Below are 122,106 nucleotides of genomic sequence, written 5' to 3'. Positions count from 1 at the left end.
AGTGTGAAGACAGAATGAAGGCATTTCCAGACATGAAAGAAACCAAACCCATTGTCTTCCATGAGCTCTTTCTCAGGAAGCTACTGGAGAAAATTTTCCACCAAAATGAGGTAGAAAAACCAGAAGTGAAAGTGTATGGAACCTAGAAAGCAGGTTTTTAACAGAGGAGAGTTGAAGGAAATCCCCAGGATGGAGATGGAAGGTTATTGAACAGCAGCAGGGCAGCAGATCTTCAGAGTGACCAATGCAGGCTACAGCAGCAGTCAGAAGATTCCAAGAGAGAAGATGGCATCAACGAGATGAAACTGATAAAACATTTAATGGGCTGGGTGCAGTGGCCCACACCTGTAATCCCAGCACTTTGGGAGGCTGAGATGGGAGGATCACTTGAGGCCAGGAATTTGAGACCAGCCTGGCCAACATGGTGAAACCAATCTCCACTAAAAACATAAAAATTACCTGGGCCATGGTGGCACGCACCTGTAATCCCAGCTACTCAGGAGGCCGAGGCACAATAATTGAACCCTGGAGGCGGAGGTTGCAGTGAACTGGGATTGCGCCACTGCACTGCAGCCTGGGGGACAGAGTAAGACCCTGTCTCAAAGAAACAAATAAACAACAACAACAAACCATTTAATGTATCTGAATATATTCAGAGAATATTTGCCCACTTAGGGAAGAGTTAAGAAGTTACTAATAGGCTGGGCCCGGTGGCTCACACCTGTAATCCCAGTACTTTGGGAGGCTGAGGCGGGCGGATCACCTGAGGTCGGGAGTTCGAGACCAGCCTGACCAACATGGAGAAACCCCGTCTCTACTGAAAATACAAAATTAGCCGGGTGTGATGGTGCATGCCTGTAATCCCAGCTACTCGAGAGGCTGAGGCAGGAGAATCACTTGAACCCGGGAGGCGGAGGTTGTGGTGAGCCAAGATTGTGCCATTGCACTCCAGCCTGGGCAACAAGAGCGAAACTTTGTCTCAAAAAAAAAAAAAGAAAGAAAGAAATTACTAATAAGGACATAAAAAACTAATCAATTGAACACAGAACTAACAACAATGATCAACTCCCAGAAAAGCAAAATGTTGTGCAAGAAAGGAAAAGTAATCATTGTATACTACATAGTTCAGTGGTCAACAGGGTTTACAGTGTTGATAATGTAAACATTGAATATTGATCAATCTGCAATCATAGTTATAACCAAATCAGAAGGACAGGGTAGGAGTGGCGGGAGGTGGGAAGAATATGTGTGTGTGTGTATGTGTGTGTGTGCGTGCACGCACGCATGCATGCCCTTGATTTCCTTCTCTCTGTTTTTAATCCCTTCTGATTTTTTCTCTGACTGACCTTTTGTTTTTTTGTTCAAACCAATGTATTTCCAAGCTTTCTAATGCACATATATTAGTTTTATAGTCAGAAAAAAACCAATACAGGTTATTATCAAGAAAAGGTTAGGGACCACATCTCTGCATCCTGTTTCCCTTCTTAACTCACCATGGATTTACTTCTGTGAATCTTTCTCAATGTTTTTCGAGCCTACTTATGTTTTCAGCACGTGCCACTGCTTGGGCATAATGAATTCCACAAGGTCACCCTGCTGTGCAAAGTATTTCATAGAATCATAGAATCTTACATTTTTATTTATCATTGTTCAAACTCAAAGGATTCCCTGCACTCAAGAATTATACAAGGTGTGTTCAGGGCAGTGAGGCTGAGGAAAGGTCTGTGAAGGCAGGTAGTGGATGGAGGACTGGAGTGTTTGGGGTTAGTGGGTGGCAGAGGGGCTGATGAAGAAACAGGGAAGGAGAGGACTGGGAAGAGGAGATGAAGAACCATCCCCTGCTGTGGACACCAAGGAAGGAGGACAGAACAATTGCGTCCTGCCCCTGCTGAAAGCCCTCAAAGGCTCCCCGGTGTCCACACAATAAAGTTTGAAGGTCTTAAGTCAGAGCAGAGCTTCTTGAACTTGAATGCACAAAGGAATCACCTGAACCTCTTGTTAAAATGTAGATTCTGTTTTTGTTTGTTTGTTTGAGACAGAGTTTCGCTCTTGTTGCCCAGGCTGGAATGCAATGGAATGATCTTGGCTCACCACAACCTCCGCCTCCCAGGTTCAAGCAATTCTCCTGCCTCAGCCTCCCGAGTAGCTGGGATTACAGGCATGTACCACCACGCCCAACTAATTTCGTATTTTTAGTAGAGACGGGGTTTCTCCTTGTTGGTCAGGCTGGTCTCAAACTCCCGACTTCAGGTGATTCACCTGCCTTGGCCTCCCGAAGTGCTGGGATTACAGGCATGAACCACTGCACCCGGCCTAAAATGTAGATTCTGGCTGGGCACAGAGGCTCATGCCTATAATCCCAGCACTTTGGGAGGCCGAGGCAGGAGGACCCCTTGAACCGAAGAATTCAAGACCAGCCTGGGCAACATAGTGAGACCCTGTCTCCACAAAAAATTTAAAAAATTAGCCAAGCATGGTGGTGCACGCCTGTATTCCTAGCTACTCAGGAGGCTGAGGTGGGAGGATCACCTGAGCCACGATTACACCACTGCACTTCAGCCTGGGCAATAGAATGAAACTCTGTCTCTAAATAAATAAATACATGTAGATTCTGATTCAGAAGGCCTGTGGTGGGCCTGAGAGTCTGCATTTCTGACAAGCACACAGGTAATACACTCTTTTTGAGCAGTGAGGCCTCAGAGGACTCAAAAGCTCCTCTGAGACTGACTTCCTGTCTGTTCCTTCACCTTCCCCTGCACTTCCCACCCCATCCCAACATCTCTGTTCCAGCCATGCTGAACTACTCACAGTGTCCTGAGTGTGCTGGGTGGGAACTCCGTGTCCTCGCATGTACTGTTCCCTGTGCTTGGAATCTACCCTCCATCCACAACTCCCACTTTCCTCAAGACCCAGCTCATGGGTGTCCTCTTTTGTGAAGACTTCAACAGCCACTCTCCTTCAAAGAGAGTGAATGTTTTCCTTCCTCTGTCTACATGAATGTCTGTTGCTGCATTTGTCACACAATACTGCAATGTTTGATTTACCATGAACTCATGGGAAAGAGTGACCACATATAGCCTTTGTATCCCCTGCATCTGGCACGATGCCGGGCAGCTAAAGGAATGTCACCTTAATGGGTGGAGGCTCTTTATACATAGAGAAGGAACAGGTTTTCAGTAATGTACAGTTTTACAAAGGGAAGAAAAAATAATTCGCAGGAAAGGACATCTGATGTCTCAAGTAGGTGATACATGGTGAGTATCACTAATTACCTGTATTCCTTCCATCATCCTTCCCTCCTTCTTTCGGCCTTCCCTCCTTTCCTTTTTCTCTGTTTATTTTTTGAGTTTCTCTTTACAGTATATTTTAATACCCAAGTTATAGAATTCTTTCAGTGTAGAAAAATTAGTAAACCTAGATAAGCTACAATAAAAGACCTATTCTTACCCAACCTCTGGAGATAATAATTAACCTTAAAATTTTTAAAAAATTTGTAGGTACATAGTAGGTGAATGTATTTATGGGGTACATGAGATATTTTGATACAGGCAATAATAATCACCTCAGAGTAAATGGAGTATCCATCAATTTAAGCATTCATCCTTTGTATTTCAAACAATTCAATTTTAGTTATTTTTAAATGTACAATAAATTATTGTTTTAGTTATTTTTAAGTGTACAATAAATTACTGTCAACTACAGTCACCCTGTTGTGCTATCAAACACTAGACCTTCATCATTCTAACTATATTTTTGTACTCATTAACCATCCCCACTTCCACATCCCCCACTACCCTTCCCAGCCTCTCATAATCATCCTTCTACTCTATATCTCTATGAGTTCAATTGTTTTAATTTTCAGCTCCCAGAAATAAGTGAGAATATGCGAAGTTTGTCTTTCTGTGCTTGGCTTATTTCCTTTAACATAATGACCTCCAGTTCCATCCATGTTGCTGCAAATGACAGGATCTCATTCTTTTTTATGGCCGAATAGTACTCCATTGTGTATATGTACCACATTTTCTTTATCCATTCATCTGTTGATGGACATTTACGTTGCTTCCAAATCTTTTTTTTTTTTTTTTGAGACAGAGTCTTTCTCTGTCGCCAGGCTGGAGTGCAGCAGCCTGATCTTGGCTCACTGCAACTTCCGCCTCCTGGGTTCAAACGATTCTCCTGGCTCAGCCTCCCGAGTAGCTGGGACTACAGGCGCACGCCACCATGCCCGGCTAATTTTTTGTATTTTAGTAGAGATGGGGTTTCACCATGTTGGTCAGGCTGGTCTGGAACTCCCGACCTGAGGTGATCAGCCTGCCTCGGCCTCCCAAAGTGCTGGGATTACAGGCGTAAGCCACCGCACCCGGCCCCAAATCTTGGCTATTGTGAAAAGTGCTGCAATAAACATGGGAGTGCAGATATCTCTTTGATATAATGATGTCTTTCTTTTGGGTATATACCTAGTAGTGGGATTGGTGAATCATAAGGTAGCTCTATTTTTAGTTTTTTGAGGGCCCTCCAGACTGTTCTCCGTAGTGGTTGTAGTAATTTACATTCCCACCCACAGAGTATGAGGGTTCCCTTTTCTCCACATCCTTACCAGCATGCGTTATTGCCCATCTTTCCGATGAAAGCCATTTTAACTAGGATGAGATGATATCTCATTGTAGTTTTGATTTGCATATCTCTGGTGATCAATGATGTTGAGCACCTTTTCATATACCTGTTTGCCATTGTATGTTTTCTTTTGAGAAATGTCTATTCAGATCTTTTGTCCATTTTTAATTGGATTACTAGATTTTTTTTCCTATTGAGGTATTTGAGCTCCTTATATATTCTGGTTATTAATCCCTTGTCAGATGGATCGTCTGCAACTATTTTTTCTCCCATTCTGTGGGTTGTTTCTTCATTTTCTTGATTGTTTCCTTTGCTGTGCAGAAGCTTTTTAACTTGATGTGATCCCATTTGTCCATTTTTGCTTTGGTTGCCTGTGCTTGTGGGGTATTACTCAAGAAATCTTTGCCCAGCCCAATGTGCCGGAGAGTTTCCCCAGTGTTTTCCTTTAGTAGTTTCATAGTTTGAGGTCTTAGATTTAAGACTTCAATCAATTTTGATTTGATTTTTGTATATGTTGAGAGATGGAGGCCTAGTTTCATTCTTCTGCATATGGATATCCAGTTTCCCAGCATCATTTATTGAAGAGAATGTCCATTCCCTAATGTATATTCTAGGCAACTTTGTTGAAAATGAGTTCACTGTAGATGTATGGATTTATTTCTGGGTTTTCTTTTCTGTTCCATTGGTCTATGTATCTGTTTTTATACCAGTACCATGCCGTTTTGGTTACTATAATGGCTCTGTAGTATAATTTGAAGTCAAATAATGTGATTCCTCCAGTTTTGTTTTTTGCTCAGGATAGCTTTGCCTAACTAACATTTTAATATATATCCATCTAGGGTTTTTTCTATTCATAAGTAAACATAAAATGTGTGTGCATATATATATTTAATCAACATTAAACAAATTAAGTAGTTTTAATATTACTCACTTAAATATTACAACTGTGAGTATAGCCTCCTTTGGAGATGCCACCAGAAGCCAACATTTCAGAACATTTTTGAGGAAAACAGGCCGTTTAGTTTGCAGAATATCCTTCAATTTGGTTTTTTTTGTTGTTGTTGGTTTTTTTTTTGAGACAGAGTCTCACTCTGTCGCCCAGGCTGGAGTGCAGTGGCGTGATCTCGGCTCACTGCAACCTCCGCCTCCCAGGTTCAAGCAATTCTCATGTTTCAGCTTTCCGAGTAGCTGGGACTGCAGGCATGTGCCACTATGCCCAGCTAATTTTTGTATTTTCAGTAGAGATGGAGTTTCACCATGTTGCCCAGGCTGGTCTCGAGCTCCTGACCTCGAGCTTCTGACCTCAAGTGATCCACCTGCCTCAGCCTCCCAAAGTGCTGGTATTACAGGTGTGAGCTGCTGCACCACCCTCAATTTGGTTTTGTCTAATATTTCTTCATGATAAGACTCAGGCTTTGCTGCTTCTTTTCTTTCTTTCTTTTTTTCTTTCTTTTTTTTTTTTTTTTTTTGAAATAGGGTCTCACTCTGTTGCCCAGGCTGGAGTGCAGTGGCATAGACTTGGCTCACTGCAGCCTTCACTGCCTGGGCTCAAGCAATCCTCCTGCCTTGGCCTCCTAAAGTGCTAGGATTACAGATGTGAGACATCCTGCCAGCCGGCTTTGCATTTTTTTGGCAGAAGTGTTATAAAGTATATTTTTGTCCTTCTCAGCACATCATATCAGAAAACACATGGTGTCAATTTGTGCCATTATTTGTGATTCATGATTAAGTTGGAACCTAACAGTTTTCTCTACTGTAGTGTTATCATTTTTTCCTTTGTAACTTTTTTTTTAGACAGGGTCTCGCTCTGCCCAGGCTGGAGTGCAGTGGTATGATCTCGGCTCTCTGCAACCTCTGCCTCCTAGGCTCCAATAATCCTCCCACCTCAGCCTCCCAAGTAGCTAGGACTATAGGCATGTGCTACTCAGCTAATTTGTGTATTTCTAATAGAGACAGAGTTTCGCCATGTTGCATAGACTGGTCTTGAATTCCTGGACTCAAGCGATCCACCCACTTCAGTCTTCCAAAGTGCTGGGATTACAGGTGTAAGCCACCGTGCCAGACCTCTCCTTTGTAATTCAAAAGTAATCTGTGAACAAAAAGCAATCTATGCACATGAAAAGATACTAAGCATCACTACTCGTTAGGGAATGCAAACCCAAACCATAATGAGATACCAATTCACATCCACAAATAGGGCTAAAATTTAAAAGACAGACATCAACAAGTTGGCAAGGATGTGGGGAAATTGGAACCCCTCATCCATTGCTGATGGGATATAAAATGGTGCAGCCCCTTCGAAAAACAACTTGGCAGTTCCTCAAAAAGTTAAACATAGGTACATATGACACAGCAATGCTTCTCCTAGGTATATACCCGAAAGAACTGAAAACACATCCCCACAAAAAGCAGGAATGTTTATAGCAGTATTACTCATATAGACAAAGGTGAAAGCAAATGTCCATCAATTGATGAATGGATACATAAAATGTAGTCTATTCATACAATAGAATATTATTTGGCAATAAAAAGGAATGAAGTAGCCAGGCTCAGTGGCTTACACCTGTCATCCCAGCACTTTGAGAGGCAGAGGTGGTGGATTGCTTGAGTCCAGGAGTTCGAGACCAGCCTGGGTGACATGGTGAAACCCCGTCTCTACAAAAAAAAAAAAAAAAAAAAAATACAAAAATTAGGCTGGGTGCAGTGGCAGATGCCTGTAATCCCAGCACTCTGGGAGGCTGAGGAGGGCAGATCACTTGAGTCCAGGAGTTCAAGACCAGCACGAAGAACATGGCAAAACCCTGTCTCTACAAAAAATACAAAAATTAGCCAGGCATGGTGGCACATGCCTGTAGTCCCAACTACTCAAGAGGCTGAAACGGAAAGATGGCTTGAGCTCAGGAGGTGGAGGTTGCAGTGAGCCAAGATTGTGCCACTGCACTCCAGCCTGAGTGACAGAGCCAGGCCCTGTCTCAAAACAAGAACAAAAACAAAAACAAAAACAAAAATTAGCTGGGCACAGTGGCGTGCACTTGTGGTCCCAGGTGCTCAGGAGGCTGAGGCGGAAGGATTGCTTGAGCCCAGGAGGTGGAGGTTGCAGTGAGCTGAGACTGTGCCACTGCACTCCAGCCTGGGCGACAGAGTGAAACTCTTATCTCCAAAAAGAAAAAGGAATGAACTACTAATACATGCTACAACATAGAGAACGCTGGAAAACATTATGCTAAGTGAAAGAAGCCAGTCACGGAAGACTGTATTGTATGATTCCATTTATGTGAAGTGTTCAAAATAGGTACATTTCTAGAAACAGAAAGTAGATTCGTGGTTGCCAGGGGATAGGGGAAGGAAGGGAATAGGAACTAATGCTAATGGGAGAGAGAGACGAAAACATTCTAAAATTAGATTGTGGTGATAGTTGCACAGCCCTTTGAATATACTAAGAAAACATTGAATTGCACATTTTAAATGGTAAGTTATACGGCGTTTGGATTATATCTCAATAAAGCTGTTTAAACACAAAGAAAGGCCGGGCACGGTGGCTCATGCCTGTAATCCCAGCACTTTGGGAGGCCGAGCCAGATGGATCACCTGAGGTCAGGAGTTTGATACCAGTCTAACCATCATCGTGAAACCTCATCTCTACTAAAAATACAAAAATTAGCAGGGCTTGGTGGCGGACGACTGTAGTCCCAGCTATTCGGGAGGTTGAGACAGGAGAATTGCTTGAACCCGAGAGGTGGAGGTTGCAGTGAGCCGAGATCGTGCCAGGGCACTCCAGCCTGGGCAACAGAGTGAGACTGTGTCTCAAAACAAAAACAAAAACAAAAACAAAAAACAAACACAAAGAAAAAAGAAGTCTGTGTGGAGGCATGTTTAAACTATATCAATATTCTGTTCCCTATCAAACTTGCACCTAAGAGTTTTAGCATCCATTGATGATTCTTGACTGAATCATTACTGTATTGCAAAATGGTGATTTTTCTATCATTACTTCTTCATCTACTAGTTGGCATTTTACTATAAGGAAGAGCCATCAAAGATATTTTTAAAAATAAAAAATGGGATTATACTCAATATTAATGCTTCATAATTTGCTTTCTAATTTAATATTATTCAGTACTGTGATTCTGTATGTAAATATTTACCCATGTCCTCATTTTTAGTGGCTGCTAAGTTTTTTGTTTTTTGAGACAGGGTCTTGCTCTGTCACCCAGGCTGGAGTGCAATGGCCTGATCTCAGCTCACTGCAACCTCTGCCTCCTGGGTTCAAGCGATTCTCCTGCCTCAGCCTCCTGAGTAGCTGGAATTACAGGCATGTGCCACCAAGCCTGGATAATTTTTGTATTTTTTAGTAGAGACAGGGTTTCACCATGTTGGCCAGGCTGGTCTCAAACTCCTGACCTCAGGTGATCCTCCTGTCACAGCTTCTGAAAGTGCTGGGATTACAGGCGTGAGCCACTGCGCCTGGTCTCTATGAATCTTATTGGAGGATTATTCCATTAGACAAAAATCACACTGATAAGTCTCTTTAAGACAAGGCCTTCTCTATCTTGGGTACCCAGTGAGGCTGCGGAGGAATAATATCCTTAAGATCTTTAGAAGGTCTTTCTCTTCCTGCCATCTTGAATCCTGTGGAGGCCTGCTGGGAACAGGACTTCTAAAAGGAAATATGTCTGGAAGGCTGTGGTCCAAGGCCATTTTTGCTGGCTATAAGCACAGTCTCTGGAATCAAAGGGAGCACACAGCAGTTTTTCTTAAAATTGAAGGTGGTTTATGCCCGAGATGAAACAGAATTCTATTTGGGCAAGAGATGTGCTTATGTATACAAAGCAAAGGACAGCACAGTGACTCCTGGTGGCAAACCAAACAAAACCAGAGTAGTCTGGGGAAAGGTAACTAGGGCCCACAGAAACAGTGGCAAGGTTCGTGCCAAATTCCGAAACAATCTTCCTGCTAAGCCCACTGGACACAGAATCTGAGTGATGCTGTATCCCTCAAGGGTTTCAACTAATGAAAAGTCAACAAATAAAAGTGGATTTGTTGGGGGGAAAAGATCCTTAGAAGTCCGATTGTTTAACAGAGTGGGTCTGCAACAAATGCCTGTGGGATCCTTAGGAGTACTTCTGCCTGTCTGAAGGATTGAGGCACCCGCTTAGATCTTTCTGATGCTTAATGACTGCTTTCACAGTCACAGCTTTGACTTCATCTTTACCCAGAGACTGTGTGTTCCTGACAGTGCTCTGGAGTTGATCTTTGCCCCAAGGCTTTTTCATTACTTTGACAATTCTTCCTTGGCTGGAAAGATTATCCTGGGCTTTTTATATCTCCTCCAAATTCTGCTTAAAAAACAGAATAATTCTTTCTTTAGCTTTTTTCTCACTATCTGTATCTTAGGATGCAAGGCTCAAATAAGCCAAACACACTTTCAACACTGCCTGAAAATCCTAGCCAGAGTCATCAGTTAATTAGACCTTTTTTATCTTTCACATTAGCACAGATGAAAGTTTCACTCAACTGTCCACCACTATATCAGAGTCTCTGTTCCTCCAGATTCCAGTAATGTTTCGCTCAACTTTCCCTGGAGCCTTCGCCTGCAGTCTCCTCAAGGCCCTGCCAGCTTTCACGCACGGTCTCACTGAGGGTGTCAGGCGCCTCCCACACACGTTAGGTTCTGCTACGGCAGTGTCTCACTTCCAGGTACCAAATCCTGTTCCAGGCATCTGTTGCTGCATAGCAAATGACTTCAAGCTTAGTGGCATAAAACCACAACCATTTTATTATTCTCACGGATTCTGTGGATTAGGAATTTGGATAGGGCATGGAGGAGATGGATTTTTAATGCTCCATGAGGTCTTGGACCTCAACCAGGAAGACTGGGTGCACAGGAGCTGGAACAGCTGAAGTTGGAGAATCCACTTCCAAGATGGTTCTTCCTGCCTACAGCTGCCAGCCTGGCAGGCGTGGCTGGGAGGCTGGCTCAGCTGGGTCTCTTGGCTGGAGCACCACACGTGGCCTCTCTGGCATGGCGGCCTCGGGAAATTGGACTTCTTACATAGTGGCTCAGGAGAAAAAGAAGCCAACAGAGGGGGACAGCAGTGATGCGGGACAGGCGAGACTCACTCCTTTTGGCAGGGTTTTCCCAGATAAAGCAAGCAGAGAGTGTGGAGGGGAGTGGAGGATGAGAAGCTGGGAAGAAAGCATCTTAGCCATCCGTGGTGTGTGTGTGTGTGCACACATGCATGTGCATGTGTGTGTGTGCATGCACACACACAAAATCTGTGAGGGCAAACAGGTTTGCTGGGAGTAGCCAGACTTGAGTAAAGACAGATGGTATAAGTGAGCTGGATGAGGTTGCTCAGCTCTGGGATTTCTCCAGTCTCACTGGGGGCTGGGTACTGTATGTGAAGACTGTCCCATGGGTGGAGGATGCGTACAGAGGCCACCACGGGGCAGTAGCAGCCAGAAGAGAATGAATGGTGTAAAGGGTTGAATAGGGGCCCCCTCAAGAGAGATATGTCCAAGTTCTAAACCCCTGTACCTGTGAATGTGACCTTTTTTGGAAATAGGATCTTTTTCCAAATAAAGATCTTGAGATGAGATCATCCTAGATTTATTGTAAGCCTTAAATCCAGAGACAGGTATCCTTCTAGGAGGACGGAGAGGGAGCTTCAAGACACAGAGACACAGAGGAGAAGGCCATATGAAGATGGAGGCAGAGACTGGAGGCGCCATTGCCAAGCAACACTGCGGATCACCTGCAGCTGCCAGAGGCTTGGAAAGAGCTTGCCACAGGCCCTCCCTCAGAGCCTCCAGCAGGAACCCACCCTGCTGACACCTTGACTTCAGGCTTCCAGCCTCCACAACTGTGGTGAAATGAATCACTGTTGTTTTGAGCCACCCAGTTTGTGGCAATTTGTATGGCAGTCCTAGGAAAGCTAACAGGCAGTCCAGGTAAGAATGGGTGGTGAGGCAGAAGGGATCTGGAGGCAGGGGGTGGCAAGGGGGCCCAGCGTGTACCCCAACCTAGACCATTCATCCCTTCCATCACACCAGCCCCTGCCCCTCAACATTTTGCACGCTTTGAGCCCTGATCTAGGGATCTTCCCTTTCCCCGGCGACACAGCTCAGCACTGCTTCCCCGGTGGGGCTACATCTTCTCAGGACCCACGGCTGCACGGTCTCGAGCCACAGTGCCTGGTTTCTCTCTTGCACCACCGTTGGTATCTTCTCCCTCTCCTATTTCTCACCATCTGTGGAAGTGCTTTGTATGCAGTGAGCGCTTAATAAAAGTCACTTTTCTCTCCTCAGAGTCCTCTAACTCTTGCCCCAGGCACTTTCCCTGCTCCAGCTGAATTTGTGTCCTAACCTTGTCAGAGACAAGGATAACATCCCCCATGGCTCCAGTGTGATGGCGTTCCCTCCCCTCCCACACAGCGCCCTGGCCCCACATTCCCCACAGGAGCTTGTGGGGTGATCATTAACCCATGCACCTCCTGACCCCACTTCCAGTCGTTAATTTGTGCGTAAACTTGGACAAATCGCTGCACCCTCTGCTCCTTAGTTTCCTCTCAGGTAAAATAAGAGGGTTGGAGTAGACACATTCACCTATGCATTCCTCCATTCGCTGGTAAGTTGTTTACTGAGACCGTGCGTCATAACTCTGCCTTCAAGGAGCTTTGGTTCTGTAGGGTTGTTGTTTTGTTTTGTTTTTTTTTAAGACGGAGTCTTGTTCTGTCGCCCAGGCTGGAGTGAAGTGGTGTAAGCTTGGCTCACTGCAACCTCCGCCTCCTGGGTTCAAGCGGTTCTCGTCTCAGCCTCTTGAGTAGCTGGGATTACAGGTGTGCGCCACTACGCCCAGCTAATTTTTGTGTTTTTAGTAGAGACAGGGTTTCACCATGTTGGCCAGGCTGGTCTCGAACTCCTGACCTCAGGTGATCTACCCACCTCGGCCTCCTAAAGTGCTGGGATTACAGGCGTGAGCCACTGAGCCCAGCCAAGGTTCTGTGGTTTTAAAGCTGCCGCTCTGGACAATCTGTCCAGGTGCAACCCAGGCATTCCTTCCTTCTGTGTACCTTTTAGGAAGCAGATTTTGGCTCAAAATAAGAAAGACCCTTCTACCAGAACGGCCCACAAACGGACAGGCTTCCACAGAAAGGGGTGAGCCCCTGTTCCGGAGGAGACTCTGGGATTGCTTTTAACTCCGGGATCCTGAGAGCCTCCGTAAAGGGTTTATTGAGCAGGAGAACCAATTTAACCCTGTCCACATGAAAATAAACATGGAGATTTACTTCAAACTCAGCAGCTCTGGTGAGAAGGCTCTCACACAGGTCTGGGTTTGACCCACACAGACTCCACAACCATCTGAGGCAACCGGCACACGGCAGACGAGGGAAACAACTCAGGTGTCACAATTGCTTTTATTTTTATCTCCAGTCAGTCACAGACCCCAGGAAGGTGAGGTCAGGGAAGGGAACAGGTGCGGACACTGGGGAACTTGCAGGAGCTGAGGCCAGTGGACAGCAGGAGTGTCAGGGGTGTGGCAGCCGGCCTGGGTCCCTGGAGCTGTGTCTGCCCTCAGGGACTCAGGAGAACGGCTCAGGGAGGGCTTGGGAGGGGGTACACTGTGTCCGAGAGATGCAACCATCGTTCGGCAAAAGAAAACAGCGGTGGCTGATGAGAAGACAGGTCTGGGGAAGTCTGAGGAGAGCTCGGGCCAGATCCTGCCCCCAACCTCCAGCCACATGGGCCCTCGGTGACTCTCCCAAACCAGGCCCCGCGTTTCCTCAAGCAGCCACCGGAGGGCAGCAAAGTGCTTATGCAAAAATCCCACCCCGCCCAGGAGAGCAGCCAGGACACCTGGGACTTGGCTTCAGGTGGGCCAGGGAAGGAGGCAAGGAGCCTTTTGGAAAATGGGTGTCTGTCCCATCCTGACTCCCTCAGAAGGAAGAGTAGGGAATGGAAGAACTAAGATTCCGGGGCTTCCCCAGGTGATACAGAAGGAGCCATAGGTGTGCCCGGGAATGAGTCCCAGACTCGTGTGTGCCTCCCTGGCCCCCATCTGCAGCTTCCAGAAGAGGACTTCAGTGGGAGACCCCTCAACTCACATTCCGGACAGTCAGATTCCTGGCTGCCTCCAGCTTTACAAAATCCAGCCCACCCCTTCCTGGGCCCAGCCCCACCCAGGCCAAAAATGTGAAGGGCCTGCAGGCTCCCTTCCTCCTTTACAGCTTGTGACACCTGCTCAGCTGCGGTTTCCTTAATCTTGCATTCCTGTTCCCCTGCCCTTCCTCCTTCTGACGCCTCTCCTGGTGTTTCAGGATTCCTCACTGCCTGGATTGGAGATGGAACGCATAGACTTTGGCCCTGACCCTGCTGCCTACACTGTGGTACCTGCCACCCCCACTCAGGACCCAGAGTAGAAGGCTGCGGCATCTTCTGCCCGGCTTCCCCAGCTCTGCAAAGAAGCCATTTCTCAAATGGCTGTGATGCGTGTGTGACATTGTTTATTGCCGAGGACCTGTCCCTCCTCCCCCAAGCTTTTGGCACTCAGCCCTGAATAAGCTTCTAAATCCCCAGTTTCTGCAATAACTTATCCCAGGGAGAGGAGAACTTGGACAAGTAGATTCTAGGAAGCATGACCAAGGCTATCTGACAGTGGCAGGAGAGTGGGGTGCTGGGGCTAACCCTCTGGAACTGAGGCCAGAGATGAGGAGAGGAAACTGAGGGGCCCGGAGGAGAGGAGGTGGAGGAGGGTGGGAACCGGGTGAGAAAGTCAGTGGAGAGAAATGTTCTGGTGCCTCTCCCGCCCTATCCTGGCTATGAACTTCCATGTGGCAAATGGAAAAACTGAATTCCAGACAGCAAGAAACCCTCACCTAATAGCAGGAGCCCGCTGGCAGTGAGGCTAGGAACCAGAAACCAGAAATCTTGCCTCCCAGCTCTTGTCTGGAAGATAGAAACCTCAGAGTGCAAAATCTGGTGAGGGGTTTCAGGAAAGACGGGAGGCCGGGTGGCACTGAGGACAAGAAATCCCCAGGACATCAGGGCCTGACCACCCACCTCTCTGCGCTCTCATGTGGTCTCATTCCGGCCCCCACCCAGGCCCAGGGGCAAGCGTGATACCCTGTTTGCGTGAGGCAGCTGTGGGTCTGAACCCCAGGCCCGCCACTCGCTAGCCGTATGACCTGGGACTCATTACCGAGCCTTTCTGAGCACCTCGGCTTTTCCCTCTGCTACGGACATGAGCAGAGCGCTGTCTCTGGAGGATCACTGCGATGGATTAATTTAGACCAGCACACAGTGGGCATCTCACCCGTGCCCCCAATGCCTTTGCTGCACACACACCACCCGCCAGTTCTTGGCTCCTTTTCTCTTCAAATATCCAAGATGGAACAAAACTTCAAATGCTTCTGCAATGTTTCTTGAAAGCTGGGAGTAGGAAGGGTGGGGAGGGATGGGGCTGGGAAGGAACAGCACACCTCGTCTCCCTTCCCAAGGCAGACGGAGCTCCCAGCACAGGGGAGAGAGAAGAGGAGGAGGGCAAAGCCAAGGGAGGGTCCTGCTAGCCACTCAGAGCCTTCCTGTATCCACACAGTAACTTTCCACTGGCCTGGAGTTGGCCACTGCACATGCTGGCTGCACGCTCCCCCAGTGTGGCCTCCTGGTTCCCTCCCCACAGGCGCCCCTCTGGGGGTTGGAGGGCTGACGCACACCCTGCCTGAGATCCCAGCCGCCTGGAAGCTGATAAGGAGCCCTGGCCTCATTACATGGGACCAGCTGGAGGGACTGGCCCTGGCTGTTAGCATCAGCTGGATGGCTTCCAAATTGGAGAGATGCAGAGATAAGTGGGGGAGCACTTAGGGACTCTGGGCTGAGTGAGTGGCCAGTGAAGCTAGAAGAGATGTGGACTGTGCCAACTATGAAGACCTCAGGAGGCCTGGCTGGGGACGAGCCAGCAAACAGCAGCTGACAGGAAGGGTTTAGGAAATAAGAGGTGCAGAAGGGACTCCCACACAGCCTCGGGTTAGGGCTGAGGCAGAGCAGAGACTCCTTCCAGATGGGGCTGGCCTGGCAGCTAGAGCGATTGCCTCCTCCCCCAGAACATCCAGCCGGAGGGCCCAATCACACCTCACTCAGCCTTAGGCCTGTGGCAGCTGCCTGGCGGGTGGAGAAGTGAGTGAGAAGATGTGGGTCTCGGTCCTGCAACCCCAAATGCCTCCCAGGTGGACACGGGTCTGGGTGGATTGGCTCCCCAGCTCCCACTTCCCTGGGAGCCCCAGGGCAGGCCCTTACCAAGGAGCGGGGCCCCCTGCCCTCACCTCCTGCCCCAAAAGAGCTCTGTCATGACCCGGGAGGGCCATTCACAGCAAGCAGCAGACAGCACAGGCTTCAGACCCTCTCCTAGTGCCCTTGGCCTCCAGGTCCAAATCCCTAGAACAAGCCGCTGGTCCCAGAGCCAAGAGAAGATGGGCAGACTGGGACAGCCATCCTGCCCACCCACTCCACCTGCCCAGCTGTGTCCCCTACCCCCTTTCTTACAAAGTGTCAGTGCCTGACCTGGATGAGAAAGACAGGAGGACACAGACTGGATGCAGGACAGTGTGCCCCAAGGCCACATGATTGTGCAGCCCTAGGAGGAATTGCAGTGGGGCTCAGGGCTCTGCTGGGCTTCCTGGGTCTCTCTCCTGCATGTGAAATCCTGCTAGGCTTCTCCTCCTTGTCCCTTGGACCCTCAAACCCAGAGGAGCCTTCAGCCTTGACCGTCCCAGTTTGGAAGATGTAACGGGCGAATGGGGCGGCACAGGGATTGACGTGGCCTCAGTTCCTCAGGGTCCCCATGGCGTATGTACAAGCGGCAGAGGGCTGGGCTGGGCTGGGGTAGAGAGTGACCTGGCCACAGGCTGGGTTGGCAGCTAGTTTTATATCTGGTCTCGCAGGAGCGCAGGGGAGGGACAGGGAACCAGGAGGGGCGCATTCTCTGGAGGACGGTGGGGCAGGGAGGGCTCCTCATTCTCGGTTAGTGCCAAAAAGCTGCAGGAAGAAGGTGAAGATATAGATGATGTCTAGGTAAATGTTGAGGGCTCCAAAAATATACTCCTCAGGGCTCAGCGAGTGGCGTCGGTTACCCATCAGCAACTGGGTGTCAAGTGCCAGGAACTGGGAGAAGTGAGGAGAGAGAGAGAGAGGTCAGAGGCCCAGGCAGTGTGACACTGACTATGGCAGCCCAGGTGTCCCCCTCAGCCCCACCCCCAATTTTATTACCCTCACCTGCTGCCTGACTGCCCAGTGGCCCTCCTGTGACACCTTCTGTCCCTAATTCTATTCAGCAGCTATTTACTGAGCACCTGCTATGTGCTAGGCACAGGGATACAGCAGAGAACAAGACAGCCGGGATCCCTGTCCTCACAGAGCTTAGAGTCTAGAGGAAGTAATTGTTAGGATGATGAGTATAACAAGGTTCCAGGCAGCAGTGGGGCTGATAACAAGGAGCCTCACCTATGTGAGTGTGGCAGGAAGTTAGGGAAGGCTTCCTGGGAGAGGGGACCTTCAAGCTGAGGCCTAGTCTTCTTGCCATTCCCTCCGGACCCTGCTCTCAGAGGAAGGCAAACGCTTCAGGTACAAGCAGGGCCCGGGCACTTGTGCTGTACTGACAGCCCATCAGTGCTACCGACATCCCCATCAAATAAGAATCCGATTCTTCCTACAGGAAGTGAGGCCCAGAGACCTTAAATATTAGCTAAAGGTTACACAGCTAGAAAGTGGCAAAGCCAAGATTTCAACCCGAGCAGGCCGGCTTCGGAGCCCCAGGTGTAAACATTCTGCCCTGCTGCTAACAGCACCCGGGGTTAATGCCTTTCCTCCCAGGAAACAGGCTCTTCCCTGGGGCCCTGCTTGGCCTAATGGACTAGGAACAGATTCCCTCTGAGACAGCACTGTGTCACCCCCCTGCCCCTGCCAGGCCTGCCCACTGTATACAGTGGCTCCTACCCTTTGCCATGTAGCTTTCCTCTGAGCTCCAAGCCTAAAGAGCAGAACCCTTAAGTAGCATATGAAATTTGACAGGCGTGGTGCGCTTTTCTGGAGAAAGAGGCCAAAAAGTCCACCAGTATCTCAAAGGTGATGAAGCACTGATCCACGTGGGACTGGAATTTTTTTTCTTTTCTTTTCTTTTCTTTTTTTTTTTTTTTTTTTGAGACAGAGTTTCGCTCTTGTTGCCCAGGTTGGAGTGCAATGGCGTGATCTCAGCTCACTGCAACCTCCACCTCCCAGGCTCAAGCGATTCTCCTGCCTCAGCCTCCCGAGGAGCTAGGATTACAGGCATGTGCCACCACACCCGGCTAATTTTGTATTTTTAGCAGAGACGGGTTTTCTCCATGTTGGTCAGGCTGGTCCTGAACTCCCAACCTCAGGTGATCTGCCCGCCTCGGCCTCTCAAAGTGCTGGGGTTACAGGCGTGAGCCACCAGGCCCAGCCCGGGATTAGAATTCTTTTACATTGATTCACATTCTTGTTAACTGGGCTCTTCAGTCACTTGTGTATGAAAGGCATGTTCCCTGGGTCCTCTGAAACTCATTCATTATACAATAAATATGTATGGGGCAACAGCTGCATGACAGGGACTTGCTAAGAGCAAAAGAGACGAGAAACACAAAGCCGTGCCTGCCTTGGGGAAGCTCACAGCGTCATGGGGGACACTTACAGGTCATTACAAGAAAACCCAGGAAATGCACAATTAGGACTATGAAGGAAGGAGCTACTAATTGGGCCAGAGGAAGGTGACCCAGGAGAGGTGGCATTTCACCTGAGGCTTAAGTAGGAGTTTGCTAGCTGGGAAGGCCTAGGGAAGCCTGGGAGGCCTGACTGGTGTTGTGTGAAGAGTGGGGAACTTGGTGAGGCAGGAACTATGGGAGAAGTGGATAGAGGAGGAAGGGATTGGGGCCTGCCCTTGCAGCTTGCACTCTGCTTGGTAGACAGGGGTCATGCCCAGTTCCCTTTCCTTCACCCCCGCCATGGACTCCTTGTCTCCCAAGACCCAGACTTTAGAGTTGCTATAGACGCAGCCCCGTAGAATCCTAGTCGAATCCCAGCCCTGGTGCAATGCTCACCCCGGCAGGCCCAAGAGGCCAGGGCTCCAACAGGGAGCAATTCCAGCACATGGGACATTGAGGCAGGGCCACCGTCAAAGGTGAGGAGGTGGGGGCAATTATGAGCACAGGCTTGAAAGTCAGATCCACTTGGACTGCAGGCTCTGCTCTACCACTCATTAGCTGCAGGACCTGGGCAGAGCATTTAATCTCTCTAGGCCTGTGAGTCCCTATGTGTAAAAGGGAGATGAGCGTGCCTGCCTCCTGAGGTTGTTGTGAGAATGAGATAATGCATGCAAGGGGCCTGGCATGGTGCCTGACACATGGTAAGCACTTAATGAATGCTTGCTATTATATTAATGTGGTTTCATTGTTATTATCTGCAGAAGGAGAGGTGCCCTCTTGAGGACGTGCACGTGCTGCTGATGAGACTCAGGTGTCTCTTGCATCTCATCAGGGAGGCAGCACTGTTCCTTGGGGAGCTGAGTGGCCTTAACAGAGCGAAAATGGGGAGCCATGGCCAGGGCTGAGAGGAGCCCTGCGCGGGGTGCGTCAGTCTCCTGAGCTCAGTGGCACTGAGGGAAGGGCACTCCAGACAGGAACAGGAGTTGAAATGCCTGGGTTTGAGACCCGGCTCCATTGCTCAGTAGCCAAGTCATCCACTTGACCTCAGTGTCCTCATCTACAAAGTGGGATAGTAGCAATGCCCACACCACGGTGTGGTTTTGAGGGTAGATTTATGACAGTGTATGTGGCATCCACTATTTTTGAGTATGATTTCTCTCCATTCCGCTCTGCTCCTTCTGTGTTTGATTTAGATTCCCAAGCACATTTTCCTTCTGCAGAGAGAATGAGCAAGCAGAAGGCCCAGTGCAAATGCTTTGGGCCACTTGGCAGTCACAGCTGCCAGCATCAGTTCATAAACTGCTGATCTGGCTGTTCAATCAGTAGCTTGCTTGGTTGGTTTCCCAGAGCCTGGTCACCCCTGGGTGAGCTAATGAAATGGAGTCTCTTAACTTGGAAGGCTTGGATCTGTCCAGCTCTGGGGGTGGCCCTTCTGAGAAGCACCCACGCAGGAGACCCCCTAGAGCAGCCAGCTGGCTTTTCTCTTGGAGAGAAGAGGAATGAAATGATTTCTGCCCCAGCCCTTGGTCCATAGCCACAGATGCTTATCTATGTGGTGTTCTCTGGGATGGCCTGCTTCAAATTTCAACCCCACTGACCAGTATGACCCATCACTGCCACCTCATGCCTGTGAGTCAAACAAAGTCTTTTCATCGATTTATTCCCAACAATATTTGCTGAGCACCTACTATATTCCAGAGAACTTGCCCTCATAGAACTGACAGTCTAATGAGGGCAAAAGACATGATCAGAGATTCTGCATGGCAGTGCATTGATTTACAGAGGAAAGTCATCTGCTGCTATCTCCTTGGAGATGGAAAGCATTGTTAACTAATGTCTTGGTTGAGAGCAGGTATCTTGGTTATAGTTAACATCTTAGTGGGTAGCTAGGATCTTGGCTGAGAGCTAGCAACCGAATTGACTGCAAACCCCTAAAAGGAGGGCAGGTACTTGAGTTAGTGTTCAGCTGAACAGGAGACTCTGCAGGAGGAGCACGTGGGATGGGGCAGGAGGCCCCCTGGGACAAGGACGCTATTAATTTACATCTGAAGAGTCCTTCCCCAGACCAACACTTGATCTCATCTCCCTCTCCCCATTTGCCCTGGGAGGTGGGTGTCCTCATGGTCTTACACGAGGAAAGGAGTCTGAGAGCTGAGTGACTTGCTGATGGCTGCTTATCGAGTGCCGTCTCCTATGCTGGTGGAGATAGGGGAGGAATGGGCTTGCAGGGAGGGAGGGAGCATGTGCAGAGGGCACAGGTGCCAAAGGCAAACTTCCCCGCCTCACTTTACTGGCCAGTGCTAAACCTGGCCGGGGCCCCCAGCCACACATTTGGCCTGACCCTGCCATATCTGGGGCCCAGGCTTATGTCCGTTGTCCTCCCTGAATGTGGCCCCAAAGGTGACGCTGAGGGGCTCTGGGCAGTGCATGCCATGGAAAGGCCAGCTCAGAGCCACCCGCAGGCAGGCACTGAATACAAAAAGCTGGGGTTGCAATGTGTTGTATCAGCATAAACAGTGACACGTGGACTGTGTCTGTCCTGCATAAATGCCAGTGTGAGGGCGTGTGGAGGCAACCCCCAGGCTGTTGTTTGCAGCATTGGTTCTAACAGTGAGATGCTGAAACAACCCAAACTCTACCAACACGGGGGTGGTTAAATAAACTCTGGGCAGCAGTGCTGAGGTGGAAACATCTGTGACAGACGCTACTGTGAGAAAAAAGCAAGTTGTGAAAAATCTATATCGTATGATCCCATAAAACTATACACGTCAGAGGAGCGCACATAGCAAATATCTATGAAATGCATAAAGAAAGGTCTGGAAGGAGAGATAATTCATGGTTCCTGCTGGGGAAAGCAGTGAGGGACACGATCAAAGTGACATTTGCTTTTTTCTATATTTAAGATTTTCCAAAAGTGAAATATGTGAATAAATGTATTCACATATTATATAATTAGAAGTTTAAAATAGAAGGGTTAAAATAGCACAAAAGAAGAGTTCGTGAACTCTTTCACTGAATTCTCACCATAAGCCTCTGCGGCAGGTGTCGCACTATCAGCTCCACCATTTGCTGAGGACACTGAGGCAGAGACAGTGTAAGTGACTTGCCCGCATCACCCCGCCCAGGGACAGCTAGAGGGTGAGCTTGGGCTTTGGGGAGTCTCTGGAGAAGAGACTACCAGCCATATGTCCAGGTGCGCCGACTGGGCTGCAGGAGAGGGTGAGGGGGTGAGGGAGTGAAGAGAGACCACTGAGTGGAGATCTGGGGCCCATTTCTTGCCTGATACCAATAGAAGATACTTCTCTCCATTGACCTGGATGTCAAAAATTTAGATGGCACAGACATTTGCACCCCCAGGAGGGCCACCAAAGGAACAGGGTCTGGCAGGCATTCGAATCAGAAAGCCTGGCCCAGGATGAAAGGGGGGTAGTGTATGAAAGTATATTAATGACACACGATTATCTATCAACTTTTTAAAAAGTGGGCCAGGTGCAGTGGTTCATCCAGTAATCCCAGCACTTTGGGAGGCCAAGGTGGGTGGATCGCCTGAGGTCAGGAGTTCGAGACCAGCCTGGCCAACACGACGAAACCCCCATCTCTACTAAAAATACAAAAGTTAGCCAGTCGTGGTGGTGGGCACCTGTAATCCCAGCTACTTGGGAGGCTGAGGGAGGAGAATCGCTTGAACCCGGGAAGTGGAGGTTCCAGTAAGCCAAGATCACACCACTGCACTCCAGCCTGGGCGACAGAGCGAGACTCCATCTCAAAAAAAAAGAAAAAAAAGGAACCAGGAGGCAAGGTAAGCATCAATAGCCTGTGGCAGTAAGTGGAATAAAATATTTTGTATGAAAGAGCCATGTGTGGTCATACGAGAAAGGGCATGAGTCCAGTATAATACAGTGCTTAAGAACATAGGCTGGGGGAGTCACACAGACCTGGGTTCAAATCTTGGCTCAGACCTCAGATAACTTACCAACAGGTAAGAGTTACTGATCATTGACCACACACCAGGCACTGAGTGCTTTACATATATGAATGCATCCAAAAGCACAGCCGCCTATGAGGGAGGTACTGTTCTTGTCCCCATTTTACAGATAGGGAAACTGAAGCACAAAGACGTTACATAACTCGGTGAGTCCACACAGCTAGAATGTGGCAGAGAAGGGGCTTTGATACTTATAGTGAATGATAACCTTGTCACTTAGATGACCAGATTTTGAAGCCAGGCTAAATCTGGTGATTTAAATGACAAGGTTATCATTTACCATAAGAGTAAAAGCTGGGCTGGGTGCGGTGGCTTACGCCTGTAATCCCAGCACTTTGGGAGGCCGAGGCGGGCGGATCACCAGGTCAGGAGATCGAGACCATCCTGGCTAACATGGGGAAACCCCGTCTCTACTAAAAAAAAAAAAAAAAATACAGAAAATTAGCCGGGCGTGGTGGTGCACGCCTGTAGTCCCAGCTACTCGGGAGGCTGAGGCAGGAGAATGGCGTGAACCCAGGAGGCAGAGCTTGCAGTGAGCCGAGATTGAGCCACTGCTCTCCAGCCTGGGTGACAGAGCGAGACTCCATTTCAAAAAAAAAAGAGTAAAAGCTGTCATCGATTGAGAATTGCCATGTGCCAAGTGTGAGGAGGCTGTTTTCCCTTCATCTGTTACACTATTCATCCATTACAACAGCCTGTGAGACAGGCAGGTTAGCCCCATTTTAAAGATGAGGCCAGTGAGGCACAGAGCAGTCAGGTCATTTTGCACAAGGTCACAGAATGGTAAGAGGAGCAGCAAGGCCTTGAATGTGACTTGGTGGGGGGCACTGGCCAGCTGCAGAGCCCCCTCCCCACTGCACAACCCTACTGGCCGTGCCAGTGCCTCTTCCTGGCTCTGCTCTGAAGAACCAGGTCCTGGATATGGAAGCAGAAGTTCCTTTCTGCCCCCAGGCAGGTGTGGAGCTGCCTATGCCTCCCCTCCCTCAGTCCCCCACCCCAGGGCTTCTCCACCTCCTCCTGTCAGGTTTGAGCAGGGTGTGGGTTGGGGGATGAACTCCTCAGGAATGAGACAGGCAGGCCTCAGGAGGGGGCCTGCACACTCTCCCCTGAAGGAGCAATCACTGATCAGTCCACCCACCCCAGCCCAGAGGAACCCACGCCACTTCCAGGTTGTCTGGGTGGGGCGTCGGGGAGGCCTCAGGGGAGGCATTGGGACTGTTTCAGCGGCAGAGGGTGGGCGACCTAATAGAGAAGGTTCTCACTGGCTCCTTCAGCCTCATGTAACGCATTGCGGGAAATGGGCCTCAAGCTCTGAATGGAATGAAGATAAGTCTAAAAGTCATGCCTCAGCCTTGGATTTGTATGGCCATTTTTACTTTTCGAAGTGTTTTTCTAATTGTGAGGAAGGTAGGGCATATATCGCCATCCCCACTAGAAAAGCAGGGTGAGGGGTTGGGGTAGACGGCAGTATTTTTCTTAAATCCCTTGGACGCTGTGGGTCTGGCCCAGGCTGGTCATGGTATGTGTGTGCATGCACACGCATGTGGGTATGTGTGTGCCTGTATATATACGTGTGTATGTGCGTACGTATGTGTATGTGTGCGCATGTGTATATATGTGTGTGAGTGTGCGTATGTGTGTCTATGTGCGTATATGTGTGTAGGTGTGTGCATGTGTGTGTGAGTGTATACATATATGTGTATGTGGGTATGTGTGTGTATATGTGTCCATGTGAGTGTATGCATCTGCATGTGTGTATATGTGCGTATGTGTGTATGTGTGTGTATGTGTATGTGTGCATTTATGTTTATGTGTATGTGTGCATGTGCATGTGTATATGTATGTGTGTATGTGTATGCATGTGCATGTGTATATGTGCGTATGTGTATGCATGTGCATGTGTATATGTGCGTGTGTATGTTTATGTGTGCATGTGTGTGCATGTGTGTATATGTGTATGTGGGTATGTGTGCATGTATGTGTATGTGTGTATGTGCATGTGTATATGTGTGTGCATATGTGTATGTATGTGCATGTGTGTATATGTGCATGTGCATGTGAGTGTATGTGTGTATATGTGAGTGTATGTGCATGTGTGTGTGTGTCCATGTGTGTATATGTGAGTGTATGGGTGTATGTGCATGCATGTATATGTGCGTGTATATGTGTATTTGTGTGCATGTGAGTGTATGTGTTTGCATGTGTGTATATGTGCGTGTATGTGTGGGCATGTGAATGTGTGTATATGTGAGTGTATGTGCATGTGTGTATATGTGTCTGTGTGCATGTGTGTGTATGTGTGTGTATATGTGCAAGTGTGTGAGTGAATGTGCATGTATGTGTGTGTGCATGTGTATATGTGTGTATGTGCATGTGTGTATATGTGTGCATATGACTATGTGCATGTGTATATGTGCGTGAATGTGAGTGTATGTTCATGTGTATATGTACATGTGTATGTGTGCATGTGTATGTGTGTATGTGCATGTGTATGTGTGCATGTGTATGTATGTGCCCTTGTATATATGTGCGTGTGTATGTGCGTGTGTATGTGTATATGTGAGTGTATGTGCATGTGTGCATATATGCGTGTGTCTGTGTGCATGTGAGTGTATATGCATGTGTGTATATATTTGTGTGCATGAGTGTATGTGTGCCTGTGTGTATATGTGCGTTTGTGTATGTGTGTGCACGTGAATGTGTGTATATGTGAGTGTATGTGTGTGCATGTGTGTATGTGTCTGTGTGCATGTGAGTGTGTATGCATGTGTGTATATGTGCATGTGTATGTGTGAGTGCATGTGTGTATATGTGCATGCATGTGTATGTGTATGTTCATGTGTATATGTGCGTATGTGTATATGTATGCATGTGAGTGTATCTGTGTATGTGCATGTGTGTATGTGTATGTGTGTGGCTGTGTGCATGAGTTTGTGTATGTGCATGTATGTATATGTGCATGTGTATGTGTCTGTGCATGTGAGTGTATGTATGTGCATGTGTATATGTGCATGTCTGTGCATGTGTTTGTGTATGTGCATGTGTATGTGTGTGTGCATGAGTGCATGTGTGTGCATGAGTGCATGTGTATGCATGTGTATGTGTGTATGTGTGCATGTGTGTATGAGTGTGTATTGCATGTGTATATGTGCATGTGTGTATGTATGCATGCATGTGTGTGCATGTGTGCGTGTGTGCGTGTATATGTGCATGTGTATGTGTGTGCATGTGAGTGTATGTGCATGTGTGTATGTATGCATGCATGTGTGTGCATGTGTGTATGTGCGTGTATATGTGCATGTGTGTGCATGTGTGTATGTGCATGTGTGTATATATGCATGTGTATCTGTGAGTGCATATGTGTGCATGTCTATATGTGCATGTGTATGTATGCATATGAGTCCATGTGTGTATGTGTGCGTGTGTGTATGTGCATGTGGGTGTGTATATGAGTGTGTATGTGTATGTGTTTGTGCATGTGGCTATATGTGTATATGTGAGTTTATGTGAGTGTATGTATATGGATGTTCATGTGTGTATATGCGTGAATGTGAGTGTGTGTGTGTGTCTCTCTCTGGATGTGCTGTCTTGGCTTCAGCGCATGCTCAGCTTCAGCGGCAGCTGCCTCAGGCTGGTCCCTGCCAGCTCTGAGGGCTCCAGGTCTCAGCCCTGCTTTCCTTCCAGAGACTGAGGACAGATAGCTGTATTATGTCTCTCCATAGTCAGTGGTCAACATCGGAACTGGAGGTCCAGCATCCCTACTGAGCATCTTCCTATCCCAGCTCTGCTCATCCAAATGCCATTAGGCTTGCAGCATCCAGTACTGACCATGCACAGTCTCCCTGCCCCCACCCACCCCGGCTCTGGGACACTGCAGTGACCTCCTAACTGGTCTCCCAGCCTCTGGTCTGTCCACTCAGCTTCTCACTAATCTTCCTTAAAGCACAACAACTGTGATGTTTCTTAGCAACTGTCAGTGGCTCCCAAGGTCCTCAAATTGGCCAGGCTGGGCAGGAAGTGAAGAGGTCTATTCCCATTGGGCCCATCACCTAATTTCTAATGTCCTATGCCTCATTCCTTACCGAGGACTCTGGGACTTGGGCTCCTGATTTAGGGGGCTCAGAGACCTTAGCTTCCCCAAGGAAGAACCAACTCTGAGATGGGGCAACCTGCTCCAAGTTCCATGGGCCCTGGAGTCTCAGCTGCGGCTAGAAGCCAGCTGCAGGCATGTACCCCCACCTCATTCCCTGCCCCATCACGCCAGCCCGGCCCGACCCTCATGCTTCCTGTGCGACTTTCCATGAGTTTCTACAGAAAAGCACCCAAAGAGAGGGCACTAGGGGGAATGGGAGGATTCGGCCACTCTGTGGTCAGGGTTGTTCAGCTGGCTCACCCACTTCTACTGGCATATTTGGGTTCTGGCATCCAGTGAGGGATATGGGGTAGGGGTAAGACCAAAAACCCAAGGCTCCCTGAGAATGTACTAAGGCTGACATGGGTGAGGCCTAGGAGGGGCCTGTTCCTCAAAGCTGGACCAGAGCCCTGAGAAGCCTCGCCTGCCACCCCCTCAGGTGCTGCCCCTTCCACTGGGCGGCCTGCCCTCAAAGATGGTAGAATCTCAAGGGAGGGGCTGATGTTTCTGGGAGAGAAATCGGATTCTCGAAGCTGGATTCTCACAGCGCTTCCAAAGCTCAGGTTGGTGGGAGTTGAGGGGAGGGTCCCCCTGGGGGTCTGGGGCCTCCTCCTACACTTCTCTTCACCCCACTCTTGCACAGTCTCCTTGAGGCGGCACACGTGCCAGGGACACCTGCATGCAGTGTGCTGTGTCCAGCTCTGCTCAGCTGCAGGGCTGGGAGTGGCCCCCACTGTGCTGAGAATTCCCCAAAGGCTACGGTGGGAGAGGGCAGGATGGGCAGATGAGAGACCAGGGGGTGCTGGGTGCTAGTTATGGGATAGGCTGGAGCTAGGGGACCACAGAGTCCGCAGGCCTGAGGGTCAGGACGAGGTCAGCATGTTTCTGAGTTCAAGCTAATGGGAGGGTAAGGGGATTTAGTTATGGGGCTGGGCCTCCGAGGGCCTTCGTCTACCTGAAACTGAGAGGAGGTAAGGGGAATGAGTCCCAAAGCCCCTCTCATCAACATTCCCCTGCCCCATGGGCCCCAGGGGAGCTGCAGATGAACACGGGCAGGGGATGGAGCCAGGGGAACTGGCCCCATGCTCTCCATTGTTGTTTCTATAATCTGCAGGATGATCCCGACCAGGGCCTTTTGGAGTGTTGATCTCCTAATGAGATAATTGGCACTGCAGTTCCCCCTCCCCTGTGACTCACAGAAGACTGATGGGCAGTGCTGAATTCAACCACATAGCCTGTGCGTCCTCTGCCTTGCTCTGATTGTACCTCTGTGGGCCTGGCCCTGCCCCCTGCCACACCTCTTGGGGATCTGTTCATGCCACAAACATCTCCTGGGTACCTACTATGTACCAGGCCCTGTTCTGGGCACTGGGGCTGCAGTGATGAACAAGCCAGACTACAATCCCTGTCCTTAAGGAACTTAGATTCTGCTGGAGGGAGACAGACAATGAGCAACAGATCAGAAAAATACATAGTGTGTCAGAATGAGATGCGCTACAGAGAGAGGGAAATAGGGTAGGGAGGAAGAGGGAGGGACAGAGCTGCACACACTTGAAGGATGGGAGAGAGGGCTATGAGCAGACCCTAAGAACAGACAGAGGTAGGTGCAGAGGCCCTGGGTTTGGAGAAAGCCTGCCATGCTCACACAGCACGAGTCCAGTGTGGCTACAGCAGAGGGGAGTGGGGAGGTCAGAGAGCTTGCAGGCTGTGGGAAGCGATTGCGGGATGCTCAACGGAGGAACGAGGGGACCTAACAACTCCAGCTGCTGTGCTGTGCATAGATGCAGGGCACAGGGGCAGCCTGCAGGAGGCCATGGCAACAATCAATCCAGGCTGGAGGCGACGGGGGCTGGGACAGGGAGTAGCCATGAGGGCAGAGATAAGTTGTCAGATTCTGGATAGGAGTGGGGGCCACAGTATTGATGTGGGGCGTGATGTAGGGGGTGAGGAGAGGGGAGGAGTGGAAGATGTCACCAAGGCATTTGTCCTGAGTGACAGGAAGATGGGGAAGGCTTTGGGAAAAGCAGGCATCCAGGGGAAGGGGCAGGAGCTTGGTTTTGTACATGTGAAGTCTGAGGTGCCTATGAGACTTCCTCATGCAGACCCTCACTAGGCAACCGGAAATTCTAGTCTAGAATTCAAGAGAGAGATCCAGGCTAGAGATGTAAATGTTAGAGTAATCATCATAAAATATCGCATTCAAAGCTTTGAGGCTGCCTGAGACCCTGAGGGAGCAGGGTAGAAAGAGAAGAGTCGGCCTTTTGCAGGATCAAGCAGGCTGTAGAAACGCCTGGGTGGTTGGTGGCCTGGACATCAAGGGAAGAAGGTGTTTTGGGGCGGGTGGGAGAGGGAAGGAACCGTTGTATCCAATACTTCTGGGAGTCCAGCAAGATGAGGACTGAGACTGGGTCCCCGGATTTAGCTACACAGAGGTCCCTTTGACCTGGATGAGAGTGTGTTTAAGAGGATCAAGAGGGAATGGTCGGGCGCTATGGCTCATGCCTGTTATCCCAGCACTTTGGGAGGCTGAGGCGGGCGGATCATCTGAGGTCAGGAGTTCAAGACCAGCCTGGCCAACATGGCAAGACCCCATCTCTACTAAAAATACAAAAAAATTAGCCAGGCATGGTGGTGCATGCCTGTAGTCCCAGCTACTCAGGAGGCTGAGGCAGGAGAATCACTTGAACCCAGGAGGCAGAGGTTGCAGTGAGTGGAAATCATGCCACTGCACTCCAGCCTGGGCGACACAGCCAGACTCCGTCTCAGAAAAAACAAAACAAAACAAAACAAAACAGAGAGAATGGGAGGGAAAGGAATTGTGAGGAGAGCAGGGAAGAAGGAGAGAGGGAGCAGAGCCACTGGACATAGTGAGTGGAGGTTCTCTTAAAAGGAATTTTGCTGTATATGGGGAGCAGGGAATGGGGCAGGAGTGAGAAGGGGGATGTGGGTCAAGAGTGTTTTGTGGGTTATTTTCAGGTGGGAGAAATTGCAACGTGCTCCTATGTTAATGGGACTACTCCATTAGAGAGGGCAATACTGATGACAGAGAGAGAGAGAGAGAGGAAAATTCCTGGAGAGAACTCCTCAGCCTCTCCCCAATTCCAAGCCAGTAGAACCACAGAAGGTGTCCTCTTTGAAGGGAACCACAGGGGCACTGGAAATGGCACCAGGCTGGGCACAGGACACCTGGGTCTTGGTCCTCAATCTGCCTGTTACTGGCCATAAGAATCTGTGCCAGGACGGGCATGGTCACTCACGCCTGTAATCCCAGCACTTTGGGAGGCCAAGGCGGGCGGATCACGAGGTCAGGAGATCAAGACCACCCTGGCTAACACAGTGAAAGCTCGTCTCTACTAAAAATACAAAAAATTAGCAGGGCATGGTGGCGGGCACCTGTAGTCCCAGCTCCTCGGGAGACTGAGGCAGGAGAATGGCGTGAACCTGGGAGGTGGAGCTTGCAGTCAGCCAAGATCGCGCTACTGCACTCCAGCCTGGGCGACAGAGTGAGACTCCGTCTCAAAAAAAAAGACTCTGTGCCAGCCCCTTAACACCCAGGGCTTTGGATGTGGAAAGCAAGTCTTACAGCCTCAGGGCTGCCTGCCCCCACTCCCTGGCCAGACTGTGGTGGAGATGCGGGGAGGTAACAGGTGTGAAAGTGCTTTGTAAAACATAAAGGGTGGAACAGAGGATGGGGACTATTGTTATTATTCTAATAACACTAGGGCTTATCAAACAAATTTAAGGGATTACTGTTCACCCAGCCCTACTTGCATGCATGGCTTCCTCAGGTGGTTCACACACTGGCTGTAACCTGATCCACGGGAAGCCACGTAAACTCCCCGGCCGGCCCCCCATGGGTGCTCACTGCCTCCAACATCACCAGACTGTCTGCCCTGGCTTGGCCCCTCTTCTGTCCCCTGCAAATGCCTCCCTCTAGGGCCTCCAGGCGCTGTTGCCCAGACTAGCTCTCCCGAATGTGGCCCTCCTCTTTCTCTCCTAGTCCGATTCCCCACCACAACCTTTGAAACCTTTCTTTAGGAAGTATTGCCTGGAGGGAAGAGCATGGTGCGGGGTCTGAGAAAAGTTAGTGTCTTCTGGTGACCAGGCTTCCAGTTTGCCCAGGATTTAGGGGCTCCTCAAGAAGTGGGGCTTTCAGTGCTGAAACTGGAAAAGTCCTAGGTAGCCTGGGGTAAGCTGACACTTTAGTCTTGATCAAGACCACATTGAGCCATTATCTTGCCGGGAAACCATGGACAAATCATTCCATTTCTCTGGAGTTCAGTTTTCTCATCTAGATCTCAGCCCTCCAGTTCCAAGCCTGGAGGTCATTTATTCATTCTACAATACTGGCTGTGTGCTACTCTGCACCACGCACTGCACTCTCCCTGCTGACCAGGCATCTGGGCAGCCATGCTGCACATCACACACAGTAGGTGCTCTATAAAGACCTGCGGAAAGGACGCGTGAATGAACCTGCCACACCCTCACTCAGGCTTGATCCCTATCCAAAGCCCCCAAAACCTCTGCTCACAGCTCTCTCCCCATCCCTTCCCCCATTTCAGCCCCCTCAGCCTGTCGCCCACAAGCCTCCGGAAATTTGACTCAGCTGCAACTCTGGCCACTTGAATTGAGCTGAACGTTCCAGCGAGGGAGGGGAGAGTCTGGTTACTGCTTCCATTGTCAATAAATGTTGACCTTGAATGCCTTTCCGAGAGGATGTCACCAGCACAAGCTTGCCCAACTGGGTGGGTCCTAAAACACGACTGCATTCGGGTGCGTGGGGCCCACCTGAGCAGGAGGCCTGTGTTGGGCAGCTCCAGGCAGGTGTCTGTCCATGGTCATCTCTTGCCTCCTGGGCATCTGCTTCCAGCCACTCCCCACTTAGCCTCAGACCCCAAGGGGGACTCACATCAGACTGTCCAGGTTCCCAGTTTGGCCCTATCACTTCCTAGGATGCTGTGTGACCTTGGGCATGTTATTTGATATCTCTGAGCTTCAGTTTCCCCATCTTAATTTATTTATTATTATTATTTTTTTTGAGATGGAGTCTCACTCTGTTGCCCAGGCTGGAGTGCAGTGGCGCGATCTCGGCTCACTGCAAGCTCTGCCTCCCGGGTTCACACCATTCTCCTGCCTCAGCCTCCGGAGTAGCTGGACTACAGGCACCTGCCACCACACCCAGCTAATTTTTTTTGTATTTTTAGTAAAGACGGGGTTTCACCATGTTAGCCAGGATGGTCTTGATCTCCTGACCTCACGATCCGCCCTCCTCAGCCTTCCAAAGTGCTGGGATTATAGGCGTGAGCCACCGTGACCAGCCTCCCCATCTTAATTTATTAACAGTAGAACCTATCTTACAGACTTAAGATGACGATTAAATGCTATGGAGAGCTGGCTGGGGGGAAGCAAGTGTTCAATAAATATTAGCTGTTACTGTTATCCTAACCGTAATCATCATCATCAACATTCTCAGTTTCGTGAGAACAGCAAAGAACATGCTCAATCTAACAGTCTCTCTCTCAGGGTACCTGGAATCTCCCTGGCTCCAAGAAGCCTTCCCTGATTGCCCCTAGGAGGGTAACTACTAACTTGGTCCACATGGCCAGGATACCCCCACTCTCTCGCCCCCGCAAGCACCGCTGCCCCTCCCCTGGAGGAAGGGATGCCTCTTCCCAGCTTTGCCTCTGTCTACAGCTTCCATCCTGCTGTTACAATCTTCCCTCCTGCCCAGGTCAGCCGGTCTGTCCTGGAAACCAGGTAGAATCCCCCAGACAAACAAACAAACAAATGCAGCACCGAGCCTAGCCCTACCCACAGGTGCTCCCGAGGATCCAGGGAGGAGGGCTGTGAGGAAGATGGGAGGAGAAGGGGACTGGGGTGATGGTCAGGATGCTGGGAAGGAGGCTGCCAAGGAGCTAGACCACACTCACCAATGTAAATACACCCGCTCCCAGTGCTGCATAGACTGCATGGAGCCAGGGCACCTGCGGCAGAGGAAAAATGGGCTTAGGGACGACAAGAAGGGGCAGCAGTCAGAGGGGCAGGGAGGAGGGTTCAGTCCAGAGAATGGAGGACATGGGGTAGCCCTGCCCAGAGCTCCCTAAGGAGCCCCAGGACTGACAGTGGCCCCTGATTCTCTGTGTGCCCAGGGTGGGTGAAGTGAGGCCCAGGATAAGAGCGATCCTGGTGGGACTGGTGGGAGAACTCCCCCGAGCCTCGTCGTTCTTCCCGCAGCACACAGCCCTGGGCTCAGGGCAGATGAAGATGACTCTCGGTGGGCCCTGTCCTCCCTCTAGCCTGGGACTGCTTGAGGCTGCTCCCGCCTCCCAGTGTGCGTTCATCCCTGTCCAGCATAGGATCTGTCTGTCCTTGTGTCAGGGCACTCCTGGGCTCTGCCTTGGAGGCAAGGAACTCAGGTAGAAGGGGACAAAGACTTGACCTCAGGGGTGTGTTGGGGGGCATCTGGAGTCTCTGCCAGCTGTGCATGGTGGGCTTGCCTGCACAGGCTGGAACAGCACCTCCCCACTGTCTGCCCCCTGAGTCTTCCTCCAGGTCTGGAGCAGCCAGCTGTGGGGGAAACTCTGCTGGAGGCACCGCACTAGGGCCCTCCATGGGGCCCTCCTCCAGAAGACTTGGAAACAAAGGCATCCCATCAACCAGACCTGGGTCAATAAAGGGTTCTTTGAAGTTCCGTGGCCCCTTCCTGTAACACTCCTCCCCATCCTAGACACACAGAGGGCCCCCAGGCCAGCTCTGGCCCCTCCCTTTGTCAACAGGATCCTGGGAAGAGCCAAGGAAATGCCAGCACCAATCCTGACGTCCTGGACTGGACGCCAAGTGCCCAGAGGCTGGGGCTGGGCAGGATGGAGGTGGGGAGGGGGATGTGAGGACAACTGCTCGCAGCCCTACTAGAAAAGGGCAGTGGGGGACCGTGTACCATGTGTGGCTATGGGGGTGAGGGGTATAAGCACTGGGCCCCCAGCAGCGGTCCAACAGCTCATCTCTTGGGTTCCCAGGATTCAGATCTCAAGGCCTTCCTGTGATGACCCCAATCTGCCCCTTCTCCACATGCAGGGGCCCAGGTGCCTGCAGAGTCTCAGTTGGATTCCCCAGGGCAGGCTGGACACCTCTAAAAGAGCTGAGACTTGGCCGCCAGCTGGTGGATGCTCTAAGGATGTGGGTATACTCCGAGCCCCACTGCCCCACGTCCCGCCTGCCTGGCTAGCTAGATTCTGCCTCTTTGGACTTGGCTGATTCCCCAGGAGCCCCAGAAGACCCTTCCTCAAGGCCCCTCTGGGTCTGGTGGGCCTCATGGAGCCCCAGTACTCCCTTCCCTGCCCAGGGTTTAAATGCTCCACACCCTACCCTCAATCTCACCTCCACCCCACAGAGGAGGACGGGAAAAGTGAAGCCGGATGTGGCTTGTGGAGCCAGGCAGGTACCCAGGCCTGACAAGAAAAGCCTCCTTGTTTGCTTACACTGCCAGCACGCCTGTGGCAGGTGCCAGGAGGGGCCACACAGGATGGCAGGCTGTGGGGCCTTGGCTCCTGGCCTTCCCTGGCGGGTAGGGGAGGGAACGGCACCTTGGGCCAGTGGGGCCCCTCCCTCCCCATGGGGCCTGCTGGGGGACCCAGAGACTCACATATTGGAAGGGTAGGAGGATGGCCAGGATGAGTCCGCTGAAGAAAAGAGTCATGAGAAGCACGAAGAGCACGCCCTGGCAGGAGGTGAAGTCGAACTGTGGGGACAGGATGGGGTTAGCTGCAGGAGTGGCCTGACCTTCCTGGGGCCCCAACTACAGGCTGAGCCCATACAACAGGCCACAGTCTTGTGCTTACCCCAAGAACCTGGCATTCCTTCCCCTCCTCCCCCTCATCAGGTGGCCTCCCCAAACCCAACTCACCCCCTTTACTTCTCTCCCCAGCCCCGGGTCCGAGCTCTGAGGCCCCCACCCCATCTGCCTTCCCCTGCTCAGCCTCAGGCCAGGGGTCCCTGCCTGCAGGCCCCAGAGCTGACCTTGGTCTGGAAGCTGAAGACGGTGACTGAGAGGCAGACAAGGGCCGTGATGCCCAGGCACAGCAGCACGGAGGTGGTGTTGTAGTAGCTGAGGACCGTCAGGCCGAGGGGTCAGCTCTCAGGCAGGGCATCTGGTCTCCCCCACCCTCCTAGCAGGCCCCTCTCTTCTGCCAGGACCTGGTCTTGGGATCCCTGGCCCCAATCTGGTGCCCTTTCCCCAGATCCCTCTGTCTGCCTCCCCAGCCTTTCTGTTGGGCCCTGCCCCTCCCAACAGGCTTAGACTCAAAATCAAATTAGAAGGATCTTGATGAGGTGGGAGTGGGAGTGGGGAGGGGTTTGTGCCGGGCCTGGAGGTGGTTTACAAGTAACTGCAGGTCATGAGTCTTGGGGCTTGTAAGCTACTGTTTGGGAGGAGCCACCTTGCTCCCCACCCACTATCCACCGAGCCAGGTCTTGGGGTCACTGTCCAGCTGAGTGCTCAAGCAGAGGACCCTAGGCCAAAGCCTCCTGCATGCCTGAGCCCCCGGGCCCATCCACATGCTCCCACGTGTGTGGGGCAGCTCCCCTCGGGTGTGGCTGGTGCCTGGCTCCAAGCCTGGCCTATGGTCCTTCTCTCCTTCCACCTGTTCCCTTTACCTGGACAGCATCCCAGTGAGGTAGGCCATGGACAGGGTCTGAAAGGAGAAGCAGGGTAAAGGAATGTTCCAAACTGAGATGCGGGGGCCCAGGCACCCTTGAGGTCCAGCTCAGGTCTCCACCCCTTGCAGGTACCCCTCAACTCTTTGTCTATGTCACCCCCACACACACTGACTTTCGGGAGTCAGGCCTGGCTAAGGAGTGTCCCTACTGCCAGCTTCAGGCTCTGTGCCAGCTGTCCCTTCCTTTCTTCTGTGGCCCTGCTCCCCACTTCTAAGACCCTCCACTCTTCTTCATTACCATAGCTCTAGGATGCCTCAAGCAAACCCCTTAAAAAAATTCACAATGAAAAAAGACAGTGGATGGGGAACAGGCAAGATTAAGCCCATTTGGAAAGAGAAGATGGAATGTATTTGTGGAGGAAGTGGGGTGAAAACACCCCTGCCCCGCCAGGGACCTCACATTGGACATCCCCAGCCCAGTCTTCCTGGTCCTCAATCCACCCTGCTTCCCTTCTTCCTCCATCCCCACTCAGCGTCTGTCCTCAGCACACCCCGGATCACTTACAAAGATGGTCAGGAGAATCAGGTTCCAGGGGAAATGCCTCCTGCAAGGCAAGCCACAGAGTTCAGGGGATCATAGGGGGTGGGGGCAGTGGACCCAGGCTGTGTCACTGCTGCAGGGAGGGGGTCTCTGACCAACCCCCTCCACACTCCTCAGAGTCTCTTCCTTCAGCCACATCCCCATTTGCTCCCTTCTCCATCCCCCTTCTCCCTACCTCAGAGGCACCAGGTAAAGGAGGGAGGGGCCGCCTGCTCGATAGAGGCCCAGAGAGAGATGGCGACCTCTCAGGGCTGCACAGCTCACTGGTGGCAGGCAGGGCTGGGGCCAGAATTTTCATGATCCTGCTCATATTCCCACAAGTTCCTCCTCAAGCCATTAGCATACCTGGGTCCAGAACAGCAAGCCAGGGTCAGGTAGGTTGCAAAGAACACAGCACTGTGAGAGACGGATGGATAGGTGAGTCAGCCAGCCTTTCCTGGGTCCCTCCCCCAAGACCCCCTGCTTATGCCACTCTCTGCCACCCCCACCCACAGGGCAGCCAGGCGGGACAGGATGGGGAGGCCACGGTCATCCTAGAACCTGGCAGTGGGCAGGGTGGCGGTCCAGTTCCAAAAGAGAGCAAAAGGATGGGACGAGCCTGCTTCTAGAAACAGGGAATCTTGGGTCACATGAGACAGCTGTTCCTGACCACCCAATACAAAGTGGCCTCCTCAGACACTATCTTGCTATTTTAAAAGCCCATATATAGCATTTTCCATGTGCTAGGCAGTTTTAAGTGTTTTACGAGTATCAACGAATGTAATCCTCATATCTTTACTTTACTGCTGAGGCACGGGGAGGTCAGGCGACTTGTCCAAGGCCATCCAGCTACCACGCTGCAGAAGCAGGATGAGAACCCAGGCACTCTGGCTCCAGAGTCCCTGCTCATAACCACTGCCCCACACTGGCCCTTCTCAACCCTTATCATTACCTGGAGTGATCTTGTTAGTTACTTTACTGTTGGTCTAGCCTATTAAATTGTAAACTCAGCAAGGGTAGGGCCCTCTTCTGTCCTGCCAGCACCTGGAACAAGCAGGAAGTGGCACCTGTCGGGTGAATTTTTATATCAGGTGGCCACGTCCAGTGGGAGGCTGGCAGGCAGCTTGAGGGCAATCCAGAGATAGCGATGGAGGATTGAGGATTTTCTGAGTAGCGGAGGCAGAGACCAGTCCAGGAGGTGGGAGATGATGGCTGGGGACCCAAGGGTGGAGCTCGCCCATGCCTACCTAGATTAGCGGTGCCACCAATGCATAGTTTCCAACCCCCAATGGGCCTTCAACATGGCACTGCCATCCTTTCCCCATCTCCTTCCTCGGTTCTCTCACCCATCACCCACAATTTCAAGCTTCCTCCTCCATCCACAAACCTCCCAGGCCCCCTCACTCTTCCCGCACAGTCTGCCTCCGGTGCTCCAGAAAGACTGGAAATGAGGTGAGCTCCCTTGGATCCCTGCCTGCCACCTGCAAATATCATGTGGTGCTACTTGCCCTCCTGTCCCTCCTCCCATCCCAGGCCAATCCTCCCACCCCCTTAATTGCCCAGGGATCTCCATTACTTAAACCTTTCCACTGGTACCTCTCCTCCCACACAAGCCTCCTCAGCTGTTTTCCGTCTTTAACCAACACCTTCCCTGGCTCCAGCTACTGCCACTTCATCCTCTCTTGCAGCCACGCTTCTTGAAAAAGTGGTCTCCATTCACCATGCCCCCTCCTCCATCTTCCGAGCCCAACAAACACAGTCTCAGCACTACTCAATAGGAGCTGGCTCTGCCACATCACAGGACCTTATTGAGTGCAGTGGATACTTGTCAGTCCTTATCTTGCCTGGCTTCTCAACATCTGGTCACTATCACTGTTTCCCTGGTTCCACATGACCCCTGGGTCCCTCCTACCTCCCTCACCACTCCTCGGTCCCTCCAGGGTCTCTCTCAGTCTGCCTGGTTCCCTCGATGTGGGGTCCTCTCCAGCTCTTCCCCCATGTTCTCCCTAGGTGGGCTCACTCATCCACATGACTTGCTCACCCATATTTCTGATCTATATTTTCCTTTTCAACCCTAGACTCGAATTTCCAACTGCCTACTGGGCAGACATGACTATTCAGACACAAGTAATGTTCAACAGGTTAGAGGGGAGCTCCCTGTCTCCCCTGCTCGGTCTCCTGCATTCCCTCCTGCAGAGGATGTCATGCATCCTCCAAGTCACCCAATCAGAGACCTCAGCGTCATCCTTAACTCTCACTCTGCTATACCCAATTAACCACCTGGACTTGTTGATCTTCCTACCCAGGCAGTTATCAAAGCTGCCCTCTTCCCTCCACCCCACTACCACCCTTTGAGGTCAGGGCACCTCTCTCTCTCTCTGGCTTAGACTGTTGCAGGAGCCCACCTGCCTTCCACCCTCCATGCTGCAGGCAGATCCAATCATGTGACTTCCCTGTATAAAATTCCCAAAGACCTGGCAATGCCGTGGCTGAGCAATCAGACAATGCATTCCCACCCACCCCTCCAGCCCTTCAATCAGACAATGCATTCCCACCCACCCCTCCAGCCCTTCTCTCACTGCACTCTGCCCCTCCACTACACCCCTCTCATCACAACCTGCTGTGCTCCCTGGAAATGTGCTTGCCACACTCTGCTCCTGCTGGAAAGGACTGACCAGCAAGGACACCTGAGGCCTGGGTTAGAGGGGGGCATCTTCTGTAAACCGCAGGCATGCCTCAACCAAAGCCTGAGCCCCCGCACCCTTCTGGCCAGCTCCTCTGACTTCCCACCCAGGTATAGCATCTGGGGGCCAGCCTGCAACTTATCAATTTTCTATTCCCACCATCTGACCCAGAGCTTGGTGCCTGGTAGGTGCTCTTCAAATATTTCTGGATGAAATGCAAAACAAAACAAAACAAAAAACCCCAAAAAACGAAACAAGAGATGCAGGAGTTGAGACAAGCATATTGGATTTGGTGAGTAGGACCCCTTCAACTTAACCCTTTCCTGGTCTTCAGTGATTTTCAAATAATGAGGAACTGTTGTCACAGTGACTGGAGGGCTCTTCTGGTAGTTGGTGCCAGGGGCTGCTGAACATCCTGCTCCGTGAGGGACAGCAGAGCCATCCTGCCCGATTTAGGAAACACTCGGAACCTGCCCTCTTTCCATCTCACTTGAGTCATTGGTCAGCCACCTCAGCAATAATGCTAATAATAATACCCTTGTCCATGTGGGTGTGGGTTCTATCTCGCCAGCCAGAGTGGAAGCTTCCTGAGGGCAAGAGCCCAGTCTCCTTTTCTCTCTGGTTCATAGCTCTTCAACTTTCAAGACAAGGGGTCTGGAGTAAGGGCAGAGGGGCCAAAGACCCTGAGATTGTGGTACAGCTTGGGAGCCTGACACCCCGCATTCACATCCCAGCTCTGCCACTACTGTTGTGTGACCTTGGACAATAGCCAAGACCCAGTTTCCACTTTAGCGAAACAAAAATACTGGTACCAACTCACTGGACTGTTGGGAGGACTGATGAGACAGCACAGTTCAAGCACTTTGCGTGGGCCTGGCACAGGGGTGGGACTCCCCACTAGAGTTATGATAATTAGAAGCTGGCTGATGGACAGCTTCCTGGAAAGTCTCTGACCCACCTCCACCCAGCTCTGGTCTCACACTTTTCCTCCTCTGCCTGGGTTTCTCCTGGCCCACCAGCCTTCCACCACCGCAGACACAGTGGCTCAGTGGGCACAATCAGACAATAAGGTGAGAACCGATGGAGGGAGGCGATGAGGGCCTTGAGAAAGCTGGGCTGTGGGTGGGGGAGGGGGAGGCTGGCAGCCCAGGGGGCAGGGAATGAGTCACTTAAGAAGTGAGAGAGAGAGAGAACCAATGATTTATGCATCAGAGCGCCAGCCCCAGGGCCTGGGCAGGAACCACAGTCTGTTTACAGAATGTCAGGACAGGGAAGTAAGGCTCAGGTGCAGGCCAGCATCCAAACACAATGCCTTCCCCCAGCTTGTCCTGCTCTAAGACAAAGGAGGAAGCAGAGCACAGAGGGCAAATACATGGGTTTCACCATCAGAAAGACCTGGATTTCTACATTGGTTATGCTGCTCTGAGCCTCACTTTCCTCATCTGTTAAATGAGGATAACAGTAGTGTCTGCCTGGCAGGGCTGTTGAAAGATCAAGTGAAAAACAAATGTAAAGTGCTTAGCACGGTGCCCTCCATACAGAAAAAGAGCTGTCTGCTCCTCAATGCTCCTATTGTTATTCCAAAAGGAAGAGACCCGGATGGAGTCCTCAGGGAGCACATGATGTGTTGCAGGAGGTGAGACCTACCAGGACTCAGACACGAGGCCGACTTAGGGGGCAGGATGGAGAGAGCTGAGGGGTGTGGAGTGGGCAGGGCAGGGCAGGGCAGGACCCCAGGCAGGTTTTCTGGAGGAAAAGGGCAGCATCCCAGCAGTGAAACTCCCAAGCACCTTTCACACTTTGGAACAACCTATGAAAAGCGCCCAGTCCACGCCCACCTCCCACTTCTGCCAGCACCCACCCTGGTAGAAGCCAGAGAGAGCATCTCTGTTTTCTGCCCAGAGATGTTGAAGAGGAGGGACTCCAGATCTCACCATTCAGAGGTCAGATTCTCACACTGCACCCTCCCAATCCCCCCATCCCCCCCAATGGAGTGGACTCTGCCTCCACCTCCTGGACCTACTCACTCCTGGGCTGTCTCCCTGCCACCACCTGCTCAGAGCATAGAGTCCCACAGACCCTCCTCCAGAAGGCTCAGAGAGGGGCCTAAGAATCCCTTCCCAAGTTCTCAGGAGCTCAAAGCTGCCAGGCCATGCTGATGTGCCAGAAGCCATGCCAACCTGCCACATGGGCTGGCCCACGTGGTAGTCTCTGGGGCCTCATTAGCTTTACCGTACAGTGCCTCCCAGTTCCCCAAGACACATGCCTCCCTGCCTGCCTGCAGACAGGCCCTCTGTCCTCTGCTCTAGGAAAGACTTTGGAACCCCCAGAGGCCAGGCTAGGGTCCTTACCATCAGCCTCTGGTGGGCCTCTGTGAACTCTAGGCCCATCTCTGAGGCTACTTTGGGCTCGATGTGGTCCAGGGGGCTCTGGGCTGAGCCCACCTCCCCACCAGAGCCCTATCCAGGAACAGACTTGGGACAGCTGCAGTGTGTAAGCTCCTTGGCCAGGCAGTCAGAACCTTGACCCCACAAGGCCCCACTGCTCTCCAAGATGCCTTGGAATTCCCCTGCATGGAGCCTTCCAGCTCTCTGCCAGAGAAGTCCCAGTTTACCAAATGTACCACGTGCATTCTCGCCCCACGCTTTTGCTTAAGCCACTTCTCTCCTGGGAACGCTGTCTCCTGTCTTCATGGCCCATCCTTTGGGGGGCGCCCCTGATGTGGGCTGCGTGTACAGGCTCACTCCTTCCTTCCTCCCCTCTCCGAATGCTGCATCTGTTCATGCTACCTTGGGCCACCCAATAACTTTCCCTGCAGAGGCCTCCTCTCCTGCAGCCCCTGTACAGGGCTGGGCTCACAGTGAGTGCAAGAGCAATTCTGCTCTGAGCCCCAGGATGGTTCTGGTCTGGAGATATCCAGGATGACTCCTTAATTACCCAGAAAGGAGGATCAGAATCACCTACACATTCAAACTTCCTCTCCCAAGTTACTGGTCGGGTTCCTCAAAGAATATAGGACAAGCAGGAGCCAAGTGGCTCGAGGGCTACAGGGAGCCTGCCAAGTAGATGGATTAAGAGCACAAGCCTTAACCTGAATTCTGGGTTTGAATCCCAGTTCTACCACTGACTAGCTGTGTGACCTTGGGCAAATTCCTCATTTCTCTGAACCTTAATTTTCTGAAGTAGTCATACCCAGTAGATGTGAGGACCGAATGCAATACTGTACATCAAGCACACAGAACAATGCCCAGCCCTTATTAAGCACTCTTTAAGTGGTAGCTATTATGATTAATATTTCATAAGCATTACTAACAACATTAATAAGAGTAGCAACATTATCATTAGTGTGGGCCAAAGTGTTCCAGCCCCACTTCCTCTTAGGACCAAGGTCTGGGTCTCTCCAGCTACAGCCCTGGCCCAACCCTTCCCAATTTGTGCAGGCAGCAGAACCTACCCCCATCTCCTTTGTGCCCCATCAGATGTAATGCCCCAGAAAAGTGCTTCTGGCCATGCTCTGAAGCCGACAGAATGGGGAAGGGTTGGAGGGGATCTGTGAGGACAGTCCCTGTGGGGCTGGGGGAAGCTATGGGCTCAGATTAGGTCAAGAAAGACACAGAGATTCCCTCTTCTGGCCACTAAGCCTTCTCTGGAAGGGGACTAGGGACTGAGATATACTCACTAGGATGCCCAGTACCAGCCTGGGTTGGCCTGGACATAGTCCTTGACAGGGTCACTGCAGAGAAGAGAGAGTGGGAGAGAGAGTCAGAATGTACCCTAGGTCTCCATTTCTGGTTCAGCATCTGCATCTGTCCCACACAGTTCACAGAACTTGAGAGGAAGCCAAAGGAATGCAGCCCCTGGAGGCTCAGGGAGTCCCAGCCCGCAGTCCCCGGCTGGGACCTGCAGGTGCCTGGGCAAGCAGCTAGTGGTTCGGATCAGAAGGACTGCCACACAGACACCCAGAAGGCACCCCGGGTCCACCCCACACTGGACAGAGGGCCCCTTGCCTGGTGCCCTCTCTAAGGTTCTTTCCCAGCAGGAGGAGGCCCACTGCCCCACAGGCATCTCTCCAGGCAGCATTCCAGCAGGAGTCTGATCATGGGTTCCCCGGCTCCAGGCCTGGCCATAGTCACCCCTGGAAGGTGCTGGTCCATGCTGCCAACTCACCAGAAAGTAAAGAGAGCCACGACAGCCAAGGTCACCAGCAACTGAATCAGCAGGATGGTGTAGACCTGGGGGTGGGAGGGGTTCTACTCAGCTTGGGGGGCCCTGTTAGGGACCTGTCAGCCCCGCAGTGACTTAGTCACCTCTCCAGGTCCCCATCCTGTGCACTCCACCCTCCGTTTTGGGGGTCATTGGAGTGAACCCAGGGCAAGGCGAAAGGAAAGCAAAGATGCTGCAGAGCCAAGCGCACCCCCCCACAGCATTGGGAGAAAAGAGGGGACAGTGTGTTTAGGTGTAGCACAGGGCACTGGAGTGACACCTAAGGAAGCAATTCCTAGTGGGTGCTGTCAGCTGGGATCACAAGAGAAGGGGGCAGGGATGGCTTCTGCAGGCAGAGGGTTGGGCCAGGGACCTCTCCAGGGGCTCCCCCACTGAGCCTCCCAGTCCCAGAGGGCTAGAGAGGGGCATTACCTTTCTGACGAAGACTCGACGAACTTTCTGGTCATCCCAGCTGAAAGTGGTGAAGAGCTCATGGTCTCCGGTGGGGAAACCGTTGTCATAGCTGGAGCTGCTGCCTGTGTGGCACGTGGAGGAGGAGGACATGAGGGTTCCCCCTACATAGAATTACTGTCCCCAACAGCCCCCAACTCAAAGCTACCTTTTTGTCAACCTGGCTCTCTGGACCCTGAAGTCTTTCTCTCCTGCCCCATTATCAAACACCCAGCCCAGCTCCACCCCAATCCCCAGATCTCTCTCCCTGGTCAATTCTCACTTTTCCTGCTCTGAGTCCTGGGAAGAAGCTGTCATCCCCTACCTGTCCCTCCACCCCGCGTGGGGCTCCCTGGGGACCAAGCTCTGCCATACGAATGTGAATCTCCCATCTTCTTCCCCCCACCCTCCTCCTTGGACATTCTGGCTCCCTTGTGGTCAAGGATCACAGAGGGCCAGCCACTCTCTCTGGGCCACCCAGCAGCAAAGATCCTGACCCTGGCTCATTCTTTTTGTTTTTGTTTTGTTTTGTTTTTTTGAGACAGGGTCTCACTCCTGTCACTCAGGCTAGAGTGCAGTGGCATGATCATGGCTCACTGCAGCCTCGACTTCCCCTGGCTCAGGAGATCCTCCCACTTCAACCTCCTGAGTAGCTGGGACTACAGGTGCACACCACCACGCCTGGCTAATTTTTTGTATTTTTAGTAGGGATGGGGTTTCACCATGTTGCCCAGGCTGGTCTCGAACTCCTGAGCTCAAGCAATCCACCTGCCTTGGCCTCCAAAAGTGCTGGGATTACAGGTATGAGCCACTGTGCCCAGCTCTGACTCTGGCTTGTGCTGAGGCTCTTGGGCTGGGAGCTGGGGACTGGTTGGCTGTGGTGGACTGCTGGTACTCCAGCTGGAAACCAGGGCTTCAGGGGGTGGGGGGCTGGAGGGGAAATAAAGCCAGGACAAGGGCAAGAAGTGGGGGTGAGGATGACAGTTCCAGGCCTAGTCCCAGAACTGAGGCTTTCGGAAGAGCATGAACTCCACAGTCAAACAGACGCAGGGGTGGATCCCTCCCCTAGAACTTACTAGATGTGTGACCCTGATAAAGTTACTGGCCTTCCCTGAGCCTCTTCTGATACTGGTTAGTGATATCCACCTCCTGGGGACTATAAACATGAAAGCCTCCAGGTCTGCGAAATGAAAGCCTATGCTCTCTGGTGGGAACTACACTGCCTCACCCTCTCCCATGTGCCCCTCATCATGGCCATTTCCAAGTCCTCCAGTGTGTTCATTCTGTCCCTCCACTGTCCCCACTAGGTTTCCATGATCTTAGTTGTCCCCAGCAGTAGCCTCTGTCTTGGTCTTTCAAAATTGACCATGGTATTGCCCTGCTTTGAGCTCTTCAATGGCTCCCCACTGCCCTTCACTCAAGTTCAAGTTTCTTAAGAAAGCCTCCACGGCCTCCCTGAGCAGCACCCTCCAGCCCCGCTATACATTCCTCCCCCCGATCATGTTCTCAACCCAAGTATATTTTTTTAACCATGTATTCTCTTGCCTGTGGGCCCCTGCACATTCTATTCTTTCAGCCTTAAACACTCATTTTCCTGCCTCTTCACCAGACTAACTCATGCTTATCCTTTGGGACTCAGTGTGGATACCGCTTCTTCCAGGAAGCCTTCCCTGACTGTCAGGCGGGTTAGGTAAGGTGCTGAGGCATCTGTCACTGTGTTTGTGTCACTGTGTGGTAGTTGTCCAATCACTTGTCTATACAGTCAGCTCTCTGAGGACAGAGATCCCAGCAGGTCTTGCAAATCAATGCATCCTCCGAAACAAACCCATACGCGAACCCTGTGCCCTGGCACACACTTAGTAAATGTCTGTCATAGCTGTCTTCCTGCCTCGACAGTTCCTTGGAAAACATTCCTTAAAACAGCAGTCCTAGCGACGAGGATATGGGAAATGAGGAAGGGGGAGAGAGGTAGACCCACTGCAAACCTGAGGCCTGAAGACCCTTGCCCTCTTGTCCTTCACTTCTCCCTCGTGTCCTGTCTACATCCTCTGCCAAAGCCCAGGTGGCCAGGCCACAGAGGGAAGGGGAAAAGAGAGGGAAAGTGGGCCGGCGGGTGTGTAGGGAAGGGAGAAGGACACCCACAAACACCAGACCTTCATTGACCCTCCAGTAGGTCACGGTGGGGTGAGTCTTCAGGGGTCTGCGCCCAGGGGATTTGTAGTGGGAGGTGTAGACCATGGTGGCTACTCCCTATGAGCAGAGGCTCTGTCTGGGGCATTGTCTCTGAGATCTCTTCTAGAATCCTGCTGGAGGTGGGGTGATAAAGTGGGAGAGGGGGAGGGGCTGCTGAGGAAGGCCAAAGGGGCTAAGGAGGATTTCCTCAGAGCTTTTGGGAAGCTATACGTTCCTGGCCCCGAGGTAAAGCTCCCACAGGCTGCTTGACCCAACAGAGCAACTCCTACCCACTGGGATTCTCGGTCTGCAGGAATCTGGCATCCACCTGGGTGAGTGTGCCCGGCTGTGGGGGACACTGAGGCTGGAAACCACACTCCCTCCCTGGGTCATGAACTCCTGCCCCAGCACGGGCTTGGGGAAGGGAACAGATATGAGAAGAGTGATTGGTGAGGTGGATCCCCAGACCCCTATCCCCCAACAGCCCTGGGGCCTCCATGGAGACCTGTCCCCACTGAGGTTGCAGATCAGCCAGTGAGTAAACACTGCACCCCCACTCACAGGGGCCAGGCCCAGTGAAGGCTGTGGCCAGTGGCAGCCTCCTATGCCCCCTCCTTCTCTGTATCTCTTTTTTCTAGGAGTTCTTTCTTAACTAGCCCTTAGCTTTTCTCCCTCATCTGTCCCCTCCATTTGCTCTAGCATGGTGACTTGAAAAAAAAAATGCCCTCTTCCCTATTGAGAGCACCCTGATGCAGACATTGTATCTCTCTCTGTTTTCATGGAGTTGTCTCTGACCTACCCTCAGACTAGTTCTCCAAATCCTAAGCATCTAACAACACAGCTTCATACAACCACACAGTGTACCTCTTTCTGGACAACTTCCTCCTACTCAGGTTTTCCCTCTGGGTCCACCCCCACCCCATGATGCTTCAGGTTCCAGGAGCTGAAAGACTTACTGGGGTCCACATAGGCCCAGCTAGGGTGGAGAGGCACCGCTGTGGGGGCTGGGGGGAAGGCCCCTGCCTTCATCCCCTCCCCAGAGGTGGCTTCCTCATAGGAGGGTGGGGCTGAGGGCACTGCTGGAGCCTCCTTCTTCTCGCCATGCACCTGCTGCTGCCCCTCGGTCCCAGGGGCCTTGTTAGCCACGGAGAGCTATGGAGTAGAGGCAGAGAGAGAGTCACCAGGGAAAGGGAGCCTTCCAACTCCTCCTCCTCACCAACTCTTCAATTCCTGGAACTTTCATGGTTCCTTCCTTACCTGCACTTGGAAGCCAGGAATGCAGACAAGAATGTCTCTATTTTATAGACAAGAGAACTAAGCTCCAGAGGGGTCAGAGCTAGCTGGGGCACATGGTGGAGCTGGGATAGGAACAGAGGAAAGAGAAAATTCTTAGGAGTGTCCACCATTGGTTGTCACTGTCATTGTCCCTGGGGTAGGGGCAGGGTCTCTATGGTTCCAGAAAAGGGCCTGGCACATAGTAGATTGTTACAAATAAAAGGTTATGTCATTTAATCTTCCTGAGATTTGCTAGCTGCATTTTGACCCCTGCTTTAAAATGAGGAGAATGAGGATCACAGAGGAAGAGCGATTCATCCAAGGTCACAGAGCTGCATGTGGCCCACTGAGAGGCAGGGCCTAGGCATCATCCACTGGGATTGATCCTTCTGTTGCGCTGGAAGTGATGCAAGGAGAATGGAGATGGGAGAGAGAAGGGCAACAGAAAGGGAAGAGGAGAGGGAGAAAACAGAAAAGAAGAAGGGCCTTCAGGGTGGAGGAAGGGCAAGAGGATCCAGGCTAAGGGTCTGTTCTGGCCTCATCCTGTAGGAATCTCAGCCTCTCCCCTAAACCAGAACAGACTCACAGAGTGACCCAGTGGAAGGGGCCTAAGAAGACATCCAGTTGAGTCTCTTCCGTCACTGAACAGATGAGGAAACTGAGGCTCAAAGGGAAATGTCCCCATGGCAGGTTGGAAATGCGAGTCCATTTACACTCAGATGTGTCCCCTGCCCCCCACCCGTGGACATGTTTAGCTTTGGTGAGAGGATTTGAGCTGGGAAGGCCTGAATGAGGCAGCCAGAGAAGGAAAGACTGGGGTGGAGGGGGTGGTGTGAAATTGAAACAGCAACAAAAAGCCCGGCTCTCAGAAAATGGGATTTAGGTCTGGTTCCCAGAAGATTGTGGTAGACCTAAAGGGCCACTGAGGAAGACTGCGGACTTCCTTCTTTGCAGGGAGCATCTGGCTAAGGCAGCCTGGAGACAGGCACGCACCGGAAGACTTCTGGTTCCATCCAGGCCCAAGGACCACTGAACTGGAGCGGTCTTCTCCATCCCCCAGCAAGCTTGTGCGTGAGCTGGGGACAAGGCGCAGAGGAGGCAGAGGTCCCCCTCACACCAGGAAGGGAACAGCGCCACTAAAGGGCCTGGTGGAGGCAGGGTGGAGGTGGAAGGAGACTCAGCAGAAGGGGTGAGTTCTCCATGTTTACGGAACTGAACACTCCCCAGGCCTCCCACTGCCTCCCACTCCCCAGCCCCCCTCATCACCCGGATCTGAAGGATCATGTCCACCTAAATCGAGTTCAGCCCCCACCCTGCCACTCCGCCCCCCAGAGCCTCCTGGACCCTAATGCCCAGGCCCCCGACACACATACGGCACTCCCAAGTGAGGTGTGACCAATGGCGGGAGGTGGTATCACCCAGTGACATCATTTGAGGCCCAAAGAGCTTGCATACAGGGAGAGGAGGGTCTGAGGGTCCAGGGAAGGATGTCATTGGCTCTGAAGCTCCTCTCAAAGAGAAGAAGGGGGAGTGTAGGGGAGGTCCTTCCCCTGTTTTCTCTGCCCAATCCTTAGCAACCCAAACAGAGGGCCAGAGTACCCTCCCCCTTAGCCCCAGGCCCTAGTGGTTGTATAATTCCACAGGCTATTGATGTTACATAAGCCTACTAGGCCAGCCAAGTCTCTGCCCCAGCCCCTCCCCTACAATTCAGGCCTAAAAATGGAGAAGAGATGCTTCATCCGGACCCATCCATGCCTGGCCAAAACCAAAACAACAATTAGAGCATCCTGATGCAGAGTTGTCATAGCAAGCCCCAAGCACAGGGATGGAGCCAAGACGCCCAGATGTGGAACAATGGCAGGGAGTAGGGTGGGGGTTGTTTCTGTGGAGGGTAGGAAAGATGAGCATAAAGTGGTTGGGTTTGGGACTGGAGGGTTGGGCCAGAGGGGGTTGCCCGATAGGCACTGCCCCTCAGGGCTCACCCTGGCACACACATACCCATGCACACACATACAGTCACACCAGACGCCCGGGCTGACTCCTCACGGGGGGCCTGGGTATCTGTGAGGAGCCTTGTAATGCTGTAATGCCAAAGCAGGGGTGGGAGGGTGACAGGGGAGGAGAGGCGCGCCTGCGGGCAGGAAGAGGCCTCGGTCCAGTCCTTGACACCGGCCTTTCGGTCCTCTGACTTCAGCAAGGACCACGGAGGACCTTCAAACTAGGGCCAGGGGAGGATGCTTTCGTGGTCCAGAGGGCTTGCTGAGGATGACAGGGAGCCGGGAGCCGGAGGATGGAGGATGGTGCAGGCGGGGGAGATGCCGGTACCTTTCCCTGGGTCATGGTGCCGTCTCTCGGGGAAGGGGTCCCTGAGGCCGGGGCGGCCGCTTGGGTAACCGCAGCCTGCCTGCGTCTCTTCCTTCCTCCGCGTGGGTTCTAGCAACATCCACTGCAGCCGGGCCAGGCGAGCCGGCGCGTACCATCGGCGCGGGGGGAGGAGAGGGCCGGGCCTGGGAAGATGCTGCGGAGGACGCTGCGGATTCGCGAGCCCGGGGTAAGGCGGCCGCGCACCGCCCCCTCCCGCCGCTTCCCCCCCACCCCGCCCCCCACCGCCGCCCTTAGCCCTCCCCCGGGATGAGAGAGAGTCGCGCTGCGGAGCAACCCCAGTGGATGGGTCCGCGGGGGCTGAGCGGGCGGAGGACGCGGGAACTCCGTGACACCGACCAGCTGACGCTGCCCGCGTGAAACCAGAGCCGGGCATCAGGGCCTCATCTCCACTGTCTCTGCACCTCTCTGCAGCTCCAGCTGCGCCTCTGCCTTTTCCTCCTCCCTCTTTGGATGCGGCCCTGATTTCTGTCTCCATCTCCACCTCCCCTCTCATCATCTATTTCATCATCCCTGGTAGAGGGGAAGGTCTGGAAGTCTCGCCTGTGCTGCCCGCTTCTAACAGGGCCCCTGGGCCCTGCGCTCCTGTGGGCCTGGGGCAAGCCAATAGCCACCTATCCTTGCTCCTTTTTCTCGCCTGTGAAATGCACACAGTAGGTCCCTCCCTGCCTTGGTTCACAGAGACATGGGGTGGGAGGACACCTCTTCTGTTTCTTTCAGCCCTGCTGGGACATTTCACGGGGTCTTTCTGGAGACACCGCTAGTTCTGTCTCAAAGCCTCTACAACCCCTGCCAGAGCTCTCTTCCTGCCTCCACGCTTAGCTTCCATCACCCCGTCTCCATCTTCCCCCCTTTTCCATTCCTCCCATGCCAGAGCTCGTTCTCCCCGCTTCCCCAGACGTGTCACTGGGACCCAGCCATCATCAGGCCCCGTTTTCTGTAGCTGCTGCAGTGTCACTATGGGGTTTGCAATCTCAAGAGCTGGGATCAAGTCCCAATTTAGTCACCCACTGGCCGCGTGGCCTTGGCAAGGCCCTTAACCTCTCTGAGCTGCAGCTCCTACGCAAAAGAGGCTTAGAACAGAGCTCTGTCCATCCTAGATTGACTGTCAGACGCACAGGTTATGGCAGTAAAAGCACATAAAAGACCAAGAAGTGCTGGAAGTATGTGAGGTATTATTAACTGAGGAGTCTCCTACCAGAATGTCCTGGGCTGCCCCAGAGCGAGCACCCACAAATCTGCCTAAAAGAAGTATCTGAACCTGCTAGGATGGGATGAGAAACTAAGACCTGGGACAGGTGGGGGTGGCCACTTACCTTCTGCTTCCCTCTCACTGCCCAGGGACCCACCTAAAGTCCCTGAGAAAGCAGGGCCCAGGTAGGCAGACAAATTATCAAAGTCTTTATCCCACCCCTTTTTGCCCTTTGTCCCCCACTCCATAACCACCAATTTTGCACAAGCACACTTAAGCCTGGGCCTCCGTGTCCAGAGGCTCTCTCAACCCTACAAACCCAAGCTCTTCTTCCAGCAAGCTGTGCCCTGGTCCCCAGCACTGCACCTGGAGCTCTGACCAGCTGGTCCAGGTTCTGGCCTTCCCTCCCTCTCTGCATCTGCATCCTGGCAGTGTTTTCCTTCTCCTGCTTGACAGCTTGAATGCCACCTCCTCCAGGAAGCCTCCTTCCCCCCCTAGTTGGGGTTAGATGCTCCTCTTCTGTAGTTCCCTAGCACCCTGATGTAACGCCTGTCACGTGGCGCTGTGAAGTTTCTTTGACTGACTCCCTGTTACACTCTAAGCTCCTGTAGCAGTTTTGGTGTGAGCCGGACTGAATGCAGTGCCAGGTGTGTGGAATACACTCCATCAATTGTAGCTATTAATATTTCCCAGACATGGCACTACGCAGAGCCTGACTTTCATCAGCCTTAGCACTTTCATGTTTGTGAATCACTCCTGTTCCTTCTCTTGCATTCACTCTGCTCCAGCCACACAGGCCTCTTGGCCATTCCTTAGACTGGGCTGAGCATGCGCTTAGCTGAGGCCCTTTGCACTGGCTGTGTCTTGTTTGGAAATTCCACAGATCATTGCGTGGCTCCCTCCCTCACTAACTTCACTACTCTGCTCAGACATTATCTCAGGGGTGGTCTTCCTGATCTTATACAAAGTAGCAGTGCCACCCACATACCCCCACCCAGCAAATTGGACAGTCCCTTTTTTCTGATTAAGCTTTATGTTTTCTATGTCAATTGTCACCTCTGACATGTTTTGTTTTGTTTTGTTCTCTCTCTCTCTCCCATTAGAACGTCAGCTACAGAAGAGGAGGAGTTTGGGGGTGTTGTGTCATTGCTTTACACCTGTGGGTTAAAATAGTGCCTGACATGGATGTAGTGGGTTGATAAGTATTTGGTTGAGTAAAGTACAGCATTATACACAATCCTTATATTCCTCAGACATGTTGACATTGTCAGTGCTATGATGTTTCTCAGATGTTGGACTCTATTACCTTGACGTTGTGTATATGTCCCCCCAACTTTTTTTTGAGACAGGATCTCGCTGTGTTGCCTAAGCTGGAGTGCAGTGGTATGATCATGGCTTGTTACAGTCTGAATTTCTGGGCTCAAGCATCCTCCTGCCTCAGCCTCCCAAGTAACTAGGGTATATGTTCCCATGAGGTGGTCTTTGGATATTACTCAAAAAAATTTTTGTTTTGAGGTGTAGTTTTGCTCTTGTTGCCCAGGCTGGAGTGCAGTGGCACGATCTCAGCTCACTGCAACCTCCGCCTCCCAGGTTCAAGCGATTCTCTTGCCTCAGCTTCCTGAGTAGCTGGGACTACAGGCGCACACCACCACGCCTGGCTACTTTTTGTATTTTTGGTAGAGACAGAGTTTCACCACAATGGCCAGGCTGGTCTCGAACTCCTGACCTCAGGTGATCTGCCCGCCTCAGCCGCCCAAAGTGCTGGGATTACAGGCATGAGCCACTGTGCCCAGCTGACATTACTCAAATATTAAACATTCGTGTAACATTCCTCTGGGATCTGGTGATAGTTAGGTGTGGTAGTCAAAAGCCAAGGCTACACAGTCAAGCAGCTTTGCTCCAGATCCCGGCTCCTCTATTTAAAAGCTGTATGAGAGCTTGTGAGAGATGAGTTGTGAAAGTTGTGAGAATGAGGAGAGTTAGGATTTGTAAGGCACTTAGAACAGAACCAGGCATCTAACACATGCTCTATGCATGTTTGATGACTATAAGCACACAATAAGCTCTTGGTGTTAGCTATTAGTGTTAGCCTTAAGGGTTCCACAAATATTGTTTAATGAAATAATTTTCACCACATAAGGCAGCTCAATTCCACAGTTACTCATTTGTTCATTCATTTGTCATGTCTGTGGTCTCTGTCCCTGTTGACACATTTGGTAGAAGCCATTCTTCAAGAAGAATGAGATCCCTTCAGACTCACCCCCGGGCAGGAGGGGACGGGCAGTGCTGGGGTGGCTGAGGGCTGGGGGAATAGTGCCTCAAGGGAGTCAGAAACAGTAAGGGGCTCCCCAGGGGAGCTGGGGAGGTTGTTGGGGTAACATCCTCAAATCTCCAGCCCCATGATAGGCTTTATTCTGTTTGTACAAGGCGGGAAAGTAATGGGGAGTTTCAAGCTTTATTTTATTTTATTATTTATTTAATTTTTGAGACAGAATCTCACTCTATCGCCCAGGCTGGAATGCAGTGGCACAATCATGGCTCACGTCAGCCTCAACCTCCCAGGCTCAAGCGATCTTCCCATCTTACCCTCCCAAGTAGCTGGGACTACAGGCCTGCACCACCATGCCTGGTTAATTTTATTTTTTGTACAGACAGGATCTCACTATGTTGTCCAGGCTGGTCTCGAACTCCTGGGCTCAACCGATCCTTTTACCTCGCTCTCCCAAAGGCTAGGATTACAGGAGTAAGTCACTGTGCCTGGCCTCAAGGTTTTATTGAACATGGAAATGACGTGTTTAAAGTCATGCTTCAGAAAGACCAACCAGGCCAAACGCAGTGGCTCATGCTTGTAATCCCAGCACTTTGGGAAGCCGAGGTGGATGGATCACTTGAGGTCAGGAGTTCGAGACCAGCCTGATCAACGTGGCGAAACCCCGTTTCTACTAAAAATAAAAAAAAATTAGCTGGATGTGGTGGCACATGCCTGTAATCCCAGCTACTCGGGAGGCTGAGGCAGGAGAATCGCTTGAACCTGGGAGGCAGAGGTTGCAGTGAGCCAAGATTGCACTGCTGCACTCTAGTCTGGGCAACAAGAGCGAAACTCAGCCTCAAAAAAAAAAAAAAAAAAAAGATAAGAAAGACCAACCTCTGTAGTAATTTTTGCTATTACATTGTTTTCTCTTTTTTTCTTTTTTTTTTTTTTTGAGGTGGAGTCTCTCTCACCCAGGCTGGAGTGCAGTGGTGCGATCTCCACTCACTGCAACCTCTGTCTCCTGGGTTCAAGCGATTCTCCTGCCTCAGCCTCTCAAGTAGCTGAGATTATAGTCACCACCATCATGCCCAGCTAATTTTTGTATTTTTAGTAGAGACGGGGTTTCACCATGTTTGCCAGGCTGGTCTCGAACTCCTGACCTCAGGTGATCCACCCACCTTGGCCTCCCAAAGTGCTGGGATTACAGGCGTAAGCCACCACGCCAGGCCTAATTTTTCTATTTTTAGTAGACATGAGGTTTCACCATGTTTGCCAGGCTGGTCATTATATTGTTTTATTAAATAAGGAAGAAGATTTTGTCTGTGAACATGTGGGAGGGATGGAGAGAGGAAGAGATTGAAGGTGCAGCGGTAAGTGGAACTTTAGTGATGGCTCTTGTGGAGGGTCAGAGCCCGGCTCTGGAGCAGGCTGCGTGGCCCTGCACAAGATGCTTGACTTCTCTGTGCCTCAGTTTCATCCTCTGTAAACTGAAGGTTGTGAGAATGAGGAGAGTTAGGATTTGTAAGGCACTTAGAGCAGAGCCAGCCATCTAACACATGCTGTAAACATGTTTGATCACTAGAAAATAAGACACGTGATCCAGGGGCAGAAAAGATGGAGAAAAGGGACAGCATGGGACAGGACCGACAGGACTTGGGAAGACAGTAGAAGTGAGAGAAAGGCAGAAGGGGCATCAAAAAGGGCAAAGGTGTGAAGACTGAGTCCCTGGGAGAATGATCCCATTATGAAAAGGGAAAGGAGCTGAGGTGCTTGGGCGGGGGTCAGGTTGAGTTTGAGGGCCTGTAGGACATCCAGGTGGAGATGTCCTGTAGGCAGTTGGCCAGAGGTTCCTGGTGCCCAGGAGAGAGGTCCGGGCAAGGCCTCCTCCCTGCGCAGCCCCAGGAGGCACCATGCACTGTGTTCAGGGGGAGGACCACATCCCTTCCCGCCCTGGGGCCCAGCCCTGGGGCCCATGGAGTTGAGTGCTGGGCTGGTGGTGGAGGTTTGGGACTCCTTAGCTCATTAGCATGCGGACAGTGGCTGAACCCTGGAGTCAGTGAGCACCCCCACTGCAGAGTGAGGCCAAGGAGAGAAGAAAGGGATGAGTGGATCCCAGGCAGCAGCTATGAGCAGGAGAAGATGGAAGGAAGTCCTGTCCTCTCTGTAGAATTCCCCCTGCCATCTTCATCACGAGGCTGCTGTGACCGTGGAGAGGCAAAGACCAGCCGGGAATATTTTCAGGGCTGCTCTGAGGGGAGCGAAGGTCTGGCCGCAGGCATTGCCTCTCTCCTCCTTCCAGGCCCATGCCATGGCAGCCCCTCCCACTCCGCAGTCTGCTTTTGTTGCCAGCTCTGTCTGGGGCAAGTGTGGGTTGGCGGTGGGGAGGGGCAAAGGTGTGGACGGAGGCAACTTCTCATTTTACAGACGTGGAAGCACAAGGCCAAAGAGGTTGAGTGACTAACACAAGGTTACATGACACGTTGGGGCCAAGGCCGGTGAGAAGAATGCATTTGACCTCGCGTAGGCACCATCAGCTCAAGAGGGTTTCAGCGACAACACTGAGGCTGGGAGTCGGGGAGGAGTTGGGAGGGTCTCAGACCTCCTAGGTGGGTAGGATCAGAGCTATCCAGGCGCCTCTCCCCAGATTCTCACCAATAACCCCCTGACACACAGACCCGCACACCCAGCCTGCACCACTCTCTGCCTCCCCACCGTGCAAGAAAAGAGAGAACCTGTGCTTTTGAGGCCAGTGATGGGGGCGCAGAGGCAGGGGCTAGACAAGGCCCAGCTCAACCACAGTAGGAAGGTTCTCAGGTTGGGCCACAAGAGGTGAATGGGCCAGGCCAGCTCAGGCATCAGGCTGCCTGCTCCCTCCTGGGTATAGCTGGGCCTCAGCTGTGGCAGCCTTTCACACCCTTCAAAGCCTGCCATCACCCTGCAGGCCCCTGGCCCCTACCCTTCTCACTGTTCTTCACAGGGGTTCTTCCTGCCTCTCTCATCCCCAGCAGCCCCACAGCAAAGAACCTGACACTCCTGTGCTGACCAGCCAGAGGCTGGTTGCAAAACCCCTCTCTGCTGCAGTCCTACTCCTGCCTCCCCATGCCCCTCACACTGTGCCTCTCCAGATATGGTCTCCAAAACGCAGGACAAGAAGCCGAAGCCTCGGGCAGGCATCGGCATTCTGAGTCGCCATGCTTCCCAGCTGCAGGAATTGCTGGGTCAGGTGTGAAACCACATTTCTGTCCCTCCTCATTTCTGTCTCACCTCCCCTGCTCCCCATACCTGGGCTTTGCTGGGAGTTGGGGCTGAGGCTGGAGCAGTCCTCACTGAGCACAGAAGAGCCAGGCCCCAGGCTTGTCATCCCAGCCTCACATTCCAAAACTCTCAGCCACATCAGCTCACTCCTTAGTAGGCCTGGTACAGGCCCTCTGCACATTAGAATAACACAAAAAAATCAAGTTTTCAGGTAACTAAAGTTCTAGGCCAGGCTTAGCCCCTCCCTTGCAGCAGGCCCTTGAAAAGTCATTTCTTTCCCCAGGGTCTCATGGGTTCTGTTGCCATCACATGTGCCGCTATGTGCATACATTTCCGTTTCTCTACCAGATGGAAAGTGCCTTAAAGATATGGGTTGTGTATCTCAAGCCTTCCTGCTCCATCCCTTGACCTGGTAGAGTTCAATATTGAAGAATACAGGGTTTGGGGTCAGATCAATCTGGGTGCCAATTCTGACTCTCCCAGTTACTAGATGATTGACCTTAGGTAAATCTGAGCCTCAGTTTCCTCATCTTTACAATGGGTATCCATTAACTGATTTACTTATTCAAACAATATTTATGAGGGCCAACTCCATGTCAAACACTGATGTGTGTACAACAGTGACCACAACAGACACAAATCCCGGCCCTGTGGGGTTACTTCTTAGTGGAGACTATTGGTGCCTGGCCCAGAGAGTGATTGTGAAAACTCAGTGAGATGACATTTGGACAGGGCTCAGCACATACGTCATATGTCAGCCTGGCATACGACAGGCCTGACAAGTTAGAGCCATTATTGTGAACATCCATTCTGAACCACAGAACCATTTGCTGAGAATTTACTGTGTGCCGGCACCATGCTAGGTGCTAGGGAGACAAAGACGTGGAACTCTCATCCACACCCTCAAGGAACTTATAGTCGAATGCACCTACCGAATGTCAAATGGCACCATCCTTATGATTGTTCAGAAGCTTATAACCAGCACCAACTTGTATTACATGCAACAAAGAACCATGACATTCTAGAATGTCAGGTACAACAGAGACAGCTGTTTGTCCCCCAATATCCTTCAGACAAAGCCATATATGATTGAAGGTTATCAGTACTGTGCTTTTGGAGGATTCAGAAGAAGAAGTTATATCTGATTGGGAGATTGAAAAGGATTGGCCTGAAGGAGAGGTGGTTTTTGAACTGCATCTTAAAGGGTAGGCTTCAACAGACAAGAGACAGTGATGTTGGGGGAGGAGAATGAGGCCCTGCAGGGGACCAGAATGGTGTGCAAATGAAGGCGTGGAGGAAGGAAAACATGAGGCGCCAACTTTGAGCTGAATCCTAGGAAGAAGGTGGCCTAGCCCAGAGTGAGGTTGGAGGCTGATCCAGGCAAAGCAGCTGTATTCACAGGGACAGGAGGCAACTGTCTAAGAGGTGGGGTTTGAGGGACCCCCTTCCCAGCCGTCTACCCTTGGCCGAGACTATAACAGGCTCAATATTCCACCACTAAAAATTCATTTCCTTGAGTAAGCCTCTAGTAGGAGACAGACCATCCCCAGAGGAATAACATGAAAGGATAAGTCTGGGCCAAGGACGGAGTGATGAGGAAAAGACACCTGGGAACAGCGGAGAGCCAGGCAGGGCCAGGGGCCAGAGCCCTCAACTTGCCAGGCCTCTTGCATGACCCCAATTGTCCAGGCCATCCATACTGACAGAGCAATGCTCGGCTGTGGGAGGCAGGACTGGGTCACTGGAAAGGGGTGGGCAGGTGTCGGTGCTGTGTCCATGACCGCCCTTTGCCTGGCCAGGGCTCCTCAGCCCTTCCTGCTCTGCCTGCGGGAGGTGGGCAGGGCCAAGTCCACACAGCAATGCCATTTTTCAGTGCAGTTTGGCCCGGCAGCAGTGTGGGTCACTCCTTGTGTGCTTGGGTGGGGACCAGAACTCATTTATTCAACCAAGTGTTTCCAGCCCAGCCTGAGAGTCATGCCGTGAGCTAGGAGAGCAGAAGCAAGCAAGAGACCCCCTCCCCGCCCTCCAGGAGCTCACAGTCTAGAGGGGGAAGCAGGTCTTAAGTAAATAGCCACATGCTGGAGTGCAGAATCACACATGGTGAGTGCCTCAAAGCCAAAGCCCAAGCTGCCTTGTGGAAGAATAACAGGGCAGTAATGCAGATGGGTGGAGGAGCGTGTCTGGGGGAGGCCTCCAGGAGCCCTGAGTGATGAGGTGGGGTTGGCGAGGGGATGAGTGTTCTAAACAGAGGGAACACCTGTGCAAAGGCTGTAAGATGGGGAAGTACCTGGGGCATCAGGCAGATCATGCCAGCCTTGTGGACAGGGGAGGACTTTGGGAAGTTACAGAGTAAAGGAGGTTGAAGGGGTGGGCACCCACTCAGATTGGCCATTTAATTAATTAATTTATTTATTTATTCATTTATTTTGAGACAGTCTCACTCTGTCACCCATGCTGGAGCTGGAGTGCAGTGGTACGATCTCAGCTCAGTTCAACCTCCGCCTCCTGGGTTCAAGCAATTCTTGTGGCTCAGCCTCCCGTGTACCTAGGATTGCAGGCATGCACACCATGCCCAGCTAATTTTTGTATTTTTAGTAGAGACAGGGTTTCACCATGTTGCCCAAGCTGGTCTCGAACTCCTGACCTTAAGTGATCCACCTGCCTCAGCCTCCCAAAGTGCTGAGATTACAGGTGTGAGCCACCGCATCCAGCCCAGATTGGCCATTTTAGAAGCCCCCCTGGCTGCAGGACAGAGAAGAGACACGCGGAAGCTACCGCTGCCATTATGGGAGAGGTGATGGTGGCCTGGGCTTGTGTTGGGCATTGAAGGTGGATAAAATTCACAGATTCAGGGGCTGTTTAAGGGGGGATCTGGTGAAGGGCTGCCTGGCGGTAGAAGGTGAGAGAGAGGGAGAGGTTTCCAGCTTGAGTGGACATGAGGAAGACAGAGGAGGGTCCGGCCCATTCCTGGAGGGTTCGGCCCATTCCTGGAGGGTTGCCATTGCTAGTGAGTGGCCTTGCCTCCTTCCCAAGCCCCTTCACTCTTGTTTGACTGGGTCGATAATGGTAAGAATTGCTGCCATTTATGCAGCACTTAACGTGTGCTAGGTCCCATGCTAAGGATGCTACGTGGATTGTTTTGTTTAATCCTCCCAATAGTGGCAGGTCCTCTTTCTCATCTCCATTTTATAGACAGGAAACTGGGACTTAGAGAGGTTAAGTAACTTGCCCAAGGTTGCCTACAACTGGCAGGTGATGGGGCCAGCTGCCCAACCCTGCAGTCAGCCCCCAGAGCCCAGCTCTCAGCCTCTATGCCGTACTGCTTCAGGGACTTGGGGTCTCAGCCTGCCAGTGAGGTTAGATGAGGTTAATGGCAGCTCCTTCACTGAGCCAGGAGGCTCCCTGCACGGTGTGAGGTGTGACACGTCCAGGTACTTAACAAGCGCCACATCCCTACCCTTTCTCCCCAGCCAAAGCTGTTTCACAAGCCAGCAGCCTCGTAAATATTTCAGCAGTGTCTGTGTAGTCGAGGCTGTGAAGCCTGTCCTCTGGAGCACTTGTGACAGCGAGATCTGGGAGATGTCTCAGGGCCTGTTGCAAGTGTTTGATCAGCTGCATTTTCAAAAAGACCTTTCCCTGAGCAGCTGACAGTCTCTGGGGTGAGAGAGATTTGCAGACTTTTTCTGGATAGAGGCCAGAGCATGAGCCGACCCAGGGGCCCAGTTGGAGCCTTTTGGCTGTAGCTGGCCTCAGTCATTCAGTCCACAATGCAGAGAGAACCCCTACTGGGTGGCTGACACTGTGCCAGGCCCCACCCTCAAGATGCTAGAGAAGAGATAGGACAGGCCCAGGTTAAACTCAGTACCAGGCAGGCTGTGGAGTAAGGAAGGACCACAGCAGAGTAAAGCAATGGAGACCGAGGTCTCAGAAACCCTCAGGGGAGTTGGCATTTTAACTGGTCTTTGAAGACCAGGTAAGGCTTTTAAAAATGTATATTAAACAAATTAATTTTCCCCATTATATATGTAGTTAAGACATGTTCATAATTTTTTTTTTTTTTTGAGACAGTCTTGCTCTGTCGCCCAGGCTGGAGTGCAGTGGCGCAATCTCGGCTCACCGTAAGCTCCGCCTCGTGGGTTCACGCCATTCTCCTGCCTCAGCCTCCTGAGTAGCTGGGACTACAGGCACCTGCCACCATGCCCAGCTAATTTTTTGTATTTTTAGTAGAGACAGGGTTTCACCGTGTTAGCCAGGATGATCTTGATCTCCTGACATCGTGATCTACCCACCTCGGCCTCCCAAAGTGCTGGGATTACAGGCATGAGCCACCACGCCCAGCCGACATGTTCATATTTTTCAAAATTTAAAGAAGGCTGGGCGCAGTGGCTCACGCCGGTAATCCCAACACTTTGGGAGGCCGAGGTGGGCAGATCACGAGGTCAGGAGTTCGAGACCTGCCTGGTCAACATAGTGAAACCCCATCTCTACTAAAAATACAAAAAATTAGCCGGGCGTGGTGGCACACGCCTGTAATCCCAGCTACTTGGGAGGCTGAGGCAGGAGAATCATTTGAACCTAGGAGGCAGAGGTTGTGGTGAGCCGAGATTGCGCCACTGCACTCCAACCTGGGCAACAGAGCAAGACTCCGTCTCAAAAAAAAATTTTTTTAAAGAAAATGTACAAAAGTAAAAAGAAGAGGGGCTGGGCACAGTGGCTTAAGCCTGTAATCCCAGCACTTTGGGAGGCCAGGACGGGAGGATCACTGGAGCCCAGGAGTTTGAGACCAGCCTAGATAACACAGATAGACCCCTGTCTCTACAAAAAATAAAATAAAAAATTAGCTGGGTATAATGGCACATGCCTGTAGTCCTAGTTATTCAGGAGGCTGAGGTGGGAGGCTTGCTTGAGCCCAGGAGGTCGAGGCAGCAGTGAGTTATGATTGTGCCACTGCACTCCAGCCTGAGTGACAGAGGGAGATCCTTTCTCCAAAAAAAAAATAAAATAAAATAAAAAAAGAAAAGAAAGAAGGAAGGAAGGAAAAGAAAAAGTAAAAAGAAAATAGTTACCTAGTTCCAAAACCCAGAGAAAACCATGGCTAAAACGTAGGTGTGTTTTCTTCTGGTCTTTTCTCTGTGTTACACTTCTTTGTTCACTGAATTTTGTAGCTTAAGCATTTTGAAGGATAACATTTTGGCAGATGCAATTGAAGGAAGGGGTGGAAAGGCATTCAGAATGGAGGAGACAGCAGAGCAAGGGTGTGGCGTCTACAAGCTCTTTACGTACCCAAATCAGAAGTGATGGAGCTCACTTCCGGACGAAGCTCAGGTGGGACGCTTGAGCTTCCCAGATCCCCTACTTCTTAGCTCTCTGATTGGTTAATGGGCCACACCCTTGGCCCAGCTTCAGCCCATTTTCCTGCCTGGCACCACAGGCTGGAGTTCTGGGCAGGGACACAAGGCCGCAGCCTCCCTTCTTCCTGGCAAATTCTCCTAGGGAGGTGGAGCCTGTTGCTTGGATAATGGAGTTGTGTTTCCAGCTCCAAAACTAGGTAAAGAGGACCAGATCCCAGAATTGATAATCTAGATCTGTTCTGTCCAATGTGGTAGCCACTAGCCACATGTGGTTAGTCAGCACTTAATATTCAGCTAGTCCAAGTTGAGATGTGCTATCAATGTGAAATGCACGCTGGATTTCAAAGACAGTATGAAAAGCAGATACAAACTATCTTATTTATAATTTTATATTGATTACATGTTGAAGTGATCACATTTTAGGTATATTGGGTTAAATAAAATGTTATTAAAATTAACTTTACCTGTTCTTTATATATTTTTATGTGACTATTAAAAATTATTTATTTATTTATTTATGGAGATGGCCTTGCTCTGTCACCCGGGCTGGAGTGCACTGGCATGGTCACAGCTCACTGCAGCCTTGACCTCTCTGGCTCCAGTGATCCTCCTACCCCAGTCTCCCGAGTAGCTGGGACTACAGGCACATGCCACCATGTCCAGCTAATTTTTTTTTTTTTTGTATTTTTTGTAGAGGCAGGATCTCTCAATGTTGCCCAGGCTGGTCTCGAACTCTTGGGCTCACGTGACCTGCCCGCCTCAGCCTCCCAAATTTCTGGGATTACAGGCCTGAGCCACCACGCCCAGCCCAAAACAATTTAAATTATGTGTGTAACTCACATTTATGTCTCATGTTATTTTTCTTTCTGTTGAACTATGCTGATTTAGATTGAACCATTCCCCACTCTCTGGAGGGCAAACCCACAGGGCGATGTTATAGGGAGACTCGGATGGGAGGGATTGTGACATGTAGGAGAAGGATCAATCCAGACCAGGCTGGAGACAGGAGGAATGTGAGGGGGCTGCACAACTAAGCCTGACCAGGCTCCTGGGAAGAGGGGCGCATGGAGCAGATATTTTCTCCTTCACTCTCATATTTCCCTGTTAATAGACTGTGAGCAACCTGGGAGAAATAAGACCGTGCTTTATTCATCGCCACGCCCTCGGGGCCAAACGCAGCGCCTGCCATAGAGCGAGTGCTTGCAAACATGCACTGAATTAATGAGTGAGAGAGGGATAGAATGGGGAGAGAATCCAGACAGCAAAGAACTGTGCTGAGATGGTGCCAGTCCTGCCTGGATGGTTCCAGGGTGCAGGGTGTTTGGAGATTTTAATCCTTAAATCCTTTAGGCTATAATCTCCCAGAGAGCGGGGTGGCCACACTCTATACCCATATATGCACTTCCCAGTAGCTGGAGACAGCTGGGAACAGGCAGTGAGGACACCTGGGGTCATCACATCCAGCCTCCTGCCCCTCTGAGCTCCTTCAAAGGAGTAGATTCTTCTCCCTCCTGCAGGCAGCCTTGGAGCTCCAGCCTGCTCCTTCCCCAGACACACACACACACACACACACACACACACACACACACACACGCCTGGGAGAAAGTTCAGTGGGTCTCTCCACACTCAGGCCAGGATGGTAAAGGTTGCCCAGGCAGCCCAGGGAAGGAGGTAAACAGGCAGCTGCCTCCACCTGGCCCGGTTCTGCCCGCACTTCAAGCTGGGGCCCTACCCTTGCCTAAGTCATGGGTCAGCGACTCTCAGGAGCACCTTCCTCACACACATTGACTCAAGGTGAGGTACCACAGGCAAGTTTCCACAGTCCTCACCCTTAGCAAGCCTCTTCTGGCCCAGCAGTGGGCAAGGTAGGGATGTGGCAGCATGGGGAGGACCTGTGAAGGCAGAAAAGACACCACAGTGGCTCACATGGATGCACGGTTAGCTCTGTACTCTGAGAGGCAGCCTATTGTACAACATAAGCAGCAGGGCTCTGGAGTTCCTCCACCTGCCCACCTGCTGTGTGTAACCCTGGGCAAGTTAATCAACTTCTTTTTTTTTTTTTTTTTGAGATGGGGTCTTGCTTTGCTGCCCAGGCTGGAGTGCAGTGGCATGATCCTGGCTCACTGCAGCCTCGACCTACCGGCCCCAAACAATCCTCCTACCTCAGCGTCCCAAGTAGCTGGGACCACAGTGTGCACCGCCACACCTGGCTAGTTATTTTTATTTTTATTTTTTTGTAAAGATCGGGTCTCCCTACGTGGGTCAGGCTGGTCTCAAACTCATGGGCTCAAGGGATCTTCCCACCTGGGCCTCCCAAAGTGCTAGGACTACAGGTGTGAGCCAGCACACCCAGCCCACCACTAACTTCTTTAGACCTTGGTTTCCTCCAAAATGGGCACAATACAAGTCCCCTGCCCATAGCGTGGTTCAGAGATTGACTGAAAACGAATCAAGTTCTTGGAGCAGTGCCTGGCACCTAGTGAGTGTTGGGCATTGGTGATCACCATGACACAGTTTAGTTCCCTTTGCAGTTGGGGAAATGAGGTTCCAAGAGGATCAATTCCTAGAAGCAGTTATAAAGACAAAACAGTTTTACATCATTCAGATTTTTCTTTAGCTTTTTATTATGTAAGTTTTCCAACATATACAAAAGTGGAGAGAGTAATATAATAACCCCAGGCGCTCATCACCCCACTTCACTGATTACCAACTCACGGCCAATTGAGCTTCAACTCTAGCCCAGCCATACCCCCTGGGTTCTTTTGAAGCAAATCTCAGACATCGTACCATCTCATCTGTAACTATTTCAGATGCGTCTCTAAGAGAAGAGGACTTTAACAAATAGCTACACTACTATTATTATGCCTAAAAAACTAACAACAATTTAATATTAAATACTTAGTCACTGTTCCAATTCTCCAGTTTTCTCATTTATACAATTGTTCAAATTAGGATTCAGATAAAGTCCATATACTGTATCGCAAATGATTAATGCTTCTTAAGCCTCTCTCTCTCTTTTTTTTTTCTCTTTTCATGCCTGGCTTAATTTTTTCATTTTTTGTAGAGACGTGGTCTTGCTATGTTGCCCAGGCTGGTCTCAAACTCCTGGCCTCAAGCGATCCTCCCACCTCAGCCTCCCAAAGCACTGGGATTACAGGCATGAGCCACTGTGCCTTAAGTCTCTTTTATTTATTTATTTATTTTTGAGATAGGATCTCACTCTGTCACCCAGGCTGGAGTGCAGTGGCGGGATCTTGGCTCACTGCAACCTCTGCCTCCCAGGTTCAAGCAATTATTGTGCCTCAGCCTCCCAAGTAGCTGGGATCACGGATGTGCACCACCACGTCCAGCTAATTTTTGTGTTTTTAGTAAAGACGGGGTTTCACCATGTTTGCCAGGTTGGTCTCAAACTCCTGACATCATGTGATCTGCCTGCCTCAGGCTGCCAAAGTGCTGGGATCACAGGCGTGAGCCGCCGCGCCCGGCCTTAAGTCTCTTTTAAATTATAGGTCCCCTTTTTCTCTTTTTCCACCCTTACAATGTATTTGTTGAGGAAACCAGGTCATTTTTGCTGTAGAATTTCCCACAGTCTGGAGTTTGATTGCATCCCTAAATCTAGAAGCTTCAAAATCCTATAGTTTTCAAAATAATGAGCGAGTTCCCTAGCATCTCTGAAAGTGATCATTAATTTTTATCATAAACTCATGGATTTACATACATTTGAAATGTTTCAACACATTGCCATTATAGTTAGGGTATTTTGTTTTTCTTTTTTTGTCTAGATGGAGTCTTGCTCTGTCATCCAGGCTGGAGTACAATGGCGCAATCTCGGCTCACTGCGACCTCCGCCTCCTGGGTTCAAGCAATTCCCCTGCCTCAGCCTCCTGAGTAGCTGAGATTACAGGCACCCGCCACCACACCCAGCTAACTTTTTGTGTTTTTAGTAGAGACGGGGTTTCACCATGTTGCCCAGGCTGGTCTCGAACTCCTGACCTCATGATCTGCCCACCTCGGCCTCCCAAAGTGCTGGGATTACAGCTGTGAGCCATTGCGCCCAGCCAGTTAGGATATTTTTAAAAAATTGTTTTTCCAGCTTAAGTTTAGGGAGTAAGGGCGATTACAAGGGACAACATAGAAAAATTGAGAGAACTCTGGCTTTGGAGGCAAACAACCCATGGGTGGAATCCTGGCTCCACCACTTACAAGCTGGATGGCTTTGGTCAAGTTACTTCACTTCTCTTTCCTTCTATTTCCCCACCCCCCGATAAGGAAATGATTAATAATAACTAACATTTCCTGAGTGCTTACTGTCTTCCAGGCATTGTGCTCAGCGTCTTAAAGACATGATGGCAATTTAATCCTCCTATCAGTTCAGTGAAGCAGGAGTCGTTATTATTGTCCCCACTTTAGAGATGAGGAAGAAACTGAAGCACAGGTGGTTGAGCAATTTGTCCAAGGTTACACACCTAGAAAGGGGCGCGGCAGGGACCTGAACCAGGGCAGTCTGACTCCACAGCCCACTGTCCTCTAGCGGTTGTTGTGGAGAAGAGAGAGGGTGATGGTGATGCCCTCCTGCAGGCCCTGATAGATGGGAAGACCAGGCCAGAAGGCGAGCAGGGCCGTCCCTGGCACTTCCCCTCAGGGATGGAGCACAGTCAAGCCTGGCATGTGGGGGGTGCAACCCCTATTGCAGCTGCAGTCTCTCCCCTTCCCCAGACTCCCCTCTCACCTGCTGTGACCCAGACCCTTGCATAAGAATACAGCTGTTCTTGATGAGTTCTGTTTCCATTGCCATTATGGTTCTCCTCCTAATTGTTTCATTAATCAGAAAGGGCTGATCAATGCTGGGAGGCCAAGGTGGGAGGATTGCTTAAGGCCAGGAGTTCAGCCTGGGCAACATAGTGAGACCCTTCACCTCCATCCCCGCCTCTACCAAAAATTAAATAAATACAATTAGCTAGGCGTGGTGGCACATGCCTGTGGTTCCAGCTACTCAGGAGACTGAGGAGGGAGGATTGCTTGAACCCAGGAGGTCAGGGCTGCAGTGAGCTGTGTTCTTACCACTGCACTCCAGCTTGTGTGACAGAGCAAAATCCTCTTGTAGTTGTGGGTGGGGGGGCGGTAGGCAGGGTGCAGGGAAAGAGAGAGAGAAGGAAGGAAGGAAGGGAGAAAGAGAGAGACAAAGAGAAAAAGAAAGAAGAAAGGAAAGGAAGAAAGGAAAGAAAGAAAGAAAGAGAGAGGAAAGAAGGAAGGAAAAAAAGGAAGGAAGGAAGGAAAGAGGGAGAGAGAGAAACAGAGAAAAAGAAAGAAGAAAAAGAAAGAAAGAAAGGAAAAGAAAAGAAAGAAAGAAAAGGAAGGAAGGCGGGAGGAAAGAAGGAAAAAAGGAAGGGAGGGAGGGAGGGAAAGAGAGAGAAAGGGCTGACTGCAGGAAATCTCCCCATCCCCATGCTTCTCCAGAATCAGCTGGCCTGGGTGGTCCTTGGGTCACCTTAGAGGGCAGAGATCCTGAGTGCAGTTGGGCAGAGTGAGGTATTGATAGGAACACTAAGGATAGTACTAACAGTCATCATTTACACCTCGTGTGTGCCAGGAAGGGGCCAGGTCCCACATGATCTCAGTTCATCCTTACAACACCCTGAAGGATGGTCTTGTTATCTTCTCCATTTTGCAGATGAGGAAACTGAGGCTGAGAGGGTAGAGAACTTTGCCTGAGGTCACTCAGCAGGTAGGTGGTGGAGCCAGGGGTGTAACCCGGGCTGCGGGCCTCCACATCAGATACAGACAGAACAGGAAGGTGTTGCAGAGGCTGGCGATGCTGCGATTCTCTGGGTAGCAAAGGGAGGGGACATTCCCAGCAGAAGGAACGGTTTGTGTAAAGGTGTGGAGGTGTGATACGGTGTGGCCTGTTCAGGGTGGTGACTAACAGTGGCCGGAGTGAAGGGTGTGTAGAGAGGAGTGCCAGCAGATGAGGCAAGGGGCTGGGGACTGGGGCCAAGGTGGAAGAACTTCAGGTTCCAGGCCAAGGAAATGAACTTTGTCCTTGGGTAGAGGGGTGCCACAGGAGGCATTGAACAAGAGTGCAACCTTGGGTTTGTATGGTGAGCCTCCAGCAATACCTTGGCAGGTGGGACCCTCATGTCCACCCCGGGTGCCAGTCACATTTTACAGGCTGGGAAACAGAATGGTTATGAGACCGGCTCAGACCACACAGCAATAGACAACTGGCCCCAAGCCAGTTCTCTCGTTGTCACAGGACGTTGCTTCGAAACTCAGGTCATAGTGAGAAAGGCAGGGGCATCCTTCCGTTCCTCACTTCTCCAGCCCTGTGCCTGCTCAGCTCACTGGAGAACGTGAAATGAAGATCAACTGGACCGAGACCCAGGCATATCTGCTCACCAAGAATAAGACAGAAAACAATAAAAGCAAATCATGGAGCTCCAGCTATATGCTAGGCACTGGGCTGGGAGGAAACTAAACAGAGAACAACAGTGCCAGGCACTCTCTCTGATAATGAGTGTTCGGGACTGAGGGTCCCCCAGACTGGCCTAGGAGGTGCTGTCCAATCTGCCTGAAGAGCTGGAATGGGCTCCAAGTGGAGAGAACTGTGGGATTGCTGGCTCAGCCCCCAACTATGCAGTGACCTTGGACGGAGCGGGCCCTCTGGGAGCCTTGGCAAGCCAGTTGCTAAGAGGGGAGACTGCACCAGAGAAGGGATTTTTAATATATGAAACCTTGGGGAGCTCCTCAAGCTGACTTGGGAGGTCTAGGGTAGGGACTCTGGTTGGGGTGTTTTGACAAGTTCCACCGGAAACTCGGAAAGCACACCTGGTTAGAAATAACTAGATGATCAAGGTCCTTCCAGATTCAGTTCAACAAATTCAACACAACACATGTTTACTGAGCACACACCATGCCAGGTGCCATTCTGCAATGTTAGGATACATCAGTGAGCAAAATAACAAAAAGTCCTAGAAGTTAGAGATACTGTGGACAGGGGAAAGTGGTGCTAGGCAAGGTGGTGAGGAGGGCAGGGATGTGGCAGTTCCAGGACTCAGCAGGATGGGCAGGGCTGGCCTTGTTGAGAAGGGGACTGGAAAAAGCAAGGGAGCCAACTGAGTGACATTTGGGGGAAGAGCATTCCAAGCAGTCAACAGCAAGAGCAAAGGCCCTGACAGGGAGCACGCAGGCAGGGTGGCCAGCGTGGCTGGAGCGGAGTGGCCAAGGGCTGGGGTGGGGTGAGGGGCAGGGGCCAGCTGTGGAATGCTGCTCCTACGTGCTAGTGTTCTAAGACTCATTCAGCACTGCCCTGAGTATCTTGACTCTGAACCTGTCCCTGCCCTGACCCCTTCCCCAATCAACTTTAATTTTAGGGACCCACCCATCACAGTAAATGCCAGCACTGCTGATGCCAAAACAATGTTATTTGTGTAAGTATGTGTTTTGTATTTTACCGCCTTAATCCTGTCTTCAACCTCTCCTCTTCTGTCCCACCCAAGTATCTGCCCTTCCTTTCTTGACTCCTTCCAGAGGCCCTCGGAATTTGTGACCTGAAGGAAGAAGAGCAGGGCCGTGGGAAGTATGTAACCAGTGTCATGCCCCTGGTCCCAAGGAAGCAGTGGCTTAGTAAAGAGGGGACCCCCGTCAATAACTCCCTGTAATTACTGGGCACCCACTCTGAGCTCCTCAGTGGAATCCTAAGGTTAATAAGACTGTCTCTAGCCACTGGGGCTCCCAGCCCGGAGTGAGGTAAGAGGAGTGGAGCCGGCTGGGGAGGGAGACGAACACATACACAGAAGATTCAGACACACCTGCAATGTATTGCTGGGGATTCTCCAGCATTGGCGTGATGGAGAGGGTGGAGAATCATTTGACCGCCTCCCCCTAGGACTGCAGAGTTCAGCTGGCCATCATCCACCAGCCGGGGGACTGTGCACATCAGTTAACCTCTCCTCTCAGGCCTTGAAAAGCACCAGGCTTAGTACACGTTTGTTAAATGAAAGCACTTCAGTTTTTTTGCTTGTTAAAGGCAGGTAATAATAATGATATTGCTGACTAAGGGCTCCCATCCACTCCCAGTGAGCCCGGTGCCCCCTCGCCCTCCTCAGCAGTGCCTGCACGTCCCCTCGCCACAATGTCATGTGCCACCTCTTCAAAGGAGGGATGTACCAGCTAGTGGACGTGACCTTGACTGCAAAGGGCGGCGCGCAGCTGATGTAATGGTCGCTTAAGTGTTCACAAATGTAAGTCATTACTATTATAAGTGGTGGGTGATCAAGTGGCTAGGGGTGCCATCTTTAGCAAATAAAAATATAGGATGCACAGTTAAATTTGAATTTCAGATAAGAATTTCTTAGCATAAGTATGCCCTATGCAATATTTGGGACACATTTATACCAAAAAAAATTCAATATTTATCTGAAATTCAAATGTAACTGTGTGTCCTAGATTTTATCTGGCAGCCTTATTGATGGCGGCTTATTGACTGGCTGGGAATGACAGGGGTGTAGGCCAGGAAATGGCTCTGTGAAGGCTGCCTAGAACTGAATCGAACATGAGGATGAGTCAGTGTCAAGACTCCCAGTGGGGCCATCGGATCATTACTGCGTGATCGTCTTAAGCCTTTGTTAGTGAATCCCTCAGACTCACGCCTTCTTCTCTCCAGGCCTGAACACCCTGTCCTACCTGGTCCTACCTGGGTGCTGGCCTCAGTAAGCTCCTGGGCTCATTGAAGATGAACCTAGCAGTAGTATTTACACCACTTGTTGTGTGCCCACTGTGGGCCTGGCGCCATGCCGAGTGCTCTACGGATGTGCGGTAATGAAGCTGCGTGGTTGGGATTCAAACGCAGGGTGGTCTGACCCCAGGGCCAAGATCTCTTTCTATTGCACCATGCTATGGCCTGATCAAAGACTCAAGCATCTAGGACAGAGAAAGAGGGAGCAGGAGTGGACACAGAATATCCTAAAGTGGCCTCCTACTGTGTCCCAGGCACTGTGTTAGGATTCATTGAGTTGTCACAAAAATCCTGCGAAGTTCATTCTCGAGGACGCTCTGGAATTTAAATACCTTGCCAAGATCATACAGATTAAGTGGTGGAGCAGGGATTTGAACGGAGGTCTGTCTCACCGCAAAGCCTAAGTAATTTTGCCCCCTTTTGTGTGTATGCATCCTGGGATGATGTGTGCATGCATGTGTGTGTGTGTATGCGTGTGTGTGTGTGTGTGCATGCGTGCATGTGTGTGTGCATATGCGTGCATGTGTTTGTGTGTGTGTGCATGTGTGTGTTCCTACAGTCACATCCCACCTTCGGAGTGGCGCTTTCCGGTCCTACCCAGCCCTTCCTCTCTTGGGATGGGTCTAGGGCCTTGGAGGTGATTAGACTCTAGTGGTGCTGGCACAGGGCTGGCTTTCTCAGCGTATTTCAGGGGACTGTGTCCTCTGCATGCTGTCCCCCATTCAGTAGCTTCTCTTGGGACTTGCCCTCCCCTGCCAGGGCTAAGGTCTGGTTGGTTCCCAAGCCCCTGGGCCTTGGACAGGGGAGCTGGGGGGTGAGGGGTGGTGGATGGTGGGAGAGGGCAGGACCGGCAAAGAAGAGACTGACAAATACCATGGATGTCTCATTTTCAGTTCCTGCTCTGTCACTCCCACACACTTGCTCTCTGCAATCCCTAGAATCAAACAGTATTCAAACTGGAAGAGGCCTTAGAAAGCAACTAGTCTTCTCTCCTCATTCTACAGAGAAACGGAGGCCCAGAAAGCAGAAATGATGTGTTAAGATCACTCATCAAGCTGATGGTACAGAGGTTAGAGCCTCTGCTCCCTGCTCTACCTCTTTCCGTTACTCCACATCCATGCCTGTCTCTTCCAATGGGTCGGCATCCACTCTGACACATTAAAGCCAAAAGGAACCTTAAGCTAGGGAAGGGGCTCCAGAACTTTAGTGAAATATTCAAACATGTCCACTCAACTCAATGGAGAAAATAGAATATTCAATCAATGGTGTTGGGATGCCTGGATTATTGTTGGAGAGGGATCATAAAAATGGAACCAAAACAATTCCATTTGGGTCAAAGATTTAAGTGTCATAAAGCCATGTAAATTCTATAAGGAAGTATGGGTAAATTGATTTTCATTTTGGAATAGGAAAGTCTTTCTTTTTTTCCAACTTTTATTTTAGATTTGGGGGATATATGTGCAGGTTTGTTATAAGGCTATACTGCAGGATGCTGAGATTTGGGGTACAATCAAACCCATCACCCACATAGCATAGTGGGAAGGCTTTTCTAATCAGGATGGAAAACCCAGGGTCATACAGGAAAAGACTAATACATTCAACCACATAAAAAAATTTTAAACTTCTGTATGGAAAACCACCATAGAAATGTTTTTCCAATAACTGAGAAAAATATGACATGGGGATATTTCCTTAATTTGCAAAGAAACTCATACTAACGAATATGAAAAAACAATTATTTTAATTGCTAATACTTAATGATCATTTACTATGTGCTAGACACTATTTTAAGTATATGGATTATTTCATTTAATTCTCACAGTAAGTAACCCTATAAGGTAAGTGCTATTATTACTATCTCCATTTTATAGATGAGAACACTGAAGCAGTTTTTTCTAAAAATAGCTGCCTGGCACAGTGGCTCACATCTGTAGTCCCAGCACTTTGGGAGGCCAAGGCAGGTGGATCACTTGAGGCCAGGAATTCAAGACCAGCATGGCCAACATGGTAAAACCCCATCCCTACTAAAAATACAAAAATTAGCTGGGCGTGGTGGCACCTGTAATCCCAACTACTCAGGAGGCTGAGGCAGGAGAATTGCTTGAACCCAGAGGCGGAGGTTGCAGTGAGCCAAGATCATGCCACTGCACTCCAGCCTGGGCAACAGAGCAAGACTCCGTCTCGGGGAAAAAAATACAAAAATTAGCCAGGCATGGTAGTGGGCACCTGTAATCCCAGCTACTTGGGAGGCTGAGGCAGGAGAATCGCTTGAACCTGGGAGGCATAGGTTGCAGTGAGCCAAGATTGCGATTGCACCACTGCATTCCAGCCTGAGTGACAGAGCAAGACTCCATCTCAAAAAAAAAAAAAAGCCAAAGAATATATATTAGGTTGGTGCAAAAGTAATTGCAGTTTTTGCCAATACAAGTAGTTTACAGAAAGAGAAATATCAGTGGCCCATAAACATGTAGAAAAATGTTTAATAGCACTCATAATTCAAGAAATGCAAAATAAAACTAAAATTAAACATCACTTTTTCACCTTTCTGCTTGGCAAAAATGAAAACATTTGCCAATACTCAGAGATGGTGAGAAAAACTACTTATATAACTTATATAACTGTTCCTCTGTAGATTCTGAGTTCTATCCTAGTAACAGTTCATGTCACCAAAACACTACACATTAGAACCACCTTAGCTTAGCTGCCCAGGAAAAATGCCTTCAGCCAAGTTCCATTTTAATGTTATACGCTTGGCATCTCTTGATGGTTGGCAGAAGAAATGACCACATGAAAAGCTGCATTTTTTTTCCTGGAAAAACCACCACTAAAGGCACTGTAATCTACATTGAGTATATAAGGAAGGGCCCACACAGTAAATTATCTTCAGTATTTACTACCAGGAAAGATTTACTTTCTCCTGAAGACCTGATGTGTTATTTTGCCATACGATAGTAATCATATAAACCCTCTGTTTCTCGTTTCTCCTTGGCTGCTAAGAAGCTCAAAAATCACATCTGATGATCCACTCTAGTGACAACATAGCCAGGGCGATTGGCATCTGACTTCTCAACCCAACCTGACCTCATATTAGCTTTTTTCTTTTGTCTCCTCTCCCCTTCCATTAGTTTCTCTTCTTCCACTTGCTGTTTAGTTTTCTAATTCTAGCTTAACAAAATTATTATAAATGTGTGTTTTTGGAAGCTATTTCAAAATCTTTTGGAAGTAGATGGGATATGTTACAAATAGTCAAACTCCCTTAGTTTATAGATGAGAAAACTCAAGTTCTTTAGAAGTTAAATGACTTATTCCAGTGTTAATCAGCTTATATCTGTGTGCACATGTGACTCTCACTTTATTGTGTCTTAGAATTATATTTATCTCTGAGACTCTGGTGGCCAGCTTTGAGCCAAGTACATGGTAAATTGTCAATGTATATATATTGGTTGAAAAAATTCTAAGTGCTGTGAGGAAAGGGACATTTTTGCAGGGAATAAGGTCGTAGTAGGTGCTCATGAGAACTGAATTCACAACAGGGCGTGGCCTCAGCCTCTGGCCTCACCCCACCACACCCTAGCATCTCCACCACCCAGGAGTCTCAGGGCTGGGCCTCATGCAACCCATCTGCCCTACACCTGCCCGCACTCTGCCTTTGTCTCCACTATTCCACCTTGGCCCTCTTGCCTTGTCCAGTGAGTTTCCAAATTTTTTTTTTTTTTTTTTTTTGAGACGGAGTCTTGCTCTGTCACCCAGGCTGGAGTGCAGTGGCACGATCTCGGCTCACTGCAAGCTCCGCCTCCTGGGTTCAAGTGATTCTCCTGCCTCAGCCTCCGGAGTAGCTGGGACTACAGGCGCCCGCCATCACGCCCGGCTAAATTTTTTTGTATTTTTAGTAGAGACGGGGGTTTCACTGTGTTAACCAGGATGGTCTCGATCTCCTGACCTCGTGATCTACCCGCCTCAGCCTCCGAAAGTGCTGGGATTAGAGGCGTGAGCCACCGTGCCCAGCTGAGTTTCCAAATATTTCTGATTTCACTGGAGGTGGGGGGATGACTGGCAGGCGCCTATATCCTCGAAGTATCCTGCCATGAGATGCCTGCAGAGTGGGGAATGGCATCACCTTTCCAACCCTGTGCAGCACCCAGTGTGAGCTGCTTATTAGTGGGAACTGGAGAGGAAGAGGAGGAAAAGGAGGACCCATGGCCATGGCTTTTTCTGTCCTTGTAACCCTCAACTGATGTGTATCCCATACTTCCTGGTTGGGCAGAGGGGAGAGCAGAGGTTGACAGGTCACATTTCCCTCAGTTTTCCATCCTTCCTTCAGTGCTGGGAGAGAAAAGCATACGACATAAACAGGGAGGTCAAGCTCCACCACGCAGATGAGGTGCAGGCCACCAGGCTTCCTCTGCCACATCTCTTTCTGAAAAGGTAACCCTGCACCGCCTTCCCATTGGCTGCCACCTTGCATCCCCTACCCACAGCTCTCTACCTTGCTCTTCACCTGAGCAGCCTCTAGAAAGAGCTGAGGTCTGGGCAAAGCCTTCTGACAGGCTTTCTTGGGCAGGGGAGTTGGGGCGGGGGGATGAACGGTGGGAGGGAGAAGGACCAGATTTCCTGGCCTGACAGGCAGCCTGTGCTGAGAAACCATGACTGAGTAAGCCAAGCTTTGTTGGCCGCACCTGCCAAGCCACAGGGTGCCTCAGGCTTGGGGCATCCCGGAGCCAGTTACAACCCAAGACTTCAGCCTTCTGGAAGGTGTTGGGTCAGCCACCCTGAAGGACGATCCTGCCCAAGTGACACGCTTTGCTCTTCCTTCTCACCCAGGACTTCACATTCACCCTTGCAATCCATGTGGGGACACTGTTGGATAGGAGGCGTGGTCCCAGTGTGGTCTCCCTGTCTGGGCCTCTGCCTATGCCAAATGTTTGCCTTACGCTGCACACTCAAGAGGTTCCATGTATACAGATGGGAATTCCAGAGCTACAGAAAAGGCAGCAAGCACCATGATTCAAGCTAATCGGTGTGGATTCACACCTTCCTCTCTCTCTGTCAGTGGCAGAACTACCAGCTAGAGTAAGAAGTGGTTGATCCAGGACCTAAACATTCTGGAAACTCTTGCCCACTTCTGGGAGAAATGACCCAATCCGTAGTACTAAGCACACCTTAACTTTCGTAGGACGCAGGCAAGTTGTCATACCGTGTGCCTAAATATAGAAAAATGATCGACTGGACTAATAAAGTGTTAAATAAAATATGTCCTGACTGTCTACTTTGACAACATACTTTCATAATGACAAAACTTAAAAATGTATAAAGCTATGGTTTTTATATAGCTGAAAATTGACAAAACAGAAGACTAAATTTACTTATTATTGCACATGATGGGCGGGCTATGTTTGGTTGAGTAATAAATATACACATACTTCATAAATTTTTTTATTCAACAAAATTTACTTTTCTTGCCTTTGTCATAGCAAAGCCACCAATTATGCAGTTATAATCACAATTTTATATAATTTTTGTCCTGTTGACAGTCATACTGAATTAGATAACTTTTTTTGAGTCATTATAGTTTTTAGTTTTTTATCAATTTCACTGTGGAGAAATTGTGAATTACACTCTGCTAAGGCTGGAAATTATCAATATAATTCTCAAAGCAATACTTGGATACAGAACTAAACCATGGATTTTATATGCCATGTACAAACTAAATAATGGGATGGTGTATGTTAAATTGTCACTGTCACAACAAAATTACAAAAATGTTTTTATTTCATCATATAAAGTGCTATCCTGTACATCATGAAAATTTCTTAAAGCAATATCAAGCAAGTCTCAAGCTTTTTGAGGTTGGAACTCCTTTATACTCTTAAAAGTTACTGAGGACCCCAAAGACCCCTTTTGAGGACCCCTTTTGTTTATATAAATTATAACTATCAATTTTTTGCCAAATTAGAAATTAAAACTGATAACTTTTAAAACCCAACACACAAGGACACATCCCATTAGTCATCAGAGTGATGGTGACATCACACACTGAGTAACTTCTGGAAAATTCCACTGTACACTCGTGAGAGAATTAGCCTGAAAAGGGCAAATGATATCTTAGCATTACAGGTTAAGTATCCCTTATCCAAAAAGCTTGGGACCAGAAATGTTTTGGTTTTCAGATGTTTTCTTTGAATATTTGCACATATATCATGAGATATCTTGGGATGGGACCCAAGTCTAAACACAGAATTCACTTAGGCTTCATATACACCTAATATGCATGGCCCAAAGGTAATTTTATAAAATATTTTTGATAATTTTGAGCATGAAACAGTTTTGTCTGGATTGTGACTATGACCTGTCACATGAGGTCCTGTGTGGAATTTTCTACTTGTAGGGTCATGTTGAGTCTCAAACAGCTTCAGAATTTGGAGCATTTCAGTTTTTGGATTCTCAGGTTAGGGCTACACAACCTGTATTAGGAAAATGATTCTGACCCCCACAGACTCCTTAGAAGAGCTCAACAACTCCCAGGAATCCTCAGACCATACTTTGAGCACTGCTGCTGTAGAGTGATGGAAAGAACTGGTACCGTGCTGCTACATGTTACGTCTAGACCTATAAACGTGCAAAAATATAAGAGTTAATGAGAATCATTCTTACAAAACATTCCTCAAATGCCACATGCAGGTTTTGTGAATACTGCACTAACTCATGTGTATGTCCAGGACCATGAATTGGAACAGGAAGAAATACAAGAATAGGGACACTTGGCATTTCTGGGAAAGGATACTTTGTTAGGTAGGAGTCTATTACATTCATTGGATCTGAGAAGAAAGCTTGGATGAGCTAATCCTGAATCCTTCCTGTGCCCTGCCCTGGAAGCAGTGTTGTCTCCCACGTGGCAGTTGTACAACCTACATACCTTCCCAGCATTAGGGTTCCAGAGCTTTTGGCTTCAAGAACATGAGGTAAGAGGTGTGAAGAAGCATTTCCTTGGGCCCTGACTGGTGTTGGTCATGAGAGTGAATGTTTGGGTCCAGGCAGTGCTGTGTCCTGGGAGTCACTGGTCCTTCAGATGTCTCTGCTGTGGATATACGTGATATGGCAGAGCCCTCTAAAGCACTGGGCCAGAGCAGGAGCCCCCTGGCCTGCTTCTGAGTGCAGTGCTCCTGCATAGACTTTAGGACACAGAATCACAAAATCTCAGTCTCTGAAGGGACCTCGGTGGCCAGCCAGCCAGCCCACCACGCAGGTAGCAAATCTTCCACATGTGGTAGCAGAAGTGGTCTTGCTACGGAGGTAAGAAAGCTTAAGCTTCAGGGCCCGGCTTGCATGGGCTCTTCTAGGACTTTGGAATAGGCCCTAGCCATGCCTTCACATGGCCATATATTTTTGTATATTTTATAATTTTAATTTTTCTTAAAGAGCTCGCCACAAGTTGTATAAGCTTCAGGAACCACACAACCAGAACCCACCTCTGCATAGCCAAGCTCTTCCTTGCCAGGCACTTCTCTTGAAGGAACATTGAGGTTTGAACCAGAAGAGCTGGATTTGAGCCACAGCTTTGTATGGACTAGCTGTGTGACTTTGGAAATAATAACAACAGCTGACATTTATCAAGCTTTACTACATGTCAGGCACTGTGCTAAGCTTTTGCATGCTTCATTGCGTGTAAAATTCAGAAATGCCTCTCGACCTCTCAAAGTGTCAGTTTTCTCTTTTGTGCAATGAAAAGAAAAACATCAATGTATATTTCCCGCCTCAGTTCTGGCCATGACCTGAGGGCGGGCCCTGCCTTAGTCACCACTGTGTCCCCATCACCCAGCCCAGTGTCTGGCCCCCAACTCAGTGATGTCAAGGAGGTATGCAAGTGCCTCATGGCTGTGCTGACAAAGGCAGTCATCACGTGCACTTTGGAGGCTGGCAGCTTAGTAGTGTGAGCTTGAAGGTCTTTTCTCCTGAGGTCAGAATCTCCACCATTTCCAAATCTAGAAACCTGGGTAAGTTGCTAACCTGTATAAGGGAGTAATAACACTGGTAACTACCTCCTAGGACTGTTCGGAGGGTGCAGTAGGTAATCTACCTAAAGCACCTAACACATGACACATAGAAAGTATTTAAGACATGGTAACTATTACTTACTAGGCAGGCAATTTCACTTTTGGACAGACAGATTTATTATAAAACTCCTCCTACCTTGGCAAGGGCAAGGGCAAGGGCAAGGACCGTGTCTTGCCCAGATTTTTTTTTTTTTTTTGAAACGGGGTCCTGCTCTATCACCCAGGCTGGAGTGCAGTGGCACAATCTTGACTCCCTGCAACCTCTGCCCCCCGAGCTCAAGTGATCCTCCAGCCTCAGCCTCTTGAGTAGCTGGGATAACAGACCCACACCACCATGCCTGGCAAATTTTTTTATTTTTATTTATTTATTTATTTTTGGTAGAGACAGGGCTTTCACCATGTTGCCCAGGATGGTCTTGAACTCCTGAGCTCAAGTGATCCAGCTGCCTCAGCCTCCCAAAGTGCTGCGATTACAGGTGTGAGCCACAGCACCCAGCTAATTTCTCTTCTTTTTTAAAATATTTGTTTCCAAATTTACCATGATAACCATGAATTACTTTTTTATTGAATGTCTTAGTCCCTTTTGTGTTGCTATAAAGGAATACCTGAGGCTGGGTAATTTATAAAGAAAAGAGGTTAATTTGGCTCATGGTTCTACAGGCTGTACAAGAATCATGGCGCCAGCATCTACTTCTGGTGAGGGCCTCAGCCTGCTTCCATTCATGGGGGAAGGCTGGTGTGTCTGGAGATCACACGGGGAGAGGGCAACTGAGAGGAGAGAGAGCCAGGCCCTTTTTAACAACCAGCTCTCGCAGGAACTAACAGACCAAGAACTCCCCGGTTACCGCACCAAGCCATTCATGAGGGATCTGCCACCGTGACTCAAACATCTCCCATTAGGCCTCACCTCCAACACTGGAGATCAAATTTCTTTAAAAAAAATTTTTTTTTTCTTTTTAGTATCTTTTCTTCAGACCAGAGGGGATCAAATTTCAGCATGAGATTTGGAAGGGTCAAATATCCAAAGCATCGCACTGAGACAAAATTCATATAATGTAAAATTTACTCCTTTTGTTTTTTTTTGAGACTGAGTCTCACTCTTGTCACCCAGGCTGGAGTGCAGTGGCACGCATGATCTTGGCTCACTGCAAGCTCCGCCTCCTGGGTTCAAGTGATTCTCCTGCCTCAGCCTCCCGAGTAGCTGGGATTTACAGGCATGTGTCACCACACCCGGCTAATTTTTGTATTTTTGGCAGGAACGAGGTTTCACCATGTTGGCCAGGCTGGTCTCGAACTCCTGACCTCAGGTGATCCGCCCACCTCGGTCTCCCAAAGTGTTGGGATTACAGGCGTGAGCCACCGCGCCCGACCACAAATGTACCCTTTTAAAGTGTAATTCAGTGGTCTTTAGTATATTCACAAAATTGTGCAACCATCACCACTACCTAATTCCAGAACATTTTCATCACCTCCAAAACAAACCCCACACCCATTAGCAATTATTTCCTGTTATTCCTCTCCCTGGCCCCTGCAACCACAACTCTACTTACTATCTCCGTGTATTTGCCTAGTCAGGATATTTCATATAAATGGAATCATGAAATATGTGGCCTTTTGTGATTGGCTTATTTCACTTAACATAATGTCTTCAAGGCTCATCTATGTTATAACATGTGTCAGAATTTCCTTCCTTCTTAAAGCTAAATAATATTCCATTGTATGGACATACCACACTGTGTTTATCCATTCCTCTGTTGGTGGACACTTGAGTTGTTTCTCCCTTTTGGCCACTGTGAATAATGCTGCTATGAAAACTGGCATACAGTGATCTGCTTGGGCGTCTGTTTTCAGTTATTTGGGGTACCCTAGTAGTGGAAGTGCAATACAGCAATTCTATATTTAGCTTTTTGAGAAAATACCACATTGTTTTCCACAGCAGCTGCACAATTTTGCATCCCCGCCAGCAATGTATGAGGGTTGTGATGTCTTCACATCCCTGTCAGTATTTGGTAGTGTCTGTTGTTATTATAGCCATGATAGTGGGTGTGAAGTAGTATCCTATCGTGGTTCTTATTTGCATTTTCCTAGTGACTAATGATGTTGAGCATCTTTTTATATGCTTATTATTATTAGCCATTTGTATCTATATTTTGGAAAAATAACTCTTCACATCCTTTGCCCCTTTTTAAATTGACTTGCCTTTTTATTGTTGTGTTGTATGAGTTTCTTAGATATTTTGGAAACTAGATCTTTATCAGATATATGATTGGCTAATATCGCCTCCCATTCTATCAGTTGTTTTTTCATTTTCTCGATGGTGTCCTCTGAAGCACAAAAGTTTTAAATTTTGACGAAGTCCAATTTATCTTTTTTAACTTGTACTTTGGATGTCTGAATTGCCTAATTTGCCTCATTAAAGGTCGAAGAGACTTACCTCTATGTTTTCTGAGAATTTTATTATTTTTATTTATTTAATTTTTGTAGAGATGGCATCTCACTATGTTGCCCAGGTTGGTCCTGAACTCCTGGCCTCAAGTGATCCTCCTGCCTCAGCCTCCCAAAGTGTAGGGATTACAGGCATGAGCCACCAAGGTTGGCTGTGTTTTAGGAGAGTTTTAAGTTTTACCTCTTACACTTAGGTCTTTGGTCATTTTTAGTTAATTTTTGTTTAGGGGTCCAGATTCACTCTTTTGCATGTAGATATGCAGTTTCCCAGGATCATTTATTGAAAAGACTACTATTTCTCTTTTTTCCCATTGCCCTGGCACCTTTGTTGAAAATCAATTGCCCCTAAATATATGGGTTTATTTCTAGACTATCAATTCTATTCCATTGATCTATGATATCTATCCTTATGCCAGTTACACACAGTCTTGATACAGAGTATGAATGTAGCTTCGTAGTAAGTTTTAAAATCAGGAGCCGGTGTGGTGGTGCACACCTCTAATCTCAGCTACTTAGAAGGCTGAGGTGGGAGGATCTCTTGAGCCCAGGAGTTTGAGACCAGCCTGAGCAACATAGCAAGACCCTGTCTCAAAAAAAAAAATTAAATTAAAAATAAAAATAAATTCACGTATTTGAAAGTGGCAGAACCAGGTGTGACCCCAGGACCCTGCTATAAACAAAAGTTTTAAAATCAAAAAGTGTGATTCCTACAACTTCATTCTCCTTTTTCAAGATTGCTTTGGCCATTCTAAAGCACGAATTACTTGCATAGAAGGGAAAAAATATGTTGCTATTAACAAAATCCTGCATATTCATGTCATTCCAACCCAAATGCTATGTCCTCTAGGGAACTTTCCCCAGGCTCACCATTCGGAATATGCCTTCCTCTGGACATTTCATTAGTATGCCTCTTATAGTGTCTTGTATTCAAATGAGGCTGCTGGGATCTCCAATCTTATTGGAAGGTAAGCTTGTTGAGGGCAGGGGTCTTGTTCACTTGAAAGTATTCCCCAGGCCAGGCACGGTGGCTCACGCCTATATCCCCAGCACTTTGGGAGGCCGAAGTGGGCGGATCACCTGAGGTCAGGGGTTCGAGACCAGCCTGGCCAACATGGCGAAACCCCATCTCTACTAAAAATACAAAATTAGCCGGGCATGGTGGTGCATACCTGTACTCCCAGCTACTCAGGAGGCTGAGGCAAGAGAATCACCTGAACCCAGGAGGCGAAGGTTGCAGTGAGCCAAGATCGCACCATTGCACTCCACCCTGGGGGACAGCCTGAGCGACAAGAGCGAAACTCCATCTCAAAAAAAAAAAAAAGAAAGAGAAAGAAAAAAGAAAGAAAGAAAGTATTTCCCATGGCCCCTGGCATGGAGCCTAGGACTATGGTGGGGCTGAGGATTTGGTAAATGAATGAATGAGTGGATAACTAAATGAATGCTATTGCGTCATTCACACCATTTCTATTCTGGTCAGAACCTAGGCAAACATCCTTAACAAAGAAGCACTTAGGAAATGCATTCATTAAATTAATGGTTACACCTTTATTGACAAGCATAGTCATGTGTTGTTTCACTGGAGGTTTCTTTGGTTTATTATAGTCATTATAATGCTCGTCAATAAGAGAAAAATGTGCCCAAATCACTTGAGGAATTATGTGTGAATTGCACACTCAGGCATTCCACAGCTAAGGCTCAGCCTCAATCAATACGGTAACCCAATGACAGGTTTTATCAAACATTGGATCCTGCTTAAGCTAGAAGATTTTTAGCCTTTGAATTAGCACTCTGAACAGGACTCTTAATTAATCTGCTAATGATTTTCTTTGTTTAGATGGATAGTCCTAATTGATTCTAATATATGCTCCCAGAGATATATGCACTTATATATTCCCTTAAACAATCCTGACAAGAGAGCTAGAGTGTCATAGCCCCTGTCCTCAGGGAGGGCACAGTCCAGAATTGGAGGCAGCACACCCCACTATTTTGATTGGTGGGGTGAGTGCTAGGTCATATGGTGGGTCCAGAGAAGGAGTAAAGGATTCGTTCTGCCTGGGAGGCAAGGAGGTGTCAGGCCTCAGGCCACATCACACATTTGAACTGAGCTTGAAGCACGCCTAGGATTTGACCAGGTAGAGACAAGGGCTGGAGGGTTTCAGGCAGTTGGATAAAGTGTTCCAGGCAGAAGGAACAGCTAGAACGAAGGCATGTTCACAAGCACATACTTGTACCAATACACACTCATACACTCAGCTGCATTCTTCACCCAAGAATTGGGCCAGTCCAAAACTGTCTGAAAGATGTTATTGTGTCCACCTGAGTCAGCTCACAGCTCCAAGGCCCACCAGGCCCTGGGTTGCAGCTGTCCTTTCCCCAGGAGGGCATTTAATATCTGCTGTCTCCTGCCTGCCTTACCACCAGTGCAGGCCCTCTCCCTGTCACCAGGTTGGACATTCCCCTCAGGGTCCTCACTCACTGCAACTGTGGCTCAAATCCCAGGAGGCTCTGTGTGACTGGGCCAGAGATTACTGGTCCTGGTGAAGCTTGGGTATTGCAAGAGGCAGAATTTTCCACCTCCCTGTGCTGGGGCCTTCGGCTGACCGGCCAAGCTGCAGCGGTGAGGAGGGAGGGCCTCCACAGCACTGTGGACGGCTGATGGTGGTGTAAGTCTGTCCAATAGTCAATACATTGCTTAGAAACAGGCCCAAGGTGCTGTCTTCCATCATTCAAGATGAGTATTTATTGATCATTTAAATTTAACTTTTTTTAAATTTTAATTGAAGTATACAAACAGTTTAAAATGCACATGTCATTAGTGTGCAACCTGATGCATTTCCACCTGCTGAACACACCTGTGTAACCAGAACCTGGTCCAGAAACAGAGCATGGCCAACATCTAGACTCTCCTTCCCCCTCCAGGTGCCACTTTCTCTAAGGGTGACCACTGTCCTGGCTTGTAACAGCATAGATCAATTTCTTCTGGTTTTGTACTTTATACAAATGGAATCATATAGTATGGACTCTTTTGGCACTTACTCTTGAACAAACAGGTTGGTCAAAGACTCTGGAGAGAGAAGGCAAGGGGGTATTGAAAGACTGCCCTCATGAGGAATAGGAACCTATAAATGTAAAATGGAGTAAATCACATGTATGAGGGTCTCTGTGGTCCCCGGGAGAGTGGGGAAGGCAGGTGGCCTGGTAGAAAGTGCTCTGGTCCAGGAGTCAGGGACTTGTGCTCACATTTGATACGTCTCCATGGTTTGCTGTGCAACCTTGGGAAAAACTTCTTTCCCTCTCTGGACCTCAGGTACATCCCCTGCAGGGTTGGGGTGGATCATTTCCTACCTTTTCACCAGAAGAGACACTGTCTTTTATCTATCCCCACCTCCACTGCTGCCGTGGATGTCATGCTTTGAAAAATGTTTCTAGGCCAGGCGCAGTGGCTCACGCCTGTAATCCCAGCACTTTGGGAGGCCAAGATGAGCAGATCGCGAGCTCAGGAGTTCGAGACCAGCCTGGCCAACATGGAGAAACCCTGTCTCTACTAAAAATACAAAACTTAGCTAGGCATGGTGGCGCATGCCTGTAATCCCAGCTACTCAGGAGACTGAGGCAGGAGAACCATTTTAACCTGGGAGGCAGAGGTTGCAGTGAGCCGAGATTTCTCAAAAAAAAAAAAAGAAAGAAAGAAAGAAAAATGTTTCTGAGCAGAGTGTGAAGATTAATTTGTTTCCCCATTTCTTATTAACTGGAAGAAAGGCTCATAGAGCAGACTCAGATCTGCAGCAGATAGCAAGCAGTGCCACCCTGGGCGGACAGAATTCCAGTCAAAAGCAGAGGCTCTTTCTGGCTGAGTTACTTGACTGCAGCCTCCTATCAGGGAAGTATTCAGAGCCTAGTGTACCCAGTGAAATATAGCAAATAGTTTGAGAACACTTAAACTATTGTGCAGCCCTGGGCCCTGGGCCCAGGAACCACTGAAAAGACAGAAAATCACTAACTTTCCTTCCAGCTCTGATAAGTCAAAGGTCTAGGGTCATCCACCTCTCCTCTCCAATTGACTGCAGAGTTGTGGGGTGTGAAACCCCTCCCCTGAGCTGGACCCCCAACCCCATCCTATGCCCTTCACCCCAGCAGGCCCTCTGCCCAGCCCATTGCTGGAGTCCTAGGGGACCCAGGGCTATCTCATGTTGCTCCGGGGGACTATTGGGAAACTGCTGATGGAACTTGAGTCAGTAGAACACTTGACCACTGCTCCCTACAGCTCCATGAAGCTCCCACCAGTCCAGGGAGAGAATCTCTATAGGAATGTGACCTGGCCCCCTGGGGCTCCTCCTCCTGCAGTCCTGGCTGCCCAGAGCTCAGGCTCCAGGGCCTCACTCCCCTCTGTGCACCCCCGAGAGTTCTCTGCTTTCTAGCCCTATTTCCATTTCTGTCCATGATCCTAGGATAGGGTGAAGTCTGCTTGAGGACATTAAACCCTCTGATGGGGAGCCAGAACCACACCCAGAATAAGTCAGAATCTGACTAGAGCTGAGAACAGGGAGGGAGAAAGCTTAGTGGGGAAGGACTTGGTCAAGGAGAGCGTCTTGGCCAGGCGCGGTGGCTCACACTTGTAATCCCAGCATTATGGGAAGCCGAGGCAGGCAGATCACCTAAGGTCAGGAGTTCGAGACCCACTTGGCCAACATGGCAAAACCCCATCTCTACTAAAAATACAAAAATTAGCTGGGCATGGTGGTGTGTGCCTGTAATCCCAGCTACTCAGGAGGCTGAGGCAGGAGAATCACTTGAACCCAGGCGGTGGAGGTTGCAGTGAGCTGAGATCACACCACTGCACTCCAGCCTGGGTGACAGAGCGAGATTCTGTCTCAAAAAAAAAAAAAAGATTGCTTCTTGGAGAAGGGAACTCATGGATGGATGCGGATGAAGAGGCCAGAGCTCTAGGGAATGAGGGTGTCCCAGGTAGGGATGTTGCAGCTGGGACAGTCTCCATGCAGTATTCTGGGCAGTATGAGGGTGTGCAGGGGACCCAAGAGGTCACCTCTGGAGGAATGAAGTAGCCAGAAGTTCCCTAGGGTAATGAGGTGGGCAGGGGTGGCATGCGATGAGTCTGCTGAGAATTTGGAACTTGGTATCAAGACACCCAGGAGCCTTGGTTGGATATTTAGACATGCCTGGGGCAGATAACTGAATGGCCAAGGATGGACAGCCCATCGGTCCAGCATCTGATCCATTTTCACTGTCTTCAAGGCAGGTGGCAGGTCTTTGCACAGTGAGATGTGAAGTGGATTGAGGGGTGAGGCCAGTGGTGTCACCTTGGGATGAAGAAATTCTTGCCCACTAGTCCATCAGGATAGGCTTCTTGAAAGAGTAGCAATTTCGGGAACAATGTGACAGGTGAGACAGAGGGTTTGGTTATAGGAAACGGTTATTGAGCATGTGCTGTGGGCTGGTGCAGCTCTAGAAAATAAGGGTGAAGAGTGGTGACCCCTGCCCTGATCATGCCATTGCACTCCAGCCTGGGCAATAAGAGCGAAACTCCATCTTAAAAAAAAAAAAAACCCATAAAATGTTTTTCAGGTTCATTAGTGTTGTAGCAAGCATCAGTATTTCTTTCCTTTTCATGAATGAATAATATTTCACTGTGTGGCTATAGCATAATTTGTTTATAGATTGATGGACATTTAAATTGTTTCTACTTTTTGGCTATTGTGAATAATGTTGCTAAGAACATGTGTGTACAAGTTACTGTTTGAACACCTGATTCCAATTCTAGGAGTGGAATTGTGGGATCACATGTTAACTCTGTGTTTAACTTTTTAAGCAACAGCCTGTACTTCTAATTGCATTACTTAAATTCAAGCAGTGGTTGTGAGACAGGGGTAAAGATGACATCTGAGAGTACATACTGTTATTTTTCAATATTTACAATTTCTTTTCATCTCTTTTTCTGAAGGTTGTTTAAAGTGGAGGAGAATAAGCTGAGACGGGCCATCATCTAGTAAACTGCCCCATAGGCCGAATAAACTCCTTTGTACTGTAAGCCCCAGCAGGCCAGGGATCTTTGTCAGTTTCAATTCCTGACACATTTCAAGTTTAGAACAGTGAATGGCATATGGTTGGTGCTCAGCACATGGCTGGTGCTCAATAAATATTTGTTGCATGAATAAATAAATACAATGAACTGCCTCAAGTGTGCTAAAATCTCAAGAAAACAGACGTCCATCAAGTAGAACCAGAGGAGAATGGGCCGACTTTGTAGCCAGAAGTGCATGGTTAGATATGGTAAAGGACTTCCCAGAGCTATGGGGCCCTCAGCCCTTGGGGAAGCCTCAACTTCTTCTTTTAACACCAGCCATGTGCAGGTAATTTTACATATGTTTATACAGAAGCTCTGAGAGGCTGTGGATTCCACAGCCAGGCAGCCTAGACGGTGGAACCTGAATCCACCCCAGGCTGCTGGTCATGCAGGCCTTGCTCCCGCTGTGGGGACAGTGGTCCCTCCATCCCAAGGCCAACGCTCAGCCCTAAGAAGGCCTGGGGTGAGGTCAGCCCAAGGGTACCCAAGGGGCCCTCAGAAGAGCCGTGGAAAATACATGGTGCGGCCAGAGGAGGAAGAAAGGATGGCAGCAGAGCATGCAAATTGGAAGCCGATATCGAATTGCAGCAAAATGAGCAGAGGATTAGATGCCCCACCTGGACCCACCCCAGAGAATACCAAGGCTTGGGCCGGCCCTTGTGAGAAGCTGGCAGGCCCAGTCCCAGGTGGAAGCCTGGCCCCTGGCCCGATGAGCAGGGGCGATGAGGCAGGGTGGGTGATCCCAGGCAGGAAGACACCACTGATTTGGGTGAGGCCCTCCTTCCTGAGCCCTCCACCCTCAGCCTGGGCATCCCACACTCATAGAGCTCCTCCTGGCTCTGGGGAAGGAGCAGGATTAGAGCCAAGCTGAGACCCTATCCCAAGTTCCTGCCTTCAGAGAGTGCAGGGGAGAGGGGGATAGGAACACATCCAAATGCCCAGGATTCTGAGGGGGTTGGGGGAAGGGGAAGCTGCCTTGACTGAGTAAGTCAGAGAAGGCTTCCTGGAGGAGAGCGAAGGGTGTGGGGCTGGGTTGAGATACAGGAAGATCTGGGTTTGAATTATAGTTTGGCTGCTTCCTAGCTGTTTGATCTTGGACAAAACTTTCATTCATTCTATATTTTTTGGAGTGTCTACTCCATGCCAATCATGTGTGAAATGTTGGGATAACAAAGGTGAATTCGATCTGGCTCTCGTCCTCGGAGCTTAAGCAAATCATCCGGGGTAGCATGACCCATGCTACGATGGAGGTGGAATACGGGGCTGCAGGGCGGGGCCACAGGACATATTGGGCAGCTTAACCTCCTTGAGCCTCCCTATCCCTAATTCACGTGATGGGGTTTGTAACCACTTCTCACATCGTTGAGAGAAAAGGGTGAGCCTGACTCAGAGGTGTGGCAAAGGAAGGGCAGGGCAGGCTTTAAGGACAGGCACAGGGCTGTCAGAGGCTGAGGCTAGGGAGGGGCAGGAGGGGGTGTGAGGCAGGGCGGAAGAGAGTGGGGCCCTGGGCAGGTGCTGAGCCAGGTCCTGCAGGTCACCCAGTCGCTTGAGTCCACGAATGCTGGAGGCAGGCACTGGAGAGCCAGGGTGGTTCAGCCGCAGCTCCTCTGAGCAGGGAGTCAAACAGGTTTGGGTGACCCTTGTGAGCAAGGTCCCGGGGCATCACTAATTTCCACCCCCTTCTCTGGTAATGACTCTGGTGCGGCCTGGCCCTGGCAGTCACAGCTCCTCTCTCTCCCTATAGGGCTGAAACAGACACCAGCTCTCCAGGACCAGCTGGTAAGAGCTTCTCCACTGCCCCCGAGCCCTGACAGGAGGACTCCCACAGTGTGCATGGAAGCCCAGGGAGCTGGGGGGCTACAGAGGCACCATTGGCTCTGGAGCCTGCAGCCCAGACAGCCCCCTCCAGATGTAATGGGGGAAGGAGCCAGGGACTGGGAGGAATTCAGAGGTCAGAGGAGGAGCAGTATCAGGAGATATGCCCTCCTGCAACTCCTCCTCCCAGCTGCTCTCCCCTCCTGCTAGTGCCCACAATGGCTCCCAGCTGCCTCCTATAAGGAAGCTTTATTAGCCTGCAGCCTGTACTCCTCCACATAGCAGAGCTGACAGGACCCCATTAGTCAGCTTATTCAACCCTTCCCCTGGTGCACAAACCCTTGCCAAGCTTTTCTGGCATTTTGCTCAGCCTGCTTGGACCCTCCAAGCAGGTAGGAACTCACTATTTCACAAAGCAGTGTTATTAGAAAGGTTTCCCTGACCCTAGCCCCCCACATCTAATCTTTCTCAAATGTGGACAGACTTGTTCCTGGCCCCTTCTCATTCCACCAATGCACACATGCACATGCTCCCTCTCTCCATCCAAGCTCCAGGAATCAACCTCTCCCCTGAACCAGGTCCCTGAGGACCACCACGTGGCTGCAACACAGCAGGTGTGGGGCAGGGCACAAGTGGGCTTAGGGGGGTATAAGGGCTGGCAGTTTGCTCATTGATTCACTCAACAAACATGTACTGAGCACCTCTAAAGGGCCAGGGCCTGTGCTAGGCACAGTGGTGCCATGGTGAGCAAATCCAGAAATGGACCCTGCCCTCTAGGAGTTCACAGTCCAGAGGAGAAGCCCGATGCTGAACAGAGAATCACATCCGTGAGCAACACAAAAGGCAAGGCAAACCCTGGGCAGATGCTCCCGGGACTGTGTGTTATGGGCCTACAGGAAGCCTCTCCCAATGAAAAAGCAATTTTTCAGCCAGAACCTCCACCAGTGTCTTTCAAACTGTGAGTGGCAACCCATTTGTGGGTCATAAAATCAATTTAGTAGTTGTGACCTGAATTACTTGTTAGTGAAATAGAGAGGAATTTACAACATCACACTTAGGAAATACTGTTTTGTGAAATGTTAGTTTCAGTTATCTATTTATCTATCTGTCTGTCTGAGAGATCATGTTTATTAGGATATTAAATGTATTTCTTACTGCAGGTCTCAATCAAAAAGCTCTGAAAACCACTGGCCTAGAGTTAGAGGAAGAGTTAGCCATGAGAAATGGTGGTGACACAGGTTCCAAAAGAAGAAACAATAGGTATCAGGCTCAGAGATGAAAGGGCTAGAAGGAGGACACACCAAGTTCAAGGTCTGGCCTTTCTCGAGGGCAATGGGGAGCCATGGGAGGTTAGCAAGATCCCATCTTCTTCATCCCTGGGCCTCACCCCATGGGCAGGAGGGAAATGGCAGGAAGTTGTCTTTGTGTCTCCCCAGGAGCCTGGACCTGTGGCCTTCCCTGCCTCCACCTGGGCCTCAACCGTCACGACCACCTGGCCTTTGAGGTAGGGTTTGGAGAAGGAAGTCAGCCTATTATCAGGAGAAGGCTTGAATTTCTATATTCATAGCTTGTTTCTGTCACTTACTAGCCTTGTGATCATGGGCAACTTGTCTAATCTCTGTCCCTCAGTTTCCTCCTTTGTAAAATAGGTCTCATAGAACTCATCCCCAAAAGTCCTTGTGAAGATTTAGTTTGTAAGCCAGATGTCTGCAGACCTCCAGTAAAAGAATATGTTTTTAGTATTAGTATGTATGTCCCAAATATTGCTTGGAATATGCTTATACAAACAAAAATCATTTGTTTTTTATCTGAAATTCAAATTTACCTGGATGTCCTGTATTTTATCTGGAAACCCTACACAGAAATCAAATGGCTCACGCTGTGTCTCAGAGCTGCAACGATCCAACGCCCTCCATCCTTCAGAGGCTGTCTGAGTCCCGGGACACAACTCCCACCCTCCTCTCCTGCCAGCCGCGGCCGGGGGCTGCTCTCTTCACTTCGTCCCGCTTCGCCCCGACTGTGGATCTACCCGCTCCCTTCTCCCTCAGTCCCCAAAGCACCAGACTCACAGGCCTGCTGTGTGACCCACTTTTACCGACCTTTCGGGGAGAGTAGAGGGCATTTGTGACTCAGCTCAGAGCAGGAAACACATCTCACGTCAACTGTCAGACAGCGCTGCTCCGAATCCCATCACAGTGCTCCAGCAGGGGGCGTCCTCACCGGCCGCGGCCACAGCCACGGCTCAACCCGGCCTAGCTCCCAGACACCCTCCTTCCACCCCCTGTTTTCCACCGTCCCCGTCTCCTCTTTCAAGCCAGCAGCAAACAACACCCTAATCCGTGTCTTTATTATTCAAAGACCTTAAGCACTCTTTCCCACCTCGTTCCCATCTTGATTATTTCAGGGAATGAATTAGGGATTCACCTTTACAATCAAAAAAGTTCTCTCAAAGCCAGGCTACTGGAGTTCTAATTCTGCCTTCCCACTTTTACTAGCTGTGAAATCTCAGGAAAGTTACTTAACCTCTCTCTGTCTCATTTTCCTCATCTTTAAAAAACAGGATGATAATATTTAGCTCCTAAGATGGTTGTGAGGATTTAAGTGAGCTGATATATCCAAGAATGTCTAGAACAGCGCGTGGCAGAATGGGCATTGCATATGGGTTTAATCTTGTAACTGCCATGTTTCACCAATTCTAAGGTGTATCTCGTTTCTCATCATAAGAGCTCTTCCGCTCGTGTGGCAGCTGGGAGTGGCCGTCATTGCCTGCGTATACCTAAACTTGGTCAGGTGAGTTCCGTGCCTTCAGCTTAATTGCTGTTTAAAATGTCTTCAAAAAGGTTACACTGTGGTTTAGCATTTAAACCCAGTTATTGTGTATGCAGAAAGGCGGGCAAACAGAAGAGTGTAGCAAGAATTTTATATTAGTGAAGCAGTTATCATTGAAGAATGACCACAGTTTCATATTTTCTTGCAAAACAGCAGCCAAGTGTTTTATGAGACCTAAGAAAGGAAGAGCCCCATAAGTAAATGGAACTGTTGTGTTGTTTTATTACCGAGAAAAGGGCAAAATGATTGCTAGTCACACGTGAAGCAAGAAAACACCGGCAATAAAGCTTGCAGAATGAGTGGCTGAGGCTTGAAAATAAATGGTGGAAACAATAGTGGACAATCTTTTAAAGAATGGCACATTGCCAATGCTCCTGATGGCACAGAAGGTGACACCATGCAGAAAATCAAGGCTCTGAGTCAAAGAGGGTTTCAGAAAAATTGGACTCTGAATGTGAAGAAATCTGGGGACTATTTTAGCCAATTTGATTTGCCTATAATTTCCTTTTATGCATGCAAAAGAGCAATTCTGACTTTAAAGACTGATATCTAAATAAATCTAAAATATCTTTTTTGTGTGTGTGTCTGTGATACAGTGTCTCGCCCTTTCACCCAGGCTGGAGTGCAGTAGTGCAATCTCAGCTCACTGCAACTTCTGCCTCCCAGTCTCAAGCAATCCTCCCACATCAGCCGGGACTACAGGTGCACACCACCATGCCTAGCTAATTTTTTGTGAGTATTTTTTGTAAAGATAGGGTTTCACCATGTTGCCAGACTGGTCTCAAACTCCTGGGCTCAAGTGATCCGCCCACCTTGGCCTCTCAAAGTGCTGGGATTACAGGCATGAGCCACCAAGCCCAGCCTATAAAATACGCATAACATAAAATTTACCATCTTAACCTTTTTTTTTTTTTGAGACGGATTTTCACTCTTGTTGCCCAGGCTGGAGTGCAGTGGCATGATCTCAACTCACTGCAACCTCCACCTCCTGGGTTCAAGCGATTCTCCTGCCTCAGCCTCCCGAGTAGCTGGGATTACAGGCATGCGCCACCACACCCGGCTAATTTTGTATTTTTAGTAGAGATGGTGTTTCTCCATGTTGGTCAGCCTGGTCTCAAACTTCCAACCTCAGGTGATCCGCCCACCTCGGCCTCCCAAAGTGCTGGGATTACAGGCGTGAGCCACCACGCCTGGCCCTCATCTTAACCATTTTTAAGTGCACAGTTCAGTGGCATTAAGCACATTCACATTGCTGTGAATTCATCAACAATTTTTGTCATGTTCTAATTAATAGTGCATGATAGATGCATAGACTTCCTAAGACACAGCGTAGTGGCCATTGTAGAAAAACTGCAGCCATCCCTGCAGGTGAGCAGAGCTGCCAGCCAGAAGCACAGCCAAGCCCCGCCAGCTTTGATGAGAACACCTTCTTCCTCCCTGGCATGAAGGGAAAGTCAAATGCAAACACAGGCACGAGCCGTGTCATCGTTGGCCCCTTCCCCTCCTCCCAGACTAGGGGCCAGATCAGAATGTGAGTCCTGACTACTATTGTAAGCTGTGCGGTAGGTCACACTCTCTCTGGAATTCATGTTCTCATCATGGCAACTAAAATCCACAGGCAAGATGATCTCTAAGATCCCATTAGCTTCTAAATGTATGATTGTGTAACTGAACAACCACACAAGACACACGCCACAAACATATGCAAATTCGGGTTGGGTCTTTGTGGGCTCCAAGGAGAAGCTGTCACACCTATCCTGGTGTATTGGGAAGCAAGAGATTTTTACCCGACTGGGTTAGGAGTGGTTCTTCCCAGAATCAAGGGTCAGTAGGCCACTCTGTCAAGATCGTGAATACCTTGACCAAAGGAGAGACCAGAAAGGGTGTGTGGCCCATCCGAGAGCACACAGCAACTAAATGGTTGGGTGTGGATTTAGAAGCCACTGTCACAGCTTCAGTTCACATGAGGCCCAAGGAGAAGGTTTTCCAGGAACCCCTGAGACTCAGTCCTGAACTTGGCCAGTTGGGGTGGACAGTATATCCGAAGGTCAGGAGAAGTGATACATGAAACCACAAAAGAAAGGAGTAGGCCAGGCGTGGTGGCTCACGCCTGTAATCCCAGCACTTTGGGAGGTCGAGGCAGGTGGATCACAAGGTCAGGAGTTTGAGACCAGCCTGGCCAATATGGTGAAATCCCATCTCTACTAAAAAAAAGTACAAAAATTAGTCGGGCATGGTGGCATGTGCCTGTAATCCCAGCTACTCAGGAAGCTGAGGCGACAGAATTGCTTGAACCTGGGAGGTGGAAGTTGCAGTGAGCTGAGCCACTGCACTCCAGCAGTGGGGAAGGCATGTTCCCTGGGTGGGGGCAGAGGCACACCCAAGCCAGACCCCTCTGAGTCCTTGTCTCTTCCTATGTGCAGAGTCTGGAGGTGGGCCCCAGATGCCCTTTATATGACAGGGGTTGGGGTCCCCCTCTCTGTCAGTCTTCTCCCGGAGGACCCAGAATGCCTGAAGTTGGGAGGGATGGCTGAGGGAAGAGTGCCAGGGCACCAGGTGTCTCTGTGTCAGGCCAGGTGTTAGGCACTGGAAATACACTGGAGAACAAACCCCACAGGAATCCCTGCTCTTTTGGAGCATCACTTCTGTATGGGTAATTTTTATTCTTTCTTCCTCCCCTTCCTCTTCCGCTTTCTCTTCCTCCTACTTCATAATAGCAGGAGTCACGAGTCCCCATATATATGTATATGATACATTCTCAGTTGCAAAATACTTTCCCGTTCATTATCTTACTGCATTCTCAAAACAACTTTATGGGGTAGGCATCCACACTCCCATTGTCCAGACAAGGAAACTGAGGCGCAGAATGTGGCTCGGTAGTGTGGGGTGTGGCAGAAAGCTCCAGACCAGGCTCCAGTCCCGGCTCAGCCACTAACCTGCTGGAGCACCCTAGATAAGTCACTCCCCTCCCTGGGCCTATACTCACCCCTCCTGCCCACCCCACATCCCCATGATACAACACAAAGCGCTCCACTCCAGTCTCCAATCTCTCCCAGATTTCTGTTCCTGCGACTGTGACTAGCCCAGGGACCTGCTGGACAGGAGCTAGGGCAGGGTGCAGAAGCCCGTCCTTCGGCCCCCACTCTGAGCCTGACCCTGCTGTGAATCCCCAGGAGAGGGAGTGAGGCTGGAGGGATTAGGGAAGGGCCAGTGAGTGGGGCTGGGGAAACTTCTAGACTTGAACGCCTCCAGGACCCCAATGGCCACAGCAGCATTGATAGCAGGAGGCAGCACTGCCCAGATGCTGAGCTGAGTGGGCACCAAGGCCAGAGAGCTGCTTATCAGGCATCACAGCCACCCCGAGCCTGCACGGCTCACTGCCCCACAGAAATGTCTTTCTCCTGTGGCCAGAGCGGCCCTGAGTTCCTTGGGGTTTCTAGGACCTGTCACAGCTTCTGGGACCCCAACACATGAGTGTGCAAAGACCTGTTCTCCTCAAAGTGCAAATAATACTGTAAGTAAGGGCTGATATTCATTGACCACCTACTGTGGACGAGGCGCTGCTCTGAGCACTTGACATACATTGTTTCATTCAATCCAAACCCCAATCCACTAGGTCAGTTTTATTCTCCCCATTTTACAGAGAAAGACAAGAAAGGTTAAGTCACATAGACGGAACAGGCTGATGCCAGAATGGACGCCCTCAGCTTCCTCAGCCGCCCCAGGTTGACTCCATCACCAAGGGCCAGGGTCCCAGTGCCCCCAGGCTCTAGGAGCTGCTGTTTGGCTGGGGCTCCCAGGAGAAGGTGAAGCTTAATGATTTATGGGTGATTAGCTGCAAGAATGCAAGCACAGAAGACACAAACCTTTATGCCTTGGAAATTTGTCACAAGCCAACCAGTTGTTTTCCATCCCTGTGAAGCAGGAATAATTGGAGGTCTGACAGAAGAACTTCCCAGTTACCAGAAGGAGCAGCACTCATGTTCTCTCTTAGTTTTGTGTGAGGTGTTGCCCCTGCCGTGGTCAACAGTTTGAGTCAGAGAGAGGGGCGCCGGGCACAATCCCCACCAGACGTTCCCATTCACAAGACCCTGTGGGGGCTGGGAGACGCCCTGGGGCAGCAGCCCTGGGGTAACCAAGGGAAGAAACACGGAAAACCAGGGACGTCAGTCCTTATCTGGAGCTCATTAAATGGGGAACATTAGTCAGCTGTGAAGGCCAAGATAGGGTGATAGGCCTGTGGGTGGGCTGGGATGGGGCATGGGGGCAGAGGCCACCATGGAGGAGAAGAGGTATTGGCCTCAACGACTCCACCTCCCCGCCACGTGCCCAGATCCGGGATGGAAGGACCCTATAAATGCCCACAACCCAGCCTCCCCAGAGGCCTTGAGAAAGAGAGTGAGAGCGAGTGCCCGGAGCATCCTGGCCCTGAGACAGCTGGGCCAGCCACGCAGGGCTCTGCAGCATGTGGGAGCTCCGCTCCATAGCCTTCTCCAGGGCTGTGTTCGCAGAGTTCCTGGCCACACTCCTCTTCGTCTTCTTTGGCCTAGGCTCGGCCCTCAACTGGCCACAGGCCCTGCCCTCTGTGCTACAGATTGCCATGGCATTTGGCTTGGGTATTGGCACCCTGGTACAGGCTCTGGGCCACATAAGCGGGGCCCACATCAATCCCGCCGTGACTGTGGCCTGCCTGGTGGGCTGCCACGTCTCCTTTCTCCGAGCCGCCTTCTACGTGGCTGCCCAGCTGCTGGGGGCTGTGGCCGGAGCCGCTCTGCTCCATGAGATCACGCCAGCAGACATCCGCGGGGACCTGGCTGTCAATGCTGTGAGTAGCCACAACTTTGCCATCCACAAGGGGCAGGTCCTGGGGAATCCCTTGTAAAGGATGAGATGGGAGGGATGGGCTCTGGGTGATGTAGGGAGAGAGATGGAGACAGAGGCAGAGAGAGAGGCTGGAGCCAGGAACACAGCCACCATAGGAGGGTCAGGATGAAAGGAGCAATGATACCAGAGCAAAGCAGGATGCAGACAGACTGCTGGCTTCTTCCACCCTGACCGTCGTGCAGGAAGAGCCTCATCCAGGTTTCTGTTGGACTCAACGCCTACATTACAGTGAGGACAGGGCTATACCTCAGCAGGAGTTGGTGTCCCAAGCAGACATGCTTTCCAAGCTGCGGGGAGCCTTGGAGTGATCATCACAGGGTTCTCAAGAGAGAAGAGGGGCCCAGCATTTCTTCTGCTTTGAGGGTTTGCAGGTCCCATGGCAGGTGCTCCTTACAGGCCAGGCATGGACACACCACAGCCCTGCAAGCAGCAATGGGCATACTCACTTCTCCAAACCTTGAGGAGGTCCCCGGAGCCCATAAGCTGGCTGCTGATTACATGATACAGGCGCTAACTGGGCCCCGTGGGCCCTTTGGGAGCTGAGGGTGGTGCCACAGTCCCTTCCCCCATGTCCCACCCACTCCCCCTCTCAGGTCTGTGTGGGCCCTGTGAATCCAAGGCACATGAATGTGGAGGAATGACCTGTGCCCCCAACAGATCAACACTCACTCTGTACCCCCATCCTAAGCCAGGACAGTGAGTGCCTCTTTTGTGCTTGTTTCCAGTAGTTCCCGGCCTTTTCCATCCTTGGGCCACTGGACAAGAGTCCTGATGTCTTTGATGAGTCCTGCACAATCTCTGTGGGCACCCCCTTCTCTGCACAAGTGGCCCTTCCTCATTTGTGGGACAGAGGTATCCCAATTAGGGAACTTCTCTGTTTTGTTTTGTTTTGTTTTGTTTTTGAGATGGAGTCTCACTCTATTGCCCAGGCTGGAGTGCAATGGTACAATCTCAACTCACTGCAACCTCCACCTCAAGCCATTCTCTTGCCTCAGCCTCCCATGGGATTACACGCCTGTAATCCCAGCTAATTTTTGTATTTTTAGTAGAGACAGGACTCGCCACGTTGGTAAGGCTGGTTTCAAACTCCTAACCTCAAGTGATCCACCCGCCTCAGCCTCCCAAAGTGCTGGAATTACAGGCATGAGCCACCACACCCAGCCTCTGTTTTTAAAGAGGAAAATATGACAAGGCTGGGAGCCAGGGGCCAAGGAAAGGCTAGGTGGGCAAGCAGAGGAGTGGGCTCATTTCCTCTGAGAACAAAATTAGTTCAGTTTGCAGCAAGAAGAGGTCCAGTTAGACTGAAAAAGGAACTTCCTGAGAGCATGACCGGGAAGTCCTTCTCTAATAGCAGGGCACTGGGAGTGAAAGGCCATGGGAAACATGCGGTCCTCCTCCTCCATCATTTCACAACTGACTGGGGCCCTCAGAAGAGAAAGGTCTGGGAGGGCTCCTCCATGCCACTTCTCAGCATTTACCACCTTGAGGACCTGGGGAGAACCCTGCCTGGATGGAATGGGGCAGTGGTGGGACCAACTTGCTCTGAGGCTAAGGAGAGCCAGATGACCCTCAAGACAATCCCAAGTGTCCTTTGAGGACACTGAGAGCCAGCCTGGCCACCAGGAAGTTAATCATTGACATGCACCTGCCCTGTGCCAGGCCAGCTATCATCTCATCATTGGTACAACGCCATAAGGGAAATTCTGTGGTTCCCCCTATTGTGAGTGGCAAATTGAGGCTCAACAGCAATTGATCAAAGTCACAGAACCAATATGTCATTTCTAGTCCTCCCACAGTCCTCCAGAATCCATTTTCTTATCCCATTTCACAGAAGGAGAAACTGAGGCCAAATTAAGTAGTCCCACGGCAAGTCAGAGGCCTCCAAAGTGTCTGCTTCCAAAGCTCTTTTCACTGTCCTCTAGAGACTCTGCATTGGACAACAATAGGAGGGATTGAGGTTAGACCCTAGAGAGACCCAAGGGTTCTGACCTGATGTCTCGGACCCAGGGGTGGGGGTTCAGGGCCTGGAGAAAGAGCGTGGGAGCTGAGAGCTGTCACTGTTCCACCCAGTGCAGTGCCCAGCCCCAGAAGGCAGGGTGTAGGGTACAGGGTGACAAAACCTAAGGAGAAATCCAGTGCTGGGTGCGGCCCAGTTATGAAATCACCTCTTTACTCAGCCCCGAGTTCTCTCCTTACCCAAGGCAGGGTCTGCTGAGACCATGGGCAGCCTACATGGGTGTGGAGGCATTGTCCAACACAGCTCCAGGGCCCTTACCCCAACCTCCATAGGATGTGCAGGGAGCAAACGAACAGGGCAAACCTGAGGCCTGAAAGGCAGTGGGGAATAGACAAGGGTTAGGGAGAGAGGTAGATTCCGGACTCATAGCGGAAAGGGGCACACTAGGACTGTCCCCCAGACCCAAGTCCCTAGACCCTGTCTCTGGGAGCCATTTAACCTCAGGAAGAAAGACCACAGGCCTCTCATTGCACCAGGGTCTGATGGTCTAGAGACAGAGGAAGGTCTTCCTGCTAACCGGCCCAAAGCTTCCTGAGGCAGTTGAAACCTCTTCCCTTCTTGTTCTTTGGGAAACAGAAATTCTGGATCTCAGCATTCTTTTCCTCTCATACTGCAGGCTCCCAACCTCAGGCCCCAATCTAATGGGCTACAGAGTCAGTTTTGCTACCTCTGGCGGGGGGACCATGGGCATCCTGGGGGATCAGGGGCTGCCTTTGGGCCGGGGCCCAGGAAGAAGGGATCAGTCGTTGCAGCTAAGGCGTCTGGCAAGCCCAGGTGTTCCGGCTCCCAGCCCAGAGGCCCCCTGGTGCCTCGACTGCAGGTGGACAGGAAGATGGAGCCAGAGAGGAAAGTGGGCTCAGTGTTCCCCTACCTGCCTCTTCTCTGTCCCCAGCTCAGCAACAGCACGACGGCTGGCCAGGCGGTGACTGTGGAGCTCTTCCTGACACTGCAGCTGGTGCTCTGCATCTTCGCCTCCACCGATGAGCGCCGCGGAGAGAACCCGGGCACCCCTGCTCTCTCCATAGGCTTCTCCGTGGCCCTGGGCCACCTCCTTGGGGTAGGTCATGGCCATGGGTTCCAGCCTCCCTAGAGGAACAGACACACAGACCACTCCAGAGACAGACACAGAGACCCCAAGAGGGACACATACACAGAACTCTCAAGAGGAACAGACACCCCAGTGGTTTGACTCCCAGATACCCCAGAGGGACAGATATCACTCCAGCCCATCTGTAAATAAAACATGAAGTTAATTGTCCATCACGTGGGTTCCCTTTAGGCTGAGGTCAAGCACTGCAGCGCGGGACAAGGACTTCCTGCCCTGTCCTCACCTCCCTTCTCTCTTTGATGCCCTCCTCCCACTGCAGATCCATTACACCGGCTGCTCTATGAATCCTGCCCGCTCCCTGGCTCCAGCTGTCGTCACTGGCAAATTTGATGACCACTGGGTAATGGCTGAAACCCCCTGCCCTCCCCTTCCCTAGAAACCCATTTTAGAGGGAGAACAAGAGCTGGAATAGCATGGGATGGGGGCTCAGCAGCGGTACCCCAAACCCTCCACACTCCTCCTGGTCCTGGGGAGCCTTGGGTTCCACCCCTCAGATCTGATGCCAAAGACTCAGTTTCCACGTCTGTGAATGAGGATGACAACAGCTTACCTCACTGGCTTCTTGGGAACAGTAAGTGAGGTTACCAGTGTAACCCAGATAATGCAGTGTCTGGCACTTAGAACTCTATAAATGGTAGTATTTAGCACTTATCTGGTGCTTAGTATGTGGTGAGCCTTGTTCTGAGTGCTTTGCAAACATTAACTCAGTTTTCACAACCACCCCAGGAGGTAGACATTCTTAGAGTGAAAGGCACAGAGAGGGTAAGTAACTTGTCGAAGTGCACACAGCACTTAAGTGGTGGAATCAGGACTCACACACAGGCAGTGGCTTCAGAATTCGCACCCTTAACCCCGCACTGACAAGGCTTCCCCAGCAGCTGGCGTTGTCGTTGTAATCACATAAATAAGCATTTTACTAGATTAATGTCGGGGAGGAGGGGTGCGGCCGCAGAGTGTGCCGCCGGAGCCTGCGGGCTCCGGGTGCGGGCGCGGGTGCCAAGCCGCCCTCTCCGCTCGCCCCCAGGTCTTCTGGATCGGACCCCTGGTGGGCGCCATCCTGGGCTCCCTCCTCTACAACTACGTGCTGTTTCCGCCAGCCAAGAGCCTGTCGGAGCGCCTGGCAGTGCTGAAGGGCCTGGAGCCGGACACCGATTGGGAGGAGCGCGAGGTGCGACGGCGGCAGTCGGTGGAGCTGCACTCGCCGCAGAGCCTGCCACGGGGTACCAAGGCCTGAGGGCCGCCAGCGGCCTCTACGGCCCCGACGGACGCTTGTGAGGCCCGAGGCAGACGGGCCCACCCCGTCCCTCCTCTCCCCCAGGTCTGAAGTTGGCCCCCGAGCGCAGAGTAGCTGCTTCCTGGACGTGCGCGCCCAGGCCAGTGCTGTGAGCAGGCGGGGAGGAGGCTGCCGGAGGGAGCCCTGAGCCTGGCAGGTCCCCTGCCCTGAGGCTGTGAGCAGCTAGTGGTGGCTCCTCCAGCCTTTTGCAGGGAACTGGGAACTTAGGGGACTGAGCTGGGGAGGGAGCCAGGTGGGTGGTAAGAGGGAAACTCTGGAGAGCCTGCACCCAGGTACTGAGTGGGGAGTGTACAGACCCCTGCCTTGGGGGTTCTGGGAATGATGCAACTGGTTTTACTAGTGTGCAAGTGTGTTCATCCCCAAGTTCTCCTTTGTCCTCACATGCAGAGTTGTGCATGCCCCTGAGTGTGAACAGGTTTGCCTACGTTGGTGCAAGTGTGCACGGCTGGGGACTTCTCACTTCCCCTTGCACCCCTTCCTCCCCAACCTGCAATAAATCCACTTCTCCTGCAGTGGATGAATGTGGGTGCCAGTCATCCTCAGGAGAAGGGGAAGGGAAGGAGGCCACTTTGAGAGGGCTGAAGGGAGGGCCTTGATTTCCAGCCGCAATCTGGCTCCTCCTGGAAAATTTCCCCCACCTGCAGCGCTGGGCCCCAAGGCTTGCCAAGACTCATTGCTGGAGGTAGAGAGGTGTCAACCAGAGAACAGCTCCCCTAGACATGGCCTCTGGAAAAAGGAAATCTTTGGTGGCCAAAGATTTCCTTTCTGTGGTGAGGGAGAACCTCTCCAAAGAGGAAGCAGGCATATGAGTGTGCACGCCTTCACGTGTGTGTATGCTGTGTGTGCCCGGGACCCCCGTCTCCAGGGGTGCCCCAGACCCAGAGATTAGCCTCCCACTTCGGCACAGAAAACAAAAGCCCTTTGTGGGACCCGGGCCTTTGTCTTGGGTGAGGGGGAGATTTGCACCTAGACACTTCTTGAAAGGAGACACCCAGTTTCACAAGTGAGCCCTCTTGCCCAGCACACACCTATGGCTGGCTGGGCAAGGTGCTCAGGCATGCAACCATGGGCACCAGGCAATACCCATCCATCACCCATCTCACTCTCCCCAGTCCTCAGGCAGCAGCTTTTCCACCCCAGGAATCTCTGTTCCTTCTCTGTCTGCCTCTCCACAGCCCGTGATCCCCTGCTTCTGGCTCCTACCACTGGACAGTCATTGTGGATAGAGCAGCCTGCTGCTCTCAGGACCAGAGAAGGGAAATGACTTCTCCAGGCAGAGGCAGATCTGAGTCTAGAACCCAGGCTTCTAAATTTCTAGGCCAGTACTACTGCTCTCAAAAGAGATTAACTGGGATTAAGTGAGATGACGCATGTAAAGATGCTGTGTAAACTGTAATTCTTAATACCATTATCACGCATTACAAGAATCATTTCATTATTTCTGCTTCCTGGGGGAAGGATGCAGAAGGAGTCTGATGCTCAACATCCCTTACCTCCTTTCGTTGATGGCCAAAGCAAAGGAGAGTCCTGGGAGCCCACAAGATCCAGGCAGAAGGAGATGGGTTTGGGGCTGGCCCAGCCTCTTAACCTCTTCTTACCCTGAATGTGTGCCCTATCTTTTCTCCCACCTCCTTCCTCCTACCACCCAGCCCTATCCATTCTCTCCTTCCCTCTCCAGCCTGCTGTATAAGTAACATGTGGGTCATACCTTGAACCCCCCTCCGCCCCCATGCTCTCTGTGGCCTCCATGCCTTCAAGACTTCTGTCTGTATCTATCTCACACTGCACCAAGCACCCACTGTGCACCAGGCACTAAGTCTCTAGCCTCTTTCTCCCTTCTGCTCCCATCCAAGAAAGACAGTGTATAAGGAACATCTCTGTAATTGTGTCCCCTCTCATCTATGCTCTTTCCTGTCTTCCTTGACCAAAGCTCTCTTTGAGGTCCAAAAAAGGCTGCCCTGGGCCATATGTGCTATGGAGAGGACTCTCCCAAACCCCCAATAGCTAGTGACAGCCACTTGGCCTCACTACCAGAAGAAGGGTGGAGTCAGAAACCAAAGTGACCTCCAGAGCTGTCCTCCTGGCACCTGAGTGTCTTTGCTCTAGAGGTTCAAAGGCAGCAAGGCAGTGAGCTATGAGCCCAGCATGGATGTGTCTCAGGCACCTCATCCCCACCCCACCTCACCCCAACAAACTCCTCTAGAAGAAGCCAAGAATTTCTCTCTATGTCTGTTTCACTTCTTGGATTGCATCTCCCCAAAAACTAAATGTGAAATCCCTACCATTTCTAGCCTCTATTGCCCAGATTGGAGTCAGAGGTCAAAAAAGGATTCCAAGTGATGGAACTCCAGGGGTGGAGGGAAATTGGCAGTTCCTGGCATCTCTTGTGTACCAGCTGCTGTGCTGGGTGCCTTGCATCCACGGGCTCATCTAATCTTCCTCAAACTTCAGATAGGTTAGGGAAGGACAAAGGCCCCCAGCCATGAAGGGTTTTGCTATTTCCAAAGCTTCCCCTTATCGTCCCCTGTGATTATCTCCCAACCCCGTGACAAAGGTAGAGCAAATATTGTTCTTCCCATTTTACAGATTCAGAAACCAAGGCTAAGGGACTGGTCTAAAGTCTCACAGGTAGTATATGGTGGAGCCAACACTTGAACTTAGACCTTTTTACACAAAATCCCATGATTTTTCCACTGAGACAAATCCTAGGCTCCTGGGAGGCCCCGGCAGAAGCCAGAACACATGGCTGGGCCTTTCCAGCCCAACCCACTGTCTTGCAGTGGACGGAGAGCCTTGGCGAGGGCAGCAGGGTAGAGAGGACAAAGAATGTGGGGCTGGTTTCTGCCCTTTAAGAGCACCAGGTCAGTCAGAGAACAGAGATCACACACACCAAACCAGACAGAGGCAGGGCAGCATGGAGACAGGTAGACAGACCTCCAGGTCCCTAAGCTGGGGACAGAGAAGGTTCTGAGCTGTCCCATACTCCCACTTTGTGCCAAATGACTTTGCACCTGCAAATGGTGCTTCAATGTCGTTTTGTATCTTTAAGTTGTGATGTTGTATATATACAATGCCTCCCAGCTAGACTGTAAGCCCTTTGGGGACAGGGCTGCTTCCAGTTCTTGGATGGCGTTCTCCTATCTACCTTCCTTCAACTGCTCTGCATATAATAAGCACTCAATAAATGCTCATTTGCCAATAAGTACTGTTTCTTCCACAACTTGGCAGTGGTAATAGAAATACAGCCCAAGGTACCAGAAGACAGGCGGAGCTCCCTACCACTTCTACCCCAGCCCTCAACTTCTCCCAGGGAACTCAGAAGTCCCCATATCAGGAGAGGAGGGGAAGGGCTCTCCCTAAGACATTCAAATTCCCCCTGCCACAAATGGGGAGACCCATCACTCAGCTCACAAAGGTCCCGGGCATTCCTCTGGAGCTGCCAGGGCAGGGCCTGAGTGCTTGGGCAAAGAGAATTCCAAGACATAATAGGAGTTTACTGTGATGACTTGAGGACAGAGGGACTCTAGTGGTTAGAGAGATGGAAGAGCCTAAGACACAGGCCTAGGAAACAGAATCAGCTGCCCCGTGTGAGTAACCTTGACAGATGAAGTCTCCTTCTTTGGCCTCACCAGGCCCACTCCTGATGACCAAGTCTATGTGGCGACCTGTGGTTCCCATCTCAGGTCACTGTGTGACCCTAGGCAAGTGACCTCTGAGTCTGGGTTTCTTCATGGGTAGCTTGGAATCAAATCACACAGTGGAGGCCAATTATAATCTCTAACTTTGTAGATTATATTCTGAATCTCTAAAATGGCAGGAACAAGGTCTTGGCCTTTATAGTCCCTTATTAGTTCAAATCTTCAGGTCGGAGCTTCCCCTGGCAGCCCAGCCTCTTGTGAGCACTTGTGAATCCTTTCATTCTGAGATGCTGGAGTTTGAGACCTGTGGACTATGAAGACAGTGCCTGGGGAGAGAGGATGAGAAAGCAAGTGAAAGGGTGCGAACTGGAGGCAAGTTCAGCAGCAAAGGAGCCTGGCCCCCAATGGCCTCTGGGGTCATCAGGGTCATTGTCCAGCCCAAGTCCCAGGCCCAGAAGAAAATCCTGCATACAACTGGCATGTACAGCTGGCATGATTGGCTGGGGACAAAGCGCTGGGACCCACGGAAGAAAGGACAGACTGACCTCCGGCCTTAAGAGGAGAGACTTGGGGGAGGAGCTGCTCCAGCAGGAAATGCCAGAGCTGGGCAGGAACAATAGCGGGGTTTCTTTAGCCCTTGTTTTCTTTGGCATCTTAGCTGCCACAGAGCCCAGAGCCCGCTCCTCCAAGTCCTTAGCATTCCTGCAGGCTCCTCCCCTCAGCCCTGCCTGACAAACTGACAGGGGAGGCACCTGTTCTCTACTTCCTCTGCACCCTCCCGCTGGACTCTTCCCCCTAGCTTAGCACCACACTAAACCTTCAAGGGGCTTTTAAAATTAACAGTCACAACGTAAGGAGACTTTACTGAGCCTTACTCTGTGCCAGGCACTGTGCTAAGGGCTTCTCTAACACACATGGGAATGGGAGTCTTTAATGCAGCTCCTCTCCCGGGATCCTGGGGGTGGGTCCTCCCCCTCTAAGCCCTAGAGAGCCCTCCAGCCTCATTCTCCACATGCCCGACCTGGAGTGGGTGGGAAGAGGGAGAGGGTGGTGTGCGAGGAGGCAGCAGGTTACAAAGGGGTTACAAGCTCAGAGGGAAGGGGGATGGGAACTGGAAGAAAGTGTCACCCAGACCAGGGGTAGAAGAACTTGACTTTGGGGAGACTGAGAAAGACCACATGTAAGAGAGAGAGACATGGAAAATGAGTAGAAACAGACAGAAACAAAGAAAGGCACAAAAATTAAGAGGCAGAGAAAAGGTGAAAATAGCCAGGAGACAGAAACTGCAGGATGAGAGAAATGAATAGACAGAGACAGAGAGACTAAGACAGCAAAAGGCAGGAAGGAAAAACAGAAAATGAGAAGGTGTGAGAGAGAGAGAGATGGAGAGGTGGAGAACAGAGAGACTGAAATGAGAAAGAGACCTCTCGGAGAGAGACCGAGAGGAAGAGGCTGGCAGAGGGAGAGGGTCAGAGACCAAAGACAGAGACAAAAAGAGAAATAAGGTTTTGCAAAGACTGACTGACAGAAACAGATTTCGAGGGGAGAGAGATCAAGACCAAGTGAGGGTTCGAAGGAGACTTAGGGGAGGTGGAGGAAGAGAAGGAGAGTCTTAGATCCAGGGTGAGGGGCTTCTAGCAGGAAGAGGGAAGACGCCAAGACCGCGCTTGGGAGGTCAGTGGTGCGTCTCTACCCCGCCTGCTCCCCCACTCCAACTCCCAGAGTCTCAAGGCCTCACGTCACACCCCCGTCCCGTCCCGTCGACAAGGGGAACCCCGGCCTGGGAGAGGGCGCCTCCGGGGGTCCGTTGCCTAGTCCAGGTACTGCCCAGCTACCGGGCGTCAAGGATTGCGAAGCGTCGGGGCAGGCTGGCACGGTGCCCACTTTTCCCAAAACGCCAGCCTTCCAAGCCCAGAAGCTCGCCCGGCCCAGGCCGGGAGCGGCCCACGTCGGACGGCCGGACCGCCCTGCAGGACCCAGCCCGGCCGCCCGCCCCCGCCGCCGGCGGTGAGGGAGGTGAGCGGCGCCGACCTGCGGGACGAGCATCACTCCGACCCAGCCGGGGGTGAGGCGGGTCAGGATGCTCCGGTCGCAGGAGGAAAAGGAGGAGCTGGACCAAAAGCCCGAAGAGAAGAAAAGGGGAAGGCCGCGCACGGAGCGCGGTAAGGGCCGGCGGAGCTAGACGCCCCGAGGTCGGAGTGAAGCGCCGGGACCGAGCCCCGTCTCCCAGGGAGTCCGGGGCGCCCGGCACCGAGGAGAGCGCGGGAGCCAACCTGGGCGCATCATGCGCAGGGCCCGGGACGCTGGGCCGGTCTACACCGCCGCCTGGGTCACGTGGCCCGGACGGGCCGGCGGCTGCCCCGGCCGGGGGGCGGGGGTCGCGCCGGGGTTGCGCTGGACGACCGGGAGCGGCGGGCCCGCAGCGGCCTGGAGCCTCCCAACCCGCGCGCCGCGCTGGCCCCCGAGCGTAGGAGCCGCCCCCTGCCCCCCCGCGCCGGCCCCGCGCCCGGCCGCCCGCCCCCTATATAGCGCGCCCCAGCAGGGCCCGCGCCAGGCCGCCAGCCTCGGAGTGGGCGCGGGACAGTGCGCGGCGCCCCGCAGCCAGGCCCCCGCCCCCGCCGCATCCACCTCCTCCGCCGCCTGCGACCCAACGGGCGCCCCCCGCCGCGGCAGCTGCCGCCGGGCCCCCGCGGCCACCATGAAGAAGGAGGTGTGCTCCGTGGCCTTCCTCAAGGCCGTGTTCGCCGAGTTCTTGGCCACCCTCATCTTCGTCTTCTTTGGCCTGGGCTCAGCCCTCAAGTGGCCGTCGGCGCTGCCTACCATCCTGCAGATCGCGCTGGCGTTTGGCCTGGCCATAGGCACGCTGGCCCAGGCCCTGGGACCCGTGAGCGGCGGCCACATCAACCCCGCCATCACCCTGGCCCTCTTGGTGGGCAACCAGATCTCGCTGCTCCGGGCTTTCTTCTACGTGGCGGCCCAGCTGGTGGGCGCCATTGCCGGGGCCAGCATCCTCTACGGTGTGGCACCGCTCAATGCCCGGGGCAATCTGGCCGTCAACGCTGTGAGTGCCCTGGGGGGGTGGGAGCCTCGACCCTGGGGTGGGCTCAGGACCAGGCCTCTTACCCCACCTGGAAAAAACGGGTGCCGCAGAGTGGGCCAGCCCACACCCTTCACCAGGAAGGCAGAGCCTCCCAAGGCCAGGAAGGCAACTCTCCAGGCTGATGTGTGCTCCCTTCCTGCCCACCTCCTCTCCCCCTCCCCTCATGCTGGCCCACCCTGGTCTCTCTCCAATGCCTGCTACCCCTCCTCTCCTGCCAGAAACTTCTGCCTCCTCCTGTCTCACCTTTGAGCTCCACTTTCCTCCTGGGCCCCTCACCTCTCCCATCACCTCAGTGGAGCGGTTGAGTAGAACCACCAGAGAAAAGCGGGCTGTCATCATGGCTTTGGGTGACCCTGGCCTGTCTGTGCTTCATTGTTCTCAGCGCCTCCATGGGGATGGTTGTGTCTGCCACAGCAGGTGTCAAGGGGCTCACATTTAGAAACCGTAGATAGGAACCCCCTAATGTGGGGCCAGTGCAGAGCAGTTTCTGTTGAGTATTGGTTCCCTCTTTCCCCAACCTGTGCTCCTCCCCTCAACCCCGCACCCCTGCCTCCCTCCCACCTCCTGCAGCCCCAGAGTCAGCCCCCAACCCCATGCAAACTGGGTTCATTAATCAAACACAGAGGAGGATTTGCTTGGCCATTGTCAAGCTGTGAGTCAGCCGCACTGGAGAGACGGGTTTAAGGCTGGCACTGGCATGGGGCCAGGCATGGGCAGGAGGCCGGGATGGGGTGTGAGGCAGGCAAACCGGGCAGCTGCCCACAGGATGGAGGGTAAATGCCAGCTTATGGGGGCTGGGGGTTGGGCAGAGCCATTGATAGGCCCATGTCCAGGAAAAGCTACCCTGACGCTCTGCCCTTTGGCCACAGGCCTGAGCTTCAAGCCTCTGCAAACTGTGAAATGTATAGTGTCTTTAACAAATGGCTTCGCTGGGGCGATGTCCACAGGACTTGGCTTCCAGGTGCCAAGGTGCTCTAAGTGTCCCTGGAGGCCAAAAGCCCTACTCCCCGAGCCCCTGGCTATACAGCCAGAAGGTGGCCGGGGTCCTAACCCGCTATCCTCTTGCAGCTCAACAACAACACAACGCAGGGCCAGGCCATGGTGGTGGAGCTGATTCTGACCTTCCAGCTGGCACTCTGCATCTTCGCCTCCACTGACTCCCGCCGCACCAGCCCTGTGGGCTCCCCAGCCCTGTCCATTGGCCTGTCTGTCACCCTGGGCCACCTTGTCGGAGTGAGCAGTACCGACATTGGGCTGGGGTGAGGGTGGGGCAGGCACTCAAGGCAAATAATGGAGCCCTGGAGCGGAGCCCACTTCAGATTGATGAGTCCAGCAGAGTTTAAGGCCTGGATTTAGGGCTCCTGGACTCTGGCCCTACTGGGCCCCAGAATTGATCCCCCCAAAACCTCTGGGCTGAGGAAAGATGGGAGTAAGTAGGAGGTGGGATGGGACAGGAATCAAACCCAACCTCAGAGCAGAGAAGAGAGGAGGGCGTAGTTAAGGGTCCATGGTTAACCAAGCAGCTGGGATCCTTGGAGGGAGAGGTTGCCAGCCTGAGTTTGAGACCTGGCTGAGCCCCTGGACTGCAGTGTAACCTTGGGAGAGTCCAGATTCTGTGGGAGTGGACCAGGATGTTGCCTTTCTCTCCACCGCCCTGTCTCTATCCAGATCTACTTCACTGGCTGCTCCATGAACCCAGCCCGCTCTTTTGGCCCTGCAGTGGTCATGAATCGGTTCAGCCCCGCTCACTGGGTGAGTCTGTCCCTTCCCCTGGCTCCCTGGAGATGAGGGCCTGGAGACCCAGCAGTGGCAGCTCAGAGCTCACCAGACCTGGATTCTGTGGGTCTAGAGCTTGGGGGTGGGCCAGGGAGTGGTGGCTGACAGAGAAAGGGACACAGTAGGGGATGGGATTCAGCTAGAGGGGCAGAGGTGGCTTTGTATGGCCTGAACCGCTGGGGACAGGGAGTATGAGTATCTATCCGCTTATGGAAGAGGCTCTACTGAACCTGGAGGTGCAGAGGGGCTCTGTGTCAATTCCCTTGAGGATTTGGTGTCCGTCCCTCTGGGTGTCTGTGTGCTGGTCCTCTCTGATGTTTTATTTATCTGTCCCTGTTGAGGGGGTTGGGAGAGTCTTCCTGTGGGTCTGTCCCTGTGGACAGTCTGTCTGCCCCCTCCTTTGAAAGCTCATGGTCACTCTCTCCAGGGTCTGTTTCTATCCCTATGTGGAGGGGAGACGTGCTCTGTTCATCTGTCTCTCTGAGGACCCACGTGTCCCCTCTGAAGGTTTATTTGTTTCTCTTTCCGGTGTGGTTGGAGGGAGCCTGTCCCTCTGGGAATCTGTTTGCCTTCTTTGAGGGTCTGGGTGTCTGTGGTCCATGTCTCTGTCCCTGGGAGTGGTGTGTCAGTATATTCGTCCCCGAGGTGGGAGGAAGTCTTTCTCCCTGAAGGTCTGGAAGTCTGCATGTCTGTCTCCTCTCAGGGTCTGTGGGTCTGTCCTCTGTGGGGTGGGGGGCATGTGGTCTTCAAGGTCTGGGGCTCAGCGCCCTGACTCCTGCCCTGTCTCCACCAGGTTTTCTGGGTAGGGCCCATCGTGGGGGCAGTCCTGGCTGCCATCCTCTACTTCTACCTGCTCTTCCCCAACTCCCTGAGCCTGAGTGAGCGTGTGGCCATCATCAAAGGCACGTATGAGCCTGACGAGGACTGGGAGGAGCAGCGGGAAGAGCGGAAGAAGACCATGGAGCTGACCACCCGCTGACCAGTGTCAGGCAGGGGCCAGCCCCTCAGCCCCTGAGCCAAGGGGGAAAAAAAGAAAAAGTACCTAACACAAGCTTCCTTTTTGCACAACCGGTCCTCTTGGCTGAGGAGGAGGAGCTGGTCACCCTGGCTGCACAGTTAGAGAGGGGAGAAGGAACCCATGATGGGACTCCTGGGGTAGGGGCCAGGGGCTGGGGTCTGCTGGGGACAGGTCTCTCTGGGACAGACCTCAGAGATTGTGAATGCAGTGCCAAGCTCACAAGCTGCAAGGGCCAGGCCAGAAAAGGGTGGGCCTGCAGCCTGCATCCCCCACCTTCCCCAACCCTTCCTCAAGAGCTGAAGGGATCCCAGCCCCTAGGTGGGCAGAGGCAGACCCTCCCCAGAGCTCCTTAGGAAGAAGACAGACTGGTTCATTGAATGCCGCCTTATTTATTTCTGGTGAGGATGCATGCGTGGGGCTGCTGGTGTTTAGAGTGGGGGCTACCCAATAAATCACTGATACTCACGTTCCGCCTCTGTCTCTCCTCAGAGTGCCTTGAGACACTCTGGCCCATTGCCTCTCCTCTTTGTCATCCCACATCCTCCACCACGATCTCCACAGGGTACCAGGGGACCCCAGGACAAGTGCTCTGTGGGAAGAAAGGGAGACTGTGACCATGGGAGGCCCAGAGAATCAGAGAGATGGGAACAGAGCAGGGAGAGACTGAGAGAAGACCGAATATCAAAATAGAGCTAGAGGCCAGGAAGGAGGGGTCCTCACTGCAGTCACCCTTCACCCCTCCCCCTCAGCCATGTCAATCAAGTCCCTGCCACTTGAGGAGGGCTTGGCTGGCACTTGAGGGGAGTGCCAGGGTGTGACAGGCAGGGCGGAGGAGTGAGCCAACCGCAGCCCCTCGAGATGGCAAGGGGGTGACCAGCCAGGTTCCATCACAGCCCTGGGCTCCTTTCTCTGCACCTTGATGTTTCAAAAAGGTGTCCTGCTGGGAGCCTGTGCCCAGAGGGAGCAGCCCCCCGACCCCCCCAGAAGCCACATGTGGCCCAGCCCCCTTTTCCAGGGCTTCTCATGCCTTGGCCCACCAGTGTCCCCACCGTCCTCTCCTCTGGGCCTGAGCTCTGTCCTAGCCTGCTCTTGTCCCACTGTCACTGACACTCCTTAGGTAACCTCCTTAAACTCTCAGAGCCTCCCTCTCTTCATCTGTAAAATGGGGATAAAATATCACTTTCCTCACAAGATAGTTGTGGGGACCAGATGAGGGCATGAGATGCCTGGGACCAGTCAGCTTTCTGTGAGGAAAAGGCGGGGGGTCATGCAGTGAACAGCTCCGCATAGCCCAGCTTCGCAGTGAGCCCAGCCTGGAGTCAGTAACTACCCTCATTCCAATCTGGCCATGAAACTTGGGGCAACATAAGCTCTCTGAGCTTTAAGGACCTTATCTGCAAAACAGGGGTACTTTTCCCGACCTCATGTGCTGTCGTGAGGAGAAAATGAGACCATGCCTGGAGGTAAAACGCTTGTACAGATGGTCAGGCGCCTTGGAGTGAGTGCTCAGTATAGTCGTGTTAATAGAAACCCACACGTGCCTGCCTAGTCTGGGGCCCCAGCCACATGCTTCTGCCCTCCTGGGGGTGTCTGGACCTGAGCGCCTGTCCAGCGGGGCCAGGAGACGGACTGAGAAGGGGTAGGGGAAGCTGTAGTTCTTGGCCAGCGAGAGGCAGTCCCAGGGGCTGGGGTGAGGAGCGGCAGACCCCCCAGCCTTCTCCACACTTAGAGTCTAAGCATCTACAAGTGAGAGGTCAGCCACTCATGTCCGCCCCATAGGCTTACAGTGAACACCACGTGGCATTGCGTGTGAGAACCCCGGGAGCCCAGGGAAGGAGCAGCCCCCCACCCACCGTGTCCCTTCCCACTTCTTCCAACCTGCCCCGGGCTGGGGGAGCCGGGCTGCAAGTGCCAGCTCTGGCCAGCAGAGGGCGACGTCGTCCACCGAATCCACAGCGTGGCGCCTCGTCGTCCACAAGTCCTGGGTCTGGGCTCTAGCCAGATGGGGGTGGAGTGGAGGACACAGGGAGTCCCTCATGCTTGAGTCCCCTGGGGCCACCTTGAGGCAGCCTATCCCAATGCATCCCCGCCCCACTATCCGGGTGGGGCGCAGAAGAGAGGGGAGCCCTTCTCCGCTCAGTCTCCAGGAGACTCAGGTACAGACACAGCCATGACCAGGAGGATGGGCTCTTCCTCCAGCCCAATGGGGACCACGGCAGGGTGGACAGTGGACCCTTGGGAGACAAACCCGCGGGGGCGGGCAAGGCACTAAGCCAGAGGGGGCTACCGGCCCTGAGCTTCCTGCAGGTTGCCTCGCCTGGCCCTTGGGCAAGCTTCCAGCTAGGGCTTGGGGCTGACAAGCGCCGTGGTTGAGGCGGTGTGGCCAGCAGGGGTCGCTGTGTCTGCGTGTCGGATCTTGCAGGAGCGGCAGGTCTGCGGGCTCACAAAGTCCCGTGCACACGCGCGCGCACACACACTGACCCCACACAGTCCGGGGCTCGCGGCCACACACTGACCTCAGTCGTGCCCGAGGGCTGCATGTTCCGGGTGTGTGCGTCTCCTTTCCTCCGCACGTTCACTCGAATGTGCAGAGCCACAACAGCCCTCCTCCAGCATTCGCTCACAGGGCCACCGCCGGCCCCACCGCGGGCCCAGACCTATGAGCCTGGCTCCACGGGTTCTCAGAGGCACACCTGTGTGCCGTCCAACGCAAGCACACACAGGCCCCGTCACCTCTGCTGCACCTAAAGATGGAACCCAGGGAGAGTCTGGATTCTCCTGTGGGAGGCTCCCTTCCCCTTCCTCCCCCTCTTCCTCTCCCCAGGGCCTGCCAGTTCTCACCAGCTGGGAGGTGGACAAGGTGATATGGGGAGAGATGGAAGAGGACCGGGAGGAGAGGTGGAGAGCAGACAGAGGGGCTGGCTGTTGAGATGGGTGGACAGGAGGAAGGACATCTGGGAGGACCAGGTCTCTCCGCTCCTCTTGGCCTCATGTGTCTCCATCACGTGTGGATGAGGACATCAGACCTCCCTACCTTTCCAGGTTTTGTGGGGATCAGTGAGATGAGGCACGGGAAGCCATCTTGAATTCCCTCCCCATCAGTTTGTGTTCTCCCTCCTTTTCTCTCCCGGTACCTTCCTCCTTCCCCTCCCCTTCGCCCCCCTTACTTTCCCCAATCTCTAATAGGACTTCAGTCAGAACTGCATTGACAGGCAGCCCTAGGCAGCCAGATAAGGAACCTCGGCAAAAGGTTTTTGAGCATGAATGAGCTTAAAGCTTGGCACTAGAGCCCAGTGCTGGCTGGGTTCGGGCACGTGCTGGCTAGGACAGGAAGCCAGGCCTGGAGCAAGCCCTGGTCAATGCCCACCTGGCCTCAGGAGGTGAAGGACCTTGTCCCAGGCTGGGCAGAGGTCAGGAGACTCAGCCCCGGGCTAGCTGGGGACAAGGGCTGCCCCTGCACTTAGCACTTTCAGGCTCCAAGGCCCAGGGCAGGTGCTGAGGTGCCTGTCTTGGAGCCGCCATGCAGCCCCGTCCCCACAGCTGTCTAACGGCAGGGGGCAGGGAAGTTACAATCCTAATCATTCACATTTTCTGACTTGGAGCCCCTCTCCTAGGTATCAGCACATTTACTCCTAACTACACACAGGGAGGAGGGAATTATTAGCATCATCCCCACTGCATAAATGAGGATCTTGAGGTTAAGCAACTGCTTAGGGTGCAATACACATGGCAGTGTTCACAATCCTTTCAGTGGCCTCATCAGCAGCTCTCAACAGGTAAGCCTTGCTGCCACGTGGCGCCCATTTAACAAGGGCAGAAACTGAGGCTAGGTCAGATGAAAGTGCCTGTCCACCAAGCCCTCTACTCGCCCTGCCTGAAGTGAGGGAAGCAGACAAGTGCCCTTGAGCTACCCTGGGACAGCCCCCAGCCAGGGAACCCCCTGTGCCAGGGAGGAACAGTGCCCACGCCGCCCCCACAGCCATGCCCTGTCATCCCTTGAGCATTTATTGAATGACCCCTCTATGCCAGCCAGGGATGGATGTCTGTGCTGGAACAGTGGAGGCATTGAGGAGGCAGAGGCCACAACCCGCCCCTGGCTTTGCTCAAGCCCTGCTTCTCTAAGAAGCTTGCCCTGATTCTGCCGGAGAGGGAAATGAGGGCAGGCTTCGCAGAAGAACGGCACTTGAGCAAAGTCTTGAGAGACAAAAAGGAGAGGCATCCAAACTCCACAGCAAAGGGCTCGTTCTGGGGAAATATGTCTGGCCTGTTTGGAGTAAAGGGTGCAGGGTGGGCAGTGGAAGGGGAGCCTTCCTTGCATGTTAAACATGGGTATTCAGACCTGATTCTGAGGCAATGGGGAGCCATTGAAAGCTTTAGAGCAGAGGAGTAACTTGATGAGCTTTGCATTTTGGAAGGATCTCTCTGACAGTGAGTGGAGAGGAGAGTGGTGTGGAAGGGCACAACATAGTCTGAGAGCCCAGGAAGGAGGTTAATGCAGTCATCGTGGAGAGGTGATAAGGGCTGCACTGGGCCAGTGGCAAGTGGGGATGGAAAGAGGTGTCAAATATGAGAAAGAGCTACCAGGAACCTGGTACAAGGAACCTATTTGCTATGGGCTGGGGGAAGGGGAAGCACCAGATGCTTCCTGTGTTCTGGCCTGGGCAACTGAGTGAGAGTAGGGTGAGGAGGAGCAAGCCGGAGGGTCCAGTGAGAGGTGAGTGGGTCTGGAGTTCAGGAGAAAGATCTGGGCCAGAGACAGTGTTGAGAGTCGACAGTATCTGCAGGGTGTGGAAGTCACAGGTGGGAACAGGGCTGCCCAGGCACACTCATCAGGAGTGAGGGGCCATGGGCCAGGAGTAGACAAGTCCTGGGCTTAAGGATCAGCAGAAGAGGAGCCAGCCATGGAGGCCACGTGGCAGAGTTGCCCTCACAGAGATGGGAGGACAGCCAGGAGATGTGCCTCAAAGGCAGGGAAAAAGAGGCGTCAGGAAGGAGATGGCCGGCAGACCATGTGCCACAGTGGGCTGGAGAGGAAATCATGCTGGCCTTTGCCAGAGCGGTTTCGGTAGCCGGGGGCTGGGGGCTGTTGTGCAGTGGATAGGTGGCTGGAACCTTGACTCCAAATCATGATCTTTCACTGCTCCACGACTACGCAGGCACGTTTATAGGGAAGAAGTCAAGAGAAGGGGAAGCCTGAAAGCCACAAGTGAGACTGGGAAAGGCCAAGAGAGGGTCCCAGTCACTCAAAGGGAGCCAGAAGTCCAAGGAGGGTCCCCCGACCCCGACTTGTACACTGGAGAAGGGCTGCCTCTACTTCAAGGCCACAGGGCAGCTGGTGAGGGCACAGGGCAGCTGCAGGTGAGTTTGGCTGGGAGGGAGGATGGGAAGAAGTCTTGCCTGGTAGCTTGGCTTTCTAGGTAGGGTGGGAGGCAAGGGTGGGTGCTCTGCTGAGAGAAAGCCAGAGTGAGTCGAATACTTGAAGAGAGTGGGGGAGGTTTAAAGAATGAGGGGAGAGCTGTGGAAGGATTGCTGAGCAGAGCTGCGATCCCTACTGGGGCCAGAGACCATGAACTTGTCATGGCAGCAGTCTGCACGACTGGGTGAGTTTCTCCAGCAGTGCTCAGCAGCGCAGATGGGGGGCAGAAAGGCGTGGAAGAGGATGAGAACAGAGACACGCAGCAGGGACGGGGTGGAGAGGACAGGGAGCCAGGACCATGGAGCGCTGACAAGAGCCTGCTCAGGGTGAGATGCCCAGGAGTTCCCTGGAGAGGATACGGTGAAGTCGAGACAGCAGGGAGAACAGAAGGGAATGGGTGAGGGATGTTACTGGGACTCAGACAGGGACTGGGGAGGAACAGAGCCTGTAGTCCAGAGTTAAGGTGTTTCTCTTGAAGATATCAGAGGGCTCAGTCCCAGGTGGGGGAAGGTATGAGTATGAGGCTGAAATGCAGCAGACATAGTCATCTGCCCCGGGAAGTCAAGAAGTTTTTATTCATTCATTCAACAAATATTTATTGGGCACTTACTGTGCCAATCTCTGTGCAAGACACTACATGCAGGGGTGAACAAAACTTGGTTCCTGCCCCCCAAAGGCCTCCCCGCCTTGCCTCACTGGGGAGACACATTCACACCATGACAACACCCTGTGGTGACTGCAGTGTAGGAGAATGCCTAGGTGTGGTGGGAGCACGCAGAAGGGTCCCCACCCAGGAAAGGAGCAAGCGACGTCAAAGCTGAGCCTTTGGAATGGGAGTTACCCAAGCAAAGGGAGTGCAAGGGATCTCCAAGAAGAGGAGAGAGCTTTTTCCAAGGAGAGGCCAGCAAGAGTGTGCATTTGGTGAAACCAAAGGGTAACAGAGTGGGGAGAGGTGAGGGAGAGCTGCAGGGTCCCTGAAGGCAGACACAGAGCTTCCAGAGGGATGGGAGGCTTGGAAGGGATTTTAGCAGGGGAGCAGCATGATCAGATTTGCATTTTAGCACTTGGGCGGCAGTATGGAAAATTGATTGAAATGGAGCAAGGGAGCAGACAGAGAGACTGGTGAAAGGCTGCAGGGCAGCAGGGGTGGCAAAAAGAGGGCACAGTCAGGAGATATTTAGGATTGAAAATCAGCAGGACTTGATGCTTTTCCTGGATGGGGAAAGGAGGGAGAAAAGGGTCAAGGATGCTTCCCAGATGCCACCAGCTGAGCTGCAGAAAACAAGAGGAGAACATGGGGGTTGGGGGGGTACCAGGAGACAGGAGGATCACATCTGGAGACAGATTGCGTTTGAGGAGCCTGAGAACAACCAGGGGACATCTGTAGGCAGGTAGATATGCCAGGGATGAGGTCAGGACACCCAGCTACGGTGAAGAGGGGAAGACTGTTATTTCAATAGCTTGGCAGACTCTTCTTAGGGAGGAACACTTTTGTTTGAGAAAATACCTTGCTATCTGCTAGGGTTAAAAGGGGAAAGCCTAGGGCATGGGTGACCATAGGGCCAGTGCAGCCACAAAAAATGGTTAAGCTGCCTTGTGTGAGAAAGGAGTGAAATCTGGCCCCTGAGAGGAGGAGAGCAGAGAGGGAGGAGCCGAGAAGGGAGGGGAGCGCGGGGGAGGGCAGGGAGGCAGGAGGAAGTGAGTGAAGGGCCAGTGGAAATTTCCCCTGGTGGACAGCAGAGGTGCCCATGGCCTTGTGTGATCTGACGCGGTTTGAGTCGCTGTGGAATAAACCCCTTCTCCACCTGCCCCTCTGCAACCCCACAGGCCGCAGTGTCCACAGTGTCCTTGGTGAAGTCGACTGTATTCACATCTGCATTCTGTGAGTGCGGGTATAGGTGGGAGTGGAGGAGGGGACTTACTTTCTGGGTTTACGGGCACGGTGTGGTGTCAGCCCATTTGGAAGCAAAGCCTAGATATGGAGGGGGCCAGACGAACAGGACCTGGGAATGCACAGGACCCCCTGAAGCAGGCCGGGGATCTGAGTGATCTTGCTGTATCTAAGCTGACATTGGAACATGAACAGTCTGAAATCCCATGAGCCCTGCTGCCCTGCACCTGCGACCCTCAGGCTAGACCTTGGAATGTCTACAACACGAGTCAGGCCCAACCCGCCCTAGAAATCATCGTAGGAGGTTCCAGCTCAGTGCCCAGAGACAGCCCCCACATCCCACCCCATCAGGTCAGCTCTGGCTGGAGCAGGCATGTGAGCAACACCCCTCATTCCACCCCCATACACACGCATAAGCCCATCCGCCTGCGCCCTGCCAGTCTGACCAGCACAGTCCTGGGGACAGGAGCGTGGTGGAGGAGCTGCAGGTGGGGGCCAGAGAAGCCTCCACAGAGAGCAAAAGCCAGGGTCAGCCAGAGACAGGACACCAGAAGAGACAGGAGATCAGAGACCAGAGGAACAGAGAAGAGGCCCCAGAGCAAAGCAAGGAACAGCCAAGGCACCAGGACATGGATGCAGTGGAGCCAGGGGGACGTGGCTGGGCCAGCATGTTGGCGTGCAGGCTTTGGAAAGCCATCAGCAGGGCGCTGTTTGCAGAGTTCCTGGCCACGGGGCTGTATGTGTTCTTTGGCGTGGGCTCAGTCATGCGCTGGCCCACAGCACTTCCCTCCGTGCTACAGATTGCCATCGCCTTCAACCTGGTCACCGCCATGGCTGTGCAGGTCACCTGGAAGGCCAGCGGGGCCCACGCCAACCCCGCCGTGACGCTGGCCTTCCTCGTAGGCTCCCACATCTCTCTGCCCCGTGCTGTGGCCTATGTGGCTGCCCAGCTGGTGGGGGCCACGGTGGGGGCTGCTCTGCTTTATGGGGTCATGCCGGGAGACATCCGAGAGACCCTTGGTATCAACGTGGTAGGTGCAGGGAGGGGCACCTGGAGGGCCAGGAGGCGGGAATGCGCACAAGTGGTGAAGGTGGAGGCCAGGACGGAGGCGAGGGAGCAAAGGAGGAAACAAGTCAGCTGCAGGCTCCACATCCTCCCGGGCTGGGCCCCAGGACCCAGAGGACTGAGACTTTGACCTCAGTCTAGGCAGAATAGAAATGGGATAGTGGCGCGAAGAACAGGTGGAGAAGGAAGAGGCCACATAAAGGAGAAGGAATAGAAGGACCAGGCATTTAAGGGTAGATGCGGCCAAGGGAGTGCGGGGCCTGTGGGTAAAGGGGACCCCACGGGGACTTCATTTTTCTCCCAGGCTCCACCCACGTCCTCTGCTCTCCGATTGTTCCCAAGTTCTTCCCTCCACCTTGAGGCCTGCCTCACTCGCCCCTTCTCCATTTCCTAACCATCTGTGTTCCACCTTCTTCCCCCAAATCTCCTCCTTCCGCACCTGCTGCCAGTCTCCTCTCAAGCAAGCCTCCTGAACCACTGGCCCCAACCAACCCACTGGTGGGGTGGGAGGAGCGCCACTCACTTCTGCAGGGAGCAACGGTCCAGAGCAGATATGGACCCCTCTGCACAGGCCTCCCGAAGTCCTGAAGCTGGGCGGCAGTGAGGTGTCACCCCCTTCCAGCTGAGGAGACCAGGCCCAGTGGCAGGGGTTTCTCTGTCTGTCTGTGGGCAGAGCCCGCGTCTGGTCCAGAGTAACTCCCTCTGTCCAGGTCCGGAACAGTGTCTCAACTGGCCAGGCGGTGGCAGTGGAGCTGCTTCTGACCCTGCAGCTGGTGCTCTGTGTCTTCGCTTCCACCGACAGCCGTCAGACATCAGGCTCCCCGGCCACCATGATTGGGATCTCTGTGGCACTGGGCCACCTCATTGGGGTAAGGAGCAGAGGGGACACCGTGCACATGCACACACCGGGTCCGTCGCCGGGGAAACTGTGGAGCCCTGAAGGCCAGGCAGTGTCCCTCCCTGAGCCCCTCGTGTCTTGGAGCCAAAGTGGTACCCCCTGCACTCTAGGCCCAGGATATGGCACTACAGAGGCCGTGGCTGGGGCTAAGGCTCTGAGCCAGGACTGAGAAATGGTCCCCTCTCAGGCCTGCCTTAAACCTTCTCCCACCCTGACCCTGCACTTGCTCCCCAGATCCACTTCACTGGCTGCTCCATGAATCCAGCCCGCTCCTTCGGCCCTGCCATCATCATTGGGAAGTTCACAGTCCACTGGGTGAGCCCCTCTGCTGGCAGCCCTGGGGAGGGAAGGGAGCCCGAGTTGCCTGTAGACGGTGGGTTTCACTCTCAGCTTCCCTAAGCTCGGAAGGCCAGGGTGAATGTCTTGGCTGAGACTTCCTTTCTTTTCGGCTTCAGTTGCCCAGGATGCCCAGTGGACTGGCAAGAAATGGGCCAGGGCAGGAGCTGCAGCCTTGGCCCAGACTTTTAAGTCCTGGCTGTTTCCTTATTCACTTTCTCCAGCTGGACCAATTTTCAAACTTGGATAAAGAAAAAGACAAACAGAAATAGACACACACACCAGCAGAGACAGAAACAGCAATAGCCAGGACTCCTGGCTAAAACGGGGGAAGTGAGAGGAAAGAGGCGAGGGTGGGTGAGGAGACTGGCCCCAGGCCCCAGCCTCGGCTGCAGAGCCTGGGCTCAGCCCCAGGGAGGGCAGGGAGAGCAAGGGGCAAGGTCCCCTTACCTTGTGGGCTTGGGAAACACGACTCGTGGTTCTCAAATTTAGCACCTTACAGACAGTTGAGGGAGACCTGGGAGATCAAGTCGGCACTGGGGAAGCAGGCAGCGGTCCCAGAGCCACCCTGTGGTCCTGATAGCTCCTGGGTGGGGTGACGACATCCTTCTCCTCAGGTCTTCTGGGTGGGGCCCCTGATGGGAGCCCTCCTGGCCTCACTGATCTACAACTTCGTCCTGTTCCCCGACACCAAGACCCTGGCGCAGCGGCTGGCTATCCTCACAGGCACCGTAGAGGTGGGGACAGGGGCAGGGGCAGGGGCGGAGCCCCCGAAGAAGGAATCCCAGCTGGGTTCGGGAGCTGTGGAGATGGAGAGTGTGTGAAACAGCCTAGGCCTGGCCGCGCCCTTGGGCTTCCTGCCTTGCAGGACCTGCCTGGAGGTTCTCCCTGGGGGTAGCGGGAGGGGGAGGCTTGACCTTTTGTCCTGACCAGGTGGGCTGGAGGGGACAAGCCCTATCCCTGGCATTACGTTTCTAGGTAGAATCTGGGAGTGAATTTGTCCCATTCCCTCTCTGTAGGGCTTCCCCACCTCTCAGTGGGACAGAGCAGAGGAAGGCAGGGGATTTAGGATCGCCCTCCCATGCTCTCACCCACTGGACCCCGTAGGAGTCCTGACACCCAGATGCCCAAGTCTTGGGGGAGAAAGGAATGGGAGCCCAGACAGCCACTCTGCTTAGACATGGGAGCTATAGGGACCTCAGGAAGCCCCAGCTTCTTACCCACCCAGGAAACGCTTGGTCCAGAGAGGACAGGCTGTCTGGAGGAATCAGGCCCTGGGACAGCCTCTGAGCTCCTGGGGGGGTTTCTCTGACCTTGGGTGTGGTTTTGGGGGGTATATTTCCTCCTTCAGACTGGGGGCTTCCTGAGGACAGAGACTGCTCTACCAATAGATCTTTGTTTGTTTTGAGACAGAATCTTGATCTGTTACCCAGGCTGGAGTGCAGTGGCATGATCTCGGCTCACTGCAACCTCTATCTCCTGGGTTCAAGGGATTCTCCTGCCTCAGCCTCCCAAGTAGCTGGGATTACAGGCGCCTGCCACCACACCCAGCTAATTTTTTGTATTTTTAGTAGAGATGGGGTTTCACCATATTGGTCAGGGTGGTCTCAAACTCCTGACCTGAGGCGATCTGCCCACCTCGGCCTCCCAAAGTGCTGGGATTACAGGTGTGAGCCACCGCGCCCGGCCTCTCCCAATAGGTCTTTATTCCTCAATCCTCCAAATGCTCTGGAGAGGCCCCCACCCTTGAGAAGAACTGACACAGAGAAGAACATTTTCTCTGGCTCATAGAGGGGTGGGATAGAGGAAGGGAGGTTTGAGCCAGACAGGCCTTTCCCAGGGAAGCCTCCTCCCAGGTGCTTGCCCCAGCTCCCACCCCACAGCCCACTCTCAGGCAGGAACAATCCTCAGAGGGGAAGTGCCCATCTAGCCATTGACTCATGACCTGGGTCAAAGAAGCAGTCTCCAGGCTCTCTGTCAGCATTACAGGATCCCCAAAAAGGTGTTGAATAAGCCCTAAGGGTAGTAGGAACCCAGGAGGGACCCAGGAAACTAAGATTTGAGATTCAGTGCCTCTGAAAGACTACCAAAATCTAAATTGGTTTAATAGTTAAAGGCTGCTGTAGATTTATTCTGCCCACAACTTGGGGGTCCTATCTGGATCTTGGCTTCTCCAGCTGTAAAATGGACACACAGTCCTCCTCTAGGGACTGCTGTGAAATCAAGAAATTGGAAAATACTTTCAGAAGTTAAAATGCTAGAAAAACAACCCCAATAAATGATGATTATTGTTGCTGTTACTGTAATTATTGGGTATGAAGACAATTGCTGTTGGTAATGAGAGGGAGGAGGGGAAAAGAGAGAGAGAAAGATGATTGAGAGGGAGGGAAGAGAGACTGGGTTTTCTCTCACATCATTGGATCTACTTAACCAGGGACCCTGTGTCCTCTTCTCCTGGGTCTGCTGACCTTGAGGCTTTGTGGGTGTGAGGGGCTGTGGGAGGGCCCTGGAATGAAGAGGCGAACCAATAAAATCAGTTCTTCTCATCTCTATGACGCTCATCACCATGGTACCCTAAGATGTAGCAGCCAAATTCATATAAAAGATGGGTCCTGGCGGCCAGGCACGGTGGCTCACGCCTGTAATCCCAGCACTTTGGGAGGCTGAGGCGGGCAGATCACGAGGTCAGGAGATCGAGACCATCCTGGCCAACATGGTGAAACCCTGTCCCTACTAAAATATAAAAAATTAGCCGGGCGTGGTGGCGCGTGATTGTAGTCCCAGCTACTTGGGAGGCTGAGGCAGGGGAATCACTTGAA

General features: G+C 51.6%; 4 protein-coding genes, 2 long non-coding RNA genes and 1 pseudogene across 7 annotated transcripts; 5 read left to right on the top strand and 2 right to left on the bottom strand.

Moving 5' to 3' along the window:
- Window positions 1-9,256: 9,256 nt before the first annotated feature.
- Window positions 9,257-9,797, top strand: LOC107967760 (large ribosomal subunit protein eL33-like; annotated as a pseudogene).
- A 3,215-nt stretch (window positions 9,798-13,012) lies between these two features.
- Window positions 13,013-49,050, bottom strand: FAIM2 (Fas apoptotic inhibitory molecule 2). 2 transcript variants are annotated; one of them, XM_016923443.4, is made up of 12 exons: window positions 48,784-49,050; window positions 46,140-46,335; window positions 42,994-43,097; window positions 42,526-42,590; window positions 42,038-42,091; window positions 36,041-36,091; window positions 35,660-35,699; window positions 35,093-35,130; window positions 34,457-34,544; window positions 34,083-34,178; window positions 32,371-32,424; window positions 13,013-16,770 (listed from the first exon to the last, which is right to left on the bottom strand). In XM_016923443.4, exons 1-12 carry the CDS (start codon window positions 48,796-48,798, stop codon window positions 16,621-16,623), a joined length of 951 nt encoding a protein of 316 aa, XP_016778932.3. In that variant the 5' UTR covers window positions 48,799-49,050; the 3' UTR covers window positions 13,013-16,620. The 2 variants fall into 2 exon arrangements, with proteins under 2 accessions (XP_016778932.3, XP_016778933.3); XM_016923444.4 differs by lacking the exons at window positions 46,140-46,335; window positions 48,784-49,050 and adding an exon at window positions 45,165-45,312.
- A 7,512-nt stretch (window positions 49,051-56,562) lies between these two features.
- LOC104001540 (uncharacterized) lies at window positions 56,563-74,874 on the top strand. The gene is made up of 8 exons (XR_010148307.1): window positions 56,563-56,743; window positions 66,561-66,614; window positions 68,260-68,316; window positions 68,417-68,465; window positions 68,998-69,129; window positions 71,529-71,630; window positions 73,945-74,048; window positions 74,445-74,874. It is a non-coding gene; the product is annotated as an uncharacterized LOC104001540 (long non-coding RNA).
- Window positions 74,875-95,176: 20,302 nt separating this feature from the next.
- AQP2 (aquaporin 2) lies at window positions 95,177-103,350 on the top strand. The gene is made up of 4 exons (XM_016923442.4): window positions 95,177-95,670; window positions 98,639-98,803; window positions 99,114-99,194; window positions 99,879-103,350. Exons 1-4 carry the CDS (start codon window positions 95,311-95,313, stop codon window positions 100,086-100,088), a joined length of 816 nt encoding a protein of 271 aa, XP_016778931.1. The 5' UTR covers window positions 95,177-95,310; the 3' UTR covers window positions 100,089-103,350.
- A 569-nt stretch (window positions 103,351-103,919) lies between these two features.
- On the bottom strand, window positions 103,920-107,387 carry LOC104001538 (uncharacterized). Its single transcript, XR_673400.5, has 2 exons — window positions 107,130-107,387; window positions 103,920-104,112 (listed from the first exon to the last, which is right to left on the bottom strand). It is a non-coding gene; the product is annotated as an uncharacterized LOC104001538 (long non-coding RNA).
- Window positions 106,319-110,145, top strand: AQP5 (aquaporin 5). The gene is made up of 4 exons (XM_001157125.7): window positions 106,319-106,847; window positions 107,955-108,119; window positions 108,555-108,638; window positions 109,456-110,145. Exons 1-4 carry the CDS (start codon window positions 106,485-106,487, stop codon window positions 109,639-109,641), a joined length of 798 nt encoding a protein of 265 aa, XP_001157125.5. The 5' UTR covers window positions 106,319-106,484; the 3' UTR covers window positions 109,642-110,145.
- Window positions 110,146-117,389: 7,244 nt separating this feature from the next.
- Window positions 117,390-121,580, top strand: AQP6 (aquaporin 6). Its single transcript, XM_001157230.6, has 4 exons — window positions 117,390-118,018; window positions 118,764-118,922; window positions 119,186-119,266; window positions 119,905-121,580. The coding sequence occupies exons 1-4, from the start codon at window positions 117,617-117,619 to the stop codon at window positions 120,109-120,111; spliced, it is 849 nt and encodes a 282-aa protein (XP_001157230.1). The 5' UTR covers window positions 117,390-117,616; the 3' UTR covers window positions 120,112-121,580.
- The last annotated feature ends 526 nt before the right edge of the window (window positions 121,581-122,106 follow it).

This window comes from Pan troglodytes, chromosome 10 (assembly GCF_028858775.2).
Source record: "Pan troglodytes isolate AG18354 chromosome 10, NHGRI_mPanTro3-v2.0_pri, whole genome shotgun sequence".
NCBI lineage: Eukaryota > Metazoa > Chordata > Mammalia > Primates > Hominidae > Pan > Pan troglodytes.
The sequence above is the reverse complement of the archived record's forward strand: the minus strand, read 5'-3'. Positions and strand labels throughout refer to the sequence as shown.

Bases quoted from the DNA above. Each gene is read 5' to 3' on its own strand.
- AQP6 (XM_001157230.6), top strand. From the start codon at position 117,617: ATGGATGCAGTGGAGCCAGGGGGACGTGGCTGGGCCAGCATGTTGGCG. The intron at 118,019-118,763 runs GTAGGTGCAGGG...CCCTCTGTCCAG, and splicing joins AGACCCTTGGTATCAACGTG to GTCCGGAACAGTGTCTCAAC. The intron at 118,923-119,185 runs GTAAGGAGCAGA...CTTGCTCCCCAG, and splicing joins CACTGGGCCACCTCATTGGG to ATCCACTTCACTGGCTGCTC.
- AQP2 (XM_016923442.4), top strand. From the start codon at position 95,311: ATGTGGGAGCTCCGCTCCATAGCCTTCTCCAGGGCTGTGTTCGCAGAG. The intron at 95,671-98,638 runs GTGAGTAGCCAC...CTCTGTCCCCAG, and splicing joins GGGACCTGGCTGTCAATGCT to CTCAGCAACAGCACGACGGC. The intron at 99,195-99,878 runs GTAATGGCTGAA...GCTCGCCCCCAG, and splicing joins GCAAATTTGATGACCACTGG to GTCTTCTGGATCGGACCCCT.
- AQP5 (XM_001157125.7), top strand. From the start codon at position 106,485: ATGAAGAAGGAGGTGTGCTCCGTGGCCTTCCTCAAGGCCGTGTTCGCC. The intron at 106,848-107,954 runs GTGAGTGCCCTG...ATCCTCTTGCAG, and splicing joins GCAATCTGGCCGTCAACGCT to CTCAACAACAACACAACGCA. The intron at 108,639-109,455 runs GTGAGTCTGTCC...TGTCTCCACCAG, and splicing joins GGTTCAGCCCCGCTCACTGG to GTTTTCTGGGTAGGGCCCAT.
- FAIM2 (XM_016923443.4), bottom strand. The intron at 43,098-46,139 runs GTAAGTCTTTCA...CGTGCCACACAG, and splicing joins CTGGGCCTATGTGGACCCCA to GCAGCAGCTCCAGCTATGAC. The intron at 42,591-42,993 runs GTAATGCCCCTC...TCCCACCCCCAG, and splicing joins GTCGAGTCTTCGTCAGAAAG to GTCTACACCATCCTGCTGAT.